At 51.9% G+C, this 121,896-nt stretch overlaps 6 protein-coding genes and 1 non-coding gene across 16 annotated transcripts; 5 read left to right on the top strand and 2 right to left on the bottom strand.

The window, feature by feature from the left end:
• The first annotated feature begins 2,262 nt into the window (after positions 1–2,262).
• On the top strand, positions 2,263–35,086 carry TANGO2 (transport and golgi organization 2 homolog). Of its 4 annotated transcripts, none has more exons than XM_036276889.1 (9): positions 2,263–2,287; positions 14,772–14,868; positions 20,609–20,697; positions 23,076–23,195; positions 23,991–24,105; positions 26,966–27,036; positions 29,431–29,584; positions 31,001–31,105; positions 33,488–34,647. In XM_036276889.1, the coding sequence occupies exons 2-9, from the start codon at positions 14,813–14,815 to the stop codon at positions 33,606–33,608; spliced, it is 831 nt and encodes a 276-aa protein (XP_036132782.1). In that variant the 5' UTR covers positions 2,263–2,287; positions 14,772–14,812; the 3' UTR covers positions 33,609–34,647. The 4 variants fall into 4 exon arrangements, with proteins under 4 accessions (XP_036132782.1, XP_036132783.1, XP_036132781.1 ...); XM_036276888.1 differs by lacking the exon at positions 2,263–2,287 and adding an exon at positions 8,280–8,637 and having other exon boundaries at positions 33,488–34,646; XM_036276890.1 differs by lacking the exons at positions 2,263–2,287; positions 23,076–23,195 and adding an exon at positions 8,272–8,637 and having other exon boundaries at positions 33,488–35,086.
• Positions 35,087–39,859: 4,773 nt separating this feature from the next.
• DGCR8 (DGCR8 microprocessor complex subunit) lies at positions 39,860–81,086 on the top strand. Of its 5 annotated transcripts, none has more exons than XM_036276170.1 (14): positions 39,860–39,957; positions 44,597–45,594; positions 46,052–46,211; positions 49,511–49,653; positions 49,817–50,099; positions 52,147–52,344; positions 52,596–52,697; positions 53,475–53,573; positions 55,292–55,374; positions 75,404–75,504; positions 75,842–75,948; positions 77,446–77,573; positions 79,139–79,252; positions 80,286–81,086. In XM_036276170.1, exons 2-14 carry the CDS (start codon positions 44,875–44,877, stop codon positions 80,367–80,369), a joined length of 2,322 nt encoding a protein of 773 aa, XP_036132063.1. In that variant the 5' UTR covers positions 39,860–39,957; positions 44,597–44,874; the 3' UTR covers positions 80,370–81,086. The 5 variants fall into 5 exon arrangements, with proteins under 5 accessions (XP_036132063.1, XP_036132064.1, XP_036132065.1 ...); XM_036276171.1 differs by lacking the exon at positions 39,860–39,957 and adding an exon at positions 40,091–40,931; XM_036276169.1 differs by lacking the exon at positions 39,860–39,957 and adding an exon at positions 43,818–44,187.
• A 1,831-nt stretch (positions 81,087–82,917) lies between these two features.
• Positions 82,918–87,613, bottom strand: TRMT2A (tRNA methyltransferase 2 homolog A). 2 transcript variants are annotated; one of them, XM_036276173.1, is made up of 12 exons: positions 87,392–87,613; positions 86,587–87,134; positions 86,234–86,342; positions 85,784–85,965; positions 85,466–85,580; positions 85,253–85,368; positions 85,068–85,179; positions 84,421–84,543; positions 84,129–84,204; positions 83,745–83,861; positions 83,493–83,589; positions 82,918–83,377 (listed from the first exon to the last, which is right to left on the bottom strand). In XM_036276173.1, the coding sequence occupies exons 1-12, from the start codon at positions 87,413–87,415 to the stop codon at positions 83,146–83,148; spliced, it is 1,851 nt and encodes a 616-aa protein (XP_036132066.1). In that variant the 5' UTR covers positions 87,416–87,613; the 3' UTR covers positions 82,918–83,145. The 2 variants fall into 2 exon arrangements, with proteins under 2 accessions (XP_036132066.1, XP_036132067.1); XM_036276174.1 differs by lacking the exon at positions 87,392–87,613 and adding an exon at positions 87,307–87,353.
• A 276-nt stretch (positions 87,614–87,889) lies between these two features.
• On the top strand, positions 87,890–95,453 carry RANBP1 (RAN binding protein 1). The gene is made up of 6 exons (XM_036276175.1): positions 87,890–88,079; positions 89,299–89,435; positions 91,558–91,715; positions 93,618–93,746; positions 94,574–94,639; positions 95,200–95,453. Exons 1-6 carry the CDS (start codon positions 88,065–88,067, stop codon positions 95,322–95,324), a joined length of 630 nt encoding a protein of 209 aa, XP_036132068.1. The 5' UTR covers positions 87,890–88,064; the 3' UTR covers positions 95,325–95,453.
• Positions 94,690–94,815, top strand: LOC118640477. Its single transcript, XR_004961392.1, has one exon. It is a non-coding gene; the product is annotated as a small nucleolar RNA SNORA77 (small nucleolar RNA).
• Positions 95,454–99,112: 3,659 nt separating the features above from the next.
• On the top strand, positions 99,113–113,500 carry ZDHHC8 (zinc finger DHHC-type palmitoyltransferase 8). Of its 2 annotated transcripts, none has more exons than XM_036277234.1 (11): positions 99,113–99,359; positions 105,666–105,787; positions 105,947–106,104; positions 106,194–106,366; positions 106,558–106,660; positions 107,011–107,102; positions 107,271–107,412; positions 107,625–107,745; positions 107,819–107,928; positions 109,148–110,148; positions 113,069–113,500. In XM_036277234.1, exons 1-11 carry the CDS (start codon positions 99,256–99,258, stop codon positions 113,292–113,294), a joined length of 2,352 nt encoding a protein of 783 aa, XP_036133127.1. In that variant the 5' UTR covers positions 99,113–99,255; the 3' UTR covers positions 113,295–113,500. The 2 variants fall into 2 exon arrangements, with proteins under 2 accessions (XP_036133127.1, XP_036133126.1); XM_036277233.1 differs by lacking the exon at positions 113,069–113,500 and adding an exon at positions 111,240–112,369.
• A 1,105-nt stretch (positions 113,501–114,605) lies between these two features.
• On the bottom strand, positions 114,606–116,974 carry CCDC188 (coiled-coil domain containing 188). Its single transcript, XM_036276167.1, has 9 exons — positions 116,441–116,974; positions 116,123–116,230; positions 115,859–115,963; positions 115,679–115,735; positions 115,531–115,590; positions 115,332–115,396; positions 115,098–115,146; positions 114,882–114,931; positions 114,606–114,792 (listed from the first exon to the last, which is right to left on the bottom strand). The coding sequence occupies exons 1-9, from the start codon at positions 116,972–116,974 to the stop codon at positions 114,606–114,608; spliced, it is 1,215 nt and encodes a 404-aa protein (XP_036132060.1).
• Between the last annotated feature and the right edge of the window lie 4,922 nt (positions 116,975–121,896).

Below are 121,896 nucleotides of genomic sequence, written 5' to 3'. Positions count from 1 at the left end.
GGGTTCAATTTTTGGTCAAGGGCACATACCTGGGTTGTAGGTTCAATCCCTGGCCCTGAGGGACACGTGTGGGTGGCAACCAACTGATGTATCTCTCTCACATAGATGTTTTTCTCTCTCACCTCCCCCTTCCATTCTCTCTAAAAATCAATGGAAAAAATATCCTTTGGTAAGGATTAAAAAAAAAAGATAGCTCTTGCCCCATGGAGCCACACAATCAGTGAAATTCTGGCCTAGCTGCCACATAAGCTGGGGCATATAGGAGTGGATTCACATTTAGAAGTGGATTTAATTAGTCCCACATAAACTCTGGATCTCATCAAGGGCATTGGGCCCTGGTCCTACTGGATACCCTCCTCTTATAGTGACCTTGTTGTCCAGCATCACACCTTCCCTATACACTTGCCAATGGTGGCAAAAGGGGCTCTGCTGAGATTGTGCACCTAAATCAGCCCAAGCAATCGCCTCTCTCCCCTGTAATTCCTGACAGGGTTCCTGAGACCCATCTGCCCCTGAGCTGGATCACCAGCATATACAGAGGATCAGGGTAGGCAACAGCAGTTCCAAGAGGACTGGCCACTGTCAGCAGTGGGTCCACCATGACCCAGGCTGCAGGTGGGGATCAGAAAGTCAGAGAACAGGAGAGATGGCCTCCACCACTCACTCACTGCCACAGGGGCCAGTACCCAGTCTCTCCCTATCTCCCACGCTCTCTACTCAGCCACTGGCCAGCTCTGTAGGGACATCCCTGGGGCATGTAAGCCCCTTGCAGCCCTGAGACCCCAGGGCTCAGATGCCCACCTTGACCCATCTCATTGGTCTTACCTGCTCCCTAGCACCAAATGTCATCCAGACTGAAGTCATCCATACAGGAAGACTGTGTTTTGCTGGGTCTGCCACCTACTGGTCACGTGTTCTTAGGCATCTGAAGTCCTCTGTTCCCAAGTTCTTCTGGGTTCCAGGAGGAACACAGATGAGATGGCAAAAGAGTGGGGTGCAGTGGGTCTTTGAGGGTATCATGCAGGTTTTGGTTTGATTCTAGCCTTTGCTGATTACCATTCAGGTCCTTCCCCTTTCTGAGATACAGTTTTCCACAGGGCATCAGCGCTGAGTCAGGATCAAGGCACCTAGGTGTTTAATGCTAGGCTAATCTAGCCACTGCCACCTGCCACTTTTTTTTTATTTTTTTATTTTTTTTTATTTTTTTGGTACGTTCCCCTAGCGGGAACCAAACCCAGGACTCTCTGGTCCACAGGCTGATGCTCCAACCGCTAAGCCAAACCGGCCAGGGCTTTTTTTTTTTTTTTTAACTTCACGCAAGCCATGTAACTGCTCTAAGTCCTGGTGTCTGCGTCTGTAAAATGGGATGAATGAAAGCTGTGTACTGAAACACTGGGTTTTGAGTGCTTAGCACACTGTTATTATTCTTAATGTAACTCATTCTTGTCATAGTTTGCTGAGTGTCCACTTTGGAGCAAGCTGCCCTCAGTTTCTGATTCTCCATTTTCTCTACACTCAGGCGCCCCAGTCAGTGGGGGCAGGGAGCCCATTAAATGCCTCCGTCCATTTGGGAAGGTCCCAGTCAGTGCCCTTTACAGGCCTCTTGCTCACCTAGTACAGATCAGGCTGGGCCAGCCCTTCATCCTTGTGGCCTGGACTTGCAAAAGAATAGCCTCCAAGTGGACTCAAAGGCTAGGGTGGCTGGAATGCCTGGTCCAGGGTCTCTCCTGAACATGGTAGGGATGTCAGGGTATTAGAGTTGCAGTGGAGAGGATAGCCAGGTCCAGAGGCTCACATTGGATAGACAAGGGGAGACAGGGACCCAGCCTGAGGGGCGGGTCCAGAAGTGAGCATCCTTGTAGTGTTTCCAGCGAGGGTCTCCGGGTGCGTAGGTGACCAATAAGCGTCTGGAGCTCAGGCCGCGGCCCTGACGGGTCTTCGAGGGCATGAGCTCGAGGGCGGCTGCAAGCGACTGCGACCTCCCACGGGCGTCCCCAGGGCCGGGGTGGGGAGAAGGCTAGGAAGTCCGAGGGGAGTCACAGGCTCACAGGCCCCGGGACACCAGCGTAGACCTGCGGCTTGGTGCAGCCCTGGAGGCGGGGCGCCAGGAGGGCTGCAGTCCCCGAACGACAGCGTAGGTAGCCAACCGTACCCCAGGCTGTAGCACGCTGTCCCGCCCTTTGCCAGGCAGCCCAATGGCGAGCCCGCAGACGGCGTCAGAGGCGGGACCTGGGCGGTGGCGGCGGCGCGCGGGCGCGGCACCCGGAAGTCGGCAGCGGCGGAGGCGGTGAGTGCGCGGCTGTCTCTCCGGCCTGGCGGACTCAGCTCCCCGCGGGGCGGGGCGGGCCTGGGCTCGGGGGCGCGGGGCTCTGGCGGCGCGGACGGGGAGGGGCGGGGTCACACCTCCCTGCCGTGCCTCAGTTCCCCCTTCCTGAGGCGTGGAGTGGAAATCAAGCGGCCAGATCCGGGGAGACCAAACCAACCCTGGCCGACGAAGGGCCGCACGCGTTATTGAAAGGCCTTTCCAGTGATCTCTGGCCGGGTGGAGTGCGGGGGCTACTGGCAGGCAGGGCTGGTCTCGCTGCGGAGAAGCAGAGACTGGCGGTGCTGGAAGTTGCGTGGTGGCTGTAGGGTGGGTGGGTCATGGTATCAGTCAGCTATGGAGCCCTTAGTCACGCCGCTGCCTCCTGCGTCCTGCTGCAGGGACATGGGGTAACAGCTGATGTATGTCTGAGTAGGCAGCAAATGCTGGACTATCCTTTTGCCTGAACAAGGCCTTACTGGGGTGGCTCAGATGGTCAGATCCTCCCCTCAGGGCTTCAGGGGTGGGGGCTGGATAAGGCTGCACCCAAGGCAAGGCCTGACCTCTTGCTAGCCCTTGAGACCCTTTCCCCCACTCCAGCACCTTCCACACTTTGGCTTCTTTCTGGGCCACAGCTAGAGGGAACCTTTTGCCCTTGGGCCAGTCTCTGAGCCTTAGGCCCCCATTCTCCAATGGATATGTCATATGCTTGATACAGGCCTGGCTTGTCGTCCTGTTCCAGATCTTCTGACCACTGTTTTGCTGCTGCTGTTGGGCTCAGCACCCTCTTCCATGAGGCAGATGTGACATGGTGGCAGCTCTAAGGGGTGTCTCCAACTGGTAGTGCTTTGGAAGTGCTTTCTTGAACTTGCTCGATGGTCCTCTGGGCAACCTTTCGGGGCAAATGTTCATTGGCCAAACACTGTTTGTTCACATTGAAGAAAACTCAGGCTGAGGGGCAAAGGGTGTTCCCAAGGTCATTCAGCCAGGGCTGGCTCCTGGTGCCTCTGCTCCTTCTGGGTCTCTCTCCCAAGAGTCTTCCTGCATCAGGTGACTTGTCAGGTGGGGCGGTGGCAGCTGGAGAGGAAAGCTGTGTTGTGTTGGCAGGTGGACACAGCAGAGCCTCCGTCCCCCTACAGCCCTCCTCTCCAGGATCCCAGTGTTCCTGTGGGACAGGGTGATGTGCTCTGGTGCTCCCATCCTCAGGCTCCTGACCATTTACACCAGTCCTGCCAGCTTCATGTTATAATGAGTCCACGGACTGCAGGCCCTTCAGACCAGGCCACTGCCTGCTCCAGCGTGTGGTGACGACAGTCCTTCCCTGAACAAAGGCAACAGGCCAGATGCTCCAGCAGCCCAGCCCTTAAGCTGCTATTACTGCCTTATGCTTCCTTTGTGTCTTCATTTGAGGGCTGTTATTTTGGTTATGTTTCCCCATGGGTGTAATGGTGTGCTGTGTTCTTGGACCTGGTCTCTGTGCTAGAGGGCGAGCTCTCTGAAGGCTCTGCAGGTAGTGCTGCTGAGTACCTCTGTGAAGAGATGAGGGAACCCCAGAGCCTGTCTGGAGAGAAACAGCTGGGGGCAGGGAGACTGGGAGGCTTCTAGAATTGGCCACACTGACACTGACACTCCAGATGTGTGAGAACAGGGTCCATCCATCCTTTGCAGTGAGGACAGCCTGGCATTTGTTGGTCTGGACTATGGGGTTTGATGATGGGTTCTATGAAAATAAGGTCACCCCAAAACCACTGAGCTGATCTTTCTGGTCATCAATGCAGCTTTTATTTTTCTCAAACTTTCTTTTTAGATTACAAAAATAATATATGCACACTTAAAAGTAAAAAACCAATCCCATCCTCAGGTGACTTGCTGCCACTTGGGTTCAGCCATCCATGTCTTCAGGACCATGCCAACTTTAAGAGCTTGCTTTCATCTCTTTTGAGAGATTGGTGGGGAAGGTAACCCCTTCCTCCTTTGTTAACTGCACAAGCCTCAGGCCACTGGGAAGCTAGGCTTGTGGGGAAGCTGAGTGTTCCTGCCAGGAGAGGCCAAGGTGCAGAGGCCGCCTCGTGACTGGAGCTTTCCTTAGTGCTCACTGTGTCCCTCATTTGTGCTGCTCCTTTGAATTGTGAAGGGACAGTGACACTTAGTGTGAGGCTGAATTAGTGCTCCGAAAACATCTCAAAGATCTTAGATCTTAGGAGAGATTATCACTGTAGAAAATTTGCCATGGTGAAATGCCACTTAACAGTTAAAACAACAAAGCATAGATCTAGGAGTCCTCAGTCCCTGAGCGTTGGAGAGGGTGGAGCATTGCAGTGGGCCGGCTGCTTAGAATATTTACAGACGTCAGGACTTTCTCAGCCAAGGCCTGGGGACAGTGACACTGTGTTCCTGTGTGTATTCACCTCTTCTGCAGGCAGCCACTAGCAGTACTTCAGGCGGCATGTGAACAGAGCAGCTTATGCTTTCCAGCTCTGCCCCTGGGAGCTGTTATAGGGTGGGGATGAGATGCAGGGTGGGGAGGATCCCTGCAGCCATCATGTATGAAGCCTGAGAGATCCCATCCTCTGCATGGCTCCTCAAGACTATATGAAGACAGCTGGCTAGACTTAAAAATGTATTCCCAAATATGTCAAGTGCTTGGCATAATGAAATGGGACCTGACTCAAGGGACCAGTTAACCTCTGTCCAGAGCCTTAGCACATGCAGCTGGGTAGGACACTGGTTTGATGTGAACTGGAGCCTCACTTTCCTGAGTGCCTCCATCCCCTTGGCTCTGTATTGTGGTGAAAATACCTCCTCATTCACTGGCGTGTGTACCTCCTGTTCATTGCTGCATTCTGACCTGGTGTCTCCCCACCTACCAGATGCCCTATTTGCCTTTTCAGTTGACAAAGGGAAGTGATCCCATCAAGGGCAGGTCCTCCTCACCCCTCTGCCCCAGTGGTCAGGTGTGGACTTGGTCAGGTGTGTAGCTTTGCTGTTGGCTTGGGTGGGTGTCGTTGTGCAGAACTCACAACAGCTCAGCAATGCTTGGTCCCCATTTTGAGGCATTTTGAGCCAGGGCCTAGTCTGTTCTTGTCTAGTCTCCTGTGAAAAGCCTCTTCTTCTGGTCTTTCCTGCCTGATCCTGCTCCACCCGCCCAGAGGAACATCTCAAAGCCAGTGGGGAAGGAGGGCTAGGTCTGTCCACTTGCTTATCATGGGCAGCTTTTAGGAGTGGACAATCTATTTTATTTCCCTGATGTCAATCACACCTACATTGTAAGTATCTAGCTCCATGAATGGGAGAGTGAACCCAGCCTTGTAGTAACCATCCACATGAGAGTGTGGAAACCATCGCCAGCACATAGATGTCTCCCTCATGTCCCTTAGTGTCCTGCAGACCAGGTGGCTTCTGCCCTGACTTTTGTCCCTATGGATGAGTCTTGCTTATTTCTGGTCTCTGCAGTTGTACAGTGGGGGCCTTTGTCCTGGGTGGGGCCTCTTACTCCGTCGCTCTCTGCTCTAGTACGTGGATGCCACTGTTGACGGACATGGGGTGGCTTTCAGTTCCGGGCTGCAGACTTCCTCGCCTGTGTTGTTTCATGGGCCAGGGCACTGGCACAGTGCCTGGGGTGGCTAGCGGTGGCAGGTGTGGCACACTCACTCAGAATTTTAGAAGACTCTGTGAATGGCCAAAAGGAAGACTTACATTCCAGACACTAGAGTATGTGCTGAAGCTGAGAGATCTAGTGATACGCAGGTCCTGAGGGCTGTGTAATTGGGTGTCCAGGTGGGGTGGAGTTGGACAGACTGGATGCCCTGGAGACGAGGAAGCACAGGAGTCCATCCCTTATACCACCCACTCAGGCAGACCCTGGGCAGATCTGACAATTAAGCCAAAATACAGGCATACAAGGAAGTCAGGAGAAGGGCTCTTACTTTGGGACAAGAAGGGCGATCCCTGTTCAGGAAAGATGGGAAAATTCACTGTAAAATAACAGAGTTAAAAAAAAAATCAGACCCTTTTATTTATTTATTTTAATTGATTTGAAAGAGAGAGAGAGAGGAAAAAAAGAAAACATTAGTTTTTGTTGTTCTGCTTATTTATGCATTCATTGGTTGATTCTTGTATGCTCTTTGTCAGGGGATCAAACCCACAACCTTCGCATATTGGGATCATGCTCTAACCAACTGATCTACCCAGTCAGGGCAGTAACAGCCTTTCTGATGGGCAGTGCCACAGGCAAGGCTGCAATGCACGGGAGGGATGGGGAGAAAACATTGTGGCTCATGGAGGAAACAGGGCATGCCTGTCCACACTACATCAACAGCATTACAGATCAGTGCAACAAAAGCCCAGGATTCAGTATCCAAATCAGTGATTCATGGACATGGGCCTGCGGGTGGCTGTAAGATGTGTTGCTACTAGGGGATGCCACGGAAACTGGTGAGAGCATTTTCTGCCTCTGCAGGCAGGTGAGTCTTGGCAGGCTCCTCCTGGGGTGAAGGGAAGCAGGACCAGACTGGCATCAGATATTTGGAGGTGTGCTCACCTGGGAGTCTCAGCCGCTGACTGAGTCATTTCACTTCCCGAGTCACTGTCCTAGGAGGGTCCTTGGCCTGGTTGCAGAGCTTGGGCCTAGGACTCCACCCCCTAGGAAAGATGAGCAACAGTGAGCAGGCTGGGGACACTACCCCTTGCAAGGATGGACCTGCATAGCCAGTCATGGGGAAGATGGACAACGAAATCCTGCCTGTGTGATAACCCTATACACCCGTACTTTGCTGAGAAAGCTGTGGAAGCACACAGCTGACCGGAGATGGGGCTTTTGTTGGCTGTGCATAGTTGGATGAGAGTGTGCTCTTGGGTCACCTGGGAGTGGGAACCACAGCCACAGACTCTGCCAGCCCCCAGGAGCTGTTGGTTGTGGCAGCAGGAGGTGTGGAGCCTTGGGCTTGGGTACAGAGAGGCTGAACGGGGTGAGCTGATGAGCCTGCCGCAGGCATGAGAGGACAGGTGGACTTGGAGGAAGGGGAAGGGAGAGGCCCTTGGAGGAGATGGTGCTGATAGGCACTGGGTGGGTGGCAGCAGTCAGTGCGTGCTGCCACTAACCCCCAGGTGGGGTGAGGTGGGCAGCCAGTTAGGGAGTAGACCACCTCCAGTAGTGCTGAGGTCTGCCAGTCCCCCTGCTAGGTCCTTCTCCATCTGGGCTGGCAGTGACAGTAAGGCCCTGTCAGTGACCCGTAGGCCCCTCTTGTGTCCTCTTCTAGTGGCCTCATTGAGGTCAGTGGCTCGCCCTGCCTTTCACCCACCTGTCTCTGCCAGGTGCGGGGCAGGAGGCATGGAAGCAGATCCTCACTGTTGGTCAGCAGGCTGTGGACGGGTCCATCAGGGTGCCAGGTCTTATTCCCAATGGCCCTTGTCTGAGCCACTGCAGTCATCGCTGCATCTCTTGGCATGTTACTCTGACTAGTCTAGCCAGGTCTGCCTGCCTATATCATTTTCTTATTGTGCTCTTTTTACTTATTTATTTATTTTATTCCTCACTCGAGGATATTTTTCAATTTATCATCAGAGTGGGAGGGAGGGAGGGAGAGAGAGACAGGGAGAAACATCGATGTGATATAGCCACATTGACTGGTTGCCTCCCCCACGACTCAACCAGGGCTGGGGATGAACTGCAACTGAGGTATGTGCCCTTGACCGGAATTGAACCCGCGACTTATTGGTCCGCAGGCCAGTGCTCTAATCGCTGAGCCAAACCGGCCGGGGTTCTTGTGCTCTTGTTAAATGCCACACAGAATGAGGTTTGAAGCGGACTCAATGAAGAGCCTGATCCTTCTGACAGAGGCAGTTTACCCAGCTCCACTTGGCTGCTAGGAACAGCCCTGTTGGTCCTCTGGGAAGCAGGAGAGGAAGCAGGAGGTACCAGCTGGAGGGGTGATTCAGAGGCTGTGAGTGAGCAACAGGATGAAACAGGCCAAGAGAACTCTCAAAAGCGCTATCAGCAGATGGGCTGAGAGTGCCTAGAAAGCTCTGCTTTGTTGCCAGCACCAGTGCACTAAGAATAGCTGATGCCAAATCCGCCACCCATTCTTTCTGTGTTTCAGAATTACCAGGTGGTTAGACCAGGGGAAAACCAGACTTGCTGAACTGTGATCAAGAAGACTTCCACTGGCTTTTTCAGAGAGTATGGGAAGTTCTTGGCCTTGGTTTGAAGACGTCACTTTCTTTTGCTTCACACTTCACAGGTCCTTCCTCCTGGGGCTCAGGTGTGCCCAAGGACTCCAGGTGCACGTGGGGAGTGCAAGCCCTGCTCTTCACATGTGGATCCACACAGGCTGCAGGTGGGAGCACCTGGCAGAGATGCACACTCAGACTGGTGTAGGCCACCCCAGGGGACACAGTGTTTTCTTAGCTGTTTCTAGGCAGGGCAAGGTCACAGCAGTTGTCCCAGGCTGATTGACTGGTGAGCAGGGGCAAGTGGGCAGGTCTGAGGTGTGGGTACTCTGGTCTCATTGGTGCATGTGCACCCTTGTGTACCTACCCAGCCTGAATTGCAGTCCCTGGGCTGGGGATCTTTTGTCACAGTCTCAGTCTGTGCTGGACATCGTGGAGAGAAGGCGCTCGTAGAGCTGCTGCCTTCCTGTTCTAGGTGGGACTTCATGCTGTTCTCTATTCACTCCCAGAAAAGTCCTAGGTAGTTGGTTAAAGCAGAGCTGTCACTCGGCCATGCTCACAGAGATCAGTGTTTTATGTGAAATCTTTGTGGTTACAAAGATTGCCTAGTTGTAGTTGTTGTGTGCAGTTAGGAGAGTTCGTGTTGGTGTGAGTTGTGGAACGTGGTGTTGCGAAGCAACCATGGTGAGGACGCTCCATGGGCATGTGGGACTGCCGACACCAGCTTCCTCCCAAGCGGGACCAACTCCTGGTTTTCTATACAGAACAGCCCAGGCCACAGTGAGCACCCCTTTGGGCCTCAAGGTGAGCATGGAAGGACACGCTTCCCGCAGTGGCGAGAAAGACGGCACCTCTTTGCGTCTGGCTCTGCAGCCCACCTCTGTGCAGCGCTGAGCCCGGTGTCTCAGGTTGTTTGGCCACCTCACAGGTCCACTCTCTAGCTCTTGTGTGGTCCCTTCAGACTGCTGCCCCCACAATCTCCCCTCCTTGGCCTGGGCCACTCTCTGGGGCTTCCCATCCCTGTGGACCAGATGGGTTCGCCTGTACGTGAGGCAGTTGTAAAACAGCAACCCCAGTATGACCACACATGGACACAGTGACTTTCCACTGTGGCTGGGATGGAACTGGCTGCCTGTAATCAGCTTTCCCAGGGGCTTCTAATGCCTTGGGGAGGGTCGACCACAGGGAGAACAGTGAGGCCAGTGGGGCCCGTGTAAGAGGCATGCTGGCTTCCCAGTGTTTCCATGATGAAGCTGGGTGGGGGCAGCCTGTGTATGTGCCAGGGTGGTGCACATGTGCAGATCCAGTGTTGGGGGCACCCTGGCCTTCTAGGGGGCTGTCTAGGAGCAGATGTGAGGTCAGGTATGCCCACCTGACCCCAGCACCCCATGTGTGCCTGCTCCTTCACCCCATATGCAGCCTCTGTGCACCCCTCCAATGAGCCTCCTGTGTGACCTCAAGCTGAGCTCTCAGTGAGAGGGCGTCATACCTGTAAAGTGCCCAGCTCAGGAAGTTGCTCCCCAGCTGTCCCCTCCCTTGCCCTGTGGCACCTGGAGCCCAGCCTTCTCTGACTCAGTGTGTCACTGGCCAGAGAGCCAAGTTCTATGGGGGCCCTCCTCTCTGTGTCCTGTGTCACCTGGCTGCCATCCAGGTTGCCTGGAGGCCAAGTGAAGGAAAGGAAGGGAATGCAGAGGATGGGCCTGTGATGATTCATTGCCTGCCCTTGGTAGGCCTGACTGAGTATGTACATTACTGTCATGGCCTCTTTGGCCTGCTGGGGCAGGCAGCGCCCTGGGCATAGGACACAGAGGTGGGAAATGGCTTCCTGCAATGATCAGATGCTCATCTAAGGCCCATGGTAAAGCTCCTGGTCAGATCCTCTGGAATCCTCCTGCCTGCCTTTTCTCTGTCTGTGGGCTGGCTCTGGCCATCTTGCCCTCAGGAGTGACCCCGGAACCTGCATAGCCCTTAAGTCTCAAGCTTCCATGAGCATGTGGACATTCCACAAGGCCCTGCGCCTATGTGCTGAGCCCTGGGTGGGTGTGGGGACAAGTGGGATGAGGATGTCACTGAGAAAGCCAGGCATGCTTCTGTCTGGGATGCTGCCCTCCCTGCAGACTTTACCAGCTCAGGTGTCATTCAGGGTGAGCTCGTCCTGACAAACATAGTGCCACCTGACAAGGATGAGCCCCAGCCACATCAGGCATGATGGGACCTGTTGAAGGCCCTCCCCCTCTGCTGGCCACAGGGCTGTGGGAAGTAGAGAGGAGCATTTTCTCAGAGGACCTGAGTGATCCAGCAGGCAGGTCACTGTTTGTCACTTACATGCCCACCTGTCTTATACCCAGCACTTGGTGCAGTGACTGGGATGACAGAGGCTGTATCAGAGCTTGTTCCCAGAGCCCTGAAAGTCAGCAGGGATGAGAAGGTAGCTGAACAAGGAGGGGTGTCAGGGAGGACTTCGCCAGGCTCTGGAAAAGATGTTGGAGCTTCATGGTGGGCCTGGGGGGGGGGGGGCACTCTGGGAGAAGGGCTGGCATCCCTGGGACCTACCAGGAGTTTGCTGAGGGAGCATATCGGGTCTAAATGAAGAAGAGTGCTGGGGGTAGGTGGGAGGTGAAGCCAGGAAGGGGAGGGACCTGTGGGCAGCGGGCCTGGCTTGAGTGGGGGGTGAGGGATTGGAGAGAAAGGCAGTTCCTGATGGTCCCCTCCCCAGGGGCTGGCTTTCCTCTGGTCCTTCCCTCCCAATGACTGCGTCTTCGTCGAGGCTGCAGCCCTGGGCTCTGTGCCCACACCTCTGGCACCAGGCTGCCTGGAGACCCATCGGTGGCCTTTCCTCAGACCACAGAGCCCTCCCTGCTACATCTGGAGGGCTGATCTGCCACTCACCTGTGCCAGCTCGAACAATGGGGTCCTGCAGTTGAGTTGGGGGTGGGGGCTCTGTATATGGCCTGTGAGCATCAGAGGCCAGACCTGTCTTTTGCCAGTGGCCTCATCTAGTGGCCAGGCATGCAGCTCAGGGAAGGATGTGGTAGGCCAAGGCAGACATGATGGCCTCTTCCTCTGACAGCCCAGAGTGGTACATCCCTGGTGAAGCAGCCTTCGGAATAGCCCTTCATCCCAGTGGGACTCTGGACCAGTGGTATTTCAGCAGGGGTGGGCTGGCAGGGCTCCTACCACTGACTGCGGCAACCTGGGTGCCACAGACACCACCAGTTGGCCTTACTTGGAACATTCTTATGTCTGAGAGAGGCACAAGAATCCCCTGGGTTGACGGAGCCTGTGTCTTCTGTGCTGGACTATGATCAAGTGTCAGGTGCTGGGAACCCTGTCAGCTGTACCTGGTGGGTGGGACCCTGGGAGGCCCAGCATGCTTCCTGTCTCTCTGCACTGTGTTCTGTCTGATTCTGCTGACTCATATCATCAACTGTGTCTAATCTGTTGTTCAATCCACTGCTGAGTTTGAATTCATGGTTATCTGGAACTTCCCTTTCTGAAAGTTCTTTCTGGTGCTTTGCGACCCCCCTTTTCCCTGTAATATCCCCAGGCACTCTTTTTCTGCAATCAGCACGTGGTTGGTTTACAAAATGTATGGCGATCTCTTTTTGCTGGTTCTTGTGCATGATGCTTTATTTTGTTATGTGGTTCTTTCTGACTGTGTGCTGCTCTTTGTCCTAGAAATTACTTGTGAGACTTCTTGGAGGTCTGGGGTAAAGATGAAAACTTTGGTTTGTCAGGTGCCCAGGGACACTACCATTGTGGGGAGCCCTGTAAACCAAGTCTTGGCTTGAGGTTTCCTGGGCCCTGGTGTGGCCCTGGCTCCACTCGTGGAGTTTCTCCGGGACTCCCTCCACTTGTAGACTGTCCCTGTGGCCCCTGGGTGGCTGTGTTGCTCTTCAGGGTTCCTACTAGATCCCTTGGAGGGTTTCCTACTAGGCCCTGTCCCTAGGCAGCCCTAGGTTTTGTCTTCTGTTCCTCACACTGCGAAGGCCACCAGAGCCCAGTTTGTTAGATGAGTCAATGCCCCAGGGCAGCAATGGCCCCTGAGCTCTGCTTTTTTCCCCTCTCTGGATTCCTATGTTCTCCAAGATGTTGGCTAAATCCTACATGACCTTGTTAGCTCTCAGCTGCTTTTAAGATGCTTTCACATTCTCTCAAACATTTTGAGTTTTTACTGAGATTGTTGGCCCCATCAGGCTGCCCACAAGTATTGGGATTGTCAGGGCACCCAAGGGTGGGAATCTAGCCCACTCTTGTCAGCTCGGGCTGGTGGCTAGCAGCCCATCTCACATCGCTGTACATCCCCTAGCACCTTGCACTTCTGCTAGTCGCCATGGCGACACCTCACCTACACCACTATGGGCTTCATTCAGGGCAAAGGTTGGTCTCCTGCTGGCCCTTACCATGCCTGCAGGGGCCAGGAGGAACAGGAGGCCGAGTCCTGGGGGTCCCTCCGGGGCTTGTGGGAGCCAGTGGAGATAGTAGTGGAGTCAGTCCTTTCCCCCGCCCCTCATCACCCAGTGAGCAGAAGTGAGTGGAGTGATGGGAACACCATGACGTTGTCCACAAGATGGCCTCAGGAGCTAGGCAGCCTCAGGCTCTGGCCCCTTTTGGCTCTTCTGTACTCTTAGCTTCAGCTCCTGCTGCCCACCCACCTGCAGACGGGTTGCTGGCAGGGTTGGTGTGGTGGGAACATCCTCCTTCTGTGAGTCCTGAGACAGGAAAAGTTTCATTTCAAAGACCCCAGAACTGAGAGCGATTGCACTGACATTAGAGAGGAGCTCTCACCATCACTATTCATCTGCCTGTCCCATGGCTGGGAATGGGTCTCTCCCGGCACTGTGGGGGCCTGGGCTTGAGGCACTGAGCTGGAGCCCTTCTAGGCCCATGCCTGCTACCCACATGCCTGCAGGCGGCTCTGTGATGGTGTGCCACACAGCAGGCTGGCCCTTTTCCCTGAGTGGCTGTTCTGAGGCCGGGGGTAGAGAGGCAGGAGTGGCAGAGTAGCCAGGCAGGCTTATATTGAAGCCTGGAGCAAGGACAGGCTAGGTTGGTAATCTTTCTGCTGCTCCTGCCTCCAGCAAGGGCCCAACTCACAGACCTGTTTTACAGATGTACCCCACTGGGCAAAGCCCAGGCCTTATTCTAGCAGGCAGTGCACTTAACATCCTGAGACAGGCTACTGCATAGATCCTCCCTAACCCCAGGGTGCCCCAGGCTAGGGCACTTGGAGTTCAGTGGCCTCCTCTAGACACATGCAGACAGACAAGTGTATAAGCGTACACATGCACACATGAACACATGCAGACATATTCATGCAGTTAAACATATGCACAGATTCTCAGCCTCACAAATGTGCACATACGTTAAACACATTTTCCCCCTTGCTCATCAGGCTCTTCTGGGGGCATCTTCTTGGCTCCCTTCAGTTATCTGCACAGCCACTTTGCTGCCCTTGTCCTGGTTGAGGGTGCTGGCTCTGCTCTGGAGCCATGTCCTTAGCTTGTCACACACGTATAGGACTAGAGACCCTCACAGTCACCTTGTCCAGGGTTGGTGGCCTTGGGATCTCATTTCAGTTCCTAACTCATTTGTGGGAAAAAATCTGCTGGCTCCAGAGGCCCCAGGTGAGAGACATTTGTGGCTGGGGGGTAGGAGGGTGTGCACCGAGTTGTCACCTGGGTTTGTGTCCATGTCACCAGCACATGTGCTTTGCCCCTTGTCCCCTGTTGACTGGGGTGTGCAGGGCCCTGTGGGTCCCTGGCTACACTTGGGCTGTCATGGGCAGAAGGTGTGTGTCGAGGGCCTGCAGTAGACACGGATGCAGAGTATCACCAAGCCAGTTGGATGTGATATGGCCCTACCTTGAGTGGCTCGGGGCTGGAATTGGTGCTGGAATTGGGCACTCTGGGGGGTGGCACGGAGCAGGCTGCAGAGCCTTGCTCCCAGGTGGGTTTGAGCCAGCTTGCCTGCCCGCTGCTCCAGCTGTGCTTGTGGTTCTTGCTCTTGCTGCTGCTTTCCCCTCTAGCAGTTACTTGCCACCCGATGTGGTCCACAGCCAGTGAGCACTGCAGGCACCATGGCAGTCTGGCCAGTGTTGACAAGTGTGTACGTTTAAGGACATGGTTGTGTAGTGCTGGTGAGTGTGTCATGGTGTTGGGCACATGACTCTGGCACATCTAGTGAGTTTCAAGGTCATTATAGATCTGGTTTTGTTCCAGGTCAGAGAACATTACAGGTTCAGGAAAGGTGGTTCTATAGTCTGCTGTTTACTAAACTAATTCTTTTCCTTTTCCTGCAGACTGTGTGACCCTGTGTGAGCAAAGCCACCCTCAGGGACCCATGTGCATCATCTTCTTTAAGTTTGATCCCCGCCCTGTTTCCAAAAATGCATACAGGTAACTGCCTCACTCTGGGTCTGCCATCATCTGCTCAGCCTTGGGTGCCCACAGTCCTCAATACCCATGTAGGCTCCCCAAGCAGGAGAGGCATGCTGTTGCCCGGCGGGGAGAGGGCGGCCCTGGGACAAGCTGCACAGGCCTGGCAGTGCCCTCTCAGACAGTGGTCACTCAGCGTGGGGTGCTGGAGGGAATACCTCTCAGTGGTGAAGACCCCGAGTCGATGTACAAATATACTAAGACCCTTCCTTCCTTCCTTCCTTCCTTCCTTCCTTCCTTCCTCCCTCCCTCCCTCCCTCCCTCCCTTCCTTCCTTCCTTCCTTCCTTCCTTCCTTCCTTCGTTGCGGTTTGGTCCCTGACCCTGGTCAGGGTCGTGCGGGAGGCAACCAATCGATGTGTCTCTCTTCACATGGATGTTTCTGTCTCTCTTCCCTGCCCACTCTATCTGAAGATAAATGGAAAAATATCCTCGAGTGGGAATTAAAAATGAAAAGAATAGGACAGGAGGATGAGGGAGGGGGCTGTCATGGGAGGGACACTGCAGCAAGACCAGTGAGGAGGGGCCTGGTGATCTGAGCTTGGGCATGTCAGAGATTTGGGATGGGCGCCCGTTGCCTGGAGTGGAAGAGGGAGCAACGAAGGGGGACTAGGCCCAGTTCCAGGGCCATTGGCCTGGAGGGAAGGAGGCCCTGACTGTCCAGTGTTGCAAGGAGCTGTCTGGGCCAGCAGGGCCTTCCCCAGTGCCCCTTACTTTGGTTCCTTCCTACCTTAACCACCCCTGTCCTGGCCTGGGTTGCACCAGCCTCTGATGCCCATCCTGGCATCCACTGCAGTATCATCATCTTTCCCCTGTGTAGCACCAGTCGGGATGAGAGTGTGTTTTGTTTGTGTGTGTATAATGAAGTACATATAACATAAAATTTGCCACTCTAACCGTTTGCAAGCGTCTAGTTCCACAGTATTAAGTATATTCACCTTTTTATGAAACCTCACTACCATCCATCTCTAGAACTCTTCATCTTCTCAAACTCTGTCCCCATTGAATAATAATCCCCATTCTTCCTAACCCCAGCCCCTGGCGCCATCATTTTCCTTTCTATTTCTATGATCTTAACTGCTCTGGGTTCCTCATATAAATGGAATCGTACAATATTTATCTTTTTGTGACTAGCTTATTTTACTTAGCATAACATTTTCAAGGATCATTTGTGTTGTAGTATGTGTCAGAATTTCCTTTCTTTTCAAGGCTGGATGAGATTCCATTGTATGGCTAGGCCTCATTTATTTATCCATTCATCCATCAGTAGACACTTGGGTTGCTTCCACCTCTTAGCTATTGTGAATAATGCTGCTATGAATATTAGCGTATAAGTATCTGAGTCCTGCTTCCAATTCTTTTGAGTGTGTACCCAGAAATGGAATTGCTAGATCTTATGGCAAGTCTGTGTTTAACTTTTTGGGGAACGGCCAAATTAATATCCTCAAGTGTATTTTGATGGCCCTGCCATAGGCTCCCTGTGGCATCTCGGCCCAAGTCCCTGTTGAGTGGGAGAGTGTGTCCTCACAGTGTGTCATCATTGCACACCATTCAGACCAGGTTCTCTCCTCCCAGCCAGACAGTCCTGGTGCCAGGGCCACCATCCACTTGAACCCTGCTGCCCACAAAGCTGGTTCACACGGCTGGGACTGTTGAGGTCCCGTGGCTCCATGTGCTCCTTCCAGCACCTTCAGTCTCAACCGTGTAATGTTCTCTTACCCCTCAGGGTAACAAATGGCACCTGTTTTAATTCATATTTGTGAGTTAAACTCATTTCTGCAGTCAGTTTTGTTTTAGGTCAGATGATTGCAAAGAGGACTTTTACTGCTGTACCTGTGGCCATTATTGCCATATCTGTAACTGTGAGTCAAACAAGTCATCTCTGCTTTGCAGAGACTGACACCCTCATTTTTGATGCTGGGGGCAGTGTTACTTATGGTTCTGCCATTTCCAGATGCTGATATTATGGGATTTAGTTCCTAGGAAGGGGAAAGGTGAGCCTATCCCTGTCACACCCCCCCTGGGGTGGCCCAGCGGTGTTCATGGTTGACCCGTCCTGTCACTTTGCTGGCCTGCTGATGGAAGGCATGGTTCCTGAAGCATCACCCCCTCTCTCAGGCTGTGTTTGAGCATTCTGTCATCTCTTTCCCACAGGAGAAAGCGTGGGCCACTTAGAGCATCTGTCTTGTGGGTTGTTCATGCCCAGACTCAGCAGCCACTCTGCTGCCCTCCCTATTGCGGATGCCCATTGCTCCAGATGTGGCACTCCCATGTCACATGCCACTGCTGCCTTACCCCAGGCATTGGCCTGGCATGAACCTCCCTGTCTGTCTTCTGGGTGCTGGGCTGGCCCTGGTGTAGGTGTAGTCTGCCTTCCAGGTTGCATGCCGGCCAACCACAAGTGGGCTCTTCCGGTGTCGCTCCGTCCTGGGCTCACTTTGGACACAATGCATCATGGCTGCTGTCCAGGGGTGTGCTCCCTTGGATGGTCCCAGTCTTTGCCCTCTATACCCGTTGTTGCCAGGTACTTGAAACCTCCATATTTTGGTGGCATTTACTCGATGTGAGTATAGTCTGGGTGCCTGTTGGTTTTGCTCTTGTTTTTAATACTAGTGTGTCTATCTGCATTACTCTGGCAAGGAGCCTAGAGGATAATAACTTACATTAGGGGCCTGTGAGATGCTAACTTAGAAGTTTTCCATGCTGGCTGCAGCGTTGCCCTTGGGTCCCAATGATCTTGGCATGCTGTGTAGAAGCAGCTGTGTCTAATGGGATTCCACTGATGTTATTTCCTTGATTGCAAAAGGCTATGTGCTCTTTGAAAAAAAAGTCATACCCCACAATATGTACAAAGTAAACCGTGAACTCTCAGACCTCCCCTCCCCAGAAGGTGCACAGACTCAACATAGACCCACCCCCAGATGGTTCACAGACCCACCCTCAGTAGCCCGGTGAGGAGAGCTCATTGGTCATGAATAATTAATTAGCAGTTTCAATGATTAGAACAAAACAAAGCCATGGTTGACTCACTGTCCTCAGATCCCAGCTGTGGTGGGATCGTCCCCTGCCTCTGGGCACAGGGGCACAGTTGGACCTTTATCAGTGTTGCTGTCCCAGAAGTAGTACCTGAGGGATTACTTCCCTCACTTGGAGCCTTGAGGTGGGCGCTCATCACACCCACACATCTCTGAATTATATATTTAATAAAATCCCCAACAAACCATGAAATTCAGCTAGTGACTCTTTTGATGAAAATAATCCAGCAATTGATGTTCCCAGTTACAAACACATGTAAATGCTCCTTGTTTTATTTTTATTGTTTTATCCTCACCCGAAGACATTCCTCCATTTTTTGTTCAGATAGAGTGGGAGGGAGGGAGAGAAGGAGGGGGGGGGAGAGAGAGAGAGAGAGAGAGAGAGAGAGGGAGAAACATCAAAGTGAAAAGGACACATTGAGTGGCTGCCACCCACACGACCTAACCAGGGTCAGGGACAAACTGAAACTGAAGTACGTGCCCCTAGCAGGGGCCGAACCCGGGTGTCTCTAGACTACAGGCTGACGCTCTAACCGCTGATCCAAACCAGCCAGGGCAACGCTCCTTGTTTTAAAAAGAGGCAGTTGTGCCTTGTCTGTATGGCTGTTGGTTGAGTATTGTCCCATGTACCAGGAAGTTGTTGGTTCGATTCCCAGTCAGGGCCCATGATGGTTTGCGGGCTTGATCCCTAGTAGGGGTTGTGCAGGAGGCAGCCGATCGATGTTTCTATCACTCTCTCCCTCTGCCTTCCTTTCTCTAAAAATCAATTAAAAAAAAAAAAAGCTTTATTGAAAAAAATAAAAAGAAACAGTTAAAAATCTTAGGACAGAAGGTTCTGCTCAGTCAGCTTTTTCCATCCCTAATATTTCCTTCTCTGGAGCCTTATGTAAGAAACAAAACCAGAAGCCAACAGCACAGGCCTCATTTTGGGCGCTTCCTTGGCCTCGCCATCCCCCACTCTCCACAGGGGTCAGAGTGAGTGTGCAGAGGAGGGCCTGGGGCACTGGGCATCTGAAGGAGGACCCTTGATCTTGACCATGTGAAACAGCCCCCGCCCATGGAGTTATCAGGGAGCCTGGCCTCTGCTGCATCCCCACCACAGCAGGAGTCTTGTCCCCTCTTGGGGATGTGGCACTTTTCCTCCTTCTGATGTTGTCCAGGCTGTGGTGGAGGGACACCTTCTACCAGGACAGGCCCATTTAGGCAGCCTGTGGGAGCAGGGACAGCCAGGACACATCTGTGGCTGGGTTCCAGAAGTGACAGAGCAGATGTGGAAAGCAGGGTTCAGGGCCCAGCTGGCTTCTCCTTCAGACCATCTACCTTAACCCCAGGCTAGGGTCCAGGTCGGAGCTTGGCAGTTAGAGCTGCAGAAGATTGTTCTGGGAATGGCTGGGGCTCTTATCAGGGCAGAGACTTTTCCCTCTCAGGGGCACATCCCTGAGACCTGGTGCAGTGCTGGAGCCAGCTCTGTAGAGGGGACAGAGTGGCTGCCTACCAGACTGGTGTTATGAAGGTGGTGAGGCTTCCAGGGCAGACCCGACTATTCACGGCCATGCACCGTCCCTGGCGGTATTGGCACCTGTAGCTGGGCTGCATGGGGAGGTGTAGAGTGTGCGTGTGGGGGTCATGTGCTGTGTCCATGGGGTGAAAACACTTCCATGGCCCAGCCCTGGTTTCACTTTCAGTTCTATGAACATCTTTGGTAATTCACATTGTACATGAGCAAATATTCATGAAGTCAATGAGACAAGATAAATTATTTTTGAAGACTTCTAAGGACATGACCACTGACTAGACTAATTTGGTTTCTGACCCAGTGTGACCACAGGCCACTAAGCCCCAGACCCTGGCCCCTTGTCCTCTCTGTTCACCTGTATATCCACCTGTGGTGCTCAAGTCCTCCGGTGACCATTTCTTAGATCCTGAGGTGTCCCACTCAGTCACCATCTGTGTTCTTATTTAAATGGCAAAGCTGACTGGAAACTTAGCTCTAAACCAGGGCTCTGAAAACTGTGACATCTTTTCTAATTACCAAAGAAATACTTGTTTGATTTATAATGAAAAAAATTAGAGAAACAGAGGAGCTCTCACCCATTCCCTCCCAGAACACCCCAAACTCAGGACAGCAGCCCTCAGAGACCCTGTGCGCTGCAGTGGTCCACACGTGTCCCCACACCACTCTGGTGAGCATGCTCACACTTCTGGGATGCTCGATGGGGTGTCTGTCTTCAGGGGAAGAGACAGATAGACAGAAGGAGGGGCACCTCCCTGTCACCTAGGTACCTGAGACATACTTGGTACCTCTGGTAGAATTCATTCTCAGAGCCCTCCCCTGCCTGGCCCCTGGTCTTTGCTTGCTAGGCCCTGTTTCAGGTGCGCAGGGGGTGTGTGGGGCAGGACTCCGCCTCCTGGCCCTGAACGGCGTGGACACATGTCTTCGCCCATCTCCTGCCTGTATCCACTGCAGGGCCCTGGGGCACTGTCTGGCCGAGGGCTTCTGGGAAACCCTCTGCCTGGAGCTGCTGCTGACCTTTGTCCCTTGCATGTTTTATTCTCTTTGGGACTTGCCCATGTTGTTACTGAGGCAAATTGTCTTTGTTAACTAGGGAGGAAAAAATGTGGCTTTTCTGTTTTGACCTGAGAGTTTCAGTTGTGATTTCTTTTTCAGGCTCATCCTGGCAGCCAACAGGGATGAATTCTACCACAGACCATCCAAGGTAGCTGACTTCTGGGGTGACAACAATGAGATCCTCAGCGGTGAGTCTTTCTTTGTGGTGGGTGGCCACTGCCTGATAGGAAGTATGAGCCCCAGATGGTTCTCACCATTACGAGTGCTGCTTCCCTGTGTAAATTTGGAATGAATAAGTGGACACCAATGGATCTAATGGGGGTGGGCTCCAAAGTCTTGCTCTGGGCCAGTGTTGGGTTGATCAGCCCCAGAATCGTTCACCCAACACTGTCCCTGTGGCTTGATGTATCATGGATTTGCAAAATAAGTAGCCGGAAGGATCAGTTGGTTTTATTTGGATCCACACGTTCCCGTGAGCATGCGGTTGTATGGGTGTGAGGTGCAAGTCCACACTCTATCACTCTGAGTAGCATTATAGTTGTGTGTGTGTGTATGTGTGTGTGTGTGTGTGTGTGTATGCGCACACACACATGTGCTTATATCTGCACACGTTTCAGTTTATGTACAAGCGCCCCTTGCTCCAGTAGGAGCTGGTCTGAATTTGGGGAGCAGAGGTTTGGTTGAGGCACCTTTGGGTGGGAGCTTCACGAGGAGTTTCTGTGGGGAGAAGTGGAGGAGACAGCCAGGTCCCTTGCCCACCCAGCCAACAGCCTCCCTGAGCCACTTGGACAGGGAGCAGTTCCTGCCCATGGGGTGGGCAGGGATCTGCTTGGAGGGCATGCAGGCAGGTGTTGGCTGAGCTAGGAGTCCCTCTGCCTGGGAGCCAGGTGCCAAGTAAGCACAAGGGTGCCTGTCAGAGTTGACAGGTGCCCAGTGTGCTGGGCATGTGGCCTTGTGGGCCCGGGGAGGCGGCATGTGCTCTGCTCTACCTGCAGTGTCTGAAAGCTCAGCTGTGGAGCTTCCACAGAAGGCTTTTTGTATAGACTGTGGTTGAGCAGTGGTGCGAGGAAAACACTGCTGGACTGTCCTGGTGTGAGAGGAGGGCAGGAATGGGGGCAAGGGAGACCAGGGCAGGGCACTGTCCTGGGCGAGAGGTCGGGTAGGTGGTGGGGAAAGCTGCCGAGAAGCCGTGAGTGGGGACCCAGGACGACTGAGTGCAAGAGGGAGAAGGGACTGGGTCAGAAACTACACAGGAAACCTTGGAAATGTGTAGACATACAGACAGCTGGCGAGGAGACCCCTGCTGTATACATTCTCAGCACAGTAGTACAGTAACCCCAGGGGGTTGTGTGTGTGTGTGTGGGGTCCTTGGCTGGGTCAGTCATGGCTCTCTCAGTGGTCATGGGGCAGGCCCACGAGGCCATGGGATGAGTGCTGAGGGGAGCCTGTGGGCATGGCCAGGACCATCCTGGCCATCCTGGGCTAGGATAGAACAGAACGGGGCTATGGGATAGGGCAGGCTGTGTGTGTGTCGCTGCTGTAGGGCACAAAGGGGAGGCTGAAGTGTGTGTGTGTGTTGGGGGGGCTTTGTCAGGACGTGTGGGGTGAGGGGGTGAGGGGCTGTTGCTCTGGAGAAGAAGAGTAGGAGGCACTTCTCAAGGATTTGTGTAGATGAGGACATGGAGGCTTGGATGAAAGGTTAGCCTGCCTGGGCCCCTTGGCCAACCTGGCCACCTGGGCTCCATTCTACTCTGTTACCTGGGCCTGCACCCTGCCCCTGAATTAGTGCCGATCTTGTCTGGGGAGCCCCAGCCACTTCGAACTGTTTACCCTTTGCAGTGATTTAGAGGAGGCCCCTGGCATGCTGTTAAGGGGCACCTACTTGCCTGGTGGACGGGTGGTCTTGTTGCATTACTTACTAGTTCCTAGTAGATTTTTGGGGGGTAGATTCCTTTTGGATTTTCTTCACATACAATCTTGTCATCTACAAATAAAGATAGTTTTACTTATTTCTTTTTGATTTTTACATTTGTTGCTTTTATTGTTATAAAAGTATCATTTTAATGATTTAGCTGTTTTTATCTCACTCTTCAAGTAAAATGACCCTCTAGTCTAGGAATGTGCTCTCCTGAGGCTGTAAGGGCCTGATCAACCTTGTGGTGGGGCCTGGTGGATTGTGCAGCATTGACTGTGGCAGGATTCGTGCCCTGGGGATGGGGCTGGTGGGAGGGCTACAGGCCTGGATGTGCACTGGGCTCCTAGTGAAGCTCTCACTGTGAGGCTCTGTGCATTCTGCCAGAGGAAGACAGCCAGCCACCTTTGCACCAGATCCAGGATGAAATTCCCGTGATGGAACTGGTAACTCTGCTCCCAGCCCAGTGCCAACCCAAGCTTCAGGATGCTGTCTGGGTGGGGCATGGGGATGGCATCTTCCCTGTATTCTGCTGCCCTGCCCTGTGGAGTCAGAGCCCCTGTTCCACAGCCAGGGCTGTGGGACTGAGGTGTGACTCCCCAGGATGTAGAGATACGGTGGGCACTGCTGGTGGTGATGCTGGCGTTTGTCCAGGGCTCGACATGGAGGAAGGCAAGGAAGGAGGCACATGGCTGGGCATCAGCACACGCGGGAAGCTGGCAGCGCTCACCAACTACCTGCAGCCACGGCAGGACCCAGATGCCAGGGGACGAGGTACTGGGGGCTAGCTTAGGGGTATAGGGGTTGGTCTGGGGGATGGGCCTTGGGGCGGGGCTTCTTTGGGCATGTGCAGAGACAGAAGGAGGAGCTAGAATGGGGAAGAGAGTGTTTCCTGGGCCCTGCAGTCCACTGTCTGGCAGTCACTGTGGGAACCACCCTCAGCTTGGCATACATGACAACCATGGCACTGACCTTTTACCCCTTTCGGGGAATGCACTTTATACCTGTCCCCCTGGGCAATGTGTCACTCACTATGTATCATTGTCCCCCACCTATCCAATGCTTGCAGAGCAGGTGCCCTTGGGAGGACAGCTCCATGGACACTTATTGTCCCTACTGAAGATTTTTCCCCTTATGCTGAACTGCCATATGGGGGTATAATGGAGAAAAAGTTTTTTTGTTTAAAAAAACATTTTTTTTTCTTTATTGATTTTTAGAGAGAGAGGAAGGAAGAGGGAGAGAGAGATAGGAACATCGATGAGAGAGAACATAAATTGGCTGCCTCCTGCATGCCCCCCACTGGGGATTGGGCCCACAACCTGGGCATGTGCCCTGACCAGGAATCAAACTGGCGACCTCTTAGTGCACAGGTCAATGCTCAACCACTGAGCCACACTGGCTGGGCTGGGGTATAAAGTTTTTTGAAAACCAACAAAAACAGTTCTCTGTCCCAGCCTCCTTGGATGACAGGTCAGTGGTCTGTTGCTGGCCTATGTGGGACCATCAGTTTCCCCAGAGAGAGGGACTAAGCCTGCTGCTTCAGCCATGGGTGCCTATTTCTGCTCACAGGTGAACTTGTGGCCCAGTTTCTGACCACAGACATGGACAGTTTTTCCTACTTGAAGAAGGTTTCTACAGAGGGTCACCTGTACAATGGCTTCAACCTCTTAGCAGCTGACCTGAGGTGAGTCTGCTGGGTGGGGGTGGCAGCCCACTGAGTGTGCCGCAGGACCGGGTTGTGGACTCAGCAGGGAGTAGGGTTCCTGCCCCACCACTCAGCTTGGGGTGCTATGGCATCTGTGGCAGCCTCTTCAGGGACATCACTCCAGGTGAGCTTGGTGAGCATCCCGAGGGCCGAGTTCCACCCCCAGACCCACTATTGGGACTTGGGAAGCAGAGCTTCACAGTGGGGCTTCCTGTGACAGTATGAGGGCTGCTGGCTCCTGCTGTAGAGAACTGGAGCATGACTGCAGGGTGCTCTCTACCACAGGGTGTGCCCATTGGCTACACCCCTCTGCCCCCGGGTCCTCTCACTATGTCTATAGCTGAGGAACCCCCTGTTTTTGAGCCATTCCTCACTTGCACTGCTCTCTGGTGGGCAGAGGTGCCCCAGGCTGGAGAAGGAAGGTGCAAGCACAACTGGCAGCAGTCCTGGAGCACTCTGGGGCCCCACAGTGGTTGGGTGCTATTGAGCACTGGGGCCCCAAAACAGCATTTTCAGGGAGCTGGGTCTGAGTCGGCAGCATGGCTCATGTTGGTTTCCGTGAGGTGCTTGGGGGCTGTGAGATTCAGGAATCAGGTTGCTGGGATCCTGCAGAGGGCCGTGCCCCTTGGAGAAGTGGCTCAGCATGTCCTCAAAGCCACCCTTTCGCCTGACACAGCCAAGCTCAGACAGACAGGTGTCCTGGCCACCACCACTGGTGGTGCAGTGGGGCCGGGGTCACCTGGTGCCGTGCTGGAGTCCCATGTACCCCTGGAGACAGCAGCTGCATCTGGCTGGGAAGGGGCACCGTGCTCATTTCCAGTTGACACTGGCTGCCATTGGGTTGGGGCCTGGTTTCTCAGTGTGTTTATTTCTGCGGTGCCTGGGCCTGAATCCTCGCCTCGGCTCCACACCAGCTCAGGCACCAGCTGCATAGTACTGTTTACGACATCAGTGTGGCCCACTTCCCACTGCAGACACTGAGCCCTGAGGTGAGGTAATTATTGGTGCTTGGTTCAGGTTAGGGGGAGAAATGCGGCACCCTTGTCCTCTGGAGGGGATCCTAGAGTCTGTGCCCTGGCCATCAGTCAGACACCGGTGGTTAGGGCAAGGGAGTGTTCAGGGTCTGCATGCTGGGTGCCAAACTGCCACCTGTCCCTGTGTGCAGACAGATGAGTTGATGCTGTTGAGAGTTTCAGTGTATATATATGGCAGAATGTGCTGGATGAGGGAGCAGAAGTGCTATGGCCATGAAGGGAGGCCAGTGTGGAGAGGCCCTAGCCGGCTGCCTATCCCTCTGTTGTGTGAGGCCCTTGAAGAGCAGTCAGTCAGTTCAGGTGTCAGTATCACCGGGCCCTGGTGGACTGGGTGTGCTGGGCTCCCACCCGTGTGAAGTGCAAGTTAGATGTGACTATAGGAACTACAGGAGTGTTGTGTGTTTTGCACTTCAGCAAAGTGAGCATCCATCTTACACTCCCTCCCTACTGCCCTCTCCTTTCTCCTCTCCTCACCCCTTTTAAAGCCCCAGAAGTTGGTGGATACTTCTGCCTGGGGAGGTGGTCAGTGCCCCATGGTTGGCTCATGAATGGGTGCCCATCCTGAGCCAGCCTTCTTTTACAAGGGCAGATCCAAGGGCCTCTGTCCCACCCCGGGAGTCCTGCCCCTGCCTCACAGATAGATGATTGGTGTAGAGGCTGCAGTGCCCCATAGGAGGAGGGCCGAGCGTGTGGTCTGTTGCTGGCCCTTGCTGCCTGGAGCCCTCTCTCTCCTGCATTGGACTGCTGGGACCTTCAGTGGCTCCTGGAGGGGAAGGAAGCCTCCATGCCAGTTCAGGGATCACTTTGCCTGTCAGTAGTTCTGTGTATGTCTGACCTGGCCCAGGAGACCAGCCCCTTGGCTTCGACACTGGCAGGACTTGGTGCTCAGCAGCTGTGTCAAGTAGCTGGGTGATGAGGACCACATGCTCTGAGTGGTTGCAAGAATGGGCAGGCAGTCCTATAGGTGGGAGGCTGAGGCATGGAGGTTTGGTTCCCTGAGCAGCTCTCTCCTAGCTTCTCTGGAGGCCACAGGGTTAGGGCCTGCCTCCCTGGACACAGCCAGCTAGCAGCCAGGGGAACTGAGTGGGTTCCCAGCACAGGCCAAAGGGTAGAAGGAGTCAGAGGTTAGAAAGAGCCAGATGGCGCAGGGACTTAGAAGTCAGCCAGCAGCCCTGGGGTGGGTACCAGGAGGGGTTCAAGACCAAGAAGAAGAGAGTGTTGTTTCTGTCATAGTCAGTCCTTGGGTCAGGCCCCCCTTCAACTGACCAGGCATGGTGGGAGTGGAAGCCCAGTCCTTCAGGTCCTTATGCTTTATTTCATTTTATTTTTTTGTTGCTAATCCTCACCTGAGGATATTTTTTCCATTGATTTTCAGAGAGAGTGGAAGGGAGGGAGGGAGGAGAGAGAGCGAGAGAGAAAGAGAGAAAAAAACATTGATGTGAGAGAGACACATCAGTTGGTTGCCTCCTGCACCTTCCAGGGATCAAACGTACAACCTGAAATCGAACCTGTGACTCTTCAGTGCATGGGCCGACACTCTAACCACTGACCCACACCAGCCAGGGCAAGTGAAGTCTTTTAGATATTGCTGTTCCCAGGCCAATGGTTCATGTGATGAGCCAGGAATCTTAATGACCCTGCCTGCAAGTCTGAGGGGCTGGGGCCCTGACTAGCTAGCTGGCCACTGTTTCTGTGCTGGCTGTTGGCAGGGGAGTTGGGGATAGGGCTATGGAGATTGCCAGGCAGTGAGGGGTCTGCACTCTCTGTGGCCCCTGATGTGAACTTCTCTGCTCTCCTGTTCACAGCACAGAGAAGGGCGATGTCATCTGCTACTATGGAAACCAGGGGGAGCCTGAACCCGTTGTCCTGGCACCAGGTGAGCCTGCTCTGATGGGTGGTGACAAGGTGAGGGCTGCTCCTATGGGGACACCTCTGTACTTTTCAGAGACTAGGTACCCTTTAGTAGATTTTGGTATATTCACAAAGCTGTGCAGCTCTTAATAGCATTGCTATTTAACACTTTCACCACCTCAAAAAGAAACCTTACCCATTAGTAGTTATTCCCATTCCTCTTCCCCATCCCCTGGCAACCACCAATTTACTTTCTGTCTCTGTGGATTTGCCTATTCTGGACATTTTACACCGATGGAGCCATGCAATGTGTGGCCTTTTGTGTCTGGCTTTTTTTACTTAGCATGTTTTCAAGGTTCATCCATGTTGTAGCATGAATTAGGGCTTAATTCCTGTTTATGACTGAATTATATTTCATCATATGTATATCCTACATTTTGTTTCTCCATTCATCCCTTGATGGACATTTGGGTTATTTCCACCTCTTGGCTGTCGTGGATAATGCAACTATGAACATTTGTTACAAGTTTTTGTGTGGACACGTTTTTATTTCTCTTAGTATATACCTAGAATTGCTGGATCATAAAGGAACTGTTTAATCTTTTGAGAAACTGCCAAACTGTTTTCCAAAGCAGCTGCACCATTTTACATTCCCACCAGTATATGAAGTTCCAATTTCTTCACATCCTTGACAGGCGTTGTCATTGCCTTTTTTTTGTTTTGTTTTGCATTTATCTTCAGATAGAGCAGGAGGGAGAGAGAGAGAGAAACACTGATGTGAGAGTGACACATTGACTGGTTACCACCCACACGACCCCAATCAGAGCCGGGGATGAACTGCAACTGAGATATGTGCCCTTAGTGGGAACCAAACCCGGAACTCTCTGGTCCATGGGCCGATGCTCTAACTGCTGAGCCAATCTGGCCAGGGCCATTGCCTGTTTTGCTTTTTTTTTTTTTTATTACAGTCATCCTAATGGGTGTGAGGTGGTATCACATTGTGGTTTTGATTAGGATGTCTCTAATGGCTGAAGATATGAGTAGCTTTTCATGTGCTTAATAGCCATTTCTTTATCTTCTTTGAAGAAATGTATATTCAGATCCTGAATTGAGTAGTTTGTATTTTTATTATTGAATTGTAGTTCTTTATATATTATAGCTAGTAGTCCCTTATCAGATATGTGATTTGCAGAAATTGTCTCCCCTTGTGTGGGTTTTCTTTTCACTTTCTTTTTGGTCAGAAAAATGACCAACAAGTAAGTTTTGAAGTGCATCATTGTAAATTTTGAGGATGTCCACTGATATATTTTTTTCTTTTGTTTTTTTGTGTGCTCTTGGTGTCAGAGCTAAGAGATCATTGCTTAATCTAAGGTTGTGTAGCTTTTCCCTTATATTTTTTTCTAAGAGTTATATAGTTTTAACTTTTACACTTAGGTCATTGGGACATTTTGAATTGATTTTTGTGTATGGTGTGAGGCAGGGGTCCTAATCCATTCTTTGCATGTGGCTACTCAGGTACCCTGCACCACTGAGGAGTCTACCATCATTCCTGGTAGATAAAGAACAGTGATACCCTGGGCTGGTGGCATGGCTATGAGGGCCTGGCAGAGCCAGCGCTGTCTTCCTTCAAAGTGGCTTAAGACACACCATACTTAGTCAAGATCCTGCCTGGAAAGTCTAGCAGCAGGAGAGGGTGGCGGCTCCCTGTCTTCAGTGCATCTTTCAGGATGCATGACTCTGAACTCACCTGCCCCCGCTGCTTACTGTAGCCTCTCCACCTCAACACCATGCCTTTTTCTCTCTCTCTTTTTTCATTTTTATTTTTTTATTAATTAATTAATTTATTTTTGTTACAGATATTTCTCCTTTTTCCCCCACTGATTCCGCCCTCCTCCTCCTTCCCCGCCCTGTCCCCAGCTTTGTTGTCCATGTCCATTGTCCATGCATACCTGCATATAAGTTCTGTGGTTTATCTCTCCCCATCTCTCTCTTTTTTGACATGAGAAACCCTTTTCTTTTTTGTGATGCCTTCTATTAACCACTGAGAACTTGTTCTGAGAAACTTGTGTCAAGACCTTAAGGCTCCCCCAGCCAGTGTCCCTGCCAGCATTAGAGGAGACCTCCCCCTTTCCTTTGCCCACTTGGATTTTTGATGGCTTATTTCTCATTTTCAAGGCCATTTGGCCTCTATGCCTTGCCATCGTCTGCTGGTGCCTCACCATGTTGAGTTTTTCACCTCTCACCATGAAGATGGGTTGGGAATACCTATAGAGAAGAGACTGGATTCTGGGGCAGCCTGGCCTCAGTGCCCCCAGCTGTATCCTGGCACCTTGCCTGGTGCTGGGTAGGTGGGTGGGAGTTTACTCTAAATTCAGACAGTGGGGCCTTTGCACTGGTGGACTGACCCCCCTCCCTACAGGGACATACGGGCTGAGCAATGCACTACTGGAGACGCCTTGGAGAAAGCTGTGCTTTGGGAAGCAGCTCTTCCTGGAGGCTGTGGAGCGGAGCCAGGCGCTTCCTAAGGATGTCCTCATCACCCAGCTTCTGGATGTGCTCAACAACGAGGAGGCGTGAGTGGGTGGGTCTTGCTGGGGTGAGCAGAGTGTTCCCCCATCACTGTGGCCCTGGGGCAGAGAGACAGGCAGTCTCTGCTGCCCTGTGAGGCCTGTGGAGGTGACTGGGGCTAGCTCCTCAGCTGCAGGAGAACCTGACATATGCTGACACGCTGTCCTCTGCCCTCCTCCCACCTGTCCCTATGGACAGTTAAGGTTTCTGATGGGGGCTTCTGATGATGGGAGATGGGGCAGTTGTGGGCCAGTGTGCTGGGAGCTCGGTGCTTTTAGAGCCTGATGTGGGTTTCGGTGGTGCTCAGAGTAGCTAGAGGCTCCCTTCTGTTTGCACACAGGAGATGTGGCATAGATGGACCCATCCCAGATATTTCCTGGAGAAAAGTTGTCTCTGACCTGACTTGCTTGAGGCATTTCAGAGGTCTTTGCATGGGGTACTTGCCCCAGGGACACCACCCTCTGGCATATTGCAGCCATCCCAGTGGGGGCGGGGTTGGGAGGTGTGTGTCAAGGTGCTGGCCAAGCTACCTTCCTCCCACACAGCAACACAGCCCACATGGCCCTCCTCTAACCCGCTCAAGCTAGGCCAACGTCCTGCCTAGATGCCCAATGGCCTCTTAGAGGAGCCACCACAGCCTGCCTTTCGATTCTGTCCTTAGGGCCCCTTTCTGCCCCTTGCTCACCCTCCCTCTCCTCTCTGAACCATGAACCAGGGCATAGCCTCAGCATAGCAGACCCCCAAGGGAAGCCCCTGCCTGGGCCTGCCTGGTGACCCATGCTTAGTTGTAAGTCACTGTCTGTCATCCCTGTTGGCCCATGACAGGCCCTGTCTGCTTTCATTGACAGTGTGGCCCCAGTGCCAGCCATAGTGGTCAGCAAGCTGCAGGGTTTGAGTGGGCTCCTATCATGTGCAAAGATGCCCCTAGGGCACTTGTTGGGATAGGTAGGGAGCACATGTGGCCAGGTGACTGTACCTCTCAGCTGGGCCCTGCCCACAGTGGCCCCACTGACCTAGGCCTCACTGAGAGGGGAGGGTAAGCTTATTTCCGAGGTGGCTTCTGTCCCTCTGTAGAGGACCCTGCACAGCTCTGACCAAACAGACCCCAGGCATTTTCAGATTCACCAGAACCTTCCCAGCACTGAGCTTATTGGTGCTCATGTCCTCGGAGTCCTGAGCCCTGGGTCCTGTGTCCTGGGAAAGCTCCTGGTGGCCCTGGCAGGGGGAGCTGTCCCAGTGATCGCTGTCTGGTTGTCCATGTCCAACAATGGAGTTCTAAGTGAAAGCCTTGACAGAGATTTGAGCCCTTGAGCAGAAAAGTGCACGAACTAGACCTTCCAAGGCTGGCGAGCTCCTTGGCACTACAGGGCTTCGGGCAGGCAGCGGAGGGGCTGGTGGTGACCCCTCCTCTGTTCTTCCAGGCAGTTGCCAGACCCGGCCATCGAGGACCAGGGCAAGGAGTATGTACAGCCCATTCTGAGCAAGTACTCGGCTGTGTGCGTGCGTTGCCCAGGCTACGGAACCAGGTACGGTGGGCTGCTGGGTATATCCAGTCCTGTTCCACAAGAAACCCGGCCTTACCTGAGCTTTGTGGATTCCAAAGCCTCTTCCTTATTTAAAAGTGGCTGCCATTTCAGCTTGTGAGGCTGTGGGGTGAGCAGATGCCAGCTCCCAGGGGTGCTACAGACCAGGTGCAAAGTCCCTGAGGCTTCCATTGCTTCCCAGGAGGGGGTCCTAGGCTACCCCTGCCCTCTTACACAGCCACAATGGGGCCGAGATGGCATTGGGCATACTCATGTCAGCAAATCCCTGTAAGCCTGAAGAGCCCACTGTCTGGCTCTTCCCTTCACTTGCCCTGCTTCCCTGGGCCTGTCACGTTCTTTGCATGATCATGGTTGAGATTAGGTCATCTCAGCCTGGGATGTTGCCTTATCCCAGGAAGGGTGAAAATGCATTGGCTGCAAGGTGAAAGTGTCCAGGAGGGAGAAGCTGTTGGCATGGGTGTCTGCTGTCCCAGCAAATTCCTTTCCTGCCTCCCTCCCTCCTGGGTGTGGCGCTAGGAGGCCTGCCCCACCTACATGGCTCCATCAGAGGGCAGTCCACATGCTGTAGTTGGAGGTAGCTGGGATGCACAGAGGAGGATAGGTTGCTGCTCCAGCCAGGATGCTTTAGGAGTGCTGCTGCCATTTGCCTGGCCCACCTGGCCTGGAGGAGGAGCACAGCCTCATGTACAAGCCACCTCTGCCCAGGCCAGTGGTTCCCCTCCTTCCTAATGCTGTGACCCTTTAATACAGCTCCTCATGTTATGGTGACCGCCAACCATAAAATTATTTTCGTTGTTACTTCATAACTAATTTTGCTACTGTTATGAATCGCCATCAGAAATATGTATTTTCCGATGGTCTTCGGCGACCCCTGTGAAAGGGTTGTTCGACCCCCAAAGGGGTTATGACCCACAGGTTGAGAACTGCTGGCCTAGGCTTAGCTTGCATCAGGCCCCATGGGCATCAGCCTTGTGTCAGGTTGGGGACCTACAGTGACTGTGATGGATGGGCCCTGCCCTTGGGGGCCCATGGCCACCAAGGACTCAGGGATGAGGTGTTCAGGCTGTGACCAGTGCTGAGTAATGTCATCAGCAAGTCACACATATAACTGGTTTTTGGGTTCAGGTCCTTGAGATTGAGTGAGCCAAGCCCCTTCTTTCCCCACAGGTGGGAGAGGTTGGGTTATTGCTACCTCCGTGCAGGTAAGGAGGTGGTTCTCCCAGGATGTGAGCCAGCCTTGCTGTGGTGACAAGGCTGAGGCTCTGCTGCTGATGCTGAGGACATCAGGCAGGGGGATGGACATGAGAAGTCTTGGGCGCCAGCTGACCAAGGAGATGGCAGGCCCGTTCTGAGTCTTCCATCCTTCAGGAAATGACAGTTTAAAGCCCTCTAACTGGGGGATGGGATGGTGTGCAGGGCCAGCACAGTGTGAATGCCCAGCACTGATGCTCCAGGGCCCGATGATGCTCCCGGGCCCGAGGAGGGTTGTACACTTGAATGGCAGTCTCTTTGGTTGGACCAGCTTTTTCCTTGGCAGGGGCATCTTTTCCCTCAAGGCCCTCCTCCATCATAGGCTTATTTTTGTGACTAAATGATATGCTCATGTTACTTGGTGCATGAGGCAAGTGCCAGGTCTACTCCCTGTCTGGGTGCATGGCTGCTGGGTTTTACCCTGACTGGGACCCCCAGTTTTCACTATGCATGTGCCCACTCTGGGTATCAGCCTGCACTGGATCTGCTTAGGAACCCGGTGCCTGCTCTGATCAGTAGGAGACAGATGCTCAGTGAATATTCATCATGGGGAGGGCAAGGAAGGAGAAAGGGTGTGTTGGAGCATTTGGGATGGGGTAGTGGGGGGTGGCAAAGGAGAACACAAGGGAATTTTCTAGATAAAGAGGGCCTGGTCCCCAAACAGTTGACAGGTTGACTTTTTGTCAGAGCTGAGTATGGCCGAATGTCCGTAGTGTTAGGCTGTTGTCTGAGAGCCCTGGGAAAGTGCATTGTCAGCCCAGGGCTCACCCTGGTTAAAGTGATGGGTGGTTTGGGCTTGTACTACAGAGAATGGGCAGGGCAGGCTGGGGTATTTCAGAGTGGAGGCAAGAGGACTTGTCAAGCGTGATCCTGTGCACCCAGCTGAGGAGCTCTAGGCCCACCAGGCTCAATGCCCAGCTACCTCATAAAGGTCCCTCTTCTCCCCACCACTTTTGCTCATTCGTGGCCTACCTCTAGCCATGTGCCTAGCATAGACCCCAGTGGTGGTGGGCTTTACCTTTCTGCCTCAGATCTGACCTCAGTTGGGGCTCTGACAAGTGGGCAGGGGGCTGAGGGCAGTGGGCTGAATATGGGCCATGTGCTCTCTTTCAGAACCAACACGGTCATCCTCGTGGACGTGGATGGGCACGTGACTTTCACAGAGCGCAGCATGCTAGATAAGGACCCTTCCCGCTGGGAGACCAGCACCCATGAGTTTAGGCTGCAGAGCTAAGTCCTACCCCTGGGTGTGGCCAGCAGGCTCCTGTAAGGCCCTGTCTTGAGGGCTGGATGGGAACTTTTCATAGCACAGGCACTGCCTGTGTGTGACTCGGCCAGTATCCCTCAGAACCAGGGCCTTCTGATTTGTGTGTGATCTGTCTGTGTCCTTGTATCCAGCTTGAGGTCCACCCTTATGCCAGTGGGAGTGACAGAGTCCCACAGCCAGGTCAGGGGCAGGTCCAGGTGTGCTGTGCATGTGTGAATGCACCTGGCCCTGCCCCCTGCCCACGCATAGAGACACACACACAAGGCATATGCTTACAAACATGCCTACAGGTGCACAGGCACACATGTACACCCATAGGGTACACACACAGAGGCACACAGAGTCACAAGCACAGGCAATTATATGCGCACACATGCAGGAATACACATTTTCCCAGGCATACACACACATGCTTATGCCAGATAGGCAGAGGTGTGCCTCTCACACCCACACACACTTCTGGCCAGTGGGTCTTTGCTTTGATCAAAACAACAGGATAGATCTTTGTTTAAAAGTGTCCCCTTTTCTCCTGGACATAGTCCAGTTCCTGACAGCCAGACCTCCACTTGGAGGAGAGACAGACCACATTTGGAATAAGGAATGAGGAAGAACCAAGAAAAACCTATTCTCATAACAGAAGCACAGTCTGGTTGGTGGATCTAGTGGTTCTGTGTGCATGGCACTGTCTTGTGTGTGCTGGGTACCTCAGCAGATTGTGAGGCCCTGCCTGCCCACTGGTCGTGGGTTCTGGGCAGGCCCATCTCAGCCAGGGGACACAGCTGGCCCTTGCCCATCCCTTCTCCCTGGGGAACCAAATTTCACAGGAATCTGTACTTGAACTTGAGATGTTGATAATAAAACTCTGAGGTTGTGGTGAGTCCATGCAGTCCAGGCTCTTAACTTGTGTGATGGGGACAGATGGAGCTGTTGTGTGCGAGGGGTTGGGGGCTGCTTTCCCAGCCTGCGGTAACTCTCATGGCATAGATACTGGTACAAGACTTTCCACTTTTTTCTTTGCTCACAGTATCCTGAGTGCTATGGGGGTCCTTGGGCAGAGGCTGGGGTGCGAGAGAACCTGTGTATAGGACAGAGTAGGTGCTGAGCTGAGCTGAGGAGCCAGGGATTTATGCAGGTTCAGAGCCCTTGAGAACCCCCTGAGGGAGTAGTGTGGTCAGACATGCACAGGTGACAGGGTGGGTTTCAGATTAAGAGGGTAATGAAGTCTGTCTCAACCCAAGGACTGGGGTTTTGGGCAAGCTCTTGGGAGTTCTTGTCCCCATCTGGGGCTAAGCATAAGGGGGTCCTGTATGTCCAGTTCCATGACCCAGGCTTCCTTCTGCCTCTATAGCTGACCCCCAACTTGGCCTTCTCAGAGAAATGAGAGCTGGAGATGGGGTGTGGACCTGTGTCAGGCCCAACTTGCCTGCTCATCCCTCCTTCCTCCCCACCCCTTAGGGGCCTGATGCCCTCCTTGACTTACTTTAAACTCAGAAGAAAAGTGTATGAGCAGAGTCAGGCTTGAAGGGGGCTTGCATAGGTGACATAGCCCATGACCCTAGGCCCAAGAGGAAACCATCCCCAAGTCCCTCAAGTGTCTGGCTGAGCCAGATGAGCCAGGCTCCTAGCTCAGGCACTGCTAACGCTGACATCCTTTGCCTCAGTAGGCTGCCCCACAGCATGGACCACTGCCCCACACCAGTACCCACCCTGGCCAGGCATGTCCACCATCATGGGGCACCACTCGGCTGGATGCAGAGCCATTGAATAGCCTCCAAAGATGTTTACCTCTGCCCCAGGGGTGGGGTATCGAGGGAAAGCTTGCTTACCCTTGTCCAACCTGCCCAGGACTTCCCAACAGCTTGGGTCCCCTGAGGAAGGGGCAGCTCAAGGTGTAGTTCTGTGATTGTTAGGGGTTGAATTTTGTGCCCCCAAAAGATATGCTGTAATCTCGACCCTGGGACCTCAGAATGGGACCTTATTAGGGCCTTTATAGAGGTAATCAAGATAAAATGAGGTCATTAGGATGGGCATAAACAAGTATGACTGGTGTCCTTATTAAAAAAAGGGGGGAAATTTGGACATGGACAGACATGCACACAGGAAGAATGCCCTATGAAGAGAATAACTATGCTGCCACACGCCAAGAAATTACCAGAAGCTGGGAGAAAGGCCTGGAACAGATCCCTTCCAGGCACCTTTAGAAGGAACATGGCCCTGCTGTCACCTTGAGCTCAGACTTCAGGCTTCAGAACTGTGAGAGAATAAATTTTTGTTGTTTAAGCACTCGTTTGTGGTACTTTGTTATGGCAGTCTTAGCAAAATAATATAATTGTGACCTTCATTTTACAGATGAAGAAACCAAAATTTAGGTATACATAACAGTCGCTCAGTCCCCAGGGCAATGGGGAGACAGAGCCATGAGGCCAGGAAGGAGCACAACGAGAACAAGATGGACCTTGGAGTGCCTGCCCCTGAGGGCCCACGGTCCTCCCACACTGGTCTCACTATTAGCATTCTGCCTGAATAACTTCTCTCCCAAATATCCCAGCTGTACTCTCCATCACATCCTGCAGGCCTTTGCTAATGTTTATGGTTTTGTTTGGAGGCGCGTCCCATTTAAATTTGCAATTCCCCCTGCCTTGCTCCCTGCTCTTTCACTATGTTAGTTACTATTGTCTGACAGATTATGTATTTTGACTGTTTCTTTTGTGTCTCCCTGTCAGGAGAGCTCCAGGAAGTCAAAACCTCTCCTTTCTTACCCACCTCTGTATCCTGATGCCTAGGCCAGGTAGATATTTGAACCAAGGATGGCAGTGCTGATGCTGCCCAAGTCTTAGTTTATTTAGGTCAGTGTCTTGAAGTGAGGCCCCTATACTGTTAGAAAGGTATATGCGGACCCTAGGAAGCTGATGCCTTCTAGAAGCACTTCTGACATACTATCTATCCAGGAAGGCCTGGGCCTGACGTTAGCATGCCTTAGCCAGTCCTCTCTGCTTGTCACCAGATGTATTTGATCCCTGAGTCCCCAACACAGGTCATCTGGGTGAATGGGGAATTCATCCCTTTCTTCGATGTCCCTTTTCCCAAATGAGCTTCTTTGGCTTTCTGGCTCCAAGACAGCCAAGTTGAGGTATGCTGGCATGGAGGCCAGCAGTATGGGGCTGACTGATGCAGAAGAAAGTCTATGAGCAAGAATGACCAGCTCAGGAATGCAGCCTGACCTTAGGTCTTGTCCTGGCAGGCCTGGGCTCCTGGCCTTTTGCCTGCAGAGACCCCTCCCCAGTCTTTTGATAAGTTTTGTCAACCAATGGTCATTGGTACTAATTCAGTGCCAACAGGAATCCCTAATTTGGGGTACGGTGAAGAAGGAAACTTTATTCAGTACAAAGCAGTGCAGCTGTGAAAATAGCACAGCTGTAGCAACAGCCCTAGAGCCTGGCCTCTCTAACAAGACAGCTCCGCTCGGTGCCATCTGGGTGTTTCAGCTCAGCCAGGGAAACACAGTCTCCAGTCTCAGATGATAAGGGAAAGTATGCTCTCTGAGCCCAAGGGGAGCTGGCTTACATAGACAGAAATCTCTGCTCCTGGTCCCTGATTGGTCTGCCCTCATGCAAATATGGACTCCAAATCCTTGCACTTTGGTTGGTCCAAAAGGCAGTCCTGATTGGTCAGAATAGAGCCACTCTGATTGGATGGGGCTGCACAGCTCCAATTGGACAGGGAAAACCTCAGTCCTATTGGTTAAAATAGGATTTTAGGAACTCCTTCATAAGGGCTGGCTCAGATAGCAGAAACAGTGCAGGCAGGCAGTTCAGTGCTGGCTTCTCTGTGAAGCAGTTTTTATAACAGGCCCCTATGCAGAAATGGCTGCTAGGCTGTTTTTTAAAATTTGAGCCCAGTTAGCTACCAGGAGCCCTTTTTAGTAGGTATATTTTTTTCTCAGGGTTCACAGTTTGCATGTGTATATATTTGCTGTTGGCCATGATCACTTGATTAAGGTGACAGCAGATGGCATCATCCAGACACTTCAGCAGAGACCTGGCTCATGGGTGAGCCAGGCTGAGGTAGAAACACAAGCCCAGAGGGAAGTTTCCAACCTCAGCTGGAGTTCCAGATTTCAGGCTTCAATCTTTGTGAGTCTAAGGCTGGAGCCAGGTGGGGACTGTGGGGGAGGTCCGGTGAGGAGGGTCCTTATTCATCATCCAGTTGGTTCCTGGCCTTGTGGAAAGCTGTAGGGTGCAGGTCTGAGGTCTCCATTCTGACTGGGGCAGGTGGGGCCCCCAACTCACCAAGCAACAAAGTATGTAGAGGTGGCTATGGCTGAGTGGTGGTGTGCCAAGAGTTCCCATGGGCCCTGACTGCACTGGGCCAAGGTCGGCAACTGGCCAAGTTTGGGAACCAAACCCTCATGGGGCTCCATGTCCACTGTGAGGTGCCTAGTGCTGACCACTGGGACAGCCAAGTGAATGGAAGGGGGCAAGAAGGGAGGGAAGGGCCTGAGCAGGCTTCCAGTTTCCTCACCTGCGATATTCCCTCTCCCTGCTTTTATTCATCTTTTCATTTTGAAATGATTTCAACTTGCTACAAACTTCAAAAAATAGAAAAAAGAATTCCAATATCCTTCATCCACTTCCCCCAGATGTTAACACCTTACCTAACCACAGTAAAATTATTACAACCAGGAAATTAGCATTGATACAATACTATTAACTGATCTATAGACTTCAGTTGAATTTTACCAATTGCCCCACTAATATCCTTTTCCTAAGCCAGCGTCCAATCTAGGATTCAGATCCCACACTGCAATTTGTTGTGTATCCTTTATTTTTTATTTTTATTATTTTTTTCTTTATTGTTTTTAGAGAGAGAGGAAGGGAGAGAGAGAGAAAGATGGAAACATTGATGAAAGAGAACATTGATTGGCTGCCTCCTGCATGCCCCTCACTAGGGAATTTGGCCCACAACCTGGGCATGTTAGGAATTGAACCTGTGACCTTCTGGTGTATGGGTTGATGCTCAACCACTGAGCCACACTGGCCAGGCTGTTGTGTCTCTTTTCATCAAAGATACCTCCTCAGTGTATGATCTTGACACTTTAGAAAAGTACCAGCCAGTTTTGGGGTAGAACGTCTGTCCTTCTTTTGAGTTTGTCTGATTTTTCTTCATGAGTACATTCAGGTTTTGCCTTTTGGGTAGAAATACCAAGTGAAACATATCCTCCTCAGGAGACACACTATTTGCTCCTTTCCTGGTGCTTTTTCCCCCTTTTTTTATTGAGGTATAATTAATATACAATGCAACACGGCCTTACAATGTATAAGTTGATAAGTTTGGATGTGTATACATTTGCTGGTGACTTTGATCACTTTGTTAAGGTGGTGTCTAAGGATTTTCCACTGCAAAGTTACTATTTTCGATTTGCAATTAGTATCTTGGGAGAGCATCTTTGGAACTCTGTAAAACACACCCCAACACCAGTTTCTCAAACTTTTGCTCACCTTTTTTAGCATCCATGATTTTTATCTGAAGCAGTTAATGTGCTGTCTGCCAAGTGGGATATTTCCTACTTCCATCATTCTTTCTATATTTATTTACCGAAATTCTGGTCTAAGGAAGAGCTGGACCGTCTCCATTTACTTATATCCTCCCTCTCTTGAGGCTCCTGATACAGAATTAACAAATGGAAAAGTGCCAGACAATTGAGGAGACCTGTTCTTTTTATCCTAATGATTATGTTCTGTGATTTTAATTAGAAAATTTCTGTGTTTGGACACTCGCACTGTCTAAACTGGGGACGGTCAGATCCTCGGACCACCAGAGCGCCCTCAACTCCCGGCGTTCCCATGCTCCCGGGTTCCCAGCATCCCCCGTGCCCCCTCCCCGTTCCCGGCGTCCCCCGCGCTCTCCTGTTCCCGGCACTCCCCGCGCGCCCCGTTCCCGGCGCTCATCGCGGCGATCGCCCTCCGCGCGACGAGCCCCGCCCGAGCTGCGACCGTTAGTGTGGCCGCAGCCTTAGCTTCTGGTCCCGCCCGCGAGGCTGCGCTATTGGGCCGCGCGCCGAGGCCGCGCGAGCCCTACGCCGCCGATTGGCGGCCTCCGCAGCCCGCTTCGTGCTTTCCCCAATGCGGGACGGCCGCGCCCAGGGATTGGCCGCGCGCCGCCAAGGCCCGCCCTCCGCTCGCCCGCGCGGCAGGCGGGTCCCGCCGACCGGGGAGAGCCTGGGTGGCCTTTCTGGTTGGCGGCGGCTGCTGGACTGTGAGGGTCTCCCTATTGTGGTCGGGCTGCGGGCAGCTCGGGCAGGCCGCGGGCGCCGGAGGTAGGTGCTGGGCGCGAGGGGCGCCCCGCGGGCCGGGCGGTGGCTGCGGCCTGCGCGAGGGCGCGCCCTAACTCTCTCGGGCGGAGGGCTGCGGCCCGGGTGGCACGGCACGGCGGGGCGGGGCGGGTGTGCGTGCGTGAGGCGGGCCTGGGCACACGGAGTCTCGGCCTTTGTGAAGTAGTAGGGCCGCGGGCCTGGGAGAGCGCGGGGCTGGGGTCCCGCCCCGCTGTGAGGTGGGACGGTGAGGAGCTGCGGCTGGGGGGCGGGCCCTGGCCCAGGTGGTGCCGACGCCGGTCGCTTTCCGCTCGGGTTAACAGCGGGAGAGTAAAGAAACCCCTCGCTCTGTGGGCCCGAAGCCTTAGCATCGCTTTCAGGCGGGAAAGGTATGAATGTGGTAGTGCTCTCATAGGACCCTGCGGGAAATCTGAGAAGTCGCCCAAGTCTCTTTTTCTCCACTAAATGCTCATGGACTGAGTATCACGTAGATAACCGGAATGTGGTTTTGTTATAACCATGATCGTGGTAGAAATAAATTTAAGGTGGCAACCTGTTGCCAGGGATACCTGTCAAGTATCATCTGATGGACTTGGGTTGCTCATGGTAGGATTTGATGTACCGTTTTTGCATGCTTGCATGTACCTTGTTACTTGATGCTCGACAGTCCAGTCTAGTGCTGGTGACTGCGAGGCCAACCACTAGGATGGGACGCTCTGTTTCCTGGCAGCAAAATGGACTTCTCAGTCACCGGGCTGCAGGCAACTCTGTCACCGGCCTTCGCTCACCAAAGGGAGTGAATGGCCAGTCGTGGTGCTGCCTGTGAGTACAGGATATGAGGCCCGTTGGAGGATGACAAAAGGAATGGATGAGGTCATACTGCTGCTGGGTTGGGCGGGAAGCCGAAGCTGGAGAGGCTTGACCTAAAGGCAACAGCCACTGCATTGTACTATCACAGCCGATGCCTCCATGCCAGCCCAGTAAGTGGACTCCAAAGAAGGGTGCTGTCTAAGTGTGTTGGTTTTACCTCTGTGTCAGGGATTCAGGGAAGCCAGCTGTGAGTTTGCTGCTGGCTTACTGGCTACTTGGCAAACAAGGTTTGCATCCATGTGTTCAGTTAGCTGAAGCAATAGTGAGGCCAATGACAGGGTGAACCACCCTTTGAGCCCTTTATAGCCAAGCCAGGCACTGTGGGGGCAGTTCCCAGTCTTGTTTTATAGTGTAATCATGACCTTGAGGGTAGGAAACATGGCCTCTCTTAGAGTTGCCCTCCCCTCCTTGGTGATCTTAGGTGATCTTATCTTATCCATCCTCCTGGCTTTAATGCCATCTCTCCTTGACATCTGCATGTCCATCCCCAACCTTCCATCTGAGTTGCAGTCTCACCTTTCTGGCTGTCTCTTCCACATCTCTCTGTGTTATTTTGATGCCAGGTATCCATGTCCAAACTTCAACCCCGTTCTTTACCCCAAAACACTCCTCATGATGCTTTCACCATCTCAGTGCATGGCAGCTCTGTTCTTGAGTTTGGAGCCACCTGGATTCCTCTCAGGCCTCTATACAACCCACAGGACCATTTCTCACCACCTCCGGCTTAAGCCTGGTAAGCCTCTTAATTCTTTTTGCTCTCACCTCTGCTCCTCTCAACCTCCACATAAGTTCTGGGCATAGAATGGTCTTTTACATTGCAAGATAGTGTAAAACTAAGACAGTACAGGCTGGAACCAGCTTGCCTGAGTGGTAAAACAGCTCTATCACTTCCTAGCTTTGACCTTGAGTGAGTTGCTTAACCTTTCACAGTGCTGTGTGAGCACTGGCGAATGAAAAAGCATGAAGCGATTAGAACAGGGTCCAGCTGAGAGTTGGCTGCCACTGCTGCCCTTGGATCATGTGACCTCACTGCTTGGACCCTTCTGTCCAGTGGCCCATCTTAAGATAAGAGTCAGAATCCTGGTCTTGCTTGCCCTCACAGACTTGGCCTCTTCTCATTCCCCCTCGGCACACTGCTCTCACCTGCCATACCACACTTCTGCCCCAGGGCCTTTGTTCTTTTCTGTGTACTTGGAATGTTCCCTCCTCACACCCCCACTACCCACCTGACTCTCTTTACCTTCCGATGGACACTGGCTGTGATGTTTTTACTGTATACCCTTTCTGAAGCTGCCTCCCCTTTCCCAATTTCTTGCTTTGTTTTATCTTGAGCACTTTTCCGTTTTTCTTAGTTGTTACTTAACTGCCTCTTCTGCTAAAATGTGAGCTCTGTGGGGCAGGGATTTTGTCTCTCTGGTGTCCTCAGCATATAGGATAGTGTGTGTGCCACATGGAAAGTGTTCAGCAAACACTTGTTGAATGAGTAGAGAAAGCTTACAGAGGGAAAGTAAGGAACTTGTTCAGGACTGCCCCACTGTGGGACTTTGCGCGTTGAGCTGCTGCCTCCTGGGGCTGGGCAGGTTTCCTGATCTCTCAAGGAGTGCACACTTTTCTCTCCATAGCTCTCCAATCCCACCCTGTGTGCCTCTTCAAGGCCTCCCTCACTGTCATCTTTATTTTGTGCTTCTACATGGCTGCTTCTTAGGCTTTTAACATGGTAGCAGGTGTTCCCCATCCTGTATTCCCATTTGTCTTCAATCCCTCCATCTCCTCATGTCTTCTTCATTTTCGCTTTTTTTTTTTTTTAGCCCCCAGAGTCACAGATTGGCTCTAGCTGGAGTCTGGGTAGACCAGATACTTAGGGGTTTGGTCCTGGTCTGATCTGTGTTCTGTAGCCCTGGACATGCTGACCTGCTTGTCCTTCTTTTAAAATGATCTTTCTTGGTTGCCAGGAGACTGATCTTACTCCACTCCGTGTTCCTGGCCTCTGACTGCAGCCTCCTCAGTGTTTACTGTAGTTCAGCCTTTATCTTTAGTTATCTATGTGCTTCATCCTTAACACATTTGGGGGGGTGGCGGTTATTGTGTTAAGTTACCATTGAAACCAGAACAGTAAGGACCTCTTAGAATCTTAGAAATAGAGTGATCATTGCCCTTTCAGCTGTGTCCAGGTGGTGGGGACCTTGTCTCTTATTCATGGTAGTGCCTCCCTTGGAGTAGACAGCCAGTATTTGTTGAATGAATTGATTAAATCTAAACAAGTCTCTGGTTTTTATGTTGTGCCACCTTCCAAATACAACCACCATACTCTGTCACTTCACTGCAAACTTTTTAAACGTATGGTATCTGCTGATTCCTTTCTGTGCATCCAGTCACGCTTCCCCCTGTGCATATATAGGCCTGCATGTGCATATCTGCACTGTGTGTGTATACCTGCATGTGCTTCTGCTCTCATGCCCAGGTCTCCTGCAGACCTCTGGGTTTTGGGTTTTGGATCACCCCTCTGAGCTTCCTTCTCAGCCTCATATCAGCCCTTTTGTTGTGCTTCCTCTTGAGTGAAGCTTCTCGCTGCATCCTCAACTCACTTCTTGTTCTGTGTTCCCTCTCTGGCTGGCCTCTCTTCTTTGGTTTTGACGACTACCACCTTGCTAATGTGTTCAGGCCCTTTTTCTCTGGGCCGCAGTTACAGAGCTGTGGCCTCAGCACCTGTTGGACAGGTCCACCTGGAGGCTTCATCTGTTTTCCTTTGTGGGCTCCTGTTGGAATGATGGAACACATGTGTCCCTCCAGGGAAAAGCCTCATTTGTTTTCAGTTCCCTCGTCTGTGCCCTCCACCTCTACCCAGTCAGCAAAGTGGTTAGTTTGGTGTCTTCACTGTTCTTGAAGGCACCCTGTTCCTCTTTCATACCTTGGCCATCTGGCCTAGAGGACTTCTACGGCTTGGGTCCTGGGACTGTGCCTGGCACAGCGGTTAGTCTCCTTTCTCAAATAGGGATTAAACTGTGGCATGAGAGTCACCTCACCTTTGGTGGCTCCTTATTGCTCCCAGGATGGAGCCAGGCTCCAGATGGTACCTAGAACTCCCTGTGCCTTGGCTCCAGCTGTCTTCTGCAGCTGCCCCACCAACCCTGGCCTGGCTCCCTTCCCACAGCCACCACCCCCTCCTCTACTGGGAACAGAACCACGCCACCTCTGGCGACTTCAGCACGCTGCATCACTGTCCCGGTCCACGTGCCACCTTGTGGGCCCAGGAGAGCCCTGGGGTTCCAGGGTAGCAGAGCGCCCAGCCGTACCTCTGAGGCCCTAGTGCTGCAGAGTTGAGCTGAGGGTCTCGTGCTCACCCTCTGACTGACCCAGCCCTAGCAGGTGAGTAGATTGATGTTGCTCTGATGGCCGGAGGGAGGCCACACACCTTATGTGTGTTCTGGAAAGGGCAGCCTTGCATCACATGCTTGCTTAATAAACTGAGCTAGTGGAATGCTGCGGTGAAGTTTAGTGTAGTTTTTTTTATTAATCCTTTTGAGCCTTAAGATTAAATATTGATTTTATGCTTCTGAAGTTGGAACTATTGTGAACAATTAATAAAATATTTAACTTTGGATTCACTATCACTTAGGTTCTAAAGAAACAAAGTAAAGGTAGTTTGTTTTAAAGCCTAAAAGGTTCTCTTAGGCAGTATTTTCTTTGCTATACTGTTAATAGCACTTGACTCTTGGTATCAGGGAAGAAGAAGGTTTCTGTCATTTTGTGACGATGTTTTTAAATCTCTTTGCAGGTAGAAGAAGAAAGGTGCCACTTTGGCATGAAGACAGACTCGCTTAGTCGTCAGTCATTTAAGCTGAGTGCATTGTGATTTCCAATAATTGAGGCAGTGGTTCTAAAAGCTGTCTACATTAATGAAAAGAGCAATGTGGCCAGCTTGACTAAGCCGCCAGCGTGTGCAGCGCGGGCAGGACGGCACCGGGTCTCGACGGACTTGTGCATGTTAGCTGTATAGATTTATGTAAGGTTTTTAAAAACTGGTCTTTTAAAATAGTATAAACCACTTTTACTATGGAGACATATGAGAGTCCCTCTCCTCTCCCGCGTGAGCCCGCAGGAGAAGCGGTGATGGAGAAACGTGCTTGCCCCCTCCAAGTGCTGCCCCGTGAACAGTCTCCACCACCTCCCCTGCAAACGTCCAGTGATGCAGAGGTAATGGACGTTGGCTCTGGTGGTGATGGACAGGCCGAACCCCCTGCTGAGGACCCACTCAACTTCTACGGAGCTTCTCTTCTCTCCAAAGGATCCTTCTCTAAAGCCCGCCTCCTCATAGACCCGAACTGTAGTGGCTACAGCCCGCGCACCGCCCGGCACGCACCTGCGGTCCGGAAGTTCTCCCCTGACCTTAAGTTGCTTAAGGATGTAAAGATTAGTGTGAGCTTTACCGAGAGCTGCAGGAGTAAGGACAGGAAGGTGCTGTACACAGGAGTGGAGCGCGACGCTCGCACGGAGTGTGGTGTGGCCCTTAGCCCTGTCAGTGGAGACATGCATGCTTGTCCCTTTGGCGGGAGTGTTGGTAATGGGGTAGGCATAGGGGGTGAGAGTGCTGATAAAAAGGATGAGGAGAATGAGCTGGATCAGGAAAAGAGAGTGGAGTATGCAGTGCTCGATGAGTTAGAAGATTTTACTGACAATTTGGAGCTAGATGAAGAAGGAGCAGGCGGGTTCACGGCTAAAGCAATCGTGCAAAGAGACAGAGTGGATGAAGAGGCCTTGAATTTCTCCTACGAGGTATGTCGGTGACCTCTCCTTTGGAGTGCTCTTAACAAAACCCAAAGAGAGGTGTTTGGGAACTGCAGCATCTTTTGCAAGCTGATGTTGCAGAGAAAAAAAGCCCATATGAGGTGGACTAACATTAATGTGGAAAAGAGACAGCTATAAAGAGTCCAGATTTTTAAACTAATGAAAAGTTGGGCTGACATGTTGGCTTTGTACCTTTTACCCAACCTGAGTTGGAAAGTGTTGCTGAATCGCGCTCCCTGCTGGTGTATGCGCCTGGACCAAGCCTTTTGGCTTTAGTTGTTGGTTTCATCCTGTTTGTTTTTCAGGTGACCATGCACCATAAGGGCACTCCTAGGTCCCCTGGAGAGTGCCTCATTTCCGTATCCATTCTCATTAGTGTTAAGCTTGCCCATGGTGCAGGAATATAGGTGCTGGGGCCGTGGTGTCTGAACAGTATGTTTTGCAGGATGATTTTGACAACGATGTTGATGCTCTGTTGGAAGAGGGCCTTTGTGCTCCCAAAAAGAGGAGAGTGGAGGAGAAATATGGAGGAGACAGTGACCATCCGTCTGATGGAGAGACAAGTGTGCAGCCAATGATGACCAAGATTAAAACAGTACTCAAAAGTAAGTTGATGGGTAAGAAAGTAGTGAGTGTTTGCAGGGCAGCAGAAGTGCAGGTTTGAGAGCCTTTGGGGTACCAGACAGTCTGGGCATGCTTTTGAGGGCAAGATAATTATGTCTGATGAAGGGGAAACACAAGACATAAGGACACACCCAGAAGCACTATCATACCATGTGCAGATTATGGTGTGTGCTGTGGAAACCACAGAGAAGCTGGTGTCTTGCAGAGGAACTGGGAGGGAACTTCTGATGGGGTAGAGGGTGGACCGCTGAGGAGGGGACATTGGTGTGTTCTGGTTGATGACAAGACAAGCAACCAGTGTGCGTGGAGGCTGAGGCCAGAGGTAGGTGCTTAGCATTCTGGCAGGTGAAGGTCAAGGTCTAAGTTCTAGACACTTGCTCTTGGGGGAAGCCACTAGAAGCAAGCAGGTGTTCAAAACAAAACAAAAGATGACATAATATGTCTTATTGTAGCATAATTGCTCTCGATAAAAATATTAAATTTAATGATTTAGTTTTTAAAACAGATCTAGAAATATGTTTTTTAAAAGTTAAAAGGATACTGATAACTTGGGGAAAATGTATCTTTGTAGCTGGGGGAAAAGAAAAAAGCAGGCAGGTGTTACACAGTTTTTATCTAAAAGCACAGCTCCTGTGGCCAAAGCATTGCACATATACTTCGGGTGGGTAGGGTGGGAGCTCCTGGGGTATAGGTGGAGGTGTTCTGAAGGTGCAGGCAATGGAATTTACACTTGGATTTGAGGACAGTGTAGAGAGTAGTGGGCAGAAGCCCAGAGTTTTGTTCTCACAGCTCCTTTGCCAATGCAGTGCTGGTCTGGGAGGAGTCTGTCAGTTTCTGTCAGTCCTGGCCTGGAGGCATCTGAGTGTCCAGGTGGAGATCTTGGGCTGGGCAGTTGAAGTGATGCATGGGGACTCAGGTGGGCAAACAAGTGACACCTCAGGCTGAGGGGCAAGGTGCAGAACGTAATGAGGTGTGACAGGAGGAAATCGGGGGGCAGCTGGTATGCAGTCTCCCCTTGCTGTGTAATGGATGTGTCAGTGGCAGGCATGTGTCTACCCATGTTGACTAGTGGTTGAAATAGGGCAGGTGTTGGGTTCATTGATAGCAGATGGGGATGAACTTGGGTCTTAGCTTCTGAGAAAGGGTTGAGGGACCATCTTCACATTGGTGCCTCTGGCATGTTTGCTCTGTACTCTTTCTGTGGTCTCAGCAACCTCATTCTGAGCAGGTCAAGTGTTCATCCTGAGCAGTGCACAGGTTAGCAGTATGCCTGGCCACTCGACCTACCTGCATGGACACTGGCTTTCTCTTTGCAGCCTTCTCCACCTAGTAGCCTTCCTGGCAGTGGTACCTCTCTCCCAGGAGTTGCAGCTTGGTCCTCATGCTTACAGGCTGCATATGAGCAGCATGTGAGCCCTTCAGACAGCCAGAGCAACTTTATGACCACTCATTGTTATAAATGAGTGGCCTGGATGCACCTGTGTCCTGTGTAGTGCTTAGCTTGTATTTCATTTCCTTCTTCTGGCTTAGCCCAAAGTTGGTGTAAGGTAGTTCTTTGGCCCTGGCTCCCTGGAGAGAGTGCTTGTCAGGGTTTGTGCACTTCTCACCTACTGCACTCCCTCCCAGGGGCCATCCTGACACCAGCTGTCCAGTATCGGCCACTGTGGGTGTAAGGCCTAGAGCCCCCCTTGCTGGGTGGGGACCTGGTACTAGGGTGCCACTCCCTTTTTCATGAGATCAGTGGTGCTGTTTTTATTGTGTGTGTGTATTTTTTTTTTTTTTTTTTGCATTTATCTTCAGATAAAGCAGGAGGGAGAGAGGGAGGAAGAGAGAGAGAGAAACATCAATATGAGAGAGACACATCGAGTGGTTGCCACCCACATGACCCCAACCGGGGCTGGGGACAAACTGCAACCGAGTGCCGTTAGCGGGAACCAAACCTGGGCCTCTCAGGTTCGTAGGCCAGCGATCTAACCACTGAGCAAAACTTGCTAAGGCCATCGTGTATATATTTTTATAGATTTTGTTTGCTTTTTTTTCCCTTTTGTTTCCAAAAAAAAATTTTTTTTTTTTAATCCTCATCCGAGGACATTTTTCCATTTTTTGTTCAGATAGAGTGGGAGGGAAAGAGAGGAAGAAGAGAGAGAGAGAGAAACATCGATATGAAAGGGATACATCGAGTGGCTGCCTCCTGCACAACCCAACCAGGGTCGGGGACAAACTGCAACCAAGGTACATGCCCTTAGTGGGAACCGAACCCGGGTCTCTCTGGACCACAGGCCGATGCTCTAACCGCTGAGCCAAACCAACCAGGACTTGTTTCCAAAATTTTTAACTTGATTCCAGTACCTGTAAGAAAATTAAGTTTTAGTTAAATCTTTGCCTTACGTTTTTCCCAGCAGCTGGGGCTGGTGTCAGGTGGATAAAAAGTCTTGAGCTTTTTCTTGATGATTGCTTATAAAGCAAGGAAGGGGTTGGGAGTAGTGTTTTAAAGGTAATTTATTTAGAAGCTTAGTAACCTGAAGTAGTGTTTTATGTGCTGGTGAGAGTTTCAGCTTAGTTACAGTGAAGACTTGTCCTGATCACAGGGGGTAGTATTCAACAGTTATTAGCAAAGCATATCCAGTCCCCAGCGTGCTTTTGGCCACAGCCTAGGCAGGCAGGTGAGCAATCTAGTGTCCTCAGTGCTCATGAGCTGTGGAGGCAGCCTCTGAGGTTCCTTCGGGCACCACATGCTGTTCTAGGCCCAGCAGTACAGCGGTGAGCAAGGCAGGCAGCTCCCTGCTGTCACAGAGGAACTTAGATTCAATTGGTTCAACCCAGATAAAGAAGCACAATGAGAGCACAATTTCATGCACAGGAGGTGCTGGAAGGTGCTGAGCAGCAGGCAGGGTTTGGCTAGGCTCTGTGTGGAGGGTGGGGCACTTCCCTACTTGCTTGGTTCTTAGAGGTTTATTTCAATAATTGGTTCACTTTACTGTTTTTATCTGCCATCTGTCATAATTACACACACACACACAAAATCCCGCCTGGCAGTGGACTGAATGTTGTCCCATGGACTAAGAAGTCCCGGTTTGGTTCCCAGTCAGGTCACATGCCTAGATTGCAGACTTGATCCCCAGTAGGGGATGTGCAGGAAGCAGCCGATCCATGTTTTCCTCACATCGATGCTTCTATCTCTATCTGTAAAGTAAAAAAAAAATACTAAAGAAAAGATTCTAAAAAAAATTCCAACAGTTTTTGTGTTTTTCAAGTGACTGTAGGATGTTCTTCTCTGCAGGTCGTGGCCGCCCACCTACAGAACCATTGCCTGATGGGTGGATCATGACATTCCATAACTCTGGAGTCCCGGTGTACCTACACAGAGAGTCTCGGGTGGTTACCTGGTCCAGGCCGTACTTCTTGGGAACGGGAAGCATAAGGGTAGGGGATCCATCAGTCATGAATTTAGTCTTGTAAATTCGCAGACAAGAATGTGTATGTCTGCACACATTGTGTCATTGCCAAGGCGAGGCAGGTGAAAGACATTGGATATTCAGACTTTCGGGGTCATCCTTATAATCTGTTGCAATTTTACTATCCACAGAAACATGACCCTCCTCTGAGTAGCATACCCTGTCTGCATTACAAGAAAATGAAGGACAATGAGGAAAGGGAACAAAACAGTGAGCTTGCCCCAAGTGGGGAGGTATCCCCTGTCAAGCCCCTCAGCCGATCTACAGAGCTGGAGTTTCCCCTGGAAGAGCCCGATTCCATGGGGGCTGACTCGGGGCCCACAGATGAGAAGGACCCGTTGGGGGCTGAGGCTGCCCCTGGGGCTCTGGGGCAGGTGAAGGCCAAAGTTGAGGTGTGCAAAGACGAATCAGTTGGTAAGTTTCCAGAGTGAACTCTCTTTTCCCTTTGCTGCCTTGTACTGTCTGCAGGGATGCCACTGTATTCCACACCTTTTCGGATCCATTTTCTTCTGCTGAAGGCCATCTGTTCCTAGTTCTGTTCATGAGGAAGGGACTTCTGGGGACCTCTGTCTACTCCTTCATGGCTGGAAAGTCCCATCTCCCTGTTTGGAGAACCTGCTTGGGGCTCTGTAGGGTCCATATGACCAGTGCTGCCATGGAGATGGCTACTGTTAGTGCAGACCGACCTTTTTCTCTGGTCACTTTTTATGTTCTTTCCTAAAGTCTTGCTTATTTCAGTAAGATGTGTTCAGTGTGGCAATTTGATGTATCCTGATGCACTCGATGAGCTTCTTCAATCCATGGACTCATTATTGGGAAACTGTCACTATTCTGGATATTTCATGTTTAAACCCTGCAATTGTGGGTGTGTTGGTGTTTCTCACTCTCTTTTCTGTGTATTTTAGCTTAGTTCTATCCATTGAAGTCTTTTTTTAAAAAACATTTTAATTAAAACAACTTATTATTTTTTTAAATCCTCACTCAAGGACATGCTGAGAGAGAGAGGGAGGAAAGAGAGAAAGAGAAACATTGACGTGACAGAGACACATCAATTGGTTGCCTTCTGTACGTGCCCCAACTGAGGATGGAATCTGCAACCCTTCAGTGCACAGGACAGTGCTCAACCAACTGAGTCACTCCAGCTGGGCTACTCATTCAAATCTTAGTTGTCTCTTTAGTGATGGCAAACTGTTTTAACCCATCTGTTGAATCTTTTCAAAGAGGATTTTGTGTTTTCAGGATTGGTTTGTCTCATAACTATTCCATGTAAAGAGCCCTAGAAGAGCTAAGGGGTAGCTTTTGGGAGATGGGGAAGAAGCAGCATGCTGGTTGGAGCCTCAGACATCTGGGGAAAGGGCATAGTCTCACTGGCTCCCCAGTTTCCCTGATGGATGGACCTTGGTCTGCTTGTGTTGGCCTCCTTCCACCATCCCAGTTGGCTTCCTCTGTCTTCTGGTTATGTGTTGGGGCTTTTCTCATTGACCTAGCTGGAAGGGAGTGCTCCCTTTTCGACAATGGTTTATTTTTTTATACCATCTTTTGTGCATATTAATTGAATGTGTTCCTGTTTTTCTAAAATACCTACCTCCTACTTGTAACTCTCCTGTGAGAGGGGACCACTGGTACTTATTTTCAGACTTGCTGCATTCATATGTAAAGAAATATGTAGTTTCAGTTTATAATTAAGTAGACTTTTGTTTTAAAAAGCTACATCTCAGTATACGTCTGTTTTTCTACATGGAACCCTTCCCTCCACATTCTGCTAGCATTGGTCTTAGGGCTGGGTCTGAGCCACAGCATGCTTGAGTGGTAGGAGGCAGGCGGGGAACTATTAAGGCTGATGTAAACCTCTAGGAAGTCCTGGGAACAAAGGGGTAGTAGGTAGTAGGTATAACAGTAAAAGTGGGAGGCCCCTGAAAACTTCACTGAATGGTGGGAGTGGAGGGTACTCAGCGGAGACAAGGCACCTGGATGAGCTGTGGGGCTGAACCAAGGACCTAGTGGGGAGAGGCATGAGGAGTACCAAGGCCTGAGCTGCCTGGGTGTGTTACTGAATTTGGAGGCTGCCAAGGTGGCTGGAGGGGGGAGAGAGCAAGATAGGCTGTGGGTACACAACTCCTATTGATAGTCGGGTACTTTTGATAACAGGGAGAAAGGCCCTGAAGGCCATCTAATTTTTTTTTTAACTTTTAAAAATAAAATCTTTGTTCTTGCTCCAAATAAACTAAAAGAATATCCCAGAAGTCTTGTTAAAAAGACCTTTCAGAATAGTTTGAGCTGGCTGAGTGAAGGGATCGAATTCTTTGTTTTCCATGCCCTTTGAGAGGAACATGGAAAGAGCAGTGGGTATCTCGTGGTGAGACCTATCTGATGGTTAGCCCATCGCTGTCCAATTCACTGGGCAGAGGAAACGACTTACATTGAAAATTAGTAATTTGGTTCTCTGGTAAATCTTGTACAGATCTTGAGGAATTTCGGAACTACCTGGAGAAGCGTTTTGACTTTGAGCAAGTTACTGTGAAGAAATTCAGGACTTGGGCTGAGCGACGACAGTTTAACCGAGAAATGAAACGGAAACAGGCCGAGTCTGAGCGGCCCATCCTGCCAGCCAATCAGAAGCTCATCACTCTATCTGTGCAAGATGCACCCACGAAGAAAGGTGAGTTGGGGCTTGTAAATTGTAACATTGGTAGACTGGTTATACTATAATTTTTTATTTGATCTTCAAGTGTATACTTTGTGTGTGAGTTGCCCAAAGCTTATGTTTACCCTATGAATGCAGAGGTCCAACAAATTCATGGCAGTGAGCCTCTAATTCAGTGACTTGGTAACTTGGATGGTGCCAGGTCTTGAGTGCTAGCTTGGAGTGGGGTCCTCACACTGTTGTTGAGATGGTCCTTCTTGTCACAGAATTTGTCATTAACCCCAACGGGAAATCTGAGGTCTGCATCCTGCACGAGTACATGCAGCGTGTCCTCAAGGTCCGTCCAGTTTATAATTTCTTTGAATGTGGTAAGTTCGACCTTCCTTGTCTCAGTCCTAAAGTCACACACCTCACTTTGGTCATGGCTGGGAAGGTGGGAGCTGGCTGTTAGCTGGGATAGAAGTGAAAAGGAAGTACAAGGATGTTGCAGATGAGCAGTTCATTTTTATGGGAATGTGTCCAGTCTAAGGATCACTGCCTTTGCTTCCCTCTTCATTTGTTCACACTCTCCCTCCCTCATCTTCCTTTGTTCCTTGCTCTGAGGAAGGCCTCCCACTGTCTCTAGGCTCCCCCAGGTGGACAAAGAGGCTTCAAGCCTATATTTCCCATCAGCTGTCTCCTGTCCATCCTTGACACACCTTTGTGAAAACCAATTTGTCTTCCCCTTGGAAGCCAGAACCTAGGAATTACTCATTCTTTTTCCCATCATCATTTACTCAATTGTTTTTCATGTCATATCTTTGGCTTGCTGCATTTGTGCATCCCTGCCCCCATAGTCCTCTGTCTTTCCCAGATGCTGGTCCTTATTCCTGGGGGTTCTGCCTCTGACCTCTTGTTTCCCCTCCAGCTCACTATCCCTTGGTCCCCCTTTCTTGAAATTTTCCTGGTGTGTTCTCTGCCTGCTGACCATCTTAGCCCCATCTCAAAGCCTCAAGGAGTCCTCGGGTCTCTGCCTTTCATCAGCGGTCCTCACCTCACTTTGTTGGTGTGAGCAGATTGTGTGTGTGTGTATGTGTGCGCGCGTGCGTGTGTGCACTTTTAATGTCTTGGCAAGTGTGTTTTAAAACAGTAATTTTAATTTTAAGAGAACCCAAGTGAGCCTTTTGGTGCCTCGGTGACCATTGATGGTGTGACCTATGGATCTGGAACTGCAAGCAGCAAAAAACTTGCGAAGAATAAAGCTGGTAATGTGTCTGCTTAGGTGTCAAGAGCTCCATTCTACCCGTTGTGTCTGTCCCTCGACTGGGGAGGGCTGAGCAGCAGCCCAAGTGGGAGGGGTGTGGGTAGGGAAAATTCATTTTATTTATGTAATTATCTATTTTTATTTTTTTAAAATTATGTGCTCATTGGGAAAGATTCAAATATATAAAAGAAAAGCTGAGAAGTAAAAGTAGAAGGTCCCTTCTCTTCTCATTGGCGGCCAGGCTGAAATCTGCCACCCTTTTTCTCCCTCCTCAGAGAGCTGACTGGGCTTGCTGGGCACATGTTTTAGAGCTAAATGTGGGCATGCTAGATGAAAAACAGGTGAATCAGCATGCTTTTGGCATTCTGTTCGAGTGGTTTTGACATTTGTGAGGACAATTTCTTGAGTCCTTCAAACTCCAAATTTGGGACTGCCACTCATTGAACACAAAGCAGATCCATGGGAAAGCTTATGTTTTCTGTTTAAAACCCAATACTCTTTTTGACTGTGTATGTACTGTTTGCTTTTGTGCCCAGCACTAGTAGTTATTGGCATTCTTTTCCAGAAGCCATTTGCCCCAGCATCAGGGCTATTTGGCCTCTTTTTAGGAGTGGGCCACATTGCAGGGTGGGTGTTGGGTGCACCCCAGGCCCTGGTACCCGTAGGTTGATTCTTGAGGTTTCTACCATTCCTGCATTGTCTTTCAGAACAGCTCTGCCCTTCACAGAGGCTGAAATATATCACCTCAAGTTCTTCACAAGTTTTATTAACGTCTCACTAGGTCTTGGGTCACTGAAAGTGTTTTTGCTCATGGGACTCAGCATTTCCCTTGGTATTGCTTTCTTTCAATGGTATATGCTGAACACAATTGGAATAATACATTATTGTCTGTCCTTCCTCTGTGAGGCTGTGATGGGCTCATACACTACGCCTGTTCTCTAGGAAGGCCTGTTGTCCACTTTTGAGATGTTCTGCTGAAATACTTTTTCATTTTAACAGATTGGGTGTTGCTGAGGTCATGGAGCAGATTATGTGCAGAGCAGGGCCTAGCATGGGGTGGGGAGAGACATTCTGGTGGTAGATCCCTGCTGTACTCCTCCCCATGTGCGGGGATCCATTCCTACCACCCAGACCCTGGCTTCTCTCCAGACACTTGCACTTGGATGTCTTGCTAGCACTATAACCCTACAGAGTTAGACTGTCATACATACTCCTCCCCTCTCCCCCAGTGACCCACTTTACTACCCCCAGTGATGAGTGGCAACCTTGCTCACTTGGGCACCTGTGCTCAGCATGGAGTCTATCCCTGTGCTATGTCCTGCAGATGCTTTCTCCAGAGGATCCATCTGATCTGGCTGCTTCTCCCTGCCACACTCATGCAGTCCTCCTAGTTCACAGTCCTCCCTACTTTGTCCAGTTCTGCTAAGCCATTTGCCTGCATGTCATATAATTACTCTGATGTGCACATCTCCTCTCCCTAACCTGCTTCAAGTGCCTCAGGGCCAAAGTGCCTCCATCACTGCCTCCTTTCCTCAAGATAAGCTCTTTTCTATCCTCTGCTGTCCCTGTCTCTAAAGTACTGCTGCTCTCTGGGGCCCTTGCTCCCCTGAGCCATGGGGTCCTTGGTCCTGCCTGCAGAGGAGCCAGCATGTAGCTTGCTCCGCAGTTGGGAAGCAGGCTGGACCCAATCCCTCTTCCTTAGGGTTTTTCTTTTCATAGCCCGAGCTACGCTGGAAATCCTCATCCCTGACTTTGTTAAACAGACTTCTGAGGAGAAGCCCAAAGACAGTGAAGAACTTGAGGTGAGTGTCATGACTCCTGTTTGGAACTGTGATTCCCAGCGCAGCCTGCCTGCCCAGTTAGTGCAGGCTGTTCTCAATGATTTAATCATTGAAGCTTCAGGTGATATTGTTTGTTCATATTTCATAAAAGGAGAAACTTGCTTATCTTTGTGCAAGCATGGGGAAAAATGTCATTTTTGTCAGATTTTTGTACTAGGAAGTTGTTTGTGCGTGATAAATGTATTTGGAAGTAAATCGACTCTCTCCTTGTAGTAGATCTGTGGTGGGAATGAACGTTTGAAGCAGAGTCTACAAAAGTTTGATTATTCTTTATGTTAAGAACTACTTAAAACTACTTGTGAACCTTTTTTGGGTAAATCTGATTCTGTGATTTGTAACTAGGGCTTCTCAAACTCTGAAGAATGCATTTTCTAAGTAAAAGCTTTATTGATGTATAATTTATATACCTTAAGTTTTTCCTTTTTAAACTATACAGTTCCGTGGCATTTTGTATATAACCATCACAACAATCTAATTTTAGAATACTTTAGCAATCATTCCCAATTCTCCCTATTCCCTAGCCCCTCAGCACCTAGAAACCACTAATCTCTGTGGATTTGCCAGTTGCTGTCTCTGGATTTGCCAATTCAGGACATTTCATAGGAATGGAATCACATATGTGGTCCTTTGTGACTGGCTTCTTTCACTTAGCATGCTCTCTTATCTGTGGATCTTATCAGATTGAGGACATTTTCTTCTGCCTCTGGGTTGCTGAGAGTTTTTGCTAAGAATAGATGTTGAATTTTCCCAGTTTTTCTGTATAGGTTGAGATGATTGTATGGTTTTTGTCTTTTACTTTACTAATATGGTGATATATTGCATTAATTTTTTATTTCATTTTTGTAAGTTAACAGAATTTCCTTTCTTTTTTTAAAAAAATTCTTTTTCTTTATTGATGAGAGAAAGAGAGTGAGTGAGAGAGAACATAGATTGGCTGCTTCCTGCATGCCCCGCACTGGGATCAGGCTCACAACCTGGCATATGCCCTGACCGGGAATCAAACAGGCGACCTCTTGATACATGGATTGACGCTCAACCACTGAGCCACGCTGGCTGCGCTATTGCATTGATTTTTTAATGCATTCCTGGGAGAAATCCCACTTGGTCATGATGTATAATCATTTTTATGTGTTACTAGATTTGGTTTGCTAGTATTTTGTTAAGGACTTTCTGTAGCTATAGTTACTAATAACGGATACTGATCTGTGGTTTTCTTGTGATGTTTTTGTCTGGTGTTGGTAGCGGTGTAATACTGGCCTCAAAGAATGAGTTGAAAAGTGTTCTTTCCTATTCAATTGTGTGGAATAGTTTATGAAGGGACTTTGTATCTTTCTGGGGATTTTTCAGTTTGATCTAGGTTATGTAATTCATTGGCATACATTTGTTCATAATATTTCCTTATGATCCTTTTTATTGTATGGTTGTGATGTTCCTGCTTTAATGCCTGATTTTAGCGGTTTGAGTCTTATTTTTCTCATGGTAAGTCTAAAGTTTTGGTAGTGTTGTTGATCATTTCAAAGATCCAATTTCTGATTTGTTTTGTTGACTTCCCATTGGTTCTTTTATTCTCTATTTCTGCTCTAGCTCTTATTATTTCCTTTCTTGTGTCAGCCTTGGGTTTAGTTTCTTTTTTCATAGTGTTTTAAGTTTAGGGTATTGATTTGAAATTTTCTTTTTTTTTTTTTTTTTTTGTTCAGGTAGAGTAGGAGGGGGAGAGAGGAACAGAGAGAGAGAGAAACATCGATGTGAAGGGACACATCGAGTGGCTGCCACCCGCACGACTGACCAGAGCCGGGGACAAACTGCAACCGAGGTACGTGCCCTTAGCGGGAACCGAACCCGGGTCTCTCGGGACCGCAGGCCGACGCTCTAACCGCTGAGCCAAACCGGCCAGGGCGAAATTTTCTTTTTATATGTGGAGTTTACAGCTGTACATTTTCTTCTATGTACTGTTTTAACTGCATCCCATAAGCTTTAGTATGTTTCTCTTCATTCATCTCAAGTTTTTTTTTTCTAATTTCCCTTGTAATTTCTTCTTTGAACCATTGGTTATTTTAGTTTACTTTACATATATTTGTGGATTTTCCAAATTTTCTTTAGTTACTGATTTTTTAACTTAATTCTATTGTGGTTTAAAAACAGTTTGTAGCCCTGGCCCGTTTGGCTCAGCGGTTAGAGCGTCGGCCTGCGGTCCTGAGAGACCCGGGTTCGGTTCCCGCTAAGGGCGCGTACCTCGGTTGCAGTTTGTCCCCGGCCCTGGTCGGTCGTGCGGGTGGCAGCCACTCGATGTGTCCTTTTCACGTCGATGTTTCTCTCTCTCTCTTCCTCTCTCCCCCTCCCACTCTACCTGAACGAAAATTGGAAAAATGTCCTTGGGTGAAGATAAAAAAAAAAAAAAAAAAAATTGACTGAAATCATACAAACTGTTTTTTGTTTTTTTTTTATCCTCACCCGAGGACATTTTTCTATTTTTCGTTCAGGTAGAGTGGGAGGGAGAGAGAGGAACAGAGAGAGAGAGAGAGAAACATCGACGTGAAAAGGACACATCGAGTGGCTGCCACCCGCACGACTGACCAGGGCCGGGGACAAACTGCAACTGAGGTATGCGCTCTTAGTGGGAACCGAACCTGGGTCTCTCTGGACCGCAGGCCGATGTTCTAACCGCTGAGCCAAACTGGCCAGGGCTCATTTTAAATTCATAGAGGTTTATTTTATGACCTAACATATGGTCTGTCCTGGAGAATGTTTCAAGTACACTTGAGAAGTATGTATATTCTGCTGTTACTTGGTGGAGTAAACCAGATGTCTTTTAGGTCTAGGTGGTAAACGTAGTGTTTGTTGTTCTATTTCTTTGTTGGTCTTCTGCCCAGTTCTTCAATCCGTGATTGAGAGTGGATATTGAAGTCTCCACTATTGTTGAATTGTTTATGTTTCCCTTCAATTCTGTCAGTTTTTGTTTTATGTATTTTGGAACTCTTGTTAGGTACATATATGTTTGTGATAGTTGATATAATAAGAAATATATGTTTGGTCTTTGACCTTGGTTCCTGGGGCAGAGCTAATGTAATGCATTAAGCTATTACCTGTTTTTTTTTCTTGTCCCCAGTTCTTGAAATAGCTCCAGGTTGAAAAGGTAAATGGAATGTCTTTTGTTATTCTTTCTTTCTCTTTTTTAGAGAGAGGGAGGGTTATTTATGCAATCATTGGTTGATTTTTGTATGTGGCCTGATCAGGGATCAAACTTGCAACCTTGGTACATCGGGACAATGCTCTAACTAACTGAATTACCTGGCCAGGGCTGTTATTCTTAATATTCCCCTTTCCACCACACCAATGTTAATGAAGTGAGTTTTAGAAAGCCACTAAGGATTGGTTGGGGCTGATTGCCAGGGAAACCTAACATCTAATTAGAGGGTTGGAACTTTCAGCCCCATCCTTCATTCTACTCCCACCCCCAATTTCCAGGCATGGGGGAAAGGGGCTGGAGGTTGTGTTAATCATCGATGGCCAATGATATAATTAATTGTGCCTTTGTAGTGAAGCCCCCATAAAAAACCCTAACTAGTGATGTTCAGGAACCTCTGGGTTGGTGAACCCGTGGAGATGGAGGGAGAGTGGTGCATTTGAAGAGGGTGTGGAAGCTCTGTGCCCCATCCTTTATACTTTGCCCTATGCCAACGATTTTCAAGTGGTGTGCCAAAGAATTTTTAAAACATGCAATATCTGACTATTTTTAGTCAGGGACACTGGCCTCTTTTTCCTTAGCTTGTCAAATAAAAGAATGACAACAGACACAACAATAGTCGTCTGGTGTGAGTGAATCAAAGTTATACCTATTTTATTTTGTCAGGTGTGTCACAGAATTTTAGTAATTAGCTTGTGTGTGCCATGGGATAAAAAAAAATGGAAAATCGTTGCCCTATGCATCTCTCCCATCTGGCTTTTCCTGAATTATATCTTTTTGTAATAAGCTGGTAGTCTAATAAACTGTTTTCTTGAGTTTTGTGAGCTATTACTCCAAATTATCGAACCCGAGGAGGGGTTTGTGGGAACCTCCAGTATATAGCTGCTTGGTCAGAAGCACAGGTGACAACCTGGACTTGTGATTAGCATCTAAAGTGGCAGTGACAGTCTTGTGGGACTGAGCCCTTAACCTGATGGGGTCTGCTCAAATGTCTGGCAGTCAGTGTCAGAATTGTCTGGTGTGGGAAACCCACACAGTTGGTTTCAGAAGTGTTTACAGTAGGAGTAATTTTTATTTTTTATTTTTCTTTATTGATTGTAGAGAGAGAGGAAGGGAGAGGGAGAGAGATAGAAATGTCAATAGGAGAGGACATCGATTGGCTGCCTCCTGTATGCCCCGCACTGGGGATTTGGCCCACAACCTAGGCATGTGCCCTGACTGGGAATCAAATTGGCGACCTCTTGGTACATGGGTCAATGCTCAACCACTGAGCCACACCAGCCGGGCAGAAGTAATTTTTATTTAATGTTTATAATGTTTATGTCATCTTGATGGATGGACCCTTTGTCATTTTAAAGTATATTTCCAGTAACAATTTTTATCTTAGAGTCACTTTTGTTTGATATAGCTACTCCTACTCTCTCTTAATTACTGTTCTACATGGTTTACCCTATCTTTTTACTTTTTAATTTATTTGTGTCTTTGCATCTAAACTATGTCTGTTGTACATGGCATAAGTTGGAATTTGTATTTATTCTGTCAATCTGTTTTTTGATCAGAGAGCTTAGTCCATTTAATTTAATATTATTACGGAAAAGGCAGAACTTTTGCCATGCCATTATGGTTTTTGTTTTATGTCTTTTTTGTTCCTCGGTTCCTACATTACAGCCTTTGTGTTAAATAGATAACTTTCTAATGTACCATTTCATTAACATGTTTCTTTAACTCATTTTTAAAAATATTTTTTCTTTACTGAATTTTAGAGAGAGAGGAAGTAAGAGGGAGAGATATAGAGAAATGTCGATGAGAGAGAATAAAATAATAACTTTTTATTAGTTATTTTCTCTTTGGTTTCCTAGTAAGTTCCACTAACACCTAAACTGAAAACAGTGTAGTTTGGATGAATACCAACTAATTTTAGGTGTATAAAAAGAACTTAGCTCCTATGTAGTTCAGTTTACCCCTGCCTTTATGCTGTTATTGTCACAAATTACATCTTTACATGTTGTGTGCCCATCAGCATTGATTTATAATTATTGCTCTGTGTAGTTGTCTTTTTCACTCAGGAGAAAAAAGGAGTTACATACAAAATACATATTTCTTTTATTCATTGATGTAGTTACTTTTACCTTTTGTAGTACAGTTGTCTCTTGCTACTTCATGCTTCGACTTTTGCGGCTTCACTCTATCGTGGGTTTTTCAAATATATTCATTAAGAAGTTGATCGAGAGTAAAAATGATACAGCACACACTCGGTTGTCTGAGTTAATTATACACCACTGTATTACAATTTAAGGTAAAAGTACTGTACATATGGACTGTAGACCTATGTATTAGAGCACCCCAGGAATCCTTCAACACCAGGAGCAACTGCTAGAGTCTGGAATGGATTAACCGTGATAAATGAGGGACAGTTGTACTCTGAACTCATTGAATGGATTCAAATTACAGTCTATGGTGTCCTTTTATTTCAGTCTGAAGACTGGTGTTTCTTTGAAGGTAGGTCTACTAACATTGGATTTTCTTAGTTTTTGTTTGTCTGAGAAGGTTTGTAATTTCTCTTTCATTTTGAAGCATTGTTTTGCTGGACACAGAATTCTTGGTTGACTTTTTTTTCCTTCATAGTGGGATTGTTCTGCCTTCTGGCCTCTGTAAGGAATGAGAAGTCAGCTGTTAATCATGCTGAAAATCACTGTACTGATGAGTTGCTTCTCTTACTGCTTTTGAGATTCTCTCTTTGTCTTTAGACAAAGATGTATAGGTGTGCATTAAAAAAATTTTTTTTTCTTTATTGGTTGAAGAGAGAGGGAGAGATAGAAGCATCTATGAGAGAGAACATTGATTGGCCACCTCTTGCATGCCTCCCACTGGGAATTTGGCCCACAGCCTGTACCCTGACTTAGAATCAACCGGTGACCTCTTGGTGCATGGGTCGATACTCAAACACTGAACCACACTGGCCAGGCTAGGTGTACTTCTTTTTTTAATTTACTGTTTTTGGAGTTTGTTGAACTTCTTGGATATATAGATTAATGTTTTTTTTTGTTTTTTTTTTTTTATCTTGGGAAGTTAAACCATTGTTTCCTCAAGTAATCTTTTTGCCCTTCTATTTCTCTCCTCTTTTTCTGGGACTCCCATTATGTGTAAGTTGGTACATTTTATGGTATTCTACAGGTTTTTGAGCCTCTCTGTTTTTATTTTAAATGTTTCTCAGACTGGATATTTTCAGTTGGTTTATCTTGAAGTCTGCTGATCTTTATTCTGATTGCTCAAATATGCTGTTGAACCCCTCTAGAGAAATTTTCATGTAATTTCCATGTCTATTGGTATTCTCTCTTTGGTAAGATACTGTTTTTGTACTTCCCTTTAATTTACTCATTATTTTTTTTTACATGTGAGCATTTCTTTTTTCTCTGAAACCAATTCTTTAGACACGGTTCCTTTGTAGTTCTTTGAGCATATTTATTATAGCTGATTTAAAGTCTTTGTCTAGTAAGTTCACCTTCCTCAGGGATTGTTTGTATTGACTGCCCTCCCACCCTGTAGGGTCTATACATTTATGTTCCTTTTTATATCTTACAAGTTTTTTTTTACTGAAACCTGGACATTTTAAATAATATAGCCCAGCTGGTGTGGCTCAGTGGTTGAGTATCGACCCATGCACCAAGAGGTTGCCAGTTTGACTTTTAGTCAGGGCACAATGCCCAGGTTGTGGGCCAAATCCTCAGTGTGGGGTGTGCAGGAGGCTATCCACTTGCTGTTCTCTTATCGATGTTTCTATCTCTATCTCTCCCTCTCCCTTTCTCTCTTTCTCAGATCAAAAAAGGAAAAAAAAATTGTAATAATATAATGTGGCAGCTATGGATATCAGGTTCCCTCCTCTTCCCAGGATGTGTTATTTTGTTGTTTGTTGTTGTTGTTGTCTGTTTAGGGACTTCATTAGTTTGCTACAACTGGTATTATAAAGTATCACAACCTGGGTGGTTTAAACAACAGAAATTTATGCCTCACAGTTATGGAGGCTAGACATCTAAAATCAAAATGTCAGCAGAGTTGATTTCTTCTGAAGACTGTGAGAGAAGGATCTCTTCTAGGCTTTTTCTTCTTGATTTGGAGATGACTGTTTTATTCACATGGCTTTCTCCTGTATGTGTGTTTGTTTCCAGATTTCCTCTTTATAAGGATACCAGTCATACTGGATTAGGGCCCACCCTAATGACCTCATTTTAACTCGATTACCTCTGTAAAGACTCTTTCTTCAAATAAGGTCAATCTGAAGTACTGGAGATAAGGATTTCAACATGTGAATTTGGGGAGTTGAAGGGGGAGATACAGTTCATGCCATAAAAGGTGCTTTCCTGGACTAATTCTGTGAAGTTCAGGTCAGAGATTTCCTGACTTGAACCAGTAAGTCTTCCAGCCTTTGCCAAGGGGCTCTGAGTTCTCCTTCAGTGTTCCAGTAATTGAAACCTATCTTAGCCTTTACTTACCCACTTGTATAAAGCTTCTGGGTCGACCAGGGGTGAGACACTAGGGCCTTCTCTGGTTTTTCCTGGGCATGCACATGGCTGTCTAGATCCCCAGACAACTTGGAGCTTTCAAAGCTGCCTGTGGGAATCTGATTCTCCAGCTTTTCCTACTGTATTTGACCTCCCTCTTACTTGCCAGCTGGTATTCCAACCTTAGGTAACTGCAGTGTGAAACAGTTGCCACCAGTTATTTTTGACAAATTTCCTGGGAAATGGACTATTTTGATTAAGTGAACGTTGAGTTGGGTCATGTAAAGACAAGTCATGCCCTGGGTGGTGTGGCTCTGTTGGTTAGAACGTTGTCCCATGCACCAAAGGATCATGGGTTCGATTCTCTGTCAGGGCGTAGACCCAGGTTGTAGGTTCGATCTCAGCCAGGGCATGTTTGGTAGGCAACTGACCAAAGTTTCTCTCTCATATTGATGTTTCTCTTTCTTTCCCTCTTCCTCTCCCTCAATCTCTCTAGAATCAATGAAAAACATCCTTGGGTAAGGATTGAAAAAAAAAAGACAAGTCCTATTAACAGAGCTTTCCCACGGAGCTGACGTATAGGCTTAATAGTGACGGTTCTGTGTGGTTGGGGTGTTTGGGGACCTGTTCTGTTTATCAGTGGCTGTAAGTCTGTTGCTTCCCAAAGCCTCAATGGAGCTGGGAAGAGGAGATGGGAATGAGTCAAGTTTAAAACACCATAAAGCTCATAGTTCTTACCAAGATTTAGCCCTTTTTTTGGTTTTTGTTTTTGTTAGTTTTAATAAATGCTCCTCAGATTGTTGTCTTTAATTTTCAGAATTCTGAAAAAGTTGAGTTGACAATATTTGTGTTCTGGTTGCTTCTATGTAGGGGGAGGGGAGAGCGAGACAGAGAAATATTAATATGCAAGAGAAACATTGATCAGTTGCTTTAGCACATGCCCCCACTGGGGCCAGAGATTAAACCTGCAACCTTTGTATGCGCCCTGACCAGAAATCAAACCCGTGACCTTTTGTTGTACAGGACTACACTTCAACCAATGGAGCCACACTGGCCAGGGCAGAGGAGCAAATTTTTGAGATCCTGTTTTACCACTTCATAAGTCCTTCAGGATGTATTTTTTAAAACTATCCAATCAGCCGGGTCGGTGTAGCTCAGTGGATTGAGAATCCTCCCATGTACTGAGGGGTCCCTGTTCAATTTTGGGTCAGGGCACATGCCTGGGTTGTGGGCTCAATCCCCAGTAGAAGGCGTGCAGGAGGCAGCCAATCTATGTTTCTCTCTCTCATCGATTTTTTCTATCTCTATCTCCCTCTCTCTCTAAAAAAAATCAATTAAAAAAATTATCCACTAATTTTGGATTGATACTGGTATATGGTAAAGTTTCCATGGCAGTGATAAATTGCATTCAGGTTTCTAATGTTTTCTGTGGTTTATTGTCATGGATGGGCTACAGATAGATCATAGACCCCACTCAGAGCAGACATTCTCAAAAGGACTAGCTCCTTTGGGAAAAGTAACATTTTCAACTTTATTTCTATGACCTGACTGGAAAGACGATAGGGAGATTTCCAAGTACACTGTAGAACCCCTTGCCTGTCCCCTCCCCCCTGCAGCCCAGCAAGATTTGTTGCAGTCGATGGTGCCTAGACCATGTAGGTTTCACCCCACTGTTCTTTCTGAGAGGCAGCCCTGCTTGTCCTTTGATATGGGGTAGCAAAACTATGAAGCAGTGACTATGGTTCTAGTGCTGAGAGATGGTCTGCCCTCAGGCAGGTAGGGATGTGTGGCTCCACCAGACCTTCTGGAGGATGAGACTATGCTTTGGTGCAGCAGTTGATCTGGGCAGGTTCTGCTGTTGACCCCTGGTTGGTTGGTGGTCTTGCCTGTTAGAGCTTAGTAGGACATAATCCTGCTTCCCCATGGATATTATGGTGGTCAAGTTTACAGTAATTCAAGTAAATTAAGATTGATTTGAGAAATTTTGACATATTGCAATAATTGAAAATTCTCCAGGTTTAGTAGAGCAATGGTTGGGGATGCCTGGTTTCAAGGTAACTAAGAGGGGCTCTACATAGTATGGTGGCCTCAGTGATATCAGATCCTTGCTTGGTTAGTTGCTAAATTAATAAACAATTCAGTTCATTTAAAAAATATATATGTTTTTATTGGCCAGACTTCAGTTCATTTTTTAATCAGTGTGGAAGTCTGTGTTTGCTCTTGCTTTTGTTTACTTTTGTGTTTGGCATTCTGTAGTTCTCCTAGGAGGAGCTGCCCAGTTTTCACTCTGACAAGCATGGGAACCCAGGGCCCAGGTGTATTCGATGGCTTCTCCAGCCTCAGCAGGATGTGTGTGTTCCTGCTACACTGATATATTCCCACTTAGGCACTTCTGTAGCTCTGGGTCTCTGCTCTGCCTTAGCTTCCCTTTGCAGACCCATTGCTGATATGTGGCCTTCTCCTCATGTGTGCAGTGCTGTGGGATACACACCTGGAGGGTAAGAGCTTGCCACAGACCACATCATCAAACCTGTCACTGCCTCATGCTTGGTGGTGAGAGGCTGGTAGTTAGCTATTCAGAGCCTCTTCTGTATTGCAGGTGCATGGTTTCAATGATGACCAGCTACTGGACTTTGTGTTAATTGTTCTGTTGTCCTTTGCCTTTCCTTCTTTCCTCAATCCTTGACTTACAGGGTTGTTGTGGCCTTAGCCTCATCCCTAGAACCTTTCACATCAGAGCCTCTGGTCAGGTGTCTGCAGTGACAGAGCCTGCAGGTTTCCAGAAGTTGTGCTGGGACATACTTGTGCTGATGTGCACCCTTGGTATTCCCTTTCTTCCACATAGACAGCAAGATGGCATATGTGGTTGGTGATGCTGCCCACCGCAGTGGTAGGATTCAGGTTCTCTACATGTACATGGGCTCTTCTGGAAAGTGAGAGATCTTTCCAGAAATCACATCAGAAAGTAGTCTGAGAACGAAGGTTTCCCCAGGTGGAGAAAGGCACATGGGAGGAATTCCACGTGGATAGCGTCAACTAGGCTTGGAAATCCAAGCTAACAGGTCCCCTTGTACACACAAGGGGCTCTCTTGTCAGTTCTCCGGTTCTCTAGCATCAGCTGGGTTTCCACAACTCAGCTCAATTCTGACACTGTCTGTGTGAAGTTGGCTCAGATCCTACAGATTAAAGGGCTCAGTCCCAGAAGAATGTCCCCACTTTAGATGCCAGCCACAAAGTGGGTGCCTAGGCTACCCACATTCTGCTCAGCTAACAACAAATTCAAAGGTTCCCATGCTCTCCCTTCAGGTGCTATAACTTGCTAGAGTGGTTTCCAGAACTCTGGGAACTTACTTGTTATAAAAGATACAAAAGTGCAGCCAGATGAGGAGGTACTTAGGTTGAGGTCCTGAAGAATCCTGGGCAAAGAAGCCTCTGACCCTATAGAGATGATGTGTACTACTTTCCTGGCATGTGGATTTGTTCACCAACTTGGAAGGTCCCTAGATTTTGTTCAAGAATTTTATAACCCAATCTCCAGTCCTTCTCCTCTCCCAGACTAGGGTCTGGAAGTATGGTCTTCCTGGTGACCAGCTCCATTCTGAAGCTATTGGGGATCTCACCCTGAGCCTCAGATATGGTCCAAAGGGCTGTTTTGTTTTTTTTTTCTTTCTAAATCCCTACCTGAGGATATTTTTCTGTTGAATTTTTTAGGAGGGAGGAAAAGAGAGAGAAACATCGATATGAGAGAGACAACATCAATAGATTGCCTCCCACACGACCCTGACTGGTGCAGGGGATCAAACCCTCAACCTAGGTATGTGCCCTTGACCGGAATCAAACCCACAGTTCTCTGGTTCATGGGCTGACACTCTTAACTGCTGAGCCAACTGGCCAGGGCAAAAGGGCTCATTTTTAATAACAAGATACTCCTATCGTTAGAAAATTCTAAGAGTTTTAGAAGCTCTGTGCCAGGAGCTGGACAGAATGACTAAATATGTGTTCCAATGCTTTTGGGAGGTTATTTTTTATTTTTTAAATTTTTTTATATTTGTGACAGATGTTTCTCTTTTTCCCCATTGACACCCTCCTCCCCATCCCCCCCACCCCGTCCCCAGCTTTGTTGTCCATGTCCATTGGTTATGCATACATGCATATAAGTTCTGTGGTTTATCTCCCCCCCCCCCCAAAACCCCCTATTCTGAGGGTTGTCAGTCTGTACCCTACTTCCATGTTTCTGGGTCGACCCTATTCTTCAGACTGTTATGTTCATTATATTCCACAAATAAGTGAGATCATGTGGTATTTGTCTTTTCCTGCTTGGCTTGTTTCGCTTAGGATAATACTTTCCAGGTCCCTCCATGTCATCTCAAAGGATAAGAGATCTTTCTTTCTTAACAGCTGCATAGTACTCCATTGTGTATATGTACCACAGCTTTTTTATCCATTCGTCTACTGATGGACACTGGGGCTGTTTCCAGATCTTAGCTATTGTAAATAGTGCTGCTATGAATATGGGGTACATATATTCTTTCTGATTGGTGTTTCAGGCTTCTTAGGGTATATTCCTAGAAGTGGGATCATTGGGTCGAATGGCAATTTAATTTTTAATTTTTTGAGGTAACAGCACAGTGTTTTCCATAGTGGCTGCCCCAGTCTGCATTCCCACCAGCAGTGTACTAGAGTCCCCTTTTCTCCACACCCTCGCCAACACTTGTGTGATGATTTGTTGATAGCGGCCATTCTGACAGGTGTGAGGTGATACCTCATAGTTGTTTTAATTTGCATCTCTCTGATGATTAGTGATGTTGAGCATTTCTTCATATGTCTCTTGGCCATATGTATGTCCTGTTTGGAGAGGTGTCTATTTAGCTCCTTTGCCCATTTTTTAATTGGGTTTTTTGTCTTCCTTTTGTTGAGTTGTATGAATACTCTATATATTTTGGAAATTAACCCCTTATCTGATGTATCATTGACAATGATGCTGTCCCATACAGTGGGTTGCCTTTCCATTTTGATGGTTGTTTCTTTTGCTGTGCAGAAGCTTTTGAGTTTGATGTAGTCCCATGTGTTCACTTTTTTGTTTGTTTCTGTTGCCTTAGGTGATGTATCAGTGAAAATTCTGCTGCATATGATATTCGAAATTTTGTTGCCTGCATTTTCTTCTAGGATTTTTATAGATTCATGGGTCACATTTAAGTCTTTTATCCATTTTGAGTTTATTCTTGTGTATGGTGTAAGTTGATGGTCTAGTTTAATTTTTTTTGCATGTAGCTGTCCAATTTTCCCAACACCATTTACATTTATTAAAGAGGCTGTCTTGCCCTGGCCGGTTTGGCTCAGCGGTTAGAGCGTCGGCCTGCGGTCCGGAGAGGCCCGGGTTCGGTTCCCACTAAGGGCATGTACCTCGGTTGCAGTTTGTCCCCAGCCCTGGTTGGTCGTGCGGGTGGCAGCCACTCGATGTGTCCCTTCACATCGATGTTTCCCTCTCTCTCTCTCTTCTTCTCTCTCCCTCCCACTCTGTCTGTGCAAAAAAATGGAAAAATGTCCTCAGATGAGGATTAAAAAAAAAAAAGAGGCTGTCTTTACTCCATTGTATGCTCTTGCCTTCTTTGTCAAATATTAATTGAGTATAATGTCTTGGGTCCATTTCTGGGTTCTCTGTTCTATTCCACTGGTCTATATGCCTGTTCTTGTGCCAGTACCAGACTGTTTTGACTACAGTAGCTTTGTAGCATAACCTGATATCTGGTATTGTGATCCCACCTACTTTGTCCTTCTTTTTCAAGATTGCTGTGGCTATTTGGGGTCTTTTTTGGTTCCATATGAGCTTTTGAAGTATTTGTTCTAGTTCTGTGAAATATGTCGTTGGTATTTTGATGGGGAGTGCATTGAATCTATAGATTGCTTTGGGTAATATGGACATTTTAATGATGTTAATTCTTCCAATTCATGAACAAGGTATGTGCTTTCACTTTTATATATCTTCCTCTACTTTTTTTTTCAATGTTCTATAGTTTCCTGCAAATAGGTCCTTTACTTCTTTGGTTAAGTTTATTTCTAGGTATCTTAATTTTTTTGCCACAATGGTAAATGGGATTGCTTTTTCAGTTTCTCTTTCTGTGAGTTCATCATTGGTGTATAAGAATGCCATCGATTTCTTGATGTTAATTTTGTATCCTGCTACTTTGCCAAATTCATTAAGTCTAGTAGATTTTTGATGGAGTACTTAGGGTTTTCTATGTATAATATCATGTCATCTGCAAATAATGATAGTTTCACTTCCTCCCTTCCAATTTGGATCCCTTTTATTTTTACTTCATGTCTGATTGCTGTGGCTAAGACTTCCAGTACTATGTTAAATAAGAGTGGCGAAAGTGGGCATCCCTGTCTTGCTCCTGTTTCTGTTCTTAAGGGAAATGCTTTTAGTTTTTGCCCATTGAGTATGATGTTGGCTGTAGGTCTGTCATATATGGCCTTTATTATGTCGAGATACGATCCCTCTTTTCCCACATTGCTGAGTGTTTTTATCAGAAATGGAAGCTGGATTTTGTCGAATGCTTTTTCAGCATCTATTGATATGATCATGTGGTTTTTATTCTTCATTTTATTTATGTGGTGTATCACATTTATTGATTTGTGAATATTGTACTAGCCTTGCATCCCTGGGATGAATCCCACTTGGTCATGGTGAATAATTTTTTTGATGTATTGATGGATCTGAGTTGGTAGTATTTTGTTCAGGATTTTGGCGCCTATCAGGGATATTGGCCTGTAGTTTTCTTTCTTTGTAGTGTCTTTTTCTAGTTTTGGAATTAGAATTATGCTGACCTCATAAAACGAGTTTGGAAGTCTTCCTTTTTCTTGAATTTTTTGAAATAGTTTGAGGAGAATGGGTGTTAGTTCTTCTTTGAATGTTTGGTAAAACTCCCCTGTGAAGCCATCTGGGACTGGGCTTTTGTTTGCTGGGAGAATCTTGATTACCTCTTCAATTTTCTTAGTTGTTATTGGTCTGTTCAAGTTTTCTGTCTCTTCCCGGTCCAGTTTTGGGAGACTGTGTGTTTCTAGAAATTTGTCCATTTCGCTTAGATTGTGGAGTATGTTGCCATATAATTGTTCATAGTAGTTGTTAACGATCTTTTGTATTTCTGTGGTGTCAGTTGTTACTTTTCTTTCATTTCTGATTTTGTGTATTTGGGTTCTCTCTCTTTGTTTCTTGGTGAGTCTAGCTAAGGGTCCATCAATCTTGTTTATCTTTTTGAAAAACCAGCTCTTTGTTTCCTTGATCCATTGAATTGTTTTTTTTGTTTGTTTGTTTTTTGTTTTGGTCTCTATGTCATTTATTTGTGCTCTGATCTTTACTATTTCCTTTCTTCTACTGGCTCTGGGGTTTTCTTTTTGCTTGCTTTCTAGTTCTTTAAGTTGTGAGGTTAGATTATCTATTAGAAATTGTTCTTGTTTTCTGAGATAGGCCTGTAGTGCTATGAACTTCCCTCCCAGAACTGCTTTCAAATTTGGGAGGTTATTTTAAACTTCTAATTTAATTTTTCTATGTGCATACCTGCATGCTTTGTTTTTCTCTCGTTTTGAAATTTGGCAGAGGAAAAGGAAATTTATGATCAGTTTGAGGCTTTAGATTAGCACATGTTTGACAGATAGAGACAGCCTTCTCTTATTCCATAAATATTGGTGCTAACCTGGCTATTTCTTATAATAGCCATTCTTATGAATGGCTCCATTCTTACGACTGGCTCGTTGGTGGCGGTCCCTCTTCCCCAAGGTGTCCTTGTGAAAGTGTGGCACCAGAGCCATGTTGTGCTTATGGGGCTCAGTGTCTCAGCTTTAGCTTTGGGGATAGCATCCTCTCCTTTTTTGGACTCCATTGGTGAGGGTCCTGGTACTTTGGGAACTCTTTCTGTGGGCTGCCATCCTTGAGGTGCAGTGGCACAAGGTCCATGTATAAGGTGCCATAGGTGTAGAACACCCAGAATATGAGAGCCGCCTTGGGAAGGAAGCAGAGACTAGGGGCAAAGTACCTTTGGTGTTGATTAAAAAGGGAAAAATTGTTACCATCCACTTTCATGAGAGCCTGGAGTGATTTGTTGGTATTTTATTGCTTTTTAGGTAGCTATGGGTTGGTTGGTGCACAGATATTCTAGAATGTAGGCATTAGTGACCAGTTTTTTATTTTTATTTTTTTAAAACAGTTATTTTATTTATTTATTTATTTATTTATTTATTATTTGTTTATTTATTGTGGTACGTGCCCCTAGTGGGAACCGAACCTGGGACTCTCTGGTCCGCAGGCCAACGCTCAACCACTGAGCCAAACTGGCCAGGGCCAGTTTTTAATTTTTTTAATTTACATAAAGTTAATTCACTTTTTGGTACAGTTTTGTGAGTTTTGATAAATGCATAGTTTTGTCATGTAACCAAGAGCACAGTCAAGACACAAAACATTTGAAAATGGTCTCCCCGCTCCCAGTTCTCTCAGACTGTCTCTGTAGTCAAAACTCCCTCCGCCTGTATCCCCTGGTAGGCACTGAACTGTCCCTATAGATTAGCCAGTTCCAAGCTGTTCTGTCAATGGAGTCACAGGGTAGGCATCCTTTGAACCAAGCTCTTGAGTGCACAGGATGCATGTGGGGTCATTGGCGCTGGTGCCTGGGTTGTTTATATCAATGCTTACATGGAAACCTGAATAGCCTCACAGCATCCTATTCCTAGTCACTCAAAATTGGGAACATGCCCAACAACCCTCAAGTGAGGAGAGCACAGCACTGCAGGGCTGTGTGAGTATTGGTAACCACCTAGTATGGTCTTCCTGGGCCATACAGTATAGGTGTATGTTTAATTGGAATTGTCTATACACCTTTATCAGGAGCCAGGTGATTGTGTATGTGTGGGTCTGTCTCTGGACTCTCCATTCTGTCTCCTTGATCTGTGTATCCTTTTACCAATTGTATATCATCTTGATAATTTGAAGTCTTGAAATCAAATAGTGTGAATTCTCCTTGTTCTTTTTCAAAAATACCTTTCCATATAGAATTTAGAAACATTAATACATATGAAAAAATTCTACTGGGATTTTGATTGAAATTGTGTTAAATCTATAGATAAGTTTGGGGAGAATTGACATTTTAACAACAGTGTTTTCTAATTTGTAAAACCTCCATTTAGAGGTTTTCTTTGATGTCTTTCGCTGACGTTTGGTCATTTTCAGCACACAGATCCTGCAACTATTTTATGACATTTAGACGTATGTATTTCATGTGTTTTGGTGCTGTTGTGAGTAGTACTTTGGTTTCAGTTCTGGCCATTGATTGTATACAGAGATACAATTTATTGTTCATATATTGATCTTATATCCGGTGGCTTTGTGAAACTCATTTATTCTAGTAGTTTTTCTATAGATTTCTTTGGAATTTCTATGTACAGAATCAGGCCGACTGTGATTAAAGATGGTTAGACCTTTTCCTTTCCAATTCAGATAACTTTTATTTCTTTTTTTTTGTCTTATTATTTTGGCTAGAACCTCTCTAGTACAATGCTGAGTAGCAGTAGGGAGTGTGGAATCCCTTGCCTTGTACCTGATCTTAGGGGGAAGCATCCAGTCCCTTGCCATTGAGTATGATGTTAGCTGTCAGGTCATTTTATCAAGTTGAGGAAAGTTTCTCTGTTTCTTTGCTGAGTGTTTTTATCATGAAAAGGTGTTGGATTTTGTCAAATGCCCTTTCTGTATCTATTAACATTATAAGGTTTTTCTTCTTTAATATAGTAAATTATGTTGATTGATTTTTTAGAAAATGCATTCCTGGACCCTGGCCAGTGTGGCTCATTTGATTGGAGCATTGCCCTGTGCAACAAGAGGTCATGGATTCAGTTCCCAGTCAGAGCACATACACCCAGGTTTCGGGTTCGATCTCTGGTCAGGGAAGCAGCCAGTCGATGTCTCTCTCTCTCCCCCCCTTCCTCTCTAGAGTCAATGAAAAAAGTATGTCTTTGGATGAGGAATAAAAACCACATCCCTCAATAAGTCTTACTTGGGCATGATATATGTATGTATGTTAATGGTTTCACTTTGCTAATATTGTTTAGGATTTTTATACCTGATTTGTGAGGGATTTCAGTTTGTCATTTTCTTGTGCTTTCATGGTCTGGTGTTAATTAACATCAGGGTACTACTGCTTAGCATTATAAAGTGAATTGGCAATTGTCCCTCCTCCTCATATTTTTTAAAGACTCCTTTGAATCAATGTCATTTCTTCCTTAAATGTTTTGTAGTCATCACCAGTGAAGCCATCTGTACCTAGAGTTTTCTTTGTGGAAAAATTTATAACTACAGTTCAATTTCTTGAATAGAATAGGGCAGCAATTTTTGAATGGTGTGCTGAAAGAATTTTTAAAACGTGATACTTGACTATTTAGTCAGGGGCACTGACATCTTTTCCCTTAGATTGTCAAATTAAAAAAAAAATGACAACAAGCCAACACAACAATAGCTGTCCGGTGTGCACTAATCAAAATTACACCCTTTTTTGGGTCAAATCGGCAAAAAATATATTTTTTGAAGTGCTATAGAATTTTAGTAATTAGTTTATGTGTTCCATGAGATGAAAGAGGTTGAAAATCGCTGGAATAGGGCAATGCAGGTAGCTTGCATTTTACAGGTATTGGTCTGTTTTATCTAAATATTTGAATTTACATGTGTTGGGCTTTCTGTGGTGCTCCCTCATGGTCCTTCAGCTGTCTGTTAGGCACTGATAACTCAGGCTTTCCTGAACTCTTTTCAGTGGGTCACTTCTGCCCTTTGCCTATGCTCTCTTGAGCTGGAGTCCCCACACTCCCCTGGCAGCTTAACCATCAGCAATATGTGGCCATCACTACTTGGTAATTGTGGTGTGGGCCTTTGCCAGAGCCTGTTGGGTACTTTTGGGCTTCTGAATTCACACGTGTGTATGTTGGCTTCAGCTCTGTCAGGGAGGAACCTGGAATTGTAGAGTATGTAGGTTGTCCACCTGCTTAGCCTGATTATAGGTCTATAGCTTAGGTGCTGACTACTGGTTAGAGAGTCAGTCTTCACAGGCTGGATGAGAAAACCAGACATTGCTGATGGGTTGGCTGCTTGGCCAACCATTAAGGATGGGTCCGGGGCCTGGCATCTTGGTGAGTAACTTTTCCTGGAAACTGATCCACACTGATGTCGATACTTGAGAGTAGAGGTGTCTTGTAGGGACCTGTTGGAAGACAAATAGACAAAGGATAGCAGGAGGATTTCCTGTTTACAGAATCAGCAATACTCTTCAGAAGTAGTGCCTTCCTTTCCTTGACTCAGTCATAGTGAACCTGTCTCCTCACTGAAGCAGGTGGAGGTAGAGGAACCCCCCTCCTTGCTCAGAGCAGCTGTGTTATGTGTTTTTAGAAGAGGGGAGGAAGATGGAAAGAACGCCATGTGGAGATTGGAGTTTTGCTGCCACAAGCCAAGGAAAACTTGGGGCCACCAGAACCTGGAACAGTCAAGAAAGGATCTTCCCTAGGAGGCTTCTGAAGGAGCAGGTCCCTGCTGACACCTTGACTTCTGGCCTCCAGAATTGAGAGAAAATAAATATCTGTAGTTTTAAGCCACCCAGTTAATGATTCTTTGTTATGGCAGCCCCAGGGGACTAACATAGTCCCCCACTGGGGAGGTGGGCTGTGCTCCTGAGTGGCATCCTCCATTCACCAGGGGCCGATTGGGGTCAGAGCCACTCCTGGCTGGTGTCTGTTGTGCAGAACTTTCCTTTTTTCCTTAACTGGTTAAGTGGTTTCCTGTTAACCCTTCTTAACCTTTGTATTCTTTGGTCTCAGTGATCAGTTTTAAATTCAGGAAGACTTGGTGTTTGCGACTGGCCTTTTGAACCTTCGGGGAGATTGGCCGATTAGAGTGCAGCTTTTATTTGGCTTACCTTCTCTTTTCTGTAATCTCACTTATGATAATCTTTAAGTTTTTCACCAAAGGTTGTTTATCTTTAGAAATTTGACTAATCGTGTGAAATCTAAAGATTTAGTTTTAGAAAAGGCTCCTCAGGCTGGCTAGCTGTGCAGCCCAGGCCCTCGCTGCACCTGGGTCTCCCACCTCATCCACGCACTCTCTCTAGCCTGGTGTACTGCGGTTCCTCATCCCTGTCTCAGAGGGCCAAGCTGGACAGTGAAGTGGGGGGTGTGAGGTACTCTGTGAGGTAATAAGGAAGACAGGAAGCCTCTGGGGGAAGCAGACAGCATGGGGAGCAGCTCTGCAAGGCCAGTACTTAGTGGCTGCTTTGTTTTGTAGTATTTTAACCACATCAGTATCGAGGACTCACGGGTCTACGAGTTGACCAGCAAGGCCGGACTGTTGTCTCCCTATCAGATCCTCCACGAGTGCCTTAAAAGGTAGGGTTGGGCTTCCCATCCTAAGTCAGGTCGTGGGGGCTTCTATCTGGGTGCCCAACATTCTTACTGGCTGTTTATCCTGGCTTAAGAGACAGTGCTAAAGGCCGAGAGCTGTTGAAACTGTTCCCTGTGTGCACAGAAGCCTCTCTGCCTGGTGGTCCATCAGAGCCCCATGGGATCAGGTTGGGTGTTCTTGGAGAATCTCTCCTTCTTCAGCTGAAAAACAGTTTTGAGAAAAGGGTTGGCTTTGTCTTTAAAGAGCCCTTAATTTTCTGGAAGCAGCTGTTTTCTTCTCCTCAGCTGATGTCACCTGTTGTATTTGTTCTTTTTCTTAAAGAAACCATGGAATGGGTGACACATCCATCAAGTTTGAAGTGGTTCCTGGTAAAAACCAGAAGAGTGAATATGTCATGGCGTGCGGCAAGCATACAGTGCGCGGCTGGTGTAAGAACCCCATCCCCTCCTTGCCATTCACCTTGCTGTCAGATGACCACTAGGGGATGTTGCCCTGCTGGCACCCCTCTGTGTGGTCTCTCTGGGAGTTTTGAGCCCCTTTGCCTTGGTTCCCAGCCACTGCCCTACTGTTGCTCCTGAGTTCCAGTCATGTGCACTGACTACCTACAGTTGTGTCCACCAGCAGCATCTCATGTTAACATCTGAAACAGCCTGAGGCTCGACTTTAGAGTCTTGTCTATGCTGCCTCTGTCCTCCTCTCTCTCCCAGGCTTGAACTGGTCATTCTGGCTAGGCTGTACGTTCTCCTCTTGACGTCTCTGTCCCCTGCCTGCTCTTGGTCCCTGTGGTGGTGGTGGAGTGGGGCATCCTTTATTCAAAAGGCAACAGAGTATCTGCCTCACCACGCTGCGCTGAGTGTGCACTGCTCCTCTGCCTTCTGGTCTGTGTCCACTACCTGTGCTCTTCATTTAGAGTGTAACTACTGTAAACACAAAACCATTGCTGTGTAAATTAGAAGTCAGTGCATAAGCTGACCCTGGGCATATTGCAGAAACACCTTGAGACCTGGTGTGCCTTGCACTCCAGCAGACACCAGTCCCACTGAGAAGTGCGCCTAAGCAGGTGGCCAGAGCAGGAAATACAGGAGGGATCCTGGTGCCAGGACTCCCTCCTTCCACTGGGAGGCCCTGTCTGGAAGTATTGCTGACCTTGGCCTACTCAGCCAGAGTACCCACTTACTACTTGCTATTCTCTATACCCACTCTGCACCCTGGACCTGCCTTCCCTGTGTTTAGAAACCTCTTTCAAAGCACACATACACCCTCTGAAAACTCCTTCCATTGGCCTTTTGGTAAAGCCTCCTCCCATGCCTGCCTCCAAGGAGCCTGAGGCCACATGTTTCATGACATGTCAATTGCTGCTTGTCTTTGTGTCTAGAAATACAGGGTTTTGGTGGGAGGGAGGATTCTTAAGTTCTGTGACCTACCTTGGTCATGGTCCTGACCTAGAGCCTCTGATGGACTGTTCTGCGAAGTGGGGTAGGGATCCTGGTCTGGGGTTTGTGAGGTGCCAACACTCAGCTTGATGGTGGGGCACTTATCCATCTCCTTCCCATAGACTGTGCCCGCAGCTCGGGGGTGGGGGGCTTGGGGAAGGCAGGTGAGTTTTTTTTTTTAATCCTCACCTGAGGATATTTTTCTATTTATCTTCAGATAGATTGGGAGGGAGGGAGAGAGAGAGAGAAACATCGATGTGAGAGGGACATGTCGACTGGTTGCCTCCCACACGACCCCAGCCAGGGCTGGGGACAAACTGCAACCATGCCCTTGACTAGAATTGAACCCATGACTCATTGGTCCGTGGGCCCACGCTCTAACCACGGAGCCAAACTTGCCAGGGCCAGATGAGCTCCTTTTTAGGTAAGGTGGCTGTGTGGATAGCTTGATGTTTGTGATTCCCTCTCTGTGTATCCTTTCCCTCTTCACAGGTAAAAATAAGAGAGTCGGGAAGCAGTTAGCCTCTCAGAAAATACTTCAGCTGCTGCACCCACATGTCAAGAACTGGGGGTCATTACTGCGCATGTATGGCCGTGAAAGCAGCAAGATGGTCAAACAGGTAACAGGACTTCTCTCCCAATCCTGGAGTGCCTGCCTGGGGTCCTGCTGTTACAGGACCAAGCAATTCTGTTCTTGTTCCTGGCTGCCGTTTTTGGGTTCTCTGCTGGACCATTTCTGTGACTTTGTTGGGGTGGGGGTCATTTCTGCCCAAGGGGCCTGGGCCTGGCTCTGGCAGTGTGGGGAGAGGCTAGAGCAGCAGGAGTTGCAGATGGTGAGTGCTCCCAGCCCTGAGACCTTAGTCCAGTGATGGGAATCCTTGTGCTAATTTGAGGCCACCCAGTGGTTAAGGGAGAGTGAGCATGCAAGGGCAACTCTCTTGGCTATGCGCACTGTCCCTGACCTTTAATTCAACAGCCTATGTGTGTCATCTGTTTTGTTTTTGCTGCTTTTGCCAAGATCTTGAGATTTAAACCAATACCCTTAGGTTTATGTGCTTTGTTGGGTGGAGGGAAGTTTTGGGAGGTGAGTGTTTACATTTTTGGGTTTTCCCCTGATGTTTACAGAAATGGTCTGACTTATCCAGCACCCCAGTAAGTGGAGGAGTAGTTGGTTAGAGCATGGGGACAACAGGTGGTGACTCCCAAGGACCATGCTGTGGACCCTCAGACCATCCCTGAAGAGGCCCCTGCTCTGGGCATGACAGGGCAGGGTGAGGGAGGTGACAGGCCCTCAGTGTGCTTAGAGGAACCTCAGGATGTGTATTGTTGAGAAAATACGGATGCAATGCAGATGAAGCTTACTCTGCCTTTTGTTTTTGTTTGTTTGTTTGTTTTTATCCTCACCCGAGGACATTTTTCCATTTTTTGTTCAGATAGAGTGGGACGGAGAGAGAGAGAAACATGGACATGAAAGGGACACATCGAGTGGCTGCCACCCACACGACCCAACCAGGGCTGGGGACGAACTGCAACCGAGGTACCTGCCCTTAGCAGGAACTGAACCTGGGTCTCTCCGGACCGCAGGCCGACGCTCTAACCACTGAGCAAAACCGGCCAGGGCTTACTCTGCCTTTTGTATATGCCTTCCTTCTGTGCATCCTCTTGGGGTAATAAGATTGAGGGAGAGAAAGCCCAATTTGGCCTCTGGCCAGGAACCATTCCTAAGCTGGAGGGAGAGGGATTCAGCCCAGGTGCAGCCCAGCATGAGGCTTTTGGAGGGCAGGTGGGGTCTGGCACCCTGGGTATAGCTGTTGTCCTGAGAGATGGAGGGCCTCAGGACAGTTTGATCTTGTACTGAAAGTCTGCAAATGCAGAGAGCTCGCTGGCTGGGGCTGATGGCCTCCCAGCCCGGGTACCACTCCAGTCAGAGGGCTCTGGGCATAGTCAGTGCCTCGCTGACAGCTGTGTTCGAGACCATGTCCAGCTTCCTTGTTGTGCTTGGGCAGGAACAGAGATAGCTGAATGCCAGGGTTCTTTTGTCCTCTGAAGGGAGGAGGTTCTGGCTTTCTGTCCACTGAGGACGAGGCAGTGGGAGCAGCATGGACTGTACAATATTCTCTGCTCAGGACGAGAGTGGGGCCTGGGGTCCAGGGCAGTCTTGAAATGGAGGTGCTGTGCTTCCCAGGAGACCTCAGACAAGAGCGTGATTGAGCTGCAGCAGTATGCCAAGAAGAACAAACCGAACCTACATATCCTGAGTAAGCTGCAGGAGGAAATGAAGAGGCTGGCCGAGGAGAGGGTGAGTACAGGCCATAGTTTCTCCATTCCCTCGCTCCCAAAGCCAGGGAGGGTACCAAGCTGTGTCACACTGGCAGTTTTTGGGGGGAAGCTGTCCTGTAATTGCCCATCAATGGCTTCTGGTACTTTGCTTTTCCTTGAGCTTCAGCATTGATGATACTTGTGCTAAATCACTATTTTATATAGTTAAATTAGAGAGCTGGCAGCCTGTCTTGTGGTTGTGAAGGGACTAGTTTCTTGTGTGCCGACTCTGGGTTCCCACTCAGTGCTGGCTGTTTGAGGGCAGGGACAGAGCACTGGCCAGCTTCCTCCCAACACACACACACACACACACACACACACGCGCGCGCGCGCGCGCTCTCTCTCTCTCTCTCTCTCTCTCTCTCTCTCTCTCTCTCTCTCTCTCCCCCTCTCCCTCTCTCTCTCCCCTTTCTCTTTTTCCTTGTGGGTGACAGACTGCCATCCTGGACCTCTTCCTTCTGGAGTCCTCAGCAGTTCTGAGTGGGAGTATGGTTCACAGAACAGTTGAACCTAGGTAGGGCTCAGTCCCCATGCAGCTTCCTAAAGGGGGCCTTTGGGCTCAGACCTTTTCAGTTGTGGTATCAGCCCGGGTCTTTGTAAACCCTGAGGAGGTATCTGTTGTCTTTGTGGCCTTTTGGGTCCATGGGATGCCTGGCTCTTGCCTTCAGGTGAGGGTGGGGAGAGAGACCCACACAGGTGGTTTATCCTTGGTGGCTGTGATCTCTTTGGCTGTTCACTTTTGAGTGTGTGCCCTGATTCCTGGGGACTCATGTAGTACTCTGTGATGGCATCCAGGGTGACCCTCCCATCCAGGCCCATGCCTGGCCCACTCCTTAGACCTTTACTCCTTCCAGCCTGAAATCACAAAGAATGGGCGCTCTTCTACTCCAGAGGCTGCCTGGCACGTCTACTGGGTTCACTGTCCCCCATGCCCCTCTGGAGCCTCTTGACCGAAGCTGGGCTGCAGCATGTTTCCACCTCACTGGCATCCCTGACCTTCATTGTTTTTCTAGGAAGAGACACGGAAGAAGCCCAAGATGTCTATTGTGGCATCTGCCCAGCCTGGTGGCGAGCCCCTGTGCACTGTGGACGTTTGAGGAGGTGGTGGACCGGGCATGGGGGCTGCCAGTTCTGCTGCTGGGGAGATCACGCGCCGCTCACTCTGCAGCCTCTTGCCTCCATTCTAAGTTCCTCCCCTGTAGCCATATGTCTGAGGGGTGGGGCTCCAGTGTGTGGGACAGCCAGGGCCACATACTGTACTGTACTGTACCGTTTCCTTGGGTCATCCACAGATCTGAGTGGACATGTTCAAGCATTAACAGCCTGCCCGCACATGTGGAAGCTGAGCTTGGAGATGACTTCTGCTCGTATGGATTTGCTGCGGACGATTTTATGAAGGTTTTCATGAATTTTAGTATGTAACATGCACTGACAAGAAATAATAGTTGGATGACAGATGAAATGAGAAAGTGATGGCTGAGTCCTATGGCGCCCTGTGCCCAGGGCTCCTGCGTGCCACTGCAGGGACCTGGTCAGAAGGCACATGCTGGCACCCCTTCCCCTTTCCTGCCTCCTGTGTTTTCCCAGAAAATGTTATAACAAGAACTAGTATTTCATACCTTTTTGGTTTAAAGTGACATTTCAGCACCAGAACTATTTTTCAGAGATTACAGACAAATCATCAAAGCGATTATTCTTCAGCCAGTGTAAGTCTCTGCTTGGCTTGTAGTCCAAGCCCTGAGCTGGGGTGTGGTCCACATATCTGAGTCTTTTAAAATTTTTTTTTTCCTAAATACTGATTTTAGAGAGAGAGAAACACTGATTTGTTGTTCCATTTATTTATGCATTTATTGGTTGATTCTTGTATGTGCCCTGACTGGGGATTGAATCTGCAACCTTGGCGTATCAGGGCAGTGCTCTAACCAACCGAGCTACCCAGCCAGGGCCTCCTGAGTAAGTCTTAATGAAAACCCTAAAAACACACCTCCTTTCACACTGAGGCCCCTCACCTTCACTGGCCTCTGGGCAACTTTTTACTAAAGATTTTGCACAGTCAAGTCCGTCTGTCCACCCTTCAATTTTTAAAGCTTTTATGATGTTTTAGCATTTGGAAAGAAACTTTTACAGTGCGTAGGAGATAGATTTGGAATCACGTAGCAGATATAAACAATGAATTTTAGCACGTGGATTTATTTAAGAAGAGGAAATAAGGACATTTAGTGCAATCCATTCTTGATCACAAACTGGCACTCCTCTCCAGATTTGGTGCAAGCACATGGACGGTAGCTTCACTGGATTTCAAAGGCAGCCGCCCTCTGCAGCCAGGCATGTTAACCAGCTCACTCCTCTGACCAGAGCCTGTGCTCTCCAGGTGGCCCCTGTGGACAGGTGCAGGGGTAGATGTGGCCCTGGGTTGTCCCCACATGCAAGGTAGTGGTGGTTAGCCATTCGTTTTCTGCTCCTAGCACCTATTCAGGGTGTCACATGCTCATGGTACACTGCCAGATACAGGAGCACAGCACTGGGTTGCATTGTTAAGTTCTTTGGGTGTGCCTATCCTCCACCACATCCCTTTGTGGATGGTGTTTGTTTCCAGGAAGACAATGTTGGCCTTGTGGGCCACCCAGTGGATCCTTCCCTCAGCACCTATGTGACCAAGGTTGGCTTCTGTGTTGACCTTTATAAAACAGAATCCTCAATCAAGTTGCTGTAATTACACACTTGCTTCTGTCTTGCCTCCTGTCTGCAGCTGTGAATAATCATTTGACTGTGACTGTTTGCCCTTAAAACAGCCAGATGCGCCATTGTGAACCAAAGCTTTGTGCACATGTTACTAGAAGTGGGTGAGCCTCATTGTGACCCCAACATATCCTTCCTCTGTCCCGTGTATGGGTGTGAGTGTTGTGTGCACACAGCTGTGCTGTGGAGGGGTGGAGGGCAAAGAGCCTCTACTGATGCCACCTCTGTGCATCATGTACTTTCCAGGTGGTGGCTGGGCCATGGCTGTAACAGTGACCCTTGATTGTCTGGACACATAAAACAAAACTGTCCAAAGGGTTTTGACTGGTGTTTTTTTCTAACTGGGAGACTAGGGGCCTTGTGGACCCTGTTTGCCAGAACCTCTCTGGAGCAGTCCCCAAAGGGCCTGGGTACAGTTGCTGCTCACAGTACCCCCAGCCCAGCGTCTTCCACGGTCACTATGGAGGTGGCTTCTTTTCAGGGTTTAGAGCTAGTTGGAGAAGAAAGAAGGTTGAGGGTCTTTCCTTTAGTGCAGGGGAAGTGAGGGCTAGGCAGGCAGGGCCAGCTCCCTGCCCTGTGCTCTCTACCCCACATATACATGGCTTTTGTCTGTGAAATCTGAATCTGCTTTTACCCAGTGTTAAGCATAAAAAAAACACAAGCGCCTCTATGACTTCTGGTCTTCAGAGGGCCTGGGAGAACTGCCCCAACACCCAGCCCTACCTGGGTTAATTCTTGGCTGTGCCCAGGGCTGGCAGGGTAAGCCTCAGGCTTAACACTTATCCCCAAGGTGTCCTCCTGGCTCTGTTCCTTTGCACTGCAGTGGGGGTGGGGGGTGGGGGGCAAAGGAACCCCTGTGTGCCAAAGCTCTGACTTCTCATCACAGAAACATAAGTAGTTCAGTAGTTGTTTATTCTGGTTCTTGTGGCCCAAGAGTTCTAAAAACAATGGGTATGTGTGTGTCTGTGTGCAAAGAGCCTACAGCCCACAGGACAGGAAGAACAAACAGCTGGGTCTGGTGCCCTGTTGGTTACTGTGGTCTGGGTGTTTTGGCGAGGCAAGGACTTGAGGTTTCTGTCCCTGTGATGCAGACCAGCACCTGATCTAGAAGAACTCATTTCCACTGCTCCAAGCCTAGGAAGGAGGGGAGGGCCCAGCTTCTTGCTGGGTATCACCTGGGGACCTGGGTGAGTGCTGGGCTGGAGGGTCCTGGGGCTCCAGGGTTTCTGTGCCTTTGGGGTACTCCACTCTCTCGAACAAGATGAGCATCTCACAATGTGGGGTCTGCGGGAACAGGTCCACAGCCACAGCCTTGACTGGCCGGAAGGGTGTGCCCTTCACCCGATTAGATGGGGCTCTGCAGAGGCTATGGTGGGAGGGGAGCAGTCAAGGTCAGCCACATAGTTCGAACTCCTTAGGGAGGGGGGGCATGGGGCTGGGTGCTGGCCCCATTCCACCCCAATCCCCCACCTCACACTCACTCTATAAAGTTGCCCATGGCTGCCCGGGGGTTGCAGGAGACGTACAGGAGCCGCTTGAGGTTCTCAGCTCTGCGGATGGCCAGGATCACTTTGGAATCTAAGGAGGTAGATTCCTCAAGGGAGGGTCCCCACCTCAAAGAGAAGATGGGGGCCCAGTGGATGTGGACATCAGGCCTGAGGCTGCACAGCCTGGTGTGCTACCCAGATGTCACTGCCCTTTCTCTGTACCACCCCCAAATGGAGGGTACTCACGCAGGCCGGCGCGTGGTGGATCTAGGATGGCAATGAGCTGCTGGGAGGCCAGCTTGCTCACCAGGGCAGGCACCAGGTCCTCAGCCCTTCCGCAGTGGAACTCAACATTGCTCAACTCTGCAGAAGGGACAGCAACCCTGTTGGGACTCAGGACGCCCTGCCCAACAGGGCCTGCCAAGCTGCCTGATGTCCTGAAGCCCCTGACCAGAGGTGCCTTAGCCAGGTAGCTTACTTCTTTCCCCATCGGGCAGCTCCAGGTATCATGAGTGCATAGTAGGGGCCCTGTTTTGCCTTCTCCCGTTAGTTTGTGTTATACCCCCACCCACCCTAAAAGCCATGTAGGGTTCCAGGGGGGACTCCGTTATGTGGTGCACTGGCTCTCACCATTGTTGTGGGCATTCACCCGAGCATCCTCCACAGCCTCCTGGCACAGCTCAATCCCCACAACTCTCTTCACCTTCTGAATCAAGGAAAGGGTATATAGGCTTATGGTGCCCTGCACCACCCCAGGGACTTCTTGGGGAAGAGAGTAGCAGGATGCATTGTGGGGAGTAGAAGAGGATCTGAGACAGGGTGGGGGTCACTGGAGGAGGGGGTCACAAAGTGGTGATAGCACAAGGGTGGATGGGAGGGTTGGGGGAGGGCATCCTCAACTAGGGTGGGCAGGAGGGCTCACCCGGGCCAGGGCCAGGCCAATGGTGCCAGTGCCACAGCACACATCCAGCACTGTACTCCCCGTGTCCAGCTGGGCCCAGTCCTGGATGACTGTATAGAGCACCTCAGCAGCTGGGGTGTTCACCTGGAGGGTGTGCCAGCATGACCCGGAATGTGAAAGCAGCCCCATTGCCCAAGTAAGCCTCCCCTCCTGCAGCACCCACCAAGTGCCTGCATCCCCTAGGGTACACCTGATCCCACCCCTTTACCTCTAACTGCCTAAACACTCTGGGGCTAGTCCTCCAACTGCCCCTTCATCCACAAGATACTGGGAACCTCACCCAGGGTTCTGGCTTTAAAAGCAACTTGATGCTGGTACCCCCTCTACCCCCAGTAGCATCAGGCATGGAAGACTTCACCAGACAGACCCCTGGAGTCACCCCAAATCCCACTACTCACATTCAACTCTCCAGCAGGGTTATCACAAAGATCTAGTTAGTGCAGTTTCCTACCTCACGGCCCTTGTGGCTTCCCTGCATAAATGCTCTTCCTCAGACTTTTGTAGGCTAACAACTTGTCGCCTACCCTAGCCTGCTGTCCCAATTATGTCCTGGTATCACATCAGGCCCCCCTCTCTGTGTCTATGATCCCCAGGAATCTCTGGGCTACCTGGAAAAAGGCATGAGGAGAAATCTGGAAGGTCAACCCCAGCAAGTCTTCATGGATGTACTGGTCCCCAGCCACGTGCTCCAGGGGCAGGCCCTCTTGGCTGGGAGTCTTTCTGTGGGGGGTGGGGTCAGTTAGTGTCACCAGCCCTAAAGTATCCAATTCACTTTCCCATCCAGACTCCTTACCGCTGTCCCTCCTTCACGAAGTAGAGGCAGGTCACCCCGCTGGCCTTGCCCGGCCCCACTGTGAAATGTTGTGCTAAGGCGGCCTTCAGTTCTGCCAGCTCCTCAGGGCTCAGTTTCTGCAGAAGAAAATAGAAAAGGCCCTGTAAGGCTATGTTACATGCAACACACTCTGGATGGGACACCTTCCCCCAGCAGGGCCACACAGCCTGAGACCTGAGGGTGGAAGTAGGCAATGGCCATAGCTTGGCCGCGGCGGCTGGTGCGCACTGTCAGCTGCTTCCAGTGGCCTGAGTATGTCTCTGGGTCATATGCCGAGTACGGAGTAGACCTGTGGAAGCCATAAGCAGCCCTGAGTCTCCAGCATCTATTGGTCAGAATTGGGTCTCCCTGCTCTCTCCTTCAGCCACACCCACCAGGACACCATAATAGCAGCCCCCCCCCCCCCCGCCCCTTTCCCCAGCAGGACCCAGGCTTTGTGCTATTAGACCATCAGAACATCCCAGAGCCCTCAACCCAGCCACAAGTCCTCACCGGATAAACTCCTGAAAGGCCTTCACCACCTGCTTGGTGGCTTCAGGGATGTGCACGGTGTCAAAGGGGGCTGCCACAGCACATGTCCCGCCCTTGTACTTTCCTAGCCGGCAGCCGACAGTGTTGTCCTCCCCGTCCACCCCGACGCCCACCAGAAACTCACACTTGTTTCGATACTCGGTCTGCAGGTGAGTGGAGGGAGGCAGAGAGAGACAGCTGACCTTACCCTGGCAGTCTACCACTTGTGCATGGAAGGAACCACCATGAGTGAGTGGGAGGTGGCAATGTGTGAGATGCCCCAGATCCCCCACAGGATGTGACAATCCAGGGGATAAGACTGACAACAATTAGCAGTCTCATGACCAACACGAGCAGTAAATGCAAAGCAGGAGGAGGAATGGGTGAGGATAGCTTCTTTGAGAGCACAGGGTCAAGGTTTGTGGGCCTGACCTGCTGGGGTGATGGTCTGACCCCCTCTAGTGGGCAGCAGGCTTTGTTGTGCTTGTGCCTCTGTGAGAGCAGCCAGGGTAGGAGGGCACGGTTGGTGCTTCCAATTTCCCTGTAGAGTGAAGTGGAATCAGGGTTAGACTCAGCCCACCATCCCCAATCCATCTCAACTCTCCAAAAGCCCAGGCACCTGGGCCCCTCCCTTTGGACCCCACTGGTAACACAGGAATCTTACTGGCTAGCTCCCCAAGAGCCTGTGTAGATGCCAAGGGTGTCTGTACAGAGCACAGGTAGAGCTGAACAAGCATGGAACTGAACAGAGCTCCGGTGTCAAGGGAGTGACTGCCCACACTCACTTGGCCAGCTTCTGCAGCACCTGTTCACATTCCAGCCGCTTTCGATCAAGCTGCTCACCATACGGTACAGTCCAAAGAGGGGTCACTACATCAGCTACGCATGTGGCCTGCTGCTCACCCTCATCCTCACGCTGCCTCTTCCTGGCCATAGGATCAGCCTTGGGCCTGGCCAGGCGCACGCTGAGAGGGCGGCCCTTCCAGAGGGCACCGTGTAGCACACGCAAGGCCTTGTCCCGTTCAGCAGCGCAGCGGAATGTCACAAAGGCACAAGGAGGTTGGCCAAAGAGTTTGGTCTTATGGGGCTGCAGGCCAAAGCGGCCCAGAAAGCGCCGGACATCACTGAAGCTTGCGTGGCGTGGCACGTTCTGCAGCTCCAATTTGAAGATCTCTGAAGTGAACAAGTCGTCCCTGATGTAGCTGTAGAGCCCAGGCTGAGGCTCTGACTTTGCAGCTACTCCAGCCCCTTCCTCCTTGTGTGGGGCTGGGGCTGCAGAGATGCCCAGGGCACTGCTGCTGTCCTGGTCACAGCCCTCCATTGGCCGGGGGCCCTGTGTGGGGACAGGCAGGGGCTGGGATGAGGGATGGACTCTGGGTCCCAAACGCCCAGGCTTCCTCGCCTCACATCCAGTCCTCCATTCGTGCATCCTACACCCAGCCCCACCGGTTTCTATCATCATCACCCTCCACTCCCTTCCTCTCCCATCCCCAAGGATTCCCCACCAAGCTCCCATCTTCTTGGTATCCCCTTCCAATAAGTCCACCATCCCCGCCCCGCGTCGCTCGCCAGGATCTCCTTTCACTTTACTTCGTTGTTGAGGTTGTCATTCATCGTCCGGGTCCCTGGATTGAGGGCCGCCTTCACCGCCTCTCCCTGGGCTCTCAAGGCAAGGGTTTGACGCCCCGAGGCCGCGGACTCGAAACCTCGGGTCTCAGGTCCCGGTCTCGAGCACGGGGTGCACCTCCTGCCAGCCAGAGGCTCGCGCCAGCCACTCGCCTCGCCTGCGGCTGTTCAGTGGCACAGCGCATGCAGGCGGACAAGGTGGTGCGTCTCTATCATCCTGGCTTCCGGCTACGTCATCGCCGCGCGCCGGCATCTGGCTCCGGCTCTCTCAAGTCCGAGGACCGCGCGCTGCCGAGAGGCGGAAGTGCGCGCGAGGGCCGTCGGGAGCGCATGCTCCTCTGGCTGCCGGGAAGGCCGGGCATGCGCCGCCAGCGTTTTGGCGGGAAGCACGGGGCGGGCCGGACAATGAGAATGTCCGTCGCCTGAGCCAATAAAGCTGCACTGGTTTTGAATCGCGGCGCGTTTCCCGCCGCCGGGGTCAGGGGTCAGGGTTCGGGTCGCTGGGCGGAGGAAAGAGAGCGGGCGGGCGGGAGGCGCCGGCGCCAGACGCGGAGTGAAGGAGCTACGAGTAGCTGCTGAGAGGCCCCGGAGACAGCGACGACCAAGCCAGCCGCGCCGCTCTCGCCGCCGCGCCGCCATGGCGGCCGCAAAGGTGCGGCTGGGCCCGGGCGTGTAATGGGCGGGGGCCAGGGACCGATGCTAGTATCGGCGGCCACGTGGGCGGCCCGCGCCGTTGCCGCCAACCCCCGCTGGCCTGCGGTCTTGGCGCTTGCGGGTCTGTGTGGCCCAGGGTCGGGCTGTGGGGAGTGCGGCCTGGGGACTCGAGATCTTTGGGGCCAGTACGCGCAGGACCTGGGGGTGCGGGCTCGGGCCCGGGGCTGCAGGGTGCCCACGCGACCTTGGGGCGGCCCCACCGCCGGAGCTGCTTGGTATCCTGTCCACTTCACCGCTAGCCTAGGACGCAGGGCAGGCGGCCGGTTTCCTCCGGCACGGCCCACTTGCAGGCTTCCTACCAAGATCGTGCATCCCTCCCTCCCGTTGTCTACGCAGCACTTCATTCATTCTGCCTTAGTTTCGGCCGCCACAGGCCTCTGCGGCGGAAGCTCTCGCGTTCCTGGGGGGGGGGGGGGGGTGTCTGGACGCGCCAAGCCGGGGTTGGGGCGGCTTTGTTGGCAGCGGGTGTCTTGTTCTGCTGAGCTGGCCCCGATGGAGCCGCAGTGCTGCCCAACCAAGGAAAGCAGCGAAGGCTTGCTTATCTTTTCTTTTTCGGCTTGAATCTGGTAATGAAGTGTCCGGGTTTCTTATAGTTTTATAGATAATCAAGCCACGTGTTCTGTATGACTCGAACCTAAAATAAGATCCTTTGTGCCTTGTAATTCTCTAAACTAGACCAGAATTTTGTGGCTCTTATTTGTATGATTTCTTTTAACTTAATTTCCAAGCCAAGATTAAGTTGCTGACAGAACTGTTACGTCTTTGTGAAAACTGGCAGTCCCAACTTTTTCTTAAGCAAGAGCACATTTTACTCAACCAGTAAAATCTCAAAGGGCTGTATGGCCCTCTTTCGTCTATTATTGTGTCTTTTAATCAAAATTTGGAAGTATCATTACCTGCATTTTACAGATGAGGACACAGGCTCAAAGAAATGGGGCAGTTTTTCCCAGGCCACTTGGTTACTAGGTGGGTGAGTTTTAGGAACCCCAGTCAGATGTGATTGATGCATCTAGGGGAGGGTGCTGAAGCCCAGTCTGTCTCACTGTGCTGGACAGACAGGCAAACCTTTCTTAGTGTGAAAGGCTGTAGGCTTAATCTCTTGCTTTGGGGTGAGGCCAGGCTCACCGCCAGTCAACTCTCCACACCTCCCTCCATAGGACATCCATGAGGACCATGATACCTCCACCGAGAATGCAGACGAGTCCAACCACGACCCTCAGTTTGAGCCTATAGTTTCTCTTCCTGAGCAAGAAATTAAAACGCTGGAAGAAGATGAAGAGGAGCTTTTTAAAATGTAAGTAACTGATCTTGTTTCAGAAATAAATATCTTTAGATTAAGACGGAATTTATGCTTTTTATGGGTGCCAAGGTCTTGGCCTGACCTTAAGTTGGACTGAGGCTGAAGAAAGGGCCTGGGCCCTGGCTGGTGTGGCTCAACGTAAGAGCGTCACCCGCAGACCAGAGAGACCCGGGTTCGATTGCGGCCAAGGGCACGTACCTTGGTTGTGATTTGTCCCTGGCCCCAGTTGGGGTTTTTTGGGTGGCAACCAATCCATGTGTCTCTTTCACGTCGATGTTTCTCTCTTCCTTCCTCCCTTTCTCCAGTTCTGTCTAAAGATAAATGTAAAAATATCCTTGGGTGAGGATTAAAGAATAATGATAATTTTTAAAAAATGTGTGTTATTGAAAAAAAGGGCCTGGAATTGTGTGATGATTAATCAAGGCTGTTATTAGAACCCACTTATTACATAACTTATTACTAGATGCCCCTGCTGCTCCATGATGTGGAGGGCACAGGCACTCCCTGGTGTCCTGTTGCTGCTCCTCAGTCCACAAAGGTGCATCCCCCCATGCCCCACCAAATCCCACAGCCCCTTTTCCCCTAGTTGAGCAGGGAGTCTGTCTTTTTTATTATTATTTTGTATATGGATTTTGGCAGTCTGAAGCTTATGAGTCCCTGATTGATTGTTTTTAATGCACAAAATAATGCCTAGAATTATGCATAGGGTGGGTGGTGGTATAGTTACTGAGACTAGATTTTTAAAATGACTGTGATTGTGCTTCTTAGTGTCTTCAGTGAGAAGCTTACAGAGTTGCAGGGTTGGTGTTTTGGGGGGATGTGGGGGGTCTTTTGTGTTGTTTTGAAGCAGTGTTGTCAAGATATCTGTGACAAAGTGTGACCTGTGGCCTGATGGGTGCATTCTTAATTTCAGGAAATGCTACAAGTTAATGGGAATTGGGTATAGTGTTTCCTCTGTCCAAGCTTGTGAAACTTCCCCACCCCCTTTCAAACCCATCCAAGATACTGGGTTATGGTTTGAGTGCTTTGCTTTGGGTGGGGACAGGGGAGCAGAGACAGTCACCCAACACTGGGATCCCTCCCTGTAAGGAAGGGAGCCTGGGGAGAACAGGTCCCCACAACTCTCAAGGGCCTGGGAAAGGAAAGATGCATGTGCTCCTTTGGTTTCAGAAGGTGGGCGTCTCCCTGAAGACACTGGTTCTCTGCTTTGTCCAGAAATGATACTGCAGCCAGGGGTTGGCTCCTCCTAATAGTGGGGACTGCTGGTGGTACTATGCTGTCACCTCCTTGTCCCTGTGGGGTTGGGAGGTGCTCCTGGTATCCTAGAGACAGGCCTTTCCTGAGGGAAGTAAGGTCAGCAAGTCTGACCTTTGTATCTGGGCCCTTGGGGCTCTTGGTCAAAGCCCTCGGGGCATCCTTGTGAGAAGCGGTCTCCCTTAACATTTGAGTTTTGGAGGAGAGAGCAGAATGTTCTGCAGAAAAGGGATCAGCAGAGCTGGGGTCTTGTGGGGAAGCTAAAGGGCAGGCGTGGTTGGTGGTGATGGGAAGATGTCAGCCTGATCCCAAGGGCAGGACTGCTGGGCTCAGGACTGGGGTGGGGGCCTTGCTTAGGTGCTGTACTGGGCAGAAAGGCAGTGTATCGGATCAGCCTGGTGGCCTGTTAGGGGCTGGGGAAGCATAGGGGGCATCTCACAGCTGAGGGGAGGGTTGACCCTGTGGAGGGCAGGGGTCGTTGGCCTCCACCTGCTTCCATGCTGTCCCTGTGGCCCTACAGGGCACCAGGAAGCCCCTGCACCATGTTCACAGACATGCCCAGCAGACTCAGGTGAGCTACTTTGCTGAGGGGTCAGGTTTTTCTGTCCGAAAATGTGACTAGAAATCTTTTATTCTTACTGTCAAGTTAAAACTTGGAATTTGCTTTTTTGCTCTTTTGCTTTTTTGGTGACATTTTGGCTTGTATTTCTTTGAGTGCAAAGAAAGGAAAAGGTATAGAGACATCAGATACAGCTATTTGTTTAACACCCAGAAAATAAGTACTTTTTTCCCAAGCAAGTGTTTGACTTATCTGTTACCTTTTTTATGTGTCTAAGCTCTCGCTTAATGGCTTTTCTTGAAGGCGGGCAAAGCTGTTTCGATTTGCTTCAGAGAACGATCTCCCAGAATGGAAGGAACGAGGCACTGGTGACGTCAAGCTTCTGAAGCATAAGGAAAAGGGGACCATCCGCCTCCTCATGAGGAGGGACAAGACCTTGAAGATATGCGCCAACCACTATAGTAGGTGACCTCAGGTGTCTGTTTTTATTGAGTCCCGACACTGCATCGGGACAGCTTCGCCCTTTAGGCAGCCTGCTTTCAGGACTGCACTGAGAACCCAGGAGTGTACTATTATGTGGAGTGCACGTTCACAGTGTGTGTTTTTTGTTTTTGTTTTGTTTTGTTTTTTAATTTAAAATAGGAAATGAGGTTTTCCAACGTGCCTCAGAACTCAGAGCAGACCTGCAGAGAAGCTTATAGCCCTCGGGGGTGTGGAGACTGGGCAGGTGGGACCAAGCGGGATGGAGGCAGAGCCCCAGTGTGGCCTCGGAACCAGGCTCGGCCTAAGGGCGTGTGAGTGCGTTTGTATGTGTGCTCATGTGCATCTGTGTGTGAAGTGCCTGGGTAGCAGCCTTCCCACCCTTTGCTGTGTTCTGTCCCCACATGGTGTCCCTTGTGGGGGACATGGGATTGGAACGGGGTGGGGAGAAGGTGGCTGCCTCATTCTTGGCACCTGTGGAGCTTCACAAGCGTGGGCAGGGTTAGCCGCACAAGGCCTGGCTTCTGGGCCACATCAGTCTCTTGACTGCCGGCCTATTATGCAGTGCTCTGAGTATATATGTTTTTGGAAGCCAACATGTCCTGGGCTCCGTTCCTGATCCAGGGCTGTACTGCATTTCTGGGTGTAATGTGTGTCTGACAGGGCAGAGCCCCTCATCTGTGCTCACAGGGTGACTGCTGGCAGGAATCAGAGTGAAATGGCTCTCAAGGATGATGCGGAAGGATGAGTGGGCTTGCAGAGGCCCTGAGGGTGGTTGGGTCCTCCTTATGCCACATTCGGCCTCTGTGCACACATCTCCACATCGTAGTCTTGTCTCTGCCCTGGTCCTTGCCTGCCAGCCCAATTTGAACTGCTTCCTGCTTCCTCAGGGGTCTTCCTTTCACCTGTGCTTTTTTTGAGCCTTGCCCGGTTACTGGGTCACTTCCATGTGAGTTGCAAGTGAGTCTTGGGCCTGGTGCACACCATAGGCCCTTGATGGACCATGTGTTTGATGGTGGGAGAAGGCTGTGCATGCCCTGTACAGCACACAGGCTTGCCAGTCATCTGAATGGCGATTGGGTGATGATTGTGATGTTGCCCAGGGCTGAGCATCGGCTGTCCCACATTCCTGGAGACCTTTGCCACTGGTATACTGCTGGGCGTAGCACTGGGGGTGCTTCTATTTGGGGAGCTGGTCTCCCTTGTCTGCATAGAGCCTGAAGAGATGGGGTAGGTCTGCTTAGTCCAGGCCATGGCCATGTCTTCCATGGCATGTGACCATGTCACAAGCCTCTTGGTGCCCACTTCTGTTGGCCTCATGCCTCCCCGCTAGTCTCCCTGGATAGTACATGGCTGAGATTGGTTGTGTTGGTCTGATTGCACCTTTCTGAGTGATCATCCCACTTCCCAGCTTCTGGCCCTCTGCTGATGCACACCTCCCAGTGGGCCAGGTCCCCAATAGTGTAGCAGAGTGTGGCCACAGCCATGTAATAGATGCCCTTCACAGGAAGGGCTGGGTCTGCTTGTCATTTTGCCCACGTCTGTCCCAGACCTGGAGGCTGTGACAAGGAGCTAGATGTGATTGGCTACATTGGCTTCGGAGCCTTTGTCTGCATTGGGATTGGAGACCCTCACCAAGGTGTCTTCATGGTCAGGGAGCAGGCCACCCTGCTCCCAGATTTAGGGTGTTCCTGGTTATAAGTGAACATGGGGTATTTAAAAAGAGGTTTGGGTAAATTCCAGATCGCCCCAAATCATCCCTGTTTTGCCCAAAATGGGACCTTGGGTTGGTGACCAGGACTGCAGTTCTGCGGTGGCATGGCCCAGGGTGGTACGTTGGCTGTGTGGCAGTGGGCATTGTCCTCATGGGGCTTCTCCCCCAGTCACGCCAATGATGGAGCTGAAGCCAAATGCAGGCAGTGACCGTGCCTGGGTCTGGAACACCCACGCTGACTTTGCTGACGAGCGTCCCAAGCCGGAGCTGCTGGCCATCCGCTTCCTCAATGCTGAAAGTAAGCAGAAGGGTGGGTGGGCCTCTGGACTGGTCTGAGTGCTGCCACCTATTTTACAGTATAGCAGTTTCATTGTAAGCAGAAACACTATTGCTTTGCAGGGAGAATTTACCATAATTGTAATTGGGAAGCTGTGGTGGGGACTGTTACTGCCTTGCTGTCTGGTGGCCCCTCAAGGAAGGGATTTAAGTGCAGCCAAGCTGTGTACCCTCAAGGCCACTCCCAGACTGAGTGCACGAGCAGTGCATTTCCCTCTTAACTTCAAAGGAGGTTGCACCAGCTGGTTTCCCCTTACCATCACCTAGGTGCCAGCAGGGGCTGTGTGAAGATCCATAGGCCCAAGCCGACTTCTCCCCTGCTTGGGTGTCTTTCCAGCCCAGATGGTCAAAAGCTGTGCCCAGTGGGCCCTGGAGAAGTTGGGTGGGTGCAGGCTCAGCCTCCTAGTAACTCACCATTTGGTGCTGAGTGGACCTCTGCTGTAAGAATGGGGCCTGTCCGGTGGCTACTTCCAGCATGAGTGGAGAGCAGAGTACCTGGTGAGGAGGCCCCTGGTCCTTGGTTGCATGAGGCCACCACGCTGTGTTGCTGTGCCCAAAGTCAGATGGAAGGAGACAGCCTAGCGTAGCCACTAGCCTTGTGAGGGATCTGAGAAAGAGTCACTGCACAGTCTGGGCAAAAGTGGGCCCAGGGTCATGTTAGATAGCTCAGCTTGTCTTAGGTCAGAATGGCCATGGGACGGGCCCTTAATGAGTCCTGGCTCTTCAGACTTGTTGGACTTGTCCCCTTCACTGCTCGGGGTTCTGAGGAAGTCTCTTCATTCCGCACAGATGCACAGAAATTCAAAACAAAGTTTGAAGAATGCAGGAAAGAGATCGAAGAGAGAGAAAAGAAAGGTAATGTGTTCATGGGTGGGGTGGGGTGGGATGGGGGTGGGGGGCTCCTTGCAGATTCACTCTGTACCCGGCTGCATTTTCAGGCGGGTGCTTTTTTTGTCTGTCACAGAAACATTCCAGGGTACTGTGACGACCTTGACCTGTCAAGGGTGATGCAGCTGCCCAGGGACACTGTGCTTCCTGGGGAGTGAGCTAGCCATCCAAGCTCCAAGTGCGTGCTCACTGGCCTGGCCTTGTGGCACTTGGACAGGAGGTCAAGTCATGGTATCTGAGCAGAACCCTATAGAGGCTGAATGGGCTTTGCGAGGTCCCCGTGGTCATGTGCTTATTCAGGGTCTGATAATGGTTGCCATAGCAAGTGACCAGACATAACTGAGCAGACTGACCGAGGTCTCAGGCATGAGTGCATGTTTATTTGGGTGACCCTGAAGGCACACAGTTGAATGGCATCCTGTCCTGTGGGAGTGTCCCAGGCTCCCACAAGGCAGATGCATCTAGCTGCAGCATGGGCTGGGGAGAGTGGGGCTTCTGTGTGCTTACTGTGCTCTCCTGTGTTTTAGGAGGATTGGGCAAAAACGATAATGCAGAGAAAGTGGCTGAAAAGCTAGAAGCTCTTTCGGTAAAGGAGGAGAGCAAGGAGTCCGAAGACGAGGAGACCAAGGAGAAAGCTGAGGAGAAGCAATAAGTCCTCTGCCCTTGTTTTCTGTTCCTTCCTTTCTTTTCCTTTTTTTAAAATTTTGCCCTGCCCCTTTTCGGTTTGTTTTTATTCTGTTTTGTTTTTACAAGGGACTTTATATAAAGAACTGAATTCCAACATTCAGGTGGTTTTTTTTCTAAGTTTTTGCCCTATTGAAGATGACTTCAGAAAATCCATTCCCCAGTCATGAAAATGTACTGTGCTAACTTTCTTTTCCATAGTGGAAACACTTATTTATAGTCATCAAAAATAGTGAATAAACAACTCATTGGAAACCTTCATGGCCCTGTCCTGGCAGCTGTGTGGGTTCCTGCTGGCTGCAGGGGTTGGGGTGGGATTCTGGGTCTGACCCTGCTTTTCATACTTGTCCTATCATGGACTTTGGGCTGCTGTTGGCCACTGTGGTATGCCTGAGCCAGTGCTAGTGGGGTAGCTGGGCTGGGGGAGATCAGTGCTGGGTGCTCTGCCTCCTGAAGACCTCATGTGCCTTTGCCCTGGTGAGGAGTAGGTAGAATATTTTTTTCTTTTTGCCTTTGGGGAAGAGAGAGGAGACCACCACATTACTTGGCTTTGGTACAAGGAGACCAAGCTGGTCTCCAGACTTTGGCCAGGCTGTCTTTGGTCGGCCCTCAGCTAGAGAAAGGCCAGTCCCATGGCACGCACATCCAGTCTGTTGCAGTGCATCAGCGGGGCTTGGCTGCACCGCCATCCGAGAAAACCATCCCATCGTCCCCTTGCTCTCGGCATCTCCACCTGGGTGGAATCGTGGGCATCTGCAATAGCTTTAAATAAAAGGATGCTTTCGTGAATGCGAATGGGCTAGTGCCATTTGGGGGTTTGTCTTGTAGGTGGGCAGCCTCTGTAGACATCCTACATAGAAGAGAAGGGTTTTTAGTATGTGGGCAGGCCTTTGAAAGCTCGTCTCATTTGTGATGTGTTCCTGGGAAGATAACCACGGCTCTGAGGAGCTGTGGCCTCCCCATCCTCCAGCAGGGGAGGAACACATTTGGGTTGACCCAGAGTGGCTGTTTGCCATCACCACCTGCCAGAGGTGCTTTTTAGTGTGGCTGAGTCTACTAGCTGGGCCCTGTGTATCCTGTGACGTTTGTCCAGTTTAAACTTTTTGTCCTTGGTCATTGGGTGATGCACCTCCAAAGGAAGCCACTCTTGTTTTAAAACTGAAGATTTCACTGGCCAGCTTTGTTATGTAGCCTTAGGCCCCAGGGCACGGGTCGGTGGTGGTGCAGTGGTTTTTCCCACCCAAGGAGGGACATGTGCACCTCACTGCTCTTAAATTGGAATTGTGATGCTGTGAAGGGCAGATGTCCTTTCCCTGTGAGCCCTCTGTTGGATGCAGTATGCGAAAGGTCTTCAGCACAGAATGGATGTTTAACATTGTTTTGGGCTCCAATAAAAGATAAACTCCCCACTTGATGTAAAACCCCAGGCTAACTTCCCCTTTGGGGGCGAGGAGATGTATTTCCAAATGGGGAAAGGCCCTCAGAATTGGTGGAGGACAGAGTAGTGCTGTGACACATTTAAATATGCCGCTGTTAACTGCAGAACATGCTGCAAAGGGAGACATGCAAGGATGCCAGTAGGGGTTCCTTTAACTCCCCCCTCCCCCTGCCCCCAGCTAGTGTATTTATTTATCCTTACCTGAGGACATTTTTGTATGTATCTTCAGATAGAGTAGGAGGGAGAGGGGGGAAGAGAGAGAGAGAAACATTGATGTGAGAGAGACACACCAAGTGGTTGCCACCGACACGACCCCAACCGGGGCAGAGACAAACTGCAACCAAGGTACGTGCCCTTAGTGGGAACGGAATCCGGACTCTCTGGTCTGCATGCTGACACTCTAACCGGTAGAGCTAAACCAGCCAGGGCCCAGCTAGTGTATTTTCAGGTGGGCTCCCTGTGACACAGAGGTGATGATGATAAGCCAGAACTGAGGTGCTAACAGTATTAGGGAAGAGATAAGATGACCTACAACATTTTCTTTCCTGTGAGTGGGAGGGAATTTGGGAAAGCTGTGTTTTCCTTTCTCTGGAATCTTAACTCCCTGGGTAGAGTATTTCTGGGCTGTGGCCTCACTGGGCCTGTCCTACCCAGGACCCCCTCTTCCCAGGCAGTCTGCAGGGACCTCAGCAAAGAGGTATGAGAACCCTTTCCTCCCATGACCAGCATATGGCACTCACAGCTCTCAGCTGTCCTGGCACCCTGCACAAAGCAGGGCCCCTGCTCTGGGTGGGGTGGGTAAGTCGTTGGGAGGAGCCTCTCCAGGCCCTGTTGCCAGAGGCTGGGGGTGGAGAGGCGTGGAGTGTTCCCTATATGAGGCTGCAGAAGGGCAAGAACAAGGGTGAGGCCATGGTGGGGCATGGTTTGGCTGGAGTGGTGTCTCCTGTCCCTTGAGCCTGTTTGTATTAGACCACTGTAGGGCTATGGCATCTCAGACAGCCTTGAGGAGGGGTCTGCTCCAGGTAGGGGTCTGTTCTTTGGCCACCTTTGCACCCTGAATCCTCCCTGCTGCCCAGACCCCCCTCTTAGAGCTAGTTCCCCACGGGTTGGGCCTCCTGGAGTGGGCAGAATCCGGGATTGTGGGCTACAACTGGGTTAAGTGGGAGAAAGCGTATCTGCTGTCAAGCTACATTAACACCGAGGTCTGGCCCCCATCCCAGGTTCCTTAATTGCAGCCCGCAGCCCGCAGCCTTCTGGGCTGGGGCCTTAAAAAGGCCCACCTACCGGCAAGGAGGGGCCTCTAGGCCAAGGAGCTTCAGGGCCTGTGGCAGCAGTCTGAGGAGATGGTCTCAGTGCCGCACACAGAGACACGGTGCGCTCCGGGAAGGCTGGGGAGCTTGGCCCCAACCTCACAGGCGCTGCACCCGCTGCCCAGATGGTCCCGCCCACCCCGCTCCAGCTCTGCGAGCGGCTGGTCCACCTTAAGCGGCGTCAGCGCGGGCGGGGGGATTTCCTGCCGAAGGTGGGCCTGACCACGGGCCTATCCCACGCAGGGGCAGAGTGCCCGGTGCTTCCAAAGGGGCGCTCCGCCCTGCCCCGGCGAGACAGCGACTCGCCTGGCTCTGGGCCTTTCACCCACCCACACTTCCAAGCCTGCAGCTTGGGCCAGAATGCGAAGGGACCAGCTCCCCCCGCCCTTACCGTGCCTGCTAGCTGTGTTCCTCCAGCCGAGTGGCCTGAGGATAAATAACCAAGGTGTCAACTCCCAACCCCCTCTTGAATGCCCCAGATGAGAGGGTTCTGGCACGACCAAGAATAGCGTGGAGTAAGGGTGTCAGCCTGCCCGCAGGGACACGCTGCTCCGAGGTGTTAGGGAGAGGTCTGCAAGCAGAGGCCCAGGAGCGTACTGACGTGCCACAGCGCCAGGGCCTGCGGGCTGGAAACGGTGCCGTGTGTCCTCTACGGAGTCCACCTGGTGGGCACAGCCTGCAGGTGCGCTACGGCTGCGAGGCTTCAGAAAGCCGCGAGCACTCGCCGGGCTGGGGCAACAAGGCGAGGAGAGGCCCGCCTTCCGAGGGTCCTGCCGCTCAGGAGGCCGATCGAGCGCTACCATGCGCGCAGGGGCTGGGGCTCGGGGGTCCGGGGCTTGGGGGGGGGGGGTCCTGCATCCAGCTTCCGAAAGAGGGCGTGGTGGGCCTGCGCGTCCTCCTAGGGCTTTGGCCCCGCCCCCTCACCGCCCAGCCCGGCGCCCCTCGCCTCCCGGTCCACCTTAAGGGGCGCGCTGACATCAGCGCGCCGCCGCCGCGCCGCCCGTGGGGTGGGATTTCCTTCTCCTCTGCCGCTGCCGCCGCCGCAGCCGCGGGTCCAGCGCCGCGTCCAGCCCGCCCCGCCGACCCCGGCGCGACCCCGCCGGCCCCGCCCGTCCGGCCCCGGGGAGGGATGCGGCGGCGCGGCGCCCAGGATGCCCCGCAGCCCCGGGACGCGCCTCAAACCCGCCAAGTACATCCCAGTGGCCACTGCCGCCGCGCTGTTGGTCGGCTCCAGCACCCTGTTCTTCGTGTTCACGTGAGTCCGCCGCGTAGCCGGGGGCGCAGGGGCCACAGCCGGGCCGGGCCAAGCCAAAAGGGGTAGGGACCGGGTACAGCTCAGAAGGCAGGGCTGGCACCAGGGCTATGGGCAACGTGAGACCCCGCCCTGGGCTGAGGCCGTGAGTGTGCCTATTCTCGGGCGCTAGGGAAAGGTGAGCCTTGTGTGTGTGTGGACACAGTGCCCAGTGGGCACCTAATGAGTGTGCCAGGCAGGCCCTGGGTGTGAGGCACTGGGGCTGGACAGGAGAGTGTGTGCAGTGGCTGCCCAGGGTGTGGCTGCAACCCTCTCCTCCCCTTAGGCTTCAGGAGGGGTCCTGGGCTGCCCAGAGCCACCAGCCCTTCCTGCAAGGAGCTGAGGGTGTCTCTTGGGTACCCTCCTGGCTGGCCAGGGGCCAGAGCCAAGTTGTTCCCGAGTAGGTGTGGTCTGGCTTGTCTGCCACGTGCCTGCCCCACAGCCCCCCGGTGACACTGGCCTGGCAGTACCCTCCACCCTTCCTTGATCTCCTTCACAGGAAAGCCTAGTGATCACAGCTGGAGCGCCCAGGCCACACCCAGGGACACTGGCCCTAGTGGGCTTTGGAACCCATGAGGCAGAAAGCAGGCGGGTCTCTGGGCTTTTGCAGCTTTAGCTTCTTCACCTGAAACACAGGTTGGCTCACAGACCAGAGTGGTGCTGATGATACAGCTCCCTCTCCATGGCGGTGGAGGACCCCCAGGTCTCTTTCTGGCACAAGGAGGGATTGGGGGCTCCAGAATTCGACCACCCCCTTCCCCAAGTCCTAGACTTAGACACAGCCCTCATGACCAAAGCAAGGAGCATTCAAATCTTCCTGGGGACCTGAGGCCTCAGGGGTGCTTGAAGCCAGTGGGACAGACCTCTGCTCAGAGGTGGGTCAGCCCCCAAGTGTGAGAGAATCTGGAGCAGGGTGAACAGGGACCAGCATGCACCCTTATACTTTAGCAAGAGTGAGGGTGGCTGCCTTGTGTAGGTGAGTCTGCATTGGGTGCCTGTGGAGGCGGGAGAGCCCCCTACCTGGGCTCCAGGGCTGAGTAGATGCCACAAGCTGCCAAGAGCGTGTTTAAAAAAGGCCTGTGTGGACGGGCTTATTTCTGGCTTTGGTGAGCAGGCGTATTGTCACTCAGAAGCTGCTGACTGTGGGGCAGAGAGGAGAGGGGCAGTGAGTCCTGCTGGGTCTTCAGCCCAGTCCTGGCTCTGGAGTTAGGGTCGGAGTTTGAGGGAGTCTTGGTCTCTGCTTGCCCATTTCAGTTTCTCACTTCCTAAGTGCAATTTAGCATTTTTCTTCCTTTCAAAGTAATCTGTGTTCTCTATTGAGAACTTGTGAAATGTAGAAAAAAAAAAACCATTTAAAAAGAAATTGAAATTGACCCCACCCCAGAGAGCCCTTGTCTTTTTCTCTGGGCTTACCTGGTCTTGCTATAGAGCGCTCTTTGTAAGTTGAGTCCTTTCAAAGGGCTCTTACTCCGTCCTGTGAACTTGACCCACCCCCAAGCAGTCGGTTCTGAGGCTGCTGCACCCTTTGCACCCAGCTGCGTGCCAGGTCTTCCTGCCTCCTCTCACAGATGGGAGTCTGGGTTCAGGACATCGTGCTAGGAGGTGCCACAGGTGGTGCGTGCATCCTGTGTATGGCCCAGGAGGATGTGCCTTGTATCTCTCCCTGTGGCAAGATGAGGACCCAGGGGGCACTAGCCGGGGTCCAGGTGGAGTGACCATCTAGCCGAGGGAGCCTTGCTCATCCCCCAGAACAAGACTCTCCTTCAGTTGACCCATGCCCTGTCACAGGAGCTCCGTGGGCCAGGCCAGGCCCATTGATGCCAGCACGACGTGCCAGTTCGGGGCAAGCAGGGGTCCAGACAGTCCCCTTCTCAGGACTGGCCTGTCATCACCCTGGTACCCACACTGCTGCCCTATTTCTGGGCCTAGGCCTGCTGCAGACTCAGACGCATGCAGGGAGGGAGCAGTGCTCCTGTGCCCTCTCTCCCAGGCCCACGGGTTTGTCTTCTTTGCCTTTGATCCTTGGACTTCCCTGGATGCTGAGGGGCCCCAGGCCCCCTCTTTGCACTCAGTAAACAGGAGCTGCCCCTTAGGCAGCAGCTCCTGGTGGCACACAGGGTGAGGAACCAGGCACCTGGAGGACCAAGGCCAGCTCACTGAGGGGGCTGGGACCAGCAGTACATTCAGACACGTGGGACGTGGAAAGGATCCCAGGAGGTGGGGGTATCCCTCCTGTGAGATGGCGAGCACACCACAAGGCAGGTTCCCAGAGGCCCTCTCTTCCAGGAAGCTTTCCTGGGTTTCTGGTGTAGTTGTATCCCCCTGGACCCCAGAAGCCCTTCACACTGTGGCTCTGGGCCAGGCTGGTTGAGGGGCTAGGGTGGAAGGTGTCCAAGACCTCTGTCCTTGCCCCTTACTCCCCCCAGAGCCACTTTGCAGAAGGACAGGGACCCTGTAAACATCAGAGAGCTAGGCTGCTTGGCAGAATACCAAGGCCTGGGGCCAGGCTGGGCCATCTTGTTTCTGTCTGGGGCCAGTGGGTTGATTTCTGGGATGTTGGGGCTGGTTCCCAGGATAGGCCTGAGTCCTCTCTGTGCTCGGAGGCTCAGACAGTCAGCAAGGCCCAGCCTAGGACAATGGGAGGTCCAGCCCAGGACCAGGCCAGCCTATGGTGGGCCCAGGTGAACAGAGCTGCTGGCCGGGGTTGCATGGGAAGGGGGGAAACTTGGTGTGAGCCCCTTGTCAGGACTTGCTGCATGTAGCCTGGGGTATCCCTGGCTCCCTGAGCCTCAGTTTCCCTTTCTGTAGGCATCAGATGGGTGGGTGCACATGACCAGAGGCCTTGCCTGGCTTGATTAGGGCAGAGTGGCCACAGACCTTCTGGTTTTGGGTATCCCTGTGCAAAATGAAAGTGTTCCGCTTGTTTTAAAAGTATGAAGAATTCGAACATAAACCGTTAATGAAGAACCTAATTTAAATGAAAACGTCTGCGTTAAAAGTTTTAGTCCACATTTAATTTCAGTATACGTGCTGCCCCTGCAGAACCTCCCACGCCTGCCTGGGTGGTATCTTCTTGCTGGCCCACGCAGGACTTACGGCCTGGACATAGGTGGGGCTCATAGCAGTGGTGTATGACCTGATGATGGAGAGGCAGTGGCTGGTCAGGGAGGAGGGCCCAGAGCCTCAGCCGGGCTACCCTCACCCCTAGTCTCACTCTGGCCTGTATTAATGCAGGTGTGCCAGTGTAAGCACAAGTGTACATATCTGTATGTGCAAACATTTGTCTATGTGTAGGTCTTGCATGTTGGCACATGTTTGTGAGTGTTTATGCACCCATGCCTACAGTTGTGTGTGCACGTGTGACTCTATGCATGTCTGTGCAGTGTGCACTCGTATACTCACACACGTATATCTCAGATGGAGCATGTTTATGTGTCTGTGTGTGTATTGCACATGTGTGCATACATCTGTCCACATGGGTATGTGCACATGCCTGTGCACGTGTTTGCATGGGGTCTTTCATCTTCCCCCCTTAGCCCACACGTTTCCCAATGTGGCTGAGTTCCAGGGCTTGGCGGCACCGGCCAGTGAGCCATCTCCCTTAGATGTGAGCCAGGTCTGAGCCCCCCTGACAGCATTTCTTAGTGATGAAGGCCACCTGGGGGAGGATGGTGTGGGGGTGTGGAGGACGAGGGACAGGATTGCATGAGAGTGCCTAATATTTGGGTCTGAATCAAGTCTAGGGGGCTGGAGATGGTAGGTAGTGGGGGCAGTGGCTCAGGCCCCAGTCAGAGGACCCACATCCCTCCCAGCCTACCCATCACATATAACTCTTTCATACTCCCTGGGTACATGCGGCCCAGGTGGTGGGTAGGTCGTGGCCACACTGGACAGAGGCTGCCCAGCTCCTCGGTGTAAGCAATGGCCCATCACAGTGCACATTTCCAAACCTGGCCCCAGTGCTGTACAGCTACACCCCTTCCCCCAGTTTCAGGCATCTAATCAGGGCCACTGTCCAGCCCATGCGGCCAGGGAGTTCATCAAGACTCAAGGAGGACAAAGCAATACAGGCTGCCCAAGCCAGTGGGAGCTCTGGTCAGCATGGGGGGTGGGGGCTGCCCATGGGGTTCAGTCCCTGCCAGCCTATGTAATGGTTTGAATCCCAGCTCAGAAGCAGACTCTCCAAGGCACTGGGCATGTGTCAAGCCCTCTGTTACCTGCTCCTCGTCTGTAAAATGGGAAGGACAGAAGAGCAGCACCCCCTCCTCCCACAGCTGGGAGGGTAGAATGTGCGGGCCACTGTGTAGGGCAGATAGGCAGCGGGTCCTGTGTATTCATCAGTGAATCCTGGACAGAATGGTGTGGAGGGCTCACACTCCAGTCTCCCCCATGTGTCCTTCTGCCTTCCATGCCCACCTGCCTGCTGCTCTCCACGTCTGCACATCTGCCTGTCCTCAGCCAGCCCCAGTGCATCCTGGGTTCCCACAGCCTCTTCCTTTCCCAAAACAGGCTGCCTCCATTGGCCCTCAAACCGTTCGGGTGCACTAGAGCCTGTGTTTGCTGTAATGCTCTCCTGTCGCTATCTTGAAATTCTTACTTTTAAAACAAGTGGAACACTTTCATTTTGCACAGATTATGTGGCCAGGCCTTCCCAGAAGGTGGTGTGGGGAGGTGGTTCGAACTGCCCATTTGGGATCCATGTGCCTCTCTTCTCCCTGGGTCCCAGGCCTGCCTGGAAAGCCCATTCCATTGCCGTTGGGCCTGTGCCCCCACCCCTGCCTTGCTGGGCAGACCATGCCTCAGGGGCCCACTGTCGTCTTGCTGAAGGGGATCGGATCAGAGCCACAGACACACGTTGGGCACTGTCTGTGTGCTAGGCTTCGGCATGCAGGGATGGGGAGTGTGGACGGCGTCCGCTGGCGGGTATTCCGGGCTGCCTGGGAAGGGTGGTGGAGGAAGGCCCTCCAGCAGAGGGAGCCCCGTCCTCAGCTGTGCACCCGCCTCTGTGTGGGTCCTGGAGAAGAGGAGGGGGAACTCGGGCTCCGGGTGCCAAGCATGCTGCCGTGGGAAGAGAATCTTTAAATAGCTTCTTGCTTTCCACTAAAAATAGCGAAGTTCTGCTGCCATGGAGGTGGTTGCTGGGGTGGTGGGGCTGGCTCCTGGCCAAAGCAGGCGTGGGTGCGCCATTGGGGCTTGTTTGCATTGTGACAGGCAGGGCTCACGGTCAGGGCTACTGTGGGGGATCCCCACTGCCCCCCCCCCGACTTCACAGTGGGCCTCAGTACTGGGAAAGGAGCAAACCTTCTGAATGCCCTTGTTTGTCACAGCAGCCAGGAATAATGGGGGAGATGGGGAGCCTGAGGCCAGAGGGGCTTGTGGGTGCTGAGTGAGTGGACTCAGGGATCCACTGCTGAGTTGGGGCAGGTGTCCACAGGACATGTGCCCGGGACTAGAAGGTCTCCAAAGAGGCAGCTCTGATCAGGTCCCAAGAGGGCTTGGGAAGATGCTGTCTGTGGCCGAGTGCCCATCAGGGAGGTGTGCATGGCCCTTACATGAAAGAGGGGGTAGCCTTGGAGCCAAGTGGGGAGAGATTTTGAAGGGACAGAGGTGTCATTCTTTTCTGGAGTCTCCAGTGTTCTGCACTGTCATGTGGAAGAGTAAGGTGACCTACTGAAAAGGGGCTGCCCAGTGCCCTGACTCTGAGACTGCATCCCTCAGGGAAGAGCAGGGATAACACCAGTTTGCATTTACTGGCTGAGAATTGGGGGGCCCCACTGGGCTGGGGACAGGTCCGGGTGAGGATGGGGGTGGCCTGAGCTGCCCAGCGGGTCACTGACCTCTGTCAATCATGGCACATGGGCAGAAAGGGCTCGTTTCCCTCCTGGGAAAGATGCCAGGTGGGGTGGGAGGACATGGGTGGGCTCTGGCCACCCCTCCTAAACTGTGCCACCCCAGGCTTATGGGCTTCTCTGAGCCTCAGTAGTTTCAACTGTGAGTTAAATTTCTAACAGCTACCTGGGGGCTTGCTGGAGTTAAAGTTGGCACACAGAGCCCACGCATAGCCCAGTGGTTGAGCAAAGGAGCATCAAGCAGATGGGTGGGGGTCTCCCCGAGGGCCCCTGGCAGCAGTGGCCTCCCTGGCTGCCATGCTGAGCATTGATAGTGGCCTTGAAGGCCTGTACATACCTATGCATGCCTAATGCCCCCAAGTCTCCTCCTCACCCACCTGCTGCACTCCCAGACCCAGCTCTGCCTTGTTCTCCCGCACAGGTGCCCGTGGTTGACACGAGCTGTGTCCCCAGCTGTTCCCGTCTACAATGGCATCATCTTCCTCTTTGTCCTGGCCAACTTCAGCATGGCCACCTTCATGGACCCTGGCGTCTTCCCCCGAGGTAGGACCTTGTGCTGGGGCAAGTCATCAGCTCTCTTTCACTAGAGTGTGAGTGGCTGACATGGGAGAGTCTTTGGGGGTCCTGGTGGGTGGACTGGCAGAGATCAGGGAGGGGCTTTCCCCCCAGAGAAGTCATTTTCCTGCTCCCCGCCCCCCACAGCGGATGAGGATGAGGATAAGGAGGATGACTTCCGGGCCCCGCTGTACAAGAACGTGGATGTGCGGGGCATCCAGGTCCGTATGAAGTGGTGTGCCACCTGCCACTTCTACCGCCCGCCGCGCTGCTCCCACTGCAGCGTCTGTGACAACTGTGTAGAGGTGACCGCCCTGCCACCCCACCTGTCCCCCTTCCTACTACATCCCTTCCCCCCGCCCACCGTTCACCCTGACGTGCTGCTCCTGCCCAGGACTTCGACCACCACTGCCCCTGGGTCAACAACTGCATTGGGCGCCGCAACTACCGCTACTTCTTCCTGTTCCTGCTGTCACTCAGCGCCCACATGGTGGGTGTCGTTGCCTTCGGCCTGGTCTACGTGCTGAACCATGCCGAGGGGCTGGGAGCTGCCCACACCACCATCACGTATCCTTGGCCTGACCACAGAGGCAGTGTGGGCTGGGAGCACGTTTCACAGGGGAAACTGAGTCTCAGAGGGGTGGGTCGGCTGCCTGGGAATCCCCAGGGGTGGGTTGCCCTTTCTGGATGGGTGGGTGGTTTATCCACAGGCATCTGCTCTGTGTCTTCGCCCATGGCCGTTGGCCTTAACGGGCCAGCATGGCTGTCATGTGTGTGGCTGGCCTCTTCTTCATCCCTGTCATCGGCCTCACTGGCTTCCACGTGGTGCTGGTCACTCGGGGGCGCACTACCAATGAGCAGGTGCAGATCCTGGGTGGGGCCATACAGTGATAGGGATGGGGTCCCCGACACTCAGAGGGCCAGGGATGCACGGGGACCGTGGGGGAGTCGGGGCAGGGCGGCAGCGGCCCTCAGCCAAGGTAGCCTGTGTGGTGGTGGGGAGGCTCCGGTCCAGCACATCCAGGTTGGGTGGGTGTGTGAGCCTGTGCTACTGCAGCCACCAGTGACGCAGGGCCCGGGAATTCCACAGCTCCTGCAGGGACAAGCCGGGGTGACCTGGGTAGGGCTTTCACTGAGCTGACCCTGACCATCCTGTGAGGAACACCAGCTGTCCCTCTGCCCATCCTGGCTGAAGGGTCCCTTGTCCACAGGTGACGGGGAAGTTTCGTGGAGGCGTGAACCCCTTCACCCGAGGCTGCTATGGGAACGTGGAACACGTGCTGTGCAGCCCCTTGGCTCCCCGGTGAGGCCGGGGGGGGGGGTCCCGAGGAGGCCTCAGCTGGGTTCAGGGTGGGCAGCTGTGCACCCTAAGCCTGGTCTACTTCTGCCGTTGGCAGGTGGGGCTGGCTCTGCCCTTGGTGTGCATTCAGACTGGGTCAGCCTTGCCACTGTGCCCTCTGCCCCGGTGCAGGTACACGGTGGAGCCACCCCGGCGACCACTTGCTGCTCGCCTGAAGCCGCCCTTCCTTCGGCCCGAACTCCTGGATCGAGCTCCACCGCTCAAGGTCAAGCTTAGTGACAATGGGCTGAAGGCTGGCCTGGGCCGAAGCAAGGTGGGGGCCTTGGGTTGGGTAGGAGATGGGGTGAAGGTCAGGCTTTTGGAGGTGCAAAGCAGCTAGCTTGGAGGGGCCTAGAAGAATGGAGTGTGGAGGAATCGGGCAGATTGTGAGGAAGGGTCTAGGTCCCAGGGCCCCAGGTAGGAGTCCCCAGTTAAGCCCTGTCCCTGGCCCACACTCTACCCACCACTGACCATGCCCCCTCCCAGTCCAAGGGCAATCTGGACCAGCTGGATGAGAAGCCACTGGACCTGGGGCCACCACTGGCCCCCAAGTCGGAGGCTAACACGTTTGGCGGTGACCGGCAGACCCCACGCCCAGGCAGTGCTGGTGAGGTGGGGCTGGCCAAATGAGGGGAGGGGTATGGATTGACCCTAGCCTGACTGTGGTCCATCTGCCCCAGAAAGCGCCCTGTCGGCACAGAGGACCAGCCCCCCGACACCCGCCATGTACAAGTTCCGGCCTGCCTTTCCCACGGGTCCCAAAGCGCCTTTCTGTGGACCAGGCGAGCAGGTGAGGAAACCTGGCCCTACTCTGATGCCCTGCCCCGGTGGTCCCACCCCCAGAGGCCTGACCCTGGGAGGCCCTGCCTGGGGCCTGGAGGGTGTCAGCAGGACACCACCTTGCAGAGATCCTGACGGGCCAGTGGAGGGGAGCAGAGCAGGGTGTCCTGAGGGGCTGGCACAGGCGGTCCTGGCCCTGCTGCCTTGGCCAGTGCTGCCTGCTGGCCCGGTAGGCGGCTGCCCCCAGGAGCAGCGTGTGCCAGGGTGCCAGGAATTTCACCATTAGTCACTTTGTAAAGCCCACGGAAAGGCTTCAGAAGGATCTGAGATTGTTTGAGAAAGCGCATTGTTTCCCCAGGCTGTGTGAGCATTGTGTGCTCACTGTGGAGCCATGCGCCCTGGACGGCCCGAGGAGTTCCCAGGAATTCCCGAGCGTCCCAGCCTGCCCATCTCCTTACAGCCCCGAGAGGCAGCCCTGTGGCTGGACCAGCACCCCTCGACTAGCCCCAGCCCCACCCAGGAACCCTCCTCTCAGGGCGCACTGGTCTGAGTGACTCGGAGCCTCTCTGGCCATGTGCAGTGGCCCCTCTTGGGGATGGGGATAGGCTTTAGGTACCCTCACTGAGGTCACCTCCTCCCTGGGATTTTCCTGAATCTCACAGAGGGTCTGGGGTTAGCCAAGTGCCCTGAGGCCACCTTTGTCCCCATCCATGCCCACTCTGGATTTTGAGGTTTTGCAGGCTCTTGTCCCCAGCCCAAGCCTCGAATCACAACGACCCTGTCGGTTTGGCTGTCCCCTGAACTGGGTGGGCTCCAAGGACACTGCCCTGGGTGTCTGCAGCAGCCAGCTGTGGCCCTGTAGTGCCCCGACACTCGGGTAGGGTGCTCAAGAGAGGCCCCTTGTCGCTGTGTGGTTAACACAAGGTCCAGCTTCTGAGGCTGCCCTTTGCACCCCTTCCCGAATGCGAGCTGGAGTAGCATGCACACCCTTCCCTGGGAGACACCATCTGGGGCTACTGCTTGGCTTCACCCTGCCCCCACATCCTTCTGTGGTGGACAAGGAACAGGTGGTGTGGTCAGGGGATAGAGAGCTTCTGGGACAGCTTGTCAGTTGTACCTACTACCACCTTGATGTCGCTAGGATTGCAGCCTCCATGCGGCACAGAGCATCCGGTGACCAGGTCAGGCGTGGGTGGGCAGTGGCAGATGTGCACCCTCTCTCCCTGCAGGTCTCAGGCCCTGACTCCCTGACTCTGGGGGAGGACAGCATCCACAGCCTGGACTTTACGTCTGAGCCCAGCCTGGACCTCCCTGACTACACAGCCGGTGGACTGCACACCGCCTACCCGCCTTCCCCACCACTCAGTGCTGCTGATACCTTCTCAGGGGCCTTGCGATCCCTGAGCCTCAAGGCTGCAAGCCGGCGGGGTGGGGACCACATGGCCCTACAGCCCCTGCGCTCTGATGGTGGGCCCCCAACACCCCATCGAGGCATCTTTGCCGCCCATGCGCTGGCCAACCGTAATGGCAGCCTGTCCTATGACAGCCTGCTTAACCCTGCCTCGCCCAGTGGCCATGCGTGCCCCGCCCATCCCTCAGCCAGTGTGGCCAGCTACCGCTCACCCTACCTGCACCCTGGGGCTGTAGGTGACCCCCCACGGCCCCCACCCCGCAGCTTCAGCCCCGTGTTGGGCCCCCGCCCGAGGGAGCCCTCGCCTGTGCGCTATGACAACCTGTCCCGGACCATCATGGCCTCCATCCAGGAGCGCAAGGATCGGGAGGAGCGTGAGCGGCTGCTGCGCTCTCAGGCCGACTCACTCTTTGGCGACTCGGGTGTCTACGACGCACCCAGCTCCTACAGCCTGCAGCAGGCCAGCATGCTCTCTGAGGGCCCCCGAGGCCCCGTGCTGCGCTACGGCTCCAGGGACGACCTGGTGGCTGGGCCTAGCTTTGGAGGTGCCCGAAACCCCGCACTGCAGACTTCGCTGTCCTCACTGTCTAGTGCAGTGAGCCGGGCTCCGAGGACCTCCTCCTCCTCTCTGCAGGCAGACCTGGTCAACAACAACGCCCCAGGACCCCGGCCAGGCAGTGGCTCCCACAGGTCTCCTCTGCGCCAGGGCCCACCCTCCCCACCCAGCACTCCCCGCTCGCCCTCCTACATGGGCCCCAAAGCCGTTGCCTTCATCCACACGGACCTCCCGGAACCACCGCCCTCACTGGCCGTGCAGAGGTGGGTGCTGGGGGCGCTGCAGGCTTCCCAGCAAGGGACAGGTGTCTGACTGTCTGTGGGGACCTCTTGGCTGAGCAAGTGTGGGTTGTCCTGATGTGGGGTGACCTTCCCTTCCTTGGAGGCTCCTGGCTGGCCTGCTTGAGGGCTGTACCCCTCCAAAGATATCCTGGCACGTCCCGGGGTGTGGGAGGATTTGCTTCTTAGCCTAACACCCCACATTCCCTCCCAGCTAGCACAGACCTGTGCATGGGGGACCCCGGGCCTTCTTCCTCAGGAGATGGTGCCACCGTCTGTCCAGGAGGCTGTCTGGGGGATAGCACCCTACAGCGCAGTGTGCTACCATGGGTCAGGCACACAGCCCCCGGAAGAAGGGGCTTCCCTGTGCAGAGATGAGGAACTGGGCCCAGAAGGGCAGGCTGGTCCCAGGCCCCCAGTGGGTAGATAACAGGATGAAGGACTGGCTGCCTGGCAGGTCAGGTCCAGGTCCAGGTCCAAGTACAGGAACTGAGCACCTGCTCTGTGTGGGCCTGCACTGGACGCAGGGTCATCTTCAGACATCACCCAGCCGCCTGAGCACAGCTAGTCGGGGAGCCTCTGGGGTGACAGGTCCAGCAGGCCCAGCTGCACAGAGAGGCAGGGATGGCAGCAAAGGAGGGAGAGCCTCCCGCCCTCATGACTGGCAGCGAGGTCATTGCTGGGCAGGCTTCGGGCAGGTGGGCAGCCCCTAGTTTTCGTAGGCAACAGGGAAGGGTTGTCATCACCGGGCTCCCCAGCTTAGGGTACCAGGACTGGGCAGAACCAGAGGCTTGGCTCACTGATGTCCACCTGGCCTCCCCTTGTGGTCTTGCCAGTGGGAGAGACTAAGGGACCTGGAGATAGGACAGCTATTCTGGCGTCTGTCCTGTGACAGTACAGCCCTCCCCCTATAGGCTCAGCATGGCCACCCATTTTCTGAGTGGCACCTTCTGAACTCAGGTGTGGGCCACCCAGGGCTTGTCTGCATCATCTGTCCTGTTGCCTCCACTGGCCTCTGTCCTGCCGTGGTCCCTTGTTCACCGTGTATGTGCGTGTATGTGTTTGCTTTGATGCAGGGACCACCCTCAGCTGAAGACCCCCCCAAGTAAGCTTAACGGGCAGTCCTCGGGCCTGGCCCGCCTGGGGCCTGCCACTGGCCCCCCAGGGCCCTCCACCAGCCCTACCCGGCACACGCTCGTTAAGAAGGTGTCTGGCGTGGGTGGGACCACGTACGAGATCTCCGTGTGAGGAGTGACTACCACCCATCCGCTGTGGCACCCCAGGGACCAGGACCCCCAGCGGCTGCCCCCTACCCCCGACTTCTCTGCGCTGCCAGAGGAGAAGGCCCAGGCCTGGTGTAGATGCATCAGCGGGAGAGAGAACCGCGCCTCCATGAGTCTGCCCCTTGTGCTCCACCTGTCCATCCACTTGCCTGCTCCCCAGGGTGCGGCTGGGCCGAGAGCCACCAGCTACAGGATGTGTCGGAGCCCCTGCTCCCGTAGGCTGGGCCTGGAGGGGGCACAGACTGCATCTGTGCGGACTGCACTCATGTCCTCGAGGTTGTCACCAGGCCAGCCCCCTCCCGCTCCCCTTATAGAAGGGTCACTGTGGCCCAGAAATGGACAGAGAGGCCTGGGTCCCTGGCCATCCTCCGGACTGAGGGCCCGCCACCTGGCTGGTCCCAACCTGCTGCCTATCAGGGACCCGCTGGGAGCTTCCAGCTTGGTGAGGCCGATTCTTCTGTGGGGACTGCAGCCCTGGGCCACAGCGACCCAGCTCCAGGGCTGCTCTAGGTTCTGATAGACAGGTGGATAAACAGACGGACAGACTGCCAGCTGTGGGTGGGTCCTGGCTCCATGTGTCCCGTCTCGCCCAGCTGGTGGGCGTGTCCCCATGTCTATGCGCTGAGCTGCCGTGCCACGTCCCATGTGTTAAAGCTCGGGCCCCCGCTGCCCCCACTGCCGGGAAACTCGCTGTCATTGAAGCCTTAACCTCTGCTTTATGCTCTTGTGGGTGGCAATGGGGCAGGTAGGAACAGGCACAGGCCGGACGCTGCAACAGGGGCCTCTGAGACCAGGAGTCCCTTCCTGCCAAACAAGATTCCCTACCCCAAGGCACACAGAGTCGGGGCACCAGAGCCTCGGCGCCTGCGTGGGAAGCACATGGGGAGGGGATCAGAGTTCTGCCTGGCGCCAGGGACCCGAGAGTAAGCACACAGCAGCGTCTGCTTGCGTTGTGTCTGTTTTATGTTTTTATATCTACATCTATATATCTATAATTTTATTAAAAAAAGAAAAAGAGTCATTTTGATCCTTTCCTTGAGCAAGGCCAGGACTGTTGCTGATACTCAGGGGCTCCGGGGTGGGGGGCAGAGCCAGTCCGGCTCCAGGAGAGGTGGCGGCCAGCAGTATGGGGTCGGATGTTCCATGTGGGCATTTCTGCTGACTTAAGCTGAGTTGGAAGCCTGGGAGGCGGGGGCTGGCCCACAGGTCTTTGGCTGACGAGTGTGCGGTTCCCCTGGGTCTGCATCATTCCTGGCAGTAACAGGGCTTTTGGAGAAAGGCTGGGCTGCAGCTGCCCCAGAGGCCCCCGGGAACCCCAGGGCTTGCAGGAGATAGAAGAGGGGGTGTAGACGGGGCCACGCGCTGGCTGGGGCCCTGGTGGCTGTTGCCATGTCCTGCAGCTGCATTTACTGGGTCCTCCACCTCCGCCTGTTAAATGTCTGGAGTGGAGGCATCAGGAATGCACAGCTTTTCAGGACTGAGACAGCTGGGCAGAGGTTGGGGGGAAGAGGTTGGCCCAGTGTGGGAGATACCCCAGACTTTGGACCCCTGCACTGGGCAGCTCTGCTCCGTGCTGACCTCCACCTTTCTGCTTCTCTCTCATGGGATGCTGCGGCCCGCAGGGGGCGGATCGGCACTTGTAGCCGTGGATGGGGGCGTCGTGGCCCGCCCAGGGTGCCCCCCGGCCTGCACCTGTGCCACATTGGCCTCCCTGAGGACCGCCCACTGCTGCAGGTCCCCTGGAGCCCGGCTGCTGGGGTGCCCCCCCGAGGAGCTGTGTGCCGCCTGCATTTGGCTGCCTCCAGCCTTTTCCCCAGCCTCTCGGGGCCCGAGCGGGACACCAAGTAGGCATCTGTGGGGCCCGGGGCAGCTCAGCCCAGGACAGTTGGGAGGCCAGGCTGCCACGGACCCTGGGGTGTGGGCTGAAGGTCCCCTCTCTTAACAGCCAAACCTTGCTTCCCAGCCCACTGGGGCCCACCCACCTCAGGAAGTCCCCATCTGCTGCAGGGGGTCCAACACCCAGGGCGGGGGCCCTGGAGGTGCTGGGATTAGCATGGCCTTCCCAGGGTGCCACGCCACCACTTTGACCTCCCTGCTTGACCAAGCACTTTGACGCCACTTCCTCCCCAGGAAGCCCAGGCCTCTGTGGTAAGGCTGGGGCGGGGGTCTCAGGTTGCTCCCGAAGGTCACTGCACTCCTCCCTCCCTGAACCCAGCACACATGCCTTAACCTCCTGGAGCCACCAGCCTGCCGAGCCGTCCAGGCCCTGCCAGGGCAGGAGGAGCACCAGCCGCCCAGCCCAGCGAGCCCGCTCTGCCCAGGCCCTGCCCAGCAGTCTCCTCCTTCACTCTGAGGTGTGCGCTTGGGGTGCTCGGTGCCCTTTCCTGCTTGGGCAGCAGCTCTGTTCTCCCTCTTGGGGTGAACAAGCCACAGAGCTGCTCTCTATCGTTCTAGAAGGTACCCCTACCCCAATTTAATGCCCTAAATAAAATTTTTGGTGTTTACCTCCACTGCTCTGTCCACCAACGTGGTCCTACTGTCCTCTGAGCCTTGGGGCAGTGCCAGGAGGCTGGACTGGACAGGGACCCTGGGTTGAGGAGGGGACAGGAGTGGGGTGGTGGTGGCCGGGTGGGCCTAGGGAGGGTGGGGTGGTCTGCCAGACAGGTACTGTGGGTTATGTGACAGGTATGAGGTTCAGGCTGAGAACCTGACCCCTAATGAGGGAGGAGGCCTGAGGGTCCCCAGTCCTCACTCAGCGGAGACCCTCCTGGCAACACCCCTGCTCAGAGCCCCTCTGGTGCTGTGGGCAGTGGGACTTCCTGCAGGGGGGCTGCCATCCAGCAGGCAGATGGGGGGGCACGACAGCCGAGGTGGGGCTGCCACCGAGGGACCCCCACTTGGAGATCAGCCTCAGGATGCAATCAAGTTCCCTGTCCCCCCATCTCCATGGAGACAATTTCAGATGCTGCGTGTGTCACCACTGTATGTCCAGCCGCAGGCTCAGCCCTCAGGACAGACCCCGCCTCCACCCTTCTCCGAGGCTCTTGGCAGGACGGTGTGCACGGCAGTGCTGTGGGCAGGGGCTGGCTCGGCCGCTGGGCACCCGGGGCTGTGCTGGCCACCTGGCCTCCTCCCCACTGGGGCCTCTGGGCCTCCAGCCTAGAAGGGCAGGAAGTCGTCCACCTCGAGGCGCAGGAACGGGCCCAGCAGGGCCCGGAGCTTCCAGACTGCGGCGCGGCTCAGCAGGGGCGGCACCAGCCCCTCGAAGGGTGCGGGGTCCACCACGTACACGTAGGCGGCAGTGCAGGCCAGCAGGGCACCCAGCAGCAGCCTCAGGGCCAGCAGCCTGTGGGCGGCGGCAGTCAGGGGGCAGGGGTGCCTGTAGGGCAGTCCCTGGGGGCTGGGCTCTGCCCACACTCTTACACAGTCACCTACCAGAGCTGGCCTTTGAGGCCCTCAGAACATTCCAGCTGTGGCTTCGCCTTCTGTGGGGGAGGGGCCGGTCAGAGCAGGGGTCAGGGTGCTGTGTGTTCCTGCTCTCCCTGCCCAAGACAGTCACCTGGCTCCTGGTGGGGCTCCCACCCGGGGGCTTCTTCTACTGGAGCTCACCTCTCCCCTCCCCAAACAGGGCCTCCAGGGTGGGGGGCTTACTGCTCTGCACAGGTCCTTCCTTGCCTGGGTGCGGCACTGGGCGCGGTCCCTGGGGGAGTCACAGAGTCAGGGCCGTGTGCGCTCCCTGCACCAGCCTGGCATCACCCCTGGTCTGGTGCCATGGAGCTGGGGAGGTTAGGGACCGGTTCATCCCATCCTGACCCGGACACCTGCGTCATCCCAGCTCAGTGACCCGCCCCTCTGCCCCCGCCGGCCCCTGACCCCACACGTCACCCCAGAATCTCCAGCTGAATGTCTTCCATCTGGTCTAGCACACCCCGGATGTCCTTCTTGAGGTTCTAAGGGGCACAGGAGGTAAAGGGTCCTCTGCTCCTGACCACCCAGCCCCACTCCCCTGCCTCTCACCCCTCCCCCAACCCCGCTCGTTTCCTGCCTCCCTCACCCTCGGGGTGTTGCTCTTCAGGGGACCTACCAGCAGCCCAGTGGCCTGGTTGTTCAGAGCCATGTGTACCTCAGCCACGCCATCCCACACCTGGTGGGGGGAAAGCTAGGTCATGCTCCAAGGATGTGCCCCACCACATGGGTCCCCAGCACCCCTCCCACCCTGGCCAGGTGGGCACCTCGGTAATGGCCATCTTCTTCCTCTCGAAGGACAGTCGGATCTGCTGCAGCTCATTCTGGGGAGGAGCACGGTATAGGCATGGGCAGGGCCATCTGCTGATGAGCTTCTGCCAACACCCACCTGGGACTGCTGCTCAAGGGAGCCCCGCCCCCAGCCCCGCCCAGTTCCAGGTGCCCACCTGGGACTGCTGCACGAAGGACTCCTCCCCCCGGCACAGCTCCCGCCGCAGCAGCTGCAAAGGTGCCCTGTTCTCCAGGGGCCTGGTACCAGCCTGCTCAGGGGGCTGCAGAAGAGTCCCTGGGTCAGCTTCATGGTCATGGGCAGCATCTGTGGTCATGGACTGCTTGGGATCAGGAGTGGAGGGTGTGGTGCTTGGAGTTACAGGGTCAGTCCTGACAGTAGCCAAAGTCCTGCTGGGTCTGGGCTTCTGCCTTATACTTACCCAGGCCAGGGCCGTGCAACTCGAGTGCTCTGGGCACAGGGGCAGGAACTGCTGCCCTGGTCCCAGAAGGGCGCTCAGCTGCTCCCGCAGGTCCTGGTTCTGCCTTTTCTGGGGGTGGGAGGCAGAGAGATGGGACTGCCCATCACAGCTGTTTCTTGGGCAGGAGACTGAGGCAGCCAGGGCTGGGGCAGTGGCTTCAGGGCAGAGGAGAGGGAGCATGGGGCTTAGGAGGTCCAGGAACAGCTGTGAGCTCGTTGCACAAACAGGTGCAGAGCCTGGGGCCAGCCCCGCAGCCCTGGCGGTGGGCGCCTCACTCACCAGATTCTGGTTCTCCTGCTCCAGCTGGAGGAAGGACTGTTCTGTAGGCCCTAGGGCCATGCTCTGGAGCTGGGAGGTGGCTGCCCCGGGTGAGGCCGGGGTCCCTGCCCCTGGTGACAGGTGTGGGTACGGGCAGGGCCTGGGCCCTGAGTTGGGGGCTCCCCCCTGCCTGGGTGACCCTTGATCTCTTCCTGAGTGCAGGGGCCAGCCCCATTCCAGCCCTGCCTCCATCTGTCCCTGTCTTATCCCTGCTGGGTCTCTTGGTCTCTGTCTCTGCATCTCTCCCTCTTCACTTGCAGTAAAGTCCCCAGTTACCTCACTGCCTACCCTGGGACCCCCGCCCCCTGCCCCCGGGGCTGGGAAAGCCCCGGCAGAGTCCACAGAGTGAGTGGAGCTGAGAGGCACCAGGCAGGGCCACCTTACAAACCCCTGGCAGGGTGGGTCAAGGCATCTGCCATGGCTGCTTGAAGTTGAGGGTTGGGGGCATTGGGGGTGGGAGTGGCCACAGGGTCCCAGGGGTTTGGGCCCCTCCATACCTCCCTGTGACCCCTTCCTGACCCCAGGTCCAGGCTCTGGCCTGGCCAGAACTTCTACCCTTTTACTGAGGGCCCTCCAGGTGTCACAGCTCACAGGTCTGCCTCAGGACACCTGTCACAAAGGCCTGGACACAACTAAGGAGGTCATAATGGACCGGGGGGAGGGGAGTGTGGCTGGAGCCAGGGCTGGCAAGGCCCCTCCCACCACATCCCTGTTCCTGAAGTGTCCTCATCTGGGCACCCCTTCTGCACTTCCCCATCCTACCCTCCCTACCCACCCACCCACCTTGGCCAGTTTCTGAAAATGTAAAACAGTGCGGACACATGGTTAACACACAATCAAACAACACGCAAGGTGTCTAGCGTGATCCCCCTCACAGCTCAGTCCTCCCTCCTGCCCCAGCCCCTCGAGGCTGGTTGTCGAGCCCCTTCTGGGAATGGCAGCAGGTCGCACGGCGAGCCCCGTGACCGCGCCCTCCCTCGCCACACGACGTAGATCACCCCACGAGCTGGCCTTTTTACCTAACACATCTCCAAGGTTTTATTTATTTTGAAGTAATTTACTGAACACTAAATGGTCCTGTAAGGACGATTGTTATCCTCTCCTTATAGGTGGGGAAACTGAGGCATGAAGACAGTCACTTGCCCAAGGGCACAGCACTAAGTGACGGGACTGGGCTGGTTCGCTCTTCACTGCCTTCAGCGGTCTCCAGAGGCGGAGCCAGATCAGATCCCTGGCTGGTTTCTCCTCTGTTCTTTCCACGGTTCCATCAGGTCATCTGGTACGGCACCTCCCCCACCCCACTCCTGGAGACCCTGTTTCCACGCCCTCCTCCTTCTCAGTTCCCTCCTGGTTTCAGGAAGCGCACTCTCAAATAGCATCCTCGAGAAGGAGGATGGGAGGAAACTGAGTCTGTGTGGTAGCGACGGCGATGAATCCCTCCTCTCCTGTGTCCTTGCCTCTGCAATGCGACTCTGCCCTCCTCACATCAAGAGACAGGGTCCCTCTACACCCGGGCCTCTGGCTCGCCTGCGGCATCACCCGGGCCAGTGGGCTCTTAATAACGTGTTGGCAAGTGAATGCTTGTGTGTTGGGCCATAACCTCTCTTGCTGCTCTGGGGTGGGAGAGGCCTTGTGACAGCATCGTGGTTGTAGGGAGAGAGGCTTCTGCCTTCGGAACTGGGAGCCCAGGGAGACCCTCGAAGAATGCCCCGAAGGGCGGCCAACTTGCCAAGCCCTGGGCTAACCTGTCCTGTTTCAGCCAGGAAGTTTGGGAGTGATCTGTCACAGGGGAATGGACTGTGCGATCCCTCACGGGTCTGAGATCATCCTACCCTGACCTTAACCTGTTGGGTGTCGGGCTATGGAGAGAATCAGCTCAGAGGGTGTTTTCCCACAGGATTTTGAGGGAGGGCCTCATGGTCCTCAGTGCTGCTTGACCAGGCTGGGCTTGGCTGCTGCTCTTTTATTTTTTATAATTAATTAATTAATTAATTAATTATTTTAATCCTCGCCCGAGGACTTTTTTTGATATTTTGTTCAGATAGAGTGGGAAGGAAAGAGAGAGAGAGAAACATCGATGTGAAAGGGACACATCGAGTGGCCACCACCCACATGACCCAACTGAGGTACATGCCCTTAGTGGGAACTGAACCCGGGTCTCTACAGACCACAGGCTGACGCTCTAACCACTGAGCCACACTGGCCAGGGCTTGGCTGCTGGTCTTTTAAATTTCAGCAATCGCCTGGCCAGTGTGGCTCAGTGGTTGAGCGTCGACCCAGGCACCAAGAGGTCACCAGTTTGATTCCCGGTCAGGGCACATGCCCAGTTGTGGGCCCGATCCCCAGTGGGGGGCATGCAGGAGGTGGCCAGTCAATATTCTCTCTCATCAATGTTTCTATCTCTCTCTCCTCCCTTCTTCTCTCTCTAAAGTCAATAAAGAAAAAAATTTTCTTTTAAATTTCAGCAATCACGTTTTAAATTTACAGTACTTCTCTATTGTTCTTTGAATGCCCCTGTTCTCTCTTTAGAGCATCTCATTCTATTTTAGGAATAAAGCAGATTGGGGGGGGGGGCTTTTGTTTTCTTCATTTAAAAAATTCTCTTTGTGATTAATTTTTTTTCTATTTGTTCTTGTGACTTTTTATTAGACACCGTCCTCAAATGTCTGGCTTTCCGCGTCCTGTGCAGAGGCAGGAAGGAAAGAGCTGACCCGTGCGTTTCTGTCCCTGCTAGGAGCTCGAGTGCCCTCACGTCAGGCCTCTGGGAGGGACGCCTCCTGCCTCCGGGTGTGTCTGTTCGCTGCCGCTCTGCAGCGTGGAATGGGGACGGCTTGGGGGGTTGGTCACCCGCTATCCCTCACAAGTGTTGGGCGGTCACTCCAAGCTGTCCCCTAGCCAGCCCCATTTTTCTGCCCTGCCTCATCCACACTCAGACTGTCCTATTAAGTCAGCCTCTGCGTCCCATCGGAAGAAGTTGGTTGAAATCCCTCGTCTGAAGGCGGTCTGTCTCCTGCCCTCCCTCTTTGCCATGTGGGTGGATATACTGCAGGGACACCAGTGTGGGCAGCTCACCAACAGAGGAGGCATGTGCACAGTCTGCTGGCCACAACGGGCTGGACACGTGGCCCTGGCCCCGAGACTCCCTGCCATGCAGTCCTTAACCACAGGCTCTGGCTGGGGATGAGCCGAAAGTAGGGGGCTGGAGCCAAGTTCAGCTGCCCCCCAAACTGTCTAAGCAGCCGGGAGTCTGCTTGGCCACCCGAGGAGGAAGGAGCCTCTGGGCCCCACCCTGGCCTTGACCTTGTCACCCCTCTCTAGAATCTCATGGCTCTCAGGATGTGCTCAGCTCAGAGTACCCGTTCAGGCGGGGGCCAAGGAAGGCTTCTTGGATGACATATGAGGGTGGCCCAAAGCCCTGGGTGGCTGTGTGGTGGGGAGGGTGGGGTGAGGTGGGGGCTGCTTCCTGTACTCAGTGCCCCTGGGCCTGCCAAATACCAGTAGGTGCCTGGGATGTCACATGGGGAGAGAGAGGAGGTCCTCATCAAGATGGTGATCCCCCTGTAGTGACAGCAAGAACAGCAGCGATAACAGGCAAAGTGCTGGGGGTGGGAGCCTGCTGTCTCACCAGGGACACATGGCTGAGCTGAGCGGCCCCAAAGCAGTGGCAATCCCCAGCGGTTTGAGGAGAAGCCTGGGGCACCTGGATGACACAGGAGCCCTGGCCCCACCCACTGCACCCTCCGGCTGCCTGTGACCCTGGGGAGACTCCCTGGCCTGCAGACTCTGGGCTGCCTGATACACCCACACCTTTATCAGGCTGCGTTGCCGTGTTGGAAACTCAAGCCCAGCCCTGAAGACCCAATTCTCTGAAACCTTCCTTCCTACCCTGTCGCTGTGCCCCCAAGCTTGGGAATGCCCTATGGGCTGGGGGGCTGTCACAGGGAGAGGGCGCTGCAGGTCTCGTGGTGGCATTTCCAAGAACGAGGAAAGGTATTCTCATGTATGCAAAGCACCCTGAAAATCAGTGTCCTGCATTGGGGTAGGCTCTATCTGAGCTCCAGGATGGGGTCCTGCGCAGGCCAGAATTCCTGCTACAGGGTGGGGAACACCAGGCCGTGGCTCCCCCATTTCCAGGTAGTGCTCCACCCTGCATGCCTGTTGCCATGGCAGCTGCTTCCTGCCTAAGTTGCTGTGACACCTAGTGGCCTCACAGAGCCTGGAGCCCTTGAGCAGGGGCTGAGCTGGAGAAGAGGGACGAGACGCCCACCCACGCCCTTCCTGCCTGGAGCCAAGCACACCTGCCTGATTCACTGTGGCCTGAACAGTCAGTGTCCCACAACCATTTCTAAAGCTGAAAAATAGGTCTGGAACAGATCAAACTCGGGATCCCTGGGCCAGCTGCAGCCCCTCAGGAGAAGTCCCATCTTTGTGCTCCCAAACCTGGGCTCCTGGCTCAGGCTCAACGGCTCTAGTCCTCAGAGCCACCTTGAATGTGACCCGGTAGACTTCCTGGAGCAACCTGGCCTCAGGGGTCCCCCCTTATCGGAGCTTTCAGGTTATTCTTGACTCTCAACCCCCTGCCAGGGCCTGGGGGTGGGGGGAGCGTGAGTTGTCCTTTGCACTAGTGTGTAACAGACAGAGGGTGACCTGCGGCTGGTCCCAGGTGTTGCCTTGCACCTCCCAGGTACCCCTGGCTCACGCTCAGGAGGATGGACAGATCCACTGGGTGTGACTGGGTGAGAGATGGGGCAGTCTGGGGAATGACCACCCATCCCAAGGCCAGAGGACAGGCGCACCTTGGGTGGGTGGACACAATTGCTGAGTGCTGGTGGCTTCCCTCCCGAGCCTGTGGGGCAGCCCTGCAGGATGGAGAACTGGCTAGGGGAGGGGCCTGGGAATGGGGTGCAGAGGTCAGAGGGAGGCCCTGGGAGGGCTGTGCCATGAGGTACTCCCAGGGTGGTCTCATTTCAAAGGCTGAGGCTGAGAAGGGGGTCATGCGCCTCTGTCTGCCCTGTCCCCAGTGTGGCTGATCAGCTAGCTCCCAGGGCATGGGTCTTGGCAGGCCATTCGTTTTCCTTTCCTGGGTGACTCTCTGAACACCGCTGTTCATTTTTTATTTAAGAATCAGAGAGATAATAAGAATGTCAGGAAAATCCTCTCAGGGACAGGTAGCACCAATAAATTACCACCAGCCATGGCATCGGGGACTCCAGGCCGGGAGGGGGTCATGCTGGGGGCTGCCAAGACTCCCGTGCTCCAGGTTGGGTGAATTGGACGTGCCTACCCTTCCCCGGACCCCACCCGGGCAGGCTCACCCACTTCTTAGCACCCCCATGCTCATCTATCTGTCCCTGCTGCAGTGGTGCGTGGGGAGCCAGCATGGCTGGAGATCCTAATGGTCAGTGCCAGGGCCACCT

This window comes from Molossus molossus, unplaced genomic scaffold (assembly GCF_014108415.1).
Source record: "Molossus molossus isolate mMolMol1 unplaced genomic scaffold, mMolMol1.p scaffold_m16_p_22, whole genome shotgun sequence".
NCBI lineage: Eukaryota > Metazoa > Chordata > Mammalia > Chiroptera > Molossidae > Molossus > Molossus molossus.
Note: the sequence above shows the minus strand (reverse complement) of the source record. Positions and strands in the feature narration are given on the sequence as shown.

What these genes read in the sequence shown, in the direction of transcription:
- TANGO2 (XM_036276889.1), top strand. Translation starts at nt 14,813, where the DNA reads ATGTGCATCATCTTCTTTAAGTTTGATCCCCGCCCTGTTTCCAAAAAT. An exon ending in CCCAGATGCCAGGGGACGAG is followed by an intron (nt 23,196 to 23,990) that starts GTACTGGGGGCT and finishes TTCTGCTCACAG; the next exon opens with GTGAACTTGTGGCCCAGTTT. An exon ending in TGCCCAGGCTACGGAACCAG is followed by an intron (nt 31,106 to 33,487) that starts GTACGGTGGGCT and finishes GCTCTCTTTCAG; the next exon opens with AACCAACACGGTCATCCTCG.
- DGCR8 (XM_036276170.1), top strand. Translation starts at nt 44,875, where the DNA reads ATGGAGACATATGAGAGTCCCTCTCCTCTCCCGCGTGAGCCCGCAGGA. An exon ending in ACTTGCGAAGAATAAAGCTG is followed by an intron (nt 53,574 to 55,291) that starts GTAATGTGTCTG and finishes TTCTTTTCATAG; the next exon opens with CCCGAGCTACGCTGGAAATC. An exon ending in AAGACAGTGAAGAACTTGAG is followed by an intron (nt 55,375 to 75,403) that starts GTGAGTGTCATG and finishes TTTGTTTTGTAG; the next exon opens with TATTTTAACCACATCAGTAT.
- TRMT2A (XM_036276173.1), bottom strand. Translation starts at nt 87,415, where the DNA reads ATGAATGACAACCTCAACAACGAA. An exon ending in TCAGACCATCACCCCAGCAG is followed by an intron (nt 85,966 to 86,233) that starts GTCAGGCCCACA and finishes ACTCACCTGCAG; the next exon opens with ACCGAGTATCGAAACAAGTG. An exon ending in CTCCTCATGCCTTTTTCCAG is followed by an intron (nt 84,544 to 85,067) that starts GTAGCCCAGAGA and finishes CACACCCTCCAG; the next exon opens with GTGAACACCCCAGCTGCTGA.
- RANBP1 (XM_036276175.1), top strand. An exon ending in CCGCTTCCTCAATGCTGAAA is followed by an intron (nt 93,747 to 94,573) that starts GTAAGCAGAAGG and finishes CATTCCGCACAG; the next exon opens with ATGCACAGAAATTCAAAACA. An exon ending in CGAAGAGAGAGAAAAGAAAG is followed by an intron (nt 94,640 to 95,199) that starts GTAATGTGTTCA and finishes CCTGTGTTTTAG; the next exon opens with GAGGATTGGGCAAAAACGAT.
- ZDHHC8 (XM_036277234.1), top strand. Translation starts at nt 99,256, where the DNA reads ATGCCCCGCAGCCCCGGGACGCGCCTCAAACCCGCCAAGTACATCCCA. An exon ending in ACCCTGTTCTTCGTGTTCAC is followed by an intron (nt 99,360 to 105,665) that starts GTGAGTCCGCCG and finishes TCTCCCGCACAG; the next exon opens with GTGCCCGTGGTTGACACGAG. An exon ending in CCCTCACTGGCCGTGCAGAG is followed by an intron (nt 110,149 to 113,068) that starts GTGGGTGCTGGG and finishes TGCGGCCCGCAG; the next exon opens with GGGGCGGATCGGCACTTGTA.
- CCDC188 (XM_036276167.1), bottom strand. Translation starts at nt 116,974, where the DNA reads ATGGAGGGGCCCAAACCCCTGGGACCCTGTGGCCACTCCCACCCCCAA. An exon ending in ACCAGGCCACTGGGCTGCTG is followed by an intron (nt 115,397 to 115,530) that starts GTAGGTCCCCTG and finishes TGTGCCCCTTAG; the next exon opens with AACCTCAAGAAGGACATCCG. An exon ending in GGAAGGACCTGTGCAGAGCA is followed by an intron (nt 114,932 to 115,097) that starts GTAAGCCCCCCA and finishes CCTCCCCCACAG; the next exon opens with AAGGCGAAGCCACAGCTGGA.